This window comes from Salmo trutta, chromosome 18 (assembly GCF_901001165.1).
Source record: "Salmo trutta chromosome 18, fSalTru1.1, whole genome shotgun sequence".
Lineage (NCBI taxonomy): Eukaryota > Metazoa > Chordata > Actinopteri > Salmoniformes > Salmonidae > Salmo > Salmo trutta.
In genome coordinates this window covers 27958376-28102554 of record NC_042974.1, presented here as the reverse complement: position 1 = coordinate 28102554, position 144179 = coordinate 27958376, and the positions used below count along the sequence as shown (strand labels likewise).

At 43.3% G+C, this 144179-nt stretch overlaps 6 protein-coding genes across 12 annotated transcripts in view; 3 read left to right on the top strand and 3 right to left on the bottom strand.

Moving 5' to 3' along the window:
• The window catches only part of LOC115153126 (synuclein), a 17147-nt gene extending 14383 nt beyond the window's left edge, over positions 1–2764 (top strand). For both annotated transcript variants that reach the window (XM_029698199.1, XM_029698200.1), the window contains 2 exons: positions 1–29; positions 1027–2764. The exon at positions 1–29 is cut by the window's left edge and continues 10 nt beyond it. In XM_029698199.1, the coding sequence (XP_029554059.1) occupies positions 1–29 (29 nt within the window). In that variant the 3' untranslated portion in view covers positions 1027–2764. The remainder of the gene's footprint in view (positions 30–1026) is intronic.
• Positions 2765–10673: 7909 nt separating this feature from the next.
• LOC115153125 (RNA-binding protein cabeza) lies at positions 10674–13627 on the top strand. The gene is made up of 3 exons (XM_029698198.1): positions 10674–10829; positions 11943–12170; positions 13336–13627. The coding sequence occupies exons 1-3, from the start codon at positions 10760–10762 to the stop codon at positions 13452–13454; spliced, it is 417 nt and encodes a 138-aa protein (XP_029554058.1). The 5' UTR covers positions 10674–10759; the 3' UTR covers positions 13455–13627.
• Positions 13628–13801: 174 nt separating this feature from the next.
• LOC115153124 (glutamate dehydrogenase, mitochondrial-like) lies at positions 13802–17940 on the bottom strand. Its single transcript, XM_029698197.1, has 4 exons — positions 17805–17940; positions 16664–16755; positions 15806–15868; positions 13802–14914 (listed from the first exon to the last, which is right to left on the bottom strand). Exons 1-4 carry the CDS (start codon positions 17923–17925, stop codon positions 14795–14797), a joined length of 396 nt encoding a protein of 131 aa, XP_029554057.1. The 5' UTR covers positions 17926–17940; the 3' UTR covers positions 13802–14794.
• Positions 17941–22681: 4741 nt separating this feature from the next.
• LOC115153123 (glutamate dehydrogenase, mitochondrial) lies at positions 22682–45917 on the bottom strand. Its single transcript, XM_029698196.1, has 13 exons — positions 45329–45917; positions 35215–35295; positions 35033–35088; positions 33944–34007; positions 31958–32052; positions 30071–30250; positions 28746–28883; positions 28356–28493; positions 28068–28148; positions 26371–26494; positions 25367–25458; positions 24678–24740; positions 22682–23791 (listed from the first exon to the last, which is right to left on the bottom strand). Exons 1-13 carry the CDS (start codon positions 45729–45731, stop codon positions 23672–23674), a joined length of 1635 nt encoding a protein of 544 aa, XP_029554056.1. The 5' UTR covers positions 45732–45917; the 3' UTR covers positions 22682–23671.
• A 22221-nt stretch (positions 45918–68138) lies between these two features.
• On the top strand, positions 68139–78399 carry nfkb2 (nuclear factor of kappa light polypeptide gene enhancer in B-cells 2 (p49/p100)). 5 transcript variants are annotated; one of them, XM_029698194.1, is made up of 24 exons: positions 68139–68405; positions 69333–69402; positions 71059–71101; positions 71238–71310; positions 71647–71687; positions 72044–72142; positions 72428–72582; positions 72771–72883; positions 73076–73234; positions 73418–73522; positions 73644–73729; positions 73874–74012; positions 74164–74298; positions 74436–74642; positions 74752–74893; positions 75002–75116; positions 75280–75487; positions 75920–76089; positions 76188–76290; positions 76482–76690; positions 76791–76872; positions 76962–77125; positions 77473–77584; positions 77773–78399. In XM_029698194.1, exons 2-24 carry the CDS (start codon positions 69386–69388, stop codon positions 77847–77849), a joined length of 2754 nt encoding a protein of 917 aa, XP_029554054.1. In that variant the 5' UTR covers positions 68139–68405; positions 69333–69385; the 3' UTR covers positions 77850–78399. The 5 variants fall into 5 exon arrangements, with proteins under 5 accessions (XP_029554054.1, XP_029554051.1, XP_029554053.1 ...); XM_029698191.1 differs by having other exon boundaries at positions 74164–74313; XM_029698193.1 differs by having other exon boundaries at positions 68140–68405; positions 73892–74012; positions 74164–74313; positions 76959–77125.
• A 2759-nt stretch (positions 78400–81158) lies between these two features.
• Positions 81159–141312, bottom strand: LOC115153121 (PH and SEC7 domain-containing protein 1). Of its 2 annotated transcripts, XM_029698188.1 has the most exons (17): positions 141086–141312; positions 122529–125212; positions 122323–122434; positions 119207–119738; positions 118604–119065; positions 99828–100019; positions 99449–99529; positions 99231–99343; positions 99036–99094; positions 98734–98823; positions 87880–87923; positions 84554–84732; positions 84344–84414; positions 84090–84247; positions 83435–83579; positions 82951–83094; positions 81159–82650 (listed from the first exon to the last, which is right to left on the bottom strand). In XM_029698188.1, exons 2-17 carry the CDS (start codon positions 125016–125018, stop codon positions 82288–82290), a joined length of 5235 nt encoding a protein of 1744 aa, XP_029554048.1. In that variant the 5' UTR covers positions 125019–125212; positions 141086–141312; the 3' UTR covers positions 81159–82287. The 2 variants fall into 2 exon arrangements, with proteins under 2 accessions (XP_029554048.1, XP_029554049.1); XM_029698189.1 differs by lacking the exons at positions 118604–119065; positions 119207–119738; positions 122323–122434; positions 122529–125212; positions 141086–141312 and adding an exon at positions 108698–109251.
• Between the last annotated feature and the right edge of the window lie 2867 nt (positions 141313–144179).

Here is a 144179-nt window from a genome sequence, read left to right as displayed (position 1 = left end):
CTCAGGGAGCTGAGCAGGCAGGACAGTAGGTGAGTGTGTTTGTTTGTACAATAGGAGTATAAAGGGGGTGGGTTCTGTGTGTTGAAGTATATCCATGTGCATGTGTTCATGTATGACCAGGCGCGAGGTGGTATAACATCCATCTCCTCTCAGGAATAGCCATATGCTAATTTGAACAGCTTAAAGGGGCAATCAGCAGTTGCTACATCAATTGTTGGACTTATAAATGAATCAAATGCGCCCATTGATTCTTGAAGAACATAACTTATAAACGCCTCATGAGCTCAGTTCAACGGTTGTACCCCATCAGAACTCAAGATATAAGCTTGTTTTACTCCAACGTTTGTAAACAAGTAACATGTAAACAAACACTGTATAGTCTCAAAACATGGTTGAAACTATCATTTTGATATCATGGATGGTCAGTCCTTGTATACATCGCTCTGTCTATGAATATGAGAGTGGTTCTGTTTCTCCAGCCCCATCCCTCAGCTTTTTACCGAAACAGGGGTGAGGAGCTCGCTTTGGTATTATTTCTACTGCTGATTGCCACTTTAAGGGGGTTCTAAAATTGCTGTGACATTTGATTTAGTGTTCAAATAACAGAAGTGATCTACTATCGTATAAAGGTTTAGTTTTACTCAAGAGGCCGTGGGGGAAAGCCTCAAAGACCCAAGCGGTTACGATGACCCTACAGTTCCAGATATGGGGTTAGATGTGAGCTAGGAGATTTGTTACACCTGTGCATCATTCACTAATATCCTATAGCAGGAACTATATGCTCTCATCAACTGAAAGCAGACCTTTTGATATACTGTATTTATATTACATCCACTTTCTAAAATGGGGCACGAACTGAGGGTGGCACCCAAAACTGCCAGATAATCCAATACTCTGCCGAAACAGACACATTGGCTAGTCTTTATCCATTATAATCGCTTCATTGGAACGTAAAGTGTACTGATGTATACCATCTGCAGTAGAAATATGTGACTTTCTTTCTTTCTCTCTCTCTCCTTATCTCAGGAGTGTTGGTTCTGACATCAGTGATCTGCAGCAGCCTCCCTCGTCCTCTCTTCTGGAAGAAATCCTGTGTTAGATGCTGCTCGTCCTGCGTCTCCCATTGCCAACTCTTGTTTCTGGGGAGCCCTACCAACCTTGGGGTGCCCGCTCTGATGCTTTCTTTGTGTGACTCGATGGAAACTAAACATTCTGAAAGATCCTCCCCATCCACAACACCCCTCACCACACAAGCTACACATTCCTGCCCTTATACCTTTACCGTCCATGTCCTTCACCCCTGACTATTACCCACCTTACCACTGTGACCATCCCCACCCCTATTCCCTTTGCCCACCACTCCAGATCATCCTACACGATGCCACACATACACAGACACAAACATACAATTCACACATGCATACACACCAGGACATTGAGAAAGACTTCGCAGAACAATACTTTTAGTCCTCTCCTAGAGGTTTGGCAATGTGAGACTTACTGGTAGTGTGCACGCTGTCAGATAATGTAACACCTGTACTTATACAGTAGATGTACTTATGTCAGTATATGCGTTGGTCAGGTTTGTTGATGAAGATGTGTTTGAAGTGAGTTAATTTAACCCCTTGTGTCTTAATGCCTGACGTCCCCTCATCCTTATTGTGACAGAACAGAGGGTGACACTTTATTTAGATAGTCCGGATTTTCATACTATCAGCAAACTATCTGTTGATAAGCAACCGCTTGCTAAGGTTACTGCTAGGGTTAGGTTTAGAACAAGGTTTAGGGTTATTAGATAGTCTGTGGATAGTCCATCTGTAGATACTCTACAGACTATCCACATAAAGTGTTGCCAAACAGGGTTCAGGGTCAGAGTGAAGGTTGAAGTTATGGATTAACAGCTCCGTCATCCCTCATATTGTCTTTTTACTCCCCCATCACATGACCCAGGCAATGGGGCTGCAGTACAGACAGGGTGCTCTGTATCTCATAAACAGATACTGTCTGTGGTGTTTCCTGCTGCCTCTCCGCCCAAACCTGGGTCTGCTATATAGAGAAATCAAAGAGAGAAAAGTTACATTGGGAGTTTGCAACGGCCTTTATCTTGTGTTTGACTAGTTGCAATGAAAGGCAATAAAAATGATATGTATGTATGTGATCAGATTAAAGAAATAGTATAATGGCCCCACTTCCAGATTCAGTATGTATGCCTACCTCAGAAGTGGATAGGAGTAGTCGACAGGTGTAATACCTTGACATCCCGTACATCTGGTCTTCGAGGAATACAATTTCTCCACGCCCTCATCACGCTTTCACTCTGTTCCTTCATTCAAGCGACGCCTACGGTCACTCAACAATGTACCCTGCCCCTCCCCTGTCTGTCTGCTTTCGGTGACTTAAACAGGTCTTTTAAACCGTTACAGTGTTTGTCCTTTGAAGCCATCTCAAACGAGACTGCGTGTTGCCTTACTAACATCCAGACACATAGACTCAGACACACATTCATTGGTACTAAAAACACAACCTCACACAAATTAAAATTCACCTATTACACACATGCATCCAAGAATTAGAGGTTACATTCACACATTCATCCAAAAATACAAAGATATATGTTGGCATCAAAGCAGACTGCTTCTTTTATAAACAGTACAACTGAACTAAATCCAAAATTCTTGTTTGTACATGTCTTGTTTTATTCTCTTTCATTATGGGATAGCAATTATTCTCAAGCCTGACACAATACAAAATTGGGGCAAACACACCAATAGACTGCTCATTTAATTATTTACACTTTCTCTCATGCATGATATTCTTGGCTCCTCCTTTATTACTCTGTCTTCTCTCTTGTTATCTCTCTCCATCTTTCTCTCTCTCTTTCCCTTTCTATTTCCATACTCGCCAGACCATCTGTGCAGTGGAGCCTAATTAATGCCTCTAGAAAGAAATGGGCTGTAAACTGCAATGCTATTGAAGCAGGGCTCTTTATTGACTCTTTGTCTGGTGTACTGATGGCCTGCAGAGAGACGTACAGCAGAGCAGCGGCAGTAATAGACAGAACGTCGTCACAGACTCCCAACTGCCACCTGGTGTTGATTTGTGAAAAGCAGAGAAGTCCGCTTGGCTCCAGTTGAAAACAACAACAGAGCAATTACTTATTTAAGCCACATGCACTGCACTTCCATTTGCATCCGAGAGGGATTCCCCTGGGATAGCCGAGAAGATGCAGATACACACTCACCACTCAAAGCATGAACACATACCTCGAACGCACACACACACACACACACACGCACACGCATGCACACACACACACACACACACACACACACACACACACACACACACACACACACACACACACACACACACACACACACACACACACACACACACACACACACACACACACACACACACACACACACACACACAAACACACACACGAGGCACTCACATTCATACAGTATGTGCAGCACTCACAGCCAGAGATTGTAGAGAATGTTTGCTGCAGTGGGCTAAATCAGGGTCACACAGATTGTTTCTGGTCTTAAACAAATCTACTGTGAAACAGAAGTATACACCTCATACACATGGTTATGGGCTTAAAAAAGAAGACCCCTGTACCATGTCAGATATAGAGTTGAAATGTCTAAGACTTTGAGTCCCAATATTACACTTCATATACACTTTAGTCATTTAGCAGAAGCTCTTATCTAGAGGAACTTATAGTAGTGAATGGATACGTTTTCATTTTTAATGGTCTTCTGTGGGAATGATCAAACCAACAACCCTGGCCTTGCAAGTGCCATGCTCTACCAACTGAGCCACACAGGACATCACAGAAGACAGAAATATAACAAAACCGTTTGACATAGAAAAAAACGGATTTTTATGAAACTATTAAACATATTAATAACATTCCACCCATGAGGCAATTTTGTCATTTATGTACTTTGCAGGTTTGTTGCAAAACCCGATCCTGAATCAAGTTGCTATGGAGACATTCCTATAAATAATATTGATGTTACCCCGTCTTTCAACCTGGTTATCACAATTCGTCTTCGGACATGTTTATGCTTGTTATGCTATGCATATTATTCATTGTTTCAGTGTTTGGACCAGCTCAGCAGGAAACAAAAAACACCAATTAAACTCTGCAACAAAGGCTGCGTTCACACAGGCAGCCCAATTCTGATCTATTTTCACTAATTGGTCTTCTGACCAATCAGATCAGCGCTGAAAAGATCTGATGTGAAAAGATCTGAAGTGATTGGTCAAAAGACCAATTTTCATACATGGGTCCGTCTGCGTCACACGCATACTGTACACACACACACACATTGTTTACCAGAGGGGCTGTTTCTGTTCCCTCAGTGACACTTCTGTGTATACTTGTCCTGATTTTAGCATGTGTTAGCATTCATCCCTCAGTGGACAGTGTAGGATGGTAGTCCCAGGAGGCCTGACCAACTCAGGGCCCTTGATATGGTCTGTAGTTATTCTTCAGGCAGGTCACATGGCACTAAGGCAGTGGTGGAGAAAAGTACACAATTTCCATCCTTAAGTAAAAGTATAGATACCTTAATAGAAAGTCACCCAGTAAAATACTGCTTTAGTAAAAGTCTAAAAGTATTTGTTTTTAAATATACTTAAGTATGAAAAGTAACTGTAATTGCTAAAATATACTTATGTATCAAAAGTAAAAGTATCAATTATTTAAAATGTCTTATATTATATTTTTTGTTTTGAATTGAATTGAATATATTTTTGGCAACAGACATATACAACAAAATGCTCAATGGTGACCCAGAGGATATCACTTGAAAGTATTAAAACGCTTATTTCCAAACTGGTAAAAACAATAACACATAATGATTAAAAGACAAGACAAAATTACAAACATCCTAAAAAGTGACACTATTCACTGCACTTCTCCCTAACCTTAAAAATCAACCATATTCATTTCACATTAAAACAATCTATTAATTGCACATCATACTGATCCTTCAAATAAATACACCTGACCAACAGTAGGGGGCACCAGGGGCAGAGGAGTGGTTTCTCATATAACCCGGGGCACGATCATTTAAGATGTCAAACATATGATTAAGTTTAAGTTAATCCACTCCACTCTGGACTCCAAAGGCAACAATCCCACCTCCCAGAACTCCTGTACCCCTATGTGGGTCCTAGGGGGGACATTCAGCATATACCTGATAACATTATTTTGTATGACCTGCATTCTCTTTTTCAGCTTTTTCGATAGCCCGCTATACCAAGCAGAGCAGGCATAATCAAAACGACACTGAATCAAGGTTGAGACAAGCAGTTTCTTAACTTTAATGTTAAAATATCTAGTGTTACGATATAAAAATTGTACACACCCCAACACTCAGACATTATGTACAAAATATTTGTTTGTGTTTAGTGATTCGGTAGGGCAGTAAGTGCGTGAAATTGACAATTTTCCTGTTCTGCTAAGCATTCAAAATGTAACGAGTACTTTGGGTTGTCAGGGAAAATGTCTGAAGTAAAAAGTACAGTATTTTCATTAGGAATGTAGTTTAGTAAAAGTAAAAGTAGTCAAAAATATAAATAGTAAAGTAAAGTACAAATACCCCAAAAAACGACATAAGTAGTACTTTAAAGTATTACTTAACACCACTGCGCTAAGGATAGGTTACCAGGCGGTGCATCTGATGATACCGACACCGCCAATCTGAACCTCAGGCATGATGAGAGCACAACAGCAGGTGAGATGACACACCCAGGACCTAATGGACAACACAGCACTCACCCTCCTATTCATTCTCCCTGTGCCCAGGTCCATCTGCTCCCTACTATCAAATATTCATCAGGGCCAAATAGATACAAAGCCATCCTACATCACCAAACAACAACATGAGCCTAATGGGCAATTTTACACCAGCATGAGCGGAAAATATTTTTGCTACCTCAGATTGTTCTGGCAATTCTCACATATAAATTTCATTGGGAGAAGGATGTTTGAAATCCTTTTTACATTTGTATCACAAACCATTTTTGAGAAAAGTATGATGAAAGTGGCCATTTTAGGCCCATAGATGCTTCCTATAAGACCCTTTGATCTGTGAACCGTACATGAAACAGACAACATCTTGCTGTCATTATACTCCTGCTCTAAAATATGAAGTCTGTCTTGATTTTGAAAAACTATTTTTCACATACATTTATTCAAGATAAAAAGTATGAAATTCTCAAAACTACTTTTATTTTGTTCATTTATATTGTTTGGAACAATATACGTCACATATTACGAGCACCACCAACACAGTGAATGGTAAATATTTTCAAAAACTCGACCCTAGGCAACACAGGGACTAGGGTCTGGTTTCAATGATGGTCTCTTTTGGCATAGAGGAACTACGTCACTGTCTATGTTACTACTTTCCCCACTTGAATAAAATACAAAATACACTGAACAAAAATATTAATGCAACATGTAAAGTGTTGGTCCCATGTTTCATGAGATTAAATAAAATATCCCAGAAATGTTCCATACAGTACTCATGTCAGATGCGTCGATGAAAGGTGACCAAAACGCAGCGGGTATAGTGCTCATCTTCGTGTATTTACTCAGAGAGAGTGAACACTTAAACAAAAATAACAAACGCCAATCAACAGTTCTGTAAGGTACACCAACTATACAGAAAGCAACCACCCACAAAGACACAGGAAAAACAGGCTGCCTAAGTATGGCTTCCAATCAGAGACAACGAAAGACACCTGCCTCTGATTGGAAGCCATACTTGGCCACACATAGAAAAAGAAACAGAAATAGAAAACTAGAACCAAAAACCCCTAGAACCAAAAAACCCCAAAACACACAAAACAAACAACCCCCCTGCCACGCCCTTACCAACTACAATTACAAATGACCCCTTTTACTGGTCAGGACGTGACAAAAGCTTATTTCTCTGAAATTAAATCGCTCTGAATTTGCATTTCTCCTTTGCCAAGATAATCAATCCACCTGACAGGTATGGCATATCAATAAGCTGATTAAACAGCATGATCATTACACAGGTGCACCTTGTGCTGGGGACAATAAATGACACAACACAATGCCACAGATATCTCAACTTTTGAGGGAGCATGCAATTGGCATGCAATACAAAGGAGCTGATCGTGGACTACAGGAAAAGGCGGGTCGAACAGGCCCCCATTAACATCGACAGGGCTGCAGCGGAGCGGGTCGAGAGTTTCAACTTCCTTGGTGTCCACATCACCAACAAACTATCATGGTCCAAACACACCAAGACAGTCATGAAGAGGGCACGACAAAACCTTTTCCCCCACAGAAGAATGAAAAGTTGTGGCATGGGTCCCCAGATTCTGAAAAAGTTCTACAGCTGCAACATCGAGAGCATCCTAACTGGTTGCATCACCGCCTGGTATGGCAACTGCTCGGCATCTGACCGCAATGTGCTACAGAGGGTAATGCGTACGGCCCAGTACATTACTGGGGCCAAGCTTCCTGCCATCCAGGACCTATATAATAGGCGGTGTCAGAGGAAAGCCCATAAAATTGTCAGAGACTCCAGTCACCAAAGTCATAGACTGTTTTCTCTGCTACTGCACTGCAAGCGGTACCGGAGTGCCAAGTCTAGGAACAAAAGGCTCCTTAACAGCTTCTTACATCAATCCATAAGACTGCTGAACAATTAATCAAATGGCCACCGGACTATTTACATTGACAACCCCCCCCCCCCCCCCCCCCCCCCCAATTTGTTTTGTACACGGCTGCTACTCGCTGTTTAATATCACTTGACCCCTACCTACATGTACAAATGACCTCAACTAACCTGTACCACCGCACACTGACTCGGTACCGGTACCCCCTGTATATAGCCTCGTTATTGTTCTTATTTTTTACTTTAGTTTATTTGGTAAATATCTTAACTATTTTTGAACTGCACTGTTAGTTAAAGGCTTGTAAGTTAGCATTTCACAATAAGGTCTACATTTGTTGTATTTGGCGCATCTGACAAATACATTTTGATTTAATTTCACTGCAGGAATGTCCACCACAGTTGTTGCCAGAAAAGGGTATGTTCATTTCTTGTTTCGGATTGAAACGTTGCCAATATAGCGGTAAATTGTGAGCTTTAACGGTGTGCGGGCCTTCTTGTTCTATACTATGTTCATTCTCTACCATAAGCCACCTCCAACGTCATTTTAGAGAATTTGGCAGTATGTCCAACCTGCCTCACAACCGCAGACCATGTGTAACCATGTCAGCACAGGACCTCCAAATCCGGCTTCTTCACATGCAGGATCGTCTGAGACCACCACCCAAAAAGCTGATGAAACTGTAGGTTTGCACAACCGAAGGATTTCTGCAGAAACTGTCTCAGGGAAGCTCATCTGCGAGTTCGTCGTCTTCACCAGGGTCTTGACCTGACTGCAGTTCGGCTTCATAACCAACTTCTATGGGCAAATTCTCACCTTCAATGGTCACTTGAACGCTTGAGAAGTTAGCTCTTCTCACATGAATCCCGGTTTCAACAGTACCGGGCAGATGGCAGAAAGCGTGTATGGCTTTGTTTGGGTGAGAGGTTTGCTGATGTCAACATTGTGAGCAGAGTACCCCATGGAGGCGCTGGGGTTATGGTATGGCCAGGCCTAAGCTACGGACAACAAACACAATTGCATTTTATTGATGGCAATTTGAACAATCAGAGAAACCATGACGAGATCCTGAGGCCCATTGTCGTGCCATTCATCCGCCCGCCGTCACCTCATATTTCAGCATGATAATGCACTGTCCCATGTCGTAATGATCTGTACAGAATTCCTGGAAGCTGAAAATGGCTCAGTTCTTCCATGGTCTACTCACCAGACTAGTCACCCATTGAGCATGTTTGGGATGCTCTGGATCGATGTGTATGACAGTGTGTTCCAGTTCCCGCCAATATCCAGCAACTTTGCGCATCCTTTGAACGGGAGTGGGACAACAGGCCACAATCAACAGCCTGATCAACTCTATGCGAAGGAGATGGTGGTCACACCAGATACTGACCGGTTTTCTGATTCACACCCCTAGCTTTTTTTTTAAGGAATCTGGGACCAACAGATGCATATCTGTATTCTCAGTCGTGAAATCCATAGATTAGCGCCTAATGAATTTATTTCAATTGACTGATTTCCTTATGAACGGTAACTCAGTAAAATCATTGAAATTGTTGCATGTTGCATTTATATTTTTGTTCAGTGTAGTAGCTAGCAAGATGCAGATCATGGAGGTTATTTTTAAGGAGTGCATTTTGCAAATGGCTAGTTTGCATCAACTTCCTTAACTGAAACCACTGCAAAGGTTTTGCCTGCAAACCTTTGTTTTGAATCGCAATGTTCTGGCATGTCTGCCTCGTGATCTGGCAGAAACACCTCGTGATGATTCATTTTCCCTCATCGACGTAGGCAGTGACATAGTTCCTCTATGCCAAGAGGGTCTATCATTGAAACCAAACTTTAGTCACTGTGTTGTCTAGGTTCTGGCTTTTGAGACTTATGTTGTATTCATGTGCTAGTCGGAACTAGGAAATATCTAAAAATAGTCAAAAAGGGTAGTTTAAAGATATTCATATTCATATTTGTAATGTTGAATAAATGAATGTGGAAATTGTGTTTCATTATCTACATACTCCGTATTTACTATTTACTATCATATATATGTGAGAATTGCCAGAAGAATCTGAGATACCCAAAATATTTCCTGCTCCCGCTGGCGTCGAATCGCCCTCCTGTCTAATTGTCTTATATCATGTGTACAGTGTAGGTCTATATCTACTCAAAAAGAAGGCACTCTTTTACAATTATTGATAAAGTTAGGATAAACATGTCTGAGATAAAAACCAAAAAGGAAATTGTGAATGCACGATCCCATCTCAGATCCCATGCAAACTCAGATATTAGTACATTGCAAATTGATGAGTCATATACAGCACAGCCACAGAAATAGAATCCACAACAATGCATCATCAAATATTGATGAGAGGTAAGTAGTCTTATGGCCGATTGATTTCTTACTTTGTTACATTGTTCATTGCGAGCATAGGTCTCTTGGATGCAGTATTGTTGTTACTCATGCTGTTACTCATGAACTAGTGGAATGTTGAACCAATCACATGAATGATGGCAGATGGACAGTTTCTTGTTTTTCCCACCGCTCTTCATGGTGCACTTTGAAGACAGACTCAAAACGAAGCTCTGCTCCAATGGTCAGACTTGCATTTTGGCTACTGCATTTAGGCCCCTTTCATCTCTTGGTCTGTGACAGAGAGTATCATTATGGTCATTTCAAGCATTCCCACTGAGGGTGGAGACAGGGCAGCGTGCCAACCTTTCCATTCCCAGTTCCCAAGAGCCAGCCTCCCCAACACACACATTCACAGGCTACTCCCTCCTCTACTGTGTTGTAGCTACCAAGCCCTACAAAGAAGCTTTTATTCAGGGGAAAGGCAAGCAGTCATGGAATTCACTATCATAAGCAAGCCAGCCCCCCTCCCTTCCCCTTCCTACCGTCCTGAGTTACACCCTCTTGCCATATCCTGAACTCTCTGGCCAATCGGTAGAGCTATGAGAGGCGTAGGCTTAGGGACTGAGAGTGCCAACCTCTATAAGACTCCATGCCCTCCTCCGCCCCCACATACTACTCCGACATACTCTCTCAGACTCATACACACTGCTCTAGAGACGCTGACTACTCTTCAGAGACATGTCTTTCCTCTCAGGCATTTTGGGTGACTCGGCTGACAAATATGTGGACCAGGCAGTGGATACGGCAGGTGAGCATTGAGGGGGAAAGGGGGGAGGAGATGGGGTTGAGTGAGGAGAAGGGGGTGACGCACAGCTGGAACGGGTTTGTTTTACTTTTGTTCTGCGTGATTCATTTCTGTGGAGCGTTCCACTGTCCTACTTTGCATAGGCTGGAGTGAGGCTGGTAGCAGCTGGAAATAATTAAACATAGATTCATTTCACTTTCCTGTAAATATACACTTTTACACAGAAACACACACAAAGTGACGTTTACTTTTAAAACTCAGCATCCTTTGGTATAAGTTGGGCATCTGTCATACAAAACTGGGCATTTAAGGGCGGTTGCTAGGCTTGGACAGACCTGACTTGTTTTTGTATTTTTTTCCATTGCCTTGGCCTCTGTGCTCAGATCAGCGTATAAACTCAGCTCAGTGACATTCCTCTTTCAGCTGCAGTAGATAATGATCCGGCCTTGTCTTTTAAAACCATCTCTCTTCTAAACTCTTTGTAAGCATGTCAGTACGCTTTGAATCAATCTGATCCTCTGTTTTCCCAGTTTCTCATTTACTCTAATTAGATGTTACAGAGAAGTGAGATAAATCCTTTTGGATTTGACTGGTAACTGGAACCTAGGCATTAGCATCAACTTGTGCTGATTAACCATGTAATTTATGGACAGCTCATGACGGGAAGCATACAAATGCAATATATGGCACTTGTCTTTTAGAAATGCCACAATTATGTTCAATTATGCATATCCTGTTTGTTAAATGTGCATATCCTTGAAACTAGCTGCATTACAGTGTAATTACCTAGATGTCAACAACATGTAGGCCTAAGAAATGTTTGCTTCTAATGTTGTCTAGCAATGCTGCCAGTTCACTATGTAAAGCTACACCCATTGAAGGTATTTGTGAATTTGGCATCTGGAACCAAATAAATAAAACCACAGATGTATTTTATATCGTAGACTGTTGCTGTCTCTGAAATATCTTCAAATAGGATATCACACAGTTTATTAAACTTTAAAATACATTAGAGGGGTGTCATTACAATAATAATAATAATAATCACCTTTTACTTTCATGCATCATATGTTTCTGGTCAGATTTCTAAACAGTTTACTTGGTGATGTTTCGCAGCTAAAGTTGCCAAAGATAAGGTGAAGAGCATGCTTGGAGGGGATGATTCAAAGAAGGAGGAGTCCAGTGGGGGCAGCAGTGGGGGTATTGGAGGATTGTTTGGAGGATCGAAGGATGACGACAAGGGCAAAGACAAAGAGGGAGGCGGCTTCGGAAGTCTCTTCTCTGGCAAGGATGAGAAAGAAGAGTCAAGTACTGGAGCAGGTGGGGCCGGAGGAGGTAACAGAGGTAAATCAACTTACATTTGGTAATAAATAAATACCCTACATTACATAGTACAATAAAGTACAAATTACATAGTATTATGAAGTACAAACCTCATGCATCCTATTCAGGTGTGCCTTAGTATGTTGTATTTCCTGTATATTCTCCACATGAAGCAAGGGGAACTGCCCCTTACTTGCTTAGGGCTACTTAAAGTCAATTAGAAAACTCCTATCTTAAGGCCACGAAAAGTCCATCTAGAAAAAAGCTGTATCCCTTCTAGACAAAACCCTGTCAAAACTCTTCTCTGACCTGGCACCCAAATCGTTGAAAAAGCTCCCCCCTAATGTCAGGACCAACTATGTGTATAAACCCTGGATTGCTGATGTTACGGTATGTATTGACCAATGAGAGGCTTTGAAGCCACAAGCCGCCATATTGGTAACCCTCATTAGGAGCAGTCCTCCCTCAATAGGAATGAATGGAATTCTACAGTATTTCAAAAAAAGGACAAAATGACATGTATTTGTTGTAGTGGGGACAATAACATTAGTACTCTCTAAAATTTTATGTTTTTTATATATTATGTTTATGTTTAGTTCACATAATATAATTTAAGAGTATGCATTAAGGTGTCTTTTCAAAAAAGCTCCAAAGTATAGCATTTTTTACAATGGAGGAGAACAAAATGGCTGCGAGGAAGCTTCCAAACAGCACCCCCTGCCTGTCATCTAGGTTTAATACATATCATTGGTCAGGAAGGACAGCCTAAAACGTCTGAAAACCGGTCTCCAACCTTTTATGTGCACTTTTATGTGCACTGTCAAACACAGGCTTTTATCCGCAACAGGTCAATTTGATGGAAATACATTTCTGGAAGGGAAAATGTGCATATGCCTATTGTTTTAATGCAGATTTTAGAATGTTCAGCATGAAAATCTGTTGCCAGTTGGATGGAAACCTAGTTTGAGACAGTGATATATGATTGTCACCTAGCTAAATCGCTCTGCATAAGATATTCTACTAAATGACTCAAATGTAAATATATTGTCTGATTTAAGCTTTGCAGCTGTTTTTGCTGCTGCTGTTTAGACAAGAATTAATGTTGAGCTCCATCTGTAGCCTTACCACCTCCGGTCATGTTTATCTATACATTCTACAATTCTGCTAAACTCTGCTTATCCTTCAGATCTGACAGACACACTGGGAGACATTGCAGGAGAGATGTCTGGTGAGAGTGATGACAAATCTAAGGACAACAGCGCCGCAGACCAAGTGCTGTCATTTGGGAAAAGTCTCTTCGGCTGAGTCAGACTCCAGCAGTTTCTCTTCCTCTCATTGTCAGTCAATCTGACAGACCTCTGGTTATAGCCTATGAAGAATATATTATTTTACCGTCATAATCTGTTACTGTCACTACAGTACATTGTGTAATGTTATGTATTATATTTGAAAAGTAAATAAAAATGTTTATTCCAAAAGTCTGTTGAGTAGGCTAATGTTGGATGATATAGGTACAGTGGGGATTATGCAACCAATACCTAGCTATTGATATACAAAATGAGCAGAATTTACCTCAATGGAAAAATCTTTACATACCCCATGGGGAATCATGGTTTCTGGTTTGAATCAATGAATTCATTAAATAAAAACAATTGAGCATTTTAAAGTTTAATTCTGTATCAACGAAAAGGCAGTACAAATTCTCTTACATAGAACCCCAAAGCAGTCAATCAAGGCCGTTCTCACATATTCCCTCACATCTCCCCTTCCAGTAGCCTTCAGCACAGAAACCATTCCAATATGGCTCAAATTCTGAGGCAAGACAAAGCGTTCAGGTTTAGAACAAAGGCAAAGGCATCGAAAAGGTGAACCGAACAATCTTCAGGAATTCAGGGTTTTAGTGTTGTGCCAACCTACTTACAAACATATAATAAGTCTGCTTTGTAACAAATGTATTTTATGATATCATCTTGAATAGTGTAGAAGCACACGTTGTGCACTGCTTTATAAGTGCACTGAAGTCTTATTGGGAGACTTTAAATAGAAAGAACATTCTGGTGTAGGTAAGAAAACTTTCTCCATTTAAGTAAAAATTTGCTCCATTTCACCACAGGAGAAACCGGTGCAATTAAGGCTTTAAGTGTGTATCTGATATGCTCTACATTCTATTATATTGACTAACTTACTCAAATATGTCTGTAGATCCATAACAGATACTGAAAAAGCACAACACTGATTCATAAAAGCAGTATCCTGTGAAAGCTGTAGACCAGAATTTTTGGTGTTTACTGGCATAAGAATATAGTAACAGGAATAAATGGGTTGGAGTCCATAGAATGACTGAGAAAATAAATGAGGTTTCTACAGTAAAGGAAAAACAATGACCATAGACACAGTAGCATCAGAACAGCCCTACTGGATTTAAGGCAAGCTAGAACATGGGTTCTCTTGAAGACATGAGAACGCAAAAGAATGTGCGTATTGCTTTGCTGGTTACACATATACGAGTAAAGCTAATGGTCATGTGTAAAATGTAAACACTTGATATGTTGTGTGATTGTTGTATGGAGGTGGGGGGGGCCTGGGTCTGCTCGGGTGGACGGACAGACAGACGGAGGCAGGTGGGCGAGGTGGCGAGGAGCCGCCTATGTGAAGGTAACACCAGCCTCGTTGTACACCTTGAAGACCTTCTCGATGGCGTTGACGTACGCTGCCGTCCTCAGGTCAAGGCCCAGGTTGTACTTGTTAGCGGTGCGCATGATTTGCTAAAAGCAGGAGAGAAAACAAAGAGTATAAACTCAACCAAGATATTCATCTCTGTGTCCCTTCAGGTAATCATTATTTTCCCCTCCTCCATTTCTTACCTACATCAATACACCACTATTGTTCCATTATCAATGCAGTGATCCATTTCCACAGGATAATAAAGCATCTCTGTGTACTTTTAAAGAAATAACCCCAAGGGAGCAATAAGCAAGTAACAAACCAGCAGACTCTCATGCAGTACGTCTGCACAGAGTGTTACATTTCCTGGGAGGTGGTATAGGCAACCCCATATGACGCAGGGGGATGTCATTCCACAAAGGCTGGATCCTCAGTCAGACGTGACATTAAAGTCATCAGTGCTTGTGGGATAGATAGTGTGTTAATGCTAAAGGGGAGCAGGGTAACGGTCTGAATCTTCATCCTGTCTCTGCTCTCTCTGGCATCAGTGCTGGGCCTTAGCAATGATGAGAGACTAACAAAGCCGTGGCTGCTCCAGTTACCACTGCTCGCACGCACAGCAAACCGGTGACAGAGGATGTGGGTGTGGGTGTGTGTGTGTCTACCATGTTCGAGAGTGATTTATTTTATGAGCTTGAATGGGGGGGGGGGGGGGGGGGGGGAAGAATGGTGACAAGACAGCAGTGAAAAGGCAATATGAGCTTAGTGCTGTTTGGGTAATGAGATGTGTAAAACAGAAATGGAGCTTGTCACTGGACCGTTGAAGCATGACTTCAACTTTCAAGACTTCATTTCCCCGAACAGGAGTAATGGGATGCCTCAGGACCTTGTGTTGGATTAACACAGCATTTCCTTTGAATAAAACCCCTGTCCCTGGACCTGTGAGGAACCGTTTAGCCCAGATAATCATGTTTAAGCAATCAGCCTCTTACCCTGGCAGACCTCTCCATGGTGTAGGCCAGTCCTGAGTGCACAATGTCCTTCTCTGAAGCGCCCTGGAACCAAACAGAGAAAAATGCATTCAAAATAGGACTCAGAGCTAACATTTAGCCCACTAAACTAAACCCTTACTCATCTCTGGAGAAATGCAGCTTAACTGTGATATACAGAGTTCCAAACTGCATCTGGAAGCAACGTTTGTCGGGAGATTCATGAAATGGGTTTCCATGGCCGAGCAACCGCAAACAAGCCAAAGGTCACCATGCGCAATGCCAAGCGTCGGCTGGAGTGATGTAAAGCTCACCGCCATGATTCTGGAATGAGATGTTTGACCAGCAGGTGTCCATATACTTTTGGTCATGTAGTGCTACATTTTGGCCATGTAGAGTTTTGCAACCAAGGAGAGACGATTTTTACGCGCTACTCACTTCAGCGGCCCCGTTCTGTGAGCTTGTGTGGCTTCCAACTTTGCGGTTGAGCCGGTTGCTCCTAGACGTTTACACTTCACAATAACAGCACTTACAGTTGACCAGGGCAGCTCCAGCAGGGCAGAATTTTGACAAACTGACTTGTTGGAAAGGTACCACGTTGAAAGTCACAGAGCTCTTCAGTAAGGCCATTCTACGGTCAATGTTTGTCTATGGAGATTGCATGACTGTGTACTCAGCCTTAAACACCTGCCATCAACGAGTGGCCTGAAATAGCCGAATCCACTAATTTCAACGGGTGTCCACATACTTTTGTATATATAGTGTATATTATATCTTAATAAAATATTAGGGGTATTGTTTGACTGAAGGGAGAGTAATCCAGGATCATAGAAAGGCCGGTGTGGGGAGGGTTGTACTCACAGCGATCCTGGCCTGGAACTCAGAGGTAGGGACCACAGGGATGGCTCCTCCATGCTTCCCAAACTTCCTCTCCAGACTCTCCTGGACAGACATTGAGGGAGACCACAGACAGTTCATATGTATATGACTAGATGATGTATATTATGTTGTAATGTATATGGATATGAATCTGACTAAATCCTCACTGAACCATCATGAAGGATACAGTTCATAAATCTTCACTTTTAGGTCATTATAAAGTTAGTTCACCTGCATTAATAATCTGGTATAAATGTTCTCTTTCTACAAAAACGTTATGGGTTTGGCAATTCACAGCCGTATCTATTCTGAGCTCTTTTCCATGTCTCCAACACTGCCCAGTCCTGCCACTCTCGTGGGACTGGGTAATGGCTTCAGCTTCTAAAATATTCAGAAACCATCCCACTCTGCGACCAGCATAACCCCAGCTCAATCCTCTGCTGCAATGTACTGAAAACCGAATGTACATACATGTTCTGAGGGGATTTTGTGTGAAAATGCATGTGCACAATATCAGACTGCCTCATTGACTGATGCTGCTGATAGACCGGAAAGAGAGAGAGGGTGAGTGAGTGTTAGACATGGCCTGCAGACAGTCAGCATCCACTTCTTCCTGGAAACCCTACATAAAGTGACTGCCAATAATGTTCTCGCTCACCAGGCACGGAGGAGGGGCTGTACTGTGTGTGTGTGTGTGTGTATGTGTGTGTGTGTGTGTGTGTGTGTGTGTGTGTGTGTGTGTGTGTGTGTGTGTGTGTGTGTGTGCGTGTGCGTGTGCGTGTGCGTGTGCGTGCGTGCGTGCGTGCGTGTGTGTGTGTGTGTGTGAGTGTGTGTGTGTGTGTGTCTGCGTGCCTACTCTGCAGTCCAATACATTTTTTATGTGCAACATGAGTCACAGCTGTAAAAAAAACAACCTTGTGTTTAATCAGCCTCGGGTTTGACATTTCTAATAGTTCTCATTCCCATTCTAACAAATCTCCCCGTTGACATGGGGAAGTAATTAAAGATTTACACTTTAGTATAATACAAGATCAACAACATTCATCTTTGTGACGTAACAGAGAGCAGGCTGAACTTAGTAGGAGCGAGTGCTTCCGTACAGGTAGAGAAATGTCAGACTTACTAAGCAGGTGGTAGTTGGAGTCCCTCTCGTACTTGAAGGTCAGTCTACCGTAGCTGACATGGTTCAGGTTCTTCCGCCACTCAAAGTAGGAGACAGTCACTCCACCAGCATTCAGGTACATGTCCTGAATAAACAAGAGATGGTGAACGTTTACAGACACCAACATTACAGCTATGATGTAACATACAGTCGTGGCCAAAAGTTTTGAGAATGACACAAATATTAATTTCCACAAAGTTTGCTGCTTCAGTGTCTTTAGATATTTTTGTCAGATGTTACTAAGCATTTCATAAGTGTCAAAGGCTTTTATTGGCAATTACTTGAAGTTGATGCAAAGAGTCAATATTTGCGGTGTTGACCCTTCTTTTTCAAGACCTCTGCAATCCACCCTGGCATGCTGTCAATTAACTTCTGGGCCACATCCTGACTGATGGCAGCCCATTCTTACATAATCAATGCTTGGAGTTTGTCAGAATTTGTGAGTTTTTGTTTGTCCACTCGCCTCTTGAGGATTGACCACAAGTTCTCAATGGGATTAAGGTCTGGGGAGTTTCCTGGCCATGGACCCAAAATATCAATGTTTTGTTCCCCGAGCCACTTAGTTATCACTTTTGCCTTATTGCAAGGTGCTCCATCACGCTGGAAAAGGTATTGTTAATTACCAAACTGTTCCTGGATGGTTGGGAGAAGTTGCTCTCAGGGGTTGTGTTGGGACCATTCTTTATTCATGGCTGTGTTCTTAGGAAAAATTGTGAGTGAGCCCACTCCCTTGGCTGAAAAGCAACCCCACACATGAATGGTCTCAGGATGCTTAACTGTTGGCATGACACAGGACTGATGGTAGCGCTCACCTTGTCTTCTCCGGACAAGATTTTTCCGGATGCCCCAAACAATCGTAAAGGGGATTCGTCAGAGAAAATGACTTTACCCCAGTCCTCAGCAGTCCAATCCCTGTACCTTTTGCAGAATATCAGCCTGTCCGTGGTGTTTTCCCTGGAGAGAAGTGGCTTCTTTGCTGCCCTTCGACACCAGGCCATCCTCCAAAAGTCTTCGCTTCACTGTGCGTGCAGATGCACTCACACCTGCCTGCTGCCATTCCTGAACAAGCTCTGTACTGGTGGTGCCACGATCTTGCAGCTGAATCAACTTTAGGAGACGGTCCTGGCGCTTGGTGGACTTTCTTGGGCGCCCTGAAGCCTTCTTCACAACAATTGAACCACTCTCCTTGAAGTTTTTGATGATCCAATAAATGGTTGGTTTAGGTGCAATCTTACTGGCAGCAATATCCTTACTTGTGAAGCCCTTTTTGTGCAAAGCAATGATGGGATTCAGTTCATTTGCATGGCAAAGAGGGACGTTGACATTAATTGCAATTCATCTGATCACTCTTCATAACATTCTGGAGTATATGCAAATTGCCATCATACAAACTGAGGCAGCAGACTTTGTGTCACTCTCAAAACGTTTGGCCACGACTGTACAGGCAATCAAGAGCTGTGAAGTCAAAGAGTAAGTTACACAGAGACAGATGAAGCAACTATCTGCACTAAATTCATTTCTAAACAACATGTATGATAATTGTTGTTGTACGCATTGTCTTAAAATATCCCTGGACTATGATTCATCTCCATTCAAAGAAATAGAGTCAGACTCTGGAACCCAGAGGTATGCAATCCAACTCATCAATGTTCATGAAATCCCAGTCTTCATTGAAGATTTAACAAGTCAGATTCTGGCCTACTTCTAGGCTATTTTTCTGTTGTTGATCTTGGTCTGTGAAACCGACTCTAAAAATATCTACGTCTCCAGGGCCAGCCCCTGAAGAGACTCTTATCAACTCTACGTAAGAGGGTTTGTCTTCGCAAGAATTCGGCATTCTCTGTGTTGCTCTTGCCATTCCCCATTTTCTCACATCTCTGTGAAGCAGTAGGTTCTGTTGTGAAAACATCCTGTAGGTCTGCTATCTGATTGGAAGTTGACCAATAGGATTACTGTTGAGTTAACAACTCAGATTTAAATATAAACATGTTCAAAGGGTTATAAAAAGGGACTTAGCTTCATTGTGTCTTTATCTTTGTTCCTGACCTGCGCTGGTGAGATACACTCGCCCTCTTTCTCTCGCCACCCCAGAGACACCTTGGGCATGGCTTTTCAGGCTATGACGTCTCTCTCTCTCTCTCTCTCTCTCTCTCTCTCTCTCTCTCTCTCTCTCTCTCTCTCTCTCTCTCTCTCTCTCTCTCTCTCTCTCTCTCTCTCTCTCTCTCTCTCTCTCTCTCTCATCAGCTATGGCACAAGCAATGGATTCTTTGTCTCGTTCTCTCCCTCTCTGATCATGCCTTGAATAATGCTTTGTAATATTAGTAATGCCTTGTAACTTAAAGGAATACGTCAGGATTATGGCAATGAGGCCCTGTATCTATACTGAACAAAAATATAAAACTCAACATGCAACAATTTCAAACATTTTACAGAGTTACAGTTCATAGAAGGAAATCAGTCAATTGAAATAAATTAATTATGCCCTAATCTATGGATTTCACATGACAGGGAATACAGATATGCATCTGCTGCTCACAGATACAGTGGCCTGCGAAAGTATTCACCCCCCTTGGTATTTTTCCTATTTTGTTGCCTTACAACCTGGAATTAAAATAGATTTTTGGGGGGTTTGTATCATTTGATTTACACACCATGCCTACCACTTGGAAGATGCAAAATATTTTTAATTGTGAAACAAACAAGAAATAACACAAAAAAGAACAGAAAACTTGAGCGTGCATAACTATTCACCCCCCAAGGTCAATACTTTGTAGAGTCACCTTTTGCAGCACTTACAGCTGCAAGTCTGTTGGGGGTATGTCTCTAAAAGCTTGGTGCATCTACCCATTGGGATTTTTGCCCATTCTTAAAGGCAAAACTGCTCCAGCTCCTTCAAGTTGGATGGGTTCTGCTGGTGTACAGCAATCTTTAAGTCATACTACAGATTCTCAATTGGATTGAGGTCTGGGATTGGATTAGGCCATTCCAAGACATTTAAATGTTTCCCCTTAAACCACTCAAGTGTAGCTTTAGCAGTATGCTTAGGGTCATTGTCCTGCTGGAAGGTGAACCTTTGTCCCAGTCTCAAATCTCTGGAAGACTGAAACAGGTTTCCCTCAAGAATTTCTCTGTATTTAGCAACATCCATCATTCCTTCAATTCTGACCAGTTTTCCAGTCACTGCAGATGAAAAACATCCCCACAGCATGATGCTGCCACCACCATGCTTCACTGTGGTGATGGTGTTCTCGTGGTGATAAGAGGTAATGGGTTTGCATACATAACGTTTTCCTTGATGGCCAAAAAGCTCAATTTTAGTCTCATCTGACCAGAGTACCTTCGTCCATATGTTTGGGGAGTCTCCCACATGCCTTTTGGTGAACACCAAACATGTTTTGTTATTTTTTTCTATAAGAAATTGCTTTTTTCTGGCCACTCTTCCGTAAAGTCCAGCTCTATGGAGTGTACGGTTTAAAGTGGTCCTATGGACAGCTACTCTCTGTTGTGGAGCTTTGCAGCTCCTTCAGGGTTATCTTTGGTCTCTTTGTTGGCTCTCTGATTAATGCCCTCCTTGCCTGGTCTGTGAGTTTTGGTGGGCGGCCCTATCTTGGCAGGTTTGTTGTGGTGCCATATTGTTTCAATTTTTTAATAATGGATTTAGTGGATGCTCCGTGGGATGTTAAAAGTATCTGATATTTTTTTATAACCCAACCCTGATCTGTAATTCTCCACAACTCTGTCACTAATCTGTTAGGAGAGCTCCGTGGTCTTCATGGTGCCGCTTGCTTGGTGGTGCCCCTTGCTTAGTGGTGTTGCAGACTCTGGGGCCTTTCAGAACAGGTGTATATATACTGAGATCATTATGGGACTTCTAAGGTAATTGGTTGCACCAGATCTTATTTAGGGGCTAAATAGCAAAGGGGGTGAATACATATACACCACTTTTCCTTTTCTTTTTGTTTGTTTTTTTTTTTCATTTCACTTCACCAAATTGGACTGTTTTGTGTATGTCCATTACATGAAATCCAAATAAAAATCAATTTAAATTACAGGTCGTAATGCAACAAATAGTAAAAACGCCAAGGGGGATGAATACTTTTGCAAGGCACTGTACCTTAAAAAAAAGGTAGGGACGTGAATCAGAAAATCAGTCAGTATCTGGTGTGACCACCATTTGCCTCATGCAGCTCAACACAAGATATTCTACTAAATGACTCAAATGTAAATATATTGTCTGATTTAAGCTTTGCAGCTGTTTTTGCTGCTGCTGTTTAGACAAGAATTAATGTTGAGCTCCATCTGTAGCCTTACCACCTCCGGTCATGTTTATCTATACATTCTACAATTCTGCTAAACTCTGCTTATCCTTCAGATCTGACAGACACACTGGGAGACATTGCAGGAGAGATGTCTGGTGAGAGTGATGACAAATCTAAGGACAACAGCGCCGCAGACCAAGTGCTGTCATTTGGGAAAAGTCTCTTCGGCTGAGTCAGACTCCAGCAGTTTCTCTTCCTCTCATTGTCAGTCAATCTGACGGACCTCTGGTTATAGCCTATGAAGAATATATTATTTTACCGTCATAATCTGTTACTGTCACTACAGTACATTGTGTAATGTTATGTATTATATTTGAAAAGTAAATAAAAATGTTTATTCCAAAAGTCTGTTGAGTAGGCTAATGTTGGATGATATAGGTACAGTGGGGATTATGCAACCAATACCTAGCTATTGATATACAAAATGAGCAGAATTTACCTCAATGGAAAAATCTTTACATACCCCATGGGGAATCATGGTTTCTGGTTTGAATCAATGAATTCATTAAATAAAAACAATTGAGCATTTTAAAGTTTAATTCTGTATCAACGAAAAGGCAGTACAAATTCTCTTACATAGAATCCCAAAGCAGTCAATCAAGGCCGTTCTCACATATTCCCTCACATCTCCCCTTCCAGTAGCCTTCAGCACAGAAACCATTCCAATATGGCTCAAATTCTGAGGCAAGACAAAGCGTTCAGGTTTAGAACAAAGGCAAAGGCATCGAAAAGGTGAACCGAACAATCTTCAGGAATTCAGGGTTTTAGTGTTGTGCCAACCTACTTACAAACATATAAGTCTGCTTTGTAACAAATGTATTTTATGATATCATCTTGAATAGTGTAGAAGCACACGTTGTGCACTGCTTTATAAGTGCACTGAAGTCTTATTGGGAGACTTTAAATAGAAAGAACATTCTGGTGTAGGTAAGAAAACTTTCTCCATTTAAGTAAAAATTTGCTCCATTTCACCACAGGAGAAACCGGTGCAATTAAGGCTTTAAGTGTGTATCTGATATGCTCTACATTCTATTATATTGACTAACTTACTCAAATATGTCTGTAGATCCATAACAGATACTGAAAAAGCACAACACTGATTCATAAAAGCAGTATCCTGTGAAAGCTGTAGACCAGAATTTTTGGTGTTTACTGGCATAAGAATATAGTAACAGGAATAAATGGGTTGGAGTCCATAGAATGACTGAGAAAATAAATGAGGTTTCTACAGTAAAGGAAAAACAATGACCATAGACACAGTAGCATCAGAACAGCCCTACTGGATTTAAGGCAAGCTAGAACATGGGTTCTCTTGAAGACATGAGAACGCAAAAGAATGTGCGTATTGCTTTGCTGGTTACACATATACGAGTAAAGCTAATGGTCATGTGTAAAATGTAAACACTTGATATGTTGTGTGATTGTTGTATGGAGGTGGGGGGGGCCTGGGTCTGCTCGGGTGGACGGACAGACAGACGGAGGCAGGTGGGCGAGGTGGCGAGGAGCCGCCTATGTGAAGGTAACACCAGCCTCGTTGTACACCTTGAAGACCTTCTCGATGGCGTTGACGTACGCTGCCGTCCTCAGATCAAGGCCCAGGTTGTACTTGTTAGCGGTGCGCATGATTTGCTAAAAGCAGGAGAGAAAACAAAGAGTATAAACTCAACCAAGATATTCATCTCTGTGTCCCTTCAAGTAATCATTATTTTCCCCTCCTCCATTTCTTACCTACATCAATACACCACTATTGTTCCATTATCAATGCAGTGATCCATTTCCACAGGATAATAAAGCATCTCTGTGTACTTTTAAAGAAATAACCCCAAGGGAGCAATAAGCAAGTAACAAACCAGCAGACTCTCATGCAGTACGTCTGCACAGAGTGTTACATTTCCTGGGAGGTGGTATAGGCAACCCCATATGACGCAGGGGGATGTCATTCCACAAAGGCTGGATCCTCAGTCAGACGTGACATTAAAGTCATCAGTGCTTGTGGGATAGATAGTGTGTTAATGCTAAAGGGGAGCAGGGTAACGGTCTGAATCTTCATCCTGTCTCTGCTCTCTCTGGCATCAGTGCTGGGCCTTAGCAATGATGAGAGACTAACAAAGCCGTGGCTGCTCCAGTTACCACTGCTCGCACGCACAGCAAACCGCTGACAGAGGATGTGGGTGTGGGTGTGTGTGTGTCTACCATGTTCGAGAGTGATTTATTTTATGAGCTTGAATGGGGGGGGGGGGGGGGGAAGAATGGTGGCAAGACAGCAGTGAAAAGGCAATATGAGCTTAGTGCTGTTTGGGTAATGAGATGTGTAAAACGGAAATGGAGCTTGTCACTGGACCGTTGAAGCATGACTTCAACTTTCAAGACTTCATTTCCCCGAACAGGAGTAATGGGATGCCTCAGGACCTTGTGTTGGATTAACACAGCATTTCCTTTGAATAAAACCCCTGTCCCTGGACCTGTGAGGAACCGTTTAGCCCAGATAATCATGTTTAAGCAATCAGCCTCTTACCCTGGCAGACCTCTCCATGGTGTAGGCCAGTCCTGAGTGCACAATGTCCTTCTCTGAAGCGCCCTGGAACCAAACAGAGAAAAATGCATTCAAAATAGGACTCAGAGCTAACATTTAGCCCACTAAACTAAACCCTTACTCATCTCTGGAGAAATGCAGCTTAACTGTGATATACAGAGTTCCAAACCGCATCTGGAAGCAACGTCAGCACAATAGCTGTTTGTCAGGAGATTCACGAAATGGGTTTCCATGGCCGAGCAGCCGCACACAAGCCAAAGGTCACCATGCGCAATGCCAAGCGTCGTCTAGAGTGATGTAAAGCTCACCATGATTCTGGAATGAGATGTTTGACCAGCAGGTGTCCATATACTTTTGGTCATGTAGTGCTACATTTTGGCCATGTAGAGTGCTGTTGGAAACTGACATGATGGAAAGGTGCCATGTTGAAAGTCACAGATCTCTTCAGTAAGGCCATTCCACAGCCAATGTTTGTTTATGGAGATTGCATGGCTCTGTGCTCGATTTTATACACCGGTCAGCAATGAGTGTGGACACTCATTTGAACGGGTGTCCACATACTTTTGTATATATTGTGTATATTATATCTTAATAAAATATTAGGGGTGTTTGACTGAAGGGAGAGTAATCCAGGATCATAGAAAGGCCGGTGTGGGGAGGGTTGTACTCACAGCGATCCTGGCCTGGAACTCAGAGGTAGGGACCACAGGGATGGCTCCTCCATGCTTCCCAAACTTCCTCTCCAGACTCTCCTGGACAGACACTGAGGGAGACCACAGACAGTTCATATGTATATGACTAGATGATGTATATCTTGTTGTAGTGTATATGGATATGAATCTGACTAAATCCTCACTGAACCATCATGAAGGATACAGTTCATAAATCTTCACTTTTAGGTCATTTTAAAAAGTTAGTTCACCTGCATTAATAATCTGGTATAAATGTTCTCTTTCTACAAAAACGTTATGGGTTTGGCAATTCACAGCCGTATCTATTCTGAGCTCTTTTCCATGTCTCCAACACTGCCCAGTCCTGCCACTCTCGTGGGACTGGGTAATGGCTTCAGCTTCTAAAATATTCAGAAACCATCCCACTCTGCGACCAGCATAACCCCAGCTCAATCCTCTGCTGCAATGTACTGAAAACCGAATGTACATACATGTTCTGAGGGGATTTTGTGTGAAAATGCATGTGCACAATATCAGACTGCCTCATTGACTGATGCTGCTGATAGACCGGAAAGAGAGAGAGGGTGAGTGAGTGTTAGACATGGCCTGCAGACAGTCAGCATCCACTTCTTCCTGGAAACCCTACATAAAGTGACTGCCAATAATGTTCTCGCTCACCAGGCACGGAGGAGGGGCTGTACTGTGTGTGTGTGTGTGTGTGTGTCTGCGTGCCTACTCTGCAGTCCAATACATTTTTTATGTGCAACATGAGTCACAGCTGTAAAAAAAAAAAACCTTGTGTTTAATCAGCCTCGGGTTTGACATTTCTAATAGTTCTCATTCCCATTCTAACAAATCTCCCCGTTGACACGGGGAAGTAATTAAAGATTTACACTTTAGTATAATACAAGATCAACAACATTCATCTTTGTGACGTAACAGAGAGCAGGCTGAACTTAGTAGGAGCGAGTGCTTCCGTACAGGTAGAGAAATGTCAGACTTACTAAGCAGGTGGTAGTTGGAGTCCCTCTCGTACTTGAAGGTCAGTCTACCGTAGCTGACATGGTTCAGGTTCTTCAGCCACTCAAAGTAGGAGACAGTCACTCCACCAGCATTCAGGTACATGTCCTGAATAAACAAGAGATGGTGAACGTTTACAGAGACCAACATTACAGCTATGATGTAACATACAGGCAATCAAGAACTGTAAAGTCAGAGTAAGTAACACAGAGACAGATGAAGCAACTATCTGCACTAAATTGACTTCTAAACAAAATGTATGATAATTGTTGTTGTACGCATTGTCTTAAAATATCCCTGGACTATGATTCATCTCCATTCAAAGAAATAGAGTCAGACTCTGGAACCCAGAGGTATGCAATCCAACTCATCAATGTTCATGAAATCCCAGTCTTCATTGAAGATTTAACAAGTCAGATTCTGGCCTACTTCTAGGCTATTTTTCTGTTGTTGATCTTGGTCTGTGAAACCGACTCTAAAAATATCTACGTCTCCAGGGCCAGCCCCTGAAGAGACTCTTATCAACTCTACGTAAGAGGGTTTGTCTTCGCAAGAATTCGGCATTCTCTGTGTTGCTCTTGCCATTCCCCATTTTCTCACATCTCTGTGAAGCAGTAGGTTCTGTTGTGAAAACATCCTGTAGGTCTGCTATCTGATTGGAAGTTGACCAATAGGATTACTGTTGAGTTAACAACTCAGATTTAAATATAAACATGTTCAAAGGGTCTCTCTCTCTGTCTCCCATCAGCTATGGCACAAGCAATGGATTCTTTGTCTCGTTCTCTCCCTCTCTGATCATGCTTTGAATAATGCCTTGTAATATTAGAAATGCCTTGTAACTTAAAGGTATATGTCGGGATTTTGGCAATGAGGCCCTGTATCTACACTACCATTCAACATTTTGGGGTCACTTAGAAATGTCCTTGTTTTTTAAAGAAAAGCACATGTTTTGTCCATTAAAATAACATTGAATTGATCAGAAATACAGTGCAGAGATTGTTAATGTTGTAAATGACTATTGTAGCTGGAAACGGCAGATTTTTTATGGAATATCTACATAGGCGTACAGAGGTCCATTATCAGCAACCATCACTCCTGTGTTCCAATGGCACGTTGTGTTATCTAATCCAAGTTTATCATTTTAAGAACACTAATTGATCATTAGAAAACCCTTTTTCAATTATGTTAGTACAGCTGAAAACTGGGTATCTACTAGCATGCTAGCAGATATCCATAGACTTCCAGTCATTGCGCTAACCCTAGTTAGCAATTGCGTTAGAGCTAGTTAGCAACTTCCTTCAAACTGCTCGCACATGGTATCCCACAAGTTCATCTGACTCTGGGGAAGTAGATAAAGGGCCTCATTGCCAAAATCCCAAAGTATCCCTTTAAGCCTTGTATGTGAATTAATTAATTTTACCATGTAGTTAAATCGATTAGCCTTTAGAATTCCATTCTCAGACCTTTCTAATACTTTAACTCAACTACAGTCTCTTGCACATTGCTAAATCATCTTTACGGAGTTAGATAATTTAACTTAATAGAATTTGTTAGCATACACACTACATAGTCTTATTACGGGTTGCATGTGAGGTATAAATAATATACAAACATGATAAATATTACCCAACTACACAAGTGGATGAATGGATGAATGGATAAATAATGAATATGCTCTCACCGGAATCACCATGATATTCCTCTCCAGGAAGATCTTGTCAGCATCCGGAGTGGTGGGGCCATTGGCTCCCTCAGCAATGATCTGGAACAAACAAAGAGGATTTAAACACAATCTACATACACAATCCAGCTCTCCACAAATGTGTTTTTACTGTTAGTGACGATTGTGTACGTTTTACATAGCTTACATAAACATTACTAAACACCCCCAATTAGCCTGCTCGGTCAAACTGACTGGAACAAACACATTCATGTGGAATCGTTGCACATCGCCCAATGCTGGTCTGACCTTGGCTTTGATTTTGTGAGCATTGTTCCTGGTCAGCTGCTTCTCGCTGGCGGCGGGGATCAGGATGTCGCAGTCAGCCTCCAGGATGCTGCCTTCGTACGGTGTGGAGTTGGGGAAGCCCACGATGGTGCCGTGTTGCTGGTGAGAAGAGACGAAAGAGAATGAGACACAGAGAGAGATAAAGTAGACACAGTACCAAAGTGTATCACTAGTCATCCGTCTCAAATGGCTGTATGGCTGTGGGGGACTTTCAGAGTGTAGGGACACTGTACGTCCCCTAGGTGGTAGCCTTAGACGGTGCATTCCACTGTGCTCTCCACAAGTACAGGGAACAGCCAGAGGACGGTCGACCTGCAGGCTAGTGACCGTAGCTATGAGTTGTGTACTGACCAGCTTGTAGTCCTCCAGCTCCTTGGGGTCGATGCCATTGGGGTTCCAGATGCTTCCATCCATCTCTCCAACACCAACACACTTGGCCCCGAAACGGTGCAGGTATCGCATGGAGTGCATGCCCACGTTACCGAAACCCTGGGAGAAGAGGAAGAAGAATGACACGCCCCAAAATAAAATAGAGAAAATAGGCTCCAACCTGGGTGCCCTGGGGTAGATAAATCCCACGTTGCTAAGCCTGTACTGCTTGTATGTACCAAATGTCCATTTACATTTATGTAAATGTATATTCTTGTTCATGAGAAACATGCTCGGTTGGCACAGTAAACACGTCATGTAGCGTCTTCTGGTCCAATGAGTTTATTGTTCGCTAACGCTAATGAGGACACAGTAATCAGTAGAGATTGTAATTAGCAGTAGCAATGTGTTCTACTGTAGGAGGGAGGACAGTCCTCTGCACATCCAAATGGAACAGCTTGCTAACGAGCCATTATGCCATCTGTTCGGTGATTATACCGACCTCGTGGTTCCATCCTATAGTAGTCTCAAATGTTGCTACCTCTAACCAAAAAAAAACATGTTGTGCTTGATTTGATGACAACCAAGCAGTGTGGATCTTTCCTTTAACAAAATACTGTGTATCTACACACACACACACACACACACACACACACACACACACACACACACACACACAAATACCTTTTAACATCCGGAACATATTCATACATCACTCAGATATCGATTATTTATGACATGAGGAAAGTAGGCAGCTCCACTACTGCAGCGGCCAATAGAAAGACACCAGTCAGCAACCTAGATTGCTGACAGCACTCCCTCCCCCCAGTCTTTCCTGGCGAGCAGAAACCTGCTGGTTAGGTATGGATTTTAAGGGATAAGAATGTGTTAGATTACAGCCACATTTAAAAAAAAGGCATCTAGACCGAATTAAATCTTGCCACCAAGATGTTTTCCTGATGACATTTCCCATAATTACATTAGAAGACTGCAGAACAGAGGAATTGATTCTCTGGCCAATTTTGCACTGAATCACGTACAACTGATATCTTGTCAACATGAGGGGAGGGGGGGGGGGGAATCTATATGTTGAACATAAAGGCTTAACGCTTGGTCTCAGTATCAAAAGGTACAGTCATTCTGTAGAGATAAGCAGTGTTGCAGTAGATGCATACCTTGCATTAAGCAGCGCTGCCGTAACAGAAGACACTGTTAGGTGCAGAGTCAAACCTCTTATTGCTTTGAAAGCTGATGAAAGACGCTTAATAAAATGCCATTCCTAATCAATAAGTGCCGTGTCTGTGTACCTGGATGACAAAGGTCTTGTCGGTGAAGCCGGGGCTCAGGGCCAACTGGCTCATGTAGGCCGTCTCGTTGACGAAGTTCTCGATGCCGTGGAATACTCCACGCCCGGTGGCTGAGATCCTGCCGTGGATGCCCCCCTGGCTGATGGGCTTACCAGTCACACAGGCATGGGCGTTGATGTCCTGGACACAGAGGAGAGGAGGGTGTGGTTGGTTACTGGTGGAATTAGCAACTTCAAAGAAAACAAATTCAGCAGGCGGCCATTTTATTATACATATTTTGTCAACCTTGTATTAGGTACTCTGGACAGTGTAGTCGACATATGTTGGGATCTATTAAAGACAAATCTTTCAAGGGGCAAAGATAAGGCTCTATCGAGACTCCACTAAAGAAACATTTGACTCAGAAACAAATGTAATTAGAAGTCCGCAGTCGAAGACTATGCCAACAACAACAAAAAGTCACAACGTGCCCTCTTCTCAGTTTTCCTCAAGAAGTTAAATCCACTTCGTGTTTCGTTTCCGTGCCACGATACTAACAAGTATCGCAATACTGGTATCTTCCTGGCCTTAATGGACACAGCACAGCACTGTCCTCAAACTGTGATAAGCCTAATCCTAGACGGCTCAAGAGCACACATCTCTTCATAGTGCTGTTTTTAGACTGAGACCAAATTCTATGACTAGGCTATAGACATTTACATTTTAGTCATTTAGCAGACGCTCTTATCCAGAGTGACTTACAGTAGTGAATGCATAAATAAAAAATAAAAAAATCCCGTGCTCCCTGACCTCTTCCCTGGCAACCGACAAAACATACATGATCATGTATACAGCAAGAGACTGGTTGAGCTTCGTCTTTCGAAACGCTGTCATTAGAATTGGAACAGTAGCCTTATGACAAGAAAATAAGGGTAGAAGTGTCAGCTTATTGAAAGTCAAAGCACTTCCTCTACCGCCAGGGCAATTGGAAATGGATCTCAGAATACTGTCTGGAGCCAAGGAGCGGGGGTTACGAGGCCAGCAGAACTTCCTGTAAAAACTCTAATCAACAAAAGGGATAGGGAAAAAACAGTGACATAGTGGAGATGTTTACTCAGCAAAGACAATAGGGATGGCTAGTGTGCAAACAGAATAATCACAACTTAGCATTTGACCTCTAGCTACTGTACACAGATAAGCTCAGCTTTGTGGTCTGCGGTCGTGTAACAATCGTTTCGTTATCAGGTTGATAAGACATGAACAGATTAATGGTGATAAAAAAATGCAAAGCAGAGGAACACCTGAGAAAGTTACATATATACTAGCCCAAATAAAGCAAACACTTGAGTAAGTGAGGGATACAAAGTATATTGAATGCAGGTTCTTGAGTTACTTAGGCAGTTAACATCCCATCATGCTCAGGGTCATGTATAAAAATGGCCAGTTGCTAGAAGAGGAGATCTCGGTGACTTTGAAAGGGGGTCTCAAAGGAGCATAGGTGGTTTAATGGGTGTGTGTGTCTCAGTCACAAGATCTCAATCCAATTGAACACTGGTGGAAGATTCTGGAGTGGCGCCCGAGACAGCGTTTTCCACCACCATCAACAAAACACAAAATTATGGAATTTCTTGTGGAAGAATGGTGTTGCATCCCTTCCAGACAGAATCTAAGCCAAGTCGCATTGAAGCTGTTCTGACGGCTCGCGGTGGACTAACGCCCTATTAAGACACTTTTATGTTGCCATTTTTCTGTATTTTGGCAGTTACCTGTATACGCATGTCATTTTCCTTAATTTCAGTGGTTTACAGTAATTGTTGAAAGCCGTTTAACTTAGTTGATAGGAAGTGCTGGGGAAAACTCAATGTCTATTGTTGGAGAGGGCAGTGAGTTTATACAGGGAACACGTACATGGTGGCCCATGGTGTTGGCATAGGTGTCAGCGATCCATGACATCTCCCTCTCTCCAGTGCTCATGTCAGGGGCAGGGACATCAATGCCAGGTCCTGACAGGAGAAAGACAAAATACTGTCATTTTAAAGTAAACTTATAAGATAACTAAAATGGCTTCAGTAAAGAAGAAAACCAATACACCAACAAACTCATACTGAAGCATGCAGACCCATCTAAATATATTGCTGTGAAAGAATAGAGGCACTCATGGCCCACTTTGAAGCTATGGCAGTGTACGGAAGACACAGTGCCAGAGGGTATGGTTGCCATGGGTTACACACTTCTACACCCCTTAAGCACACACACTACCGTTCAAAAGTTTGGGGTCACTTATAAATGTCATTGCTTTTGTCCATTAAAACATCAAATTGATCAGCAATACAGTGTAGACATTGTTAATGTTGTAAATGACTATTGTAGCTGGAAACTGAAGATTTTTAATGGAATATCTACATAGGCGTACAGAGGTCCATTATCAGCAACCATCACTCCTGTGTTCCAATGGCACGTTGTGTTATCTAATCCAAGTTCATCATTTTAAAAGGCTAATTGATCATTAGAAAACCCTTTTGCAATTATGTTAGCACAGCCGAAAACTGTTGTTCTGATTAAAGAAGCAATAAAACGGGCCTTCTTTAGATCAATTGAGTGTCGTCAGTCTATTCTTATTCTGAGAAAGGAAAGAGGAGTGGGAGGCCCCGGTGCACAACTGAGCAAGAGGACAAATACATTAGAGTGTCTAGTTTGACAAACAGACGCCTCACAAGTCCTCAACTGGCAGCTTCATTAAATAGTATCAGCAAAACACCATTCTCAATGTCAACAGTGAAGAGGCGACACCGGGATGCTGGCCTTCTAGGCAGAGTTGCAAAGAAAAAGCCATATCTCAGACATAATTGCAAAATGGTTTTCTAATGATCAATTAGCCTTTTAAAATGATAAACTTGGAGTAGCTAACACAACATGCCATTGGAACACAGGAGTGATGGTTGCTGATAATGGGTCTCTGTACGCCTATGTAGATATTCCATACAAAATCTGCCGTTTCCAGTTACAATAGTCATTTACAACATTAACAATATCTACACTGTATTTCTGATCAATTTTATGTTATTTTAATGGACAAAAAAAATGTTATTTTCTTTCAAAAACAAGAACATTTCTAAGTGACCCCAAACTTTTGAACGGTAGTGTATGTACCGTAGCTCCTCATTCTAGGAATTCAAGCACTCCGATAGTTACACGTCACGTGACTAGACTAAAACATGTAGCTATACAAACAGTCCCCTCCTCCCTCTATGGGAGAATGTTGGGGAATGCCTTTTAATAACAGGCTCCTCTGGACTGGTCTGATACCTTGCTGATTTAGTGACCATGTGGACCACATTTACAGCTTTGGATAACAAATAGCGACAAAGAGAGCAATTCTTGCCTTTTGAAACAATATGGACTTGTCATGCTAGAAGCCCCTAATAGGTGACAGGCACTTCAAGCATTGAATGCATAACCCTAAAATAACTCTTAAACAAGCGGAATTGTTACAAGGAAATGTGAAGTTAACGTGAACTCCTCCTTTAATTGAAGATGTCAAAAATAAACCAAAATATTTTGTGGATTATTGTGTTTTAGATCGTTTCTGGTGTACCGTTTTCCCATCCTGAGAGGTTTCCCCCTTGTGATTCCTGGAAGGTCAAGCTGCCTTCATGCCTTGTCAAGCCTTTTGATTAACTCCTCTCTCATCGTGGTCATTTGTGTGTGTGTGTGTGTGTGTGTGTGTGTGTGTACTGCACTGTGGGCTCATGAAACCCTGCCTCTGACAGTATGGGCTAGGGGGAAGGCACACCCACTCCAGGGGACCATGTGTTCATGCAGCCACAGACATCACCGCCAGACATTTTTCACCAGCAGCCTTCAAATGTTCCCCTGGACACAGACACTACTCACCAATAAAACCCTTCTTGGCCAGTTCAATGGTGAATCTCCTGGTGATTTTCTCCAGTTCATTGTCCTGCACACAGAGCATAAAAGTATGATAAAGGGCATTGCATATTTCACTGGTAGTAAAGTCAGACCAAAGAAGGCACTACTACTGTCACAGAACAAAAACTTCCTATTCAAATATTAAGAAGCAACATCGGCTTCAGGTAGGTTAATACTACTAAATTAAAACCTGGATTACTTGAATTTATTCAAAAGAACACCAAAAAGGTGACACTCATCCACCTGGCTCAAAGACAGAAAGTCCTTGAGTATCAGTGACTAAAATGCTTCAACTTTCAGAGCCAGCAGCCTAGCAGATAAGAGGGGGGTGGGTGTCCCAGTCATGTCTACCAGCTGATGGCTCAGCAGTTCTCCCCCAGAGCAGAGCTGCCAATGCCTAATGGAGCCCTAGGGCCACTGGCAACAACAGACGGGATGGGTCAGCACTGGGCTGGCAACAGGAAGGGGAGCGAGATCCCACTGACTAACAGCTTCCTGTGCAGAGTTCTATAGAACACTGAATGGGGCAATCTATTATTTTACAGAAGATATTCAATATATTAATAACTTGTGATATACTATGTACAACCTGCACTTAATCAAGTTCTTATTTGCAAATTCAAATGAGAACCTTAAGTGCAGGTTATACATATTTTGTATTCATGATAAATCATTTTCTATAAGTAATCTCAGCTTTTTTGGGGTCAAAGTTGATGGTGGAGATTCCCTCATCCTTGTTCCTACCACTGCGAAAACAAACTCCACTGATTGGTCACATAATAGAACATCCTGCAGCCTTATTATCTATGCACTAGGGGTAAATACAGAGCAGCGAACCAAGTGAGGTAAAAATGAAATGCCTTGACTGCACTCTAATCACTGGTTTAGATGACTTGGTAATGTGAGCCTGTATGCTAAAAGACTAAATGGCCTTGTTGAAAGGGAACACACCCTAAAGCTAATGTGAAAGTGACACGTGACTGGGTGAAAGGACATCAACAATAAGTATTTCATCAAATACTCTGGCGTATCCAGAAACAAACTAATACCCACCGTGTAATTCTTTACATTGATCTTCACTCCAGCTTTGGCTCCTCCAAACGGCACATCTGTAAGGGATTTAAATGGACGGGGTTGCAACATAAAAAAAACAACAGGCCATATAACAAATACTTATGTCTGGAGGACTTATGTCTAGAAGATACTGTGTAGAATTATAAAAAAAACACCCTTACCCACGACAGCACATTTGTATGTCATCAGCGAGGCCAGGGCTTTCACCTCGTCGACAGACACCTCGGTGCTGTAGCGGATACCTGGAAAACACAACATGACAGAGTTAGTGGAGTGAAACCTGCGATATCAGACTTGGCTGAAAAAAAGTTGCGTTTTCCCATTTTCATCTCTAGCTAGAGTACGCGTGTATAAGAATATTAGGAAAATGGTATACTTTAACTTTAGACTTTCTGCATGATGAAAACAATATGTCTAATAAGTTGCTGTACAATAAAACCAGAGATCCCACTAGCATCATCAGTTTGGTATTCTATTCTCCAACACAAGGAGGTGGACTAATGCAATTAGCCTACTCACACATAATCACAAGCTAGGGGGTATTTTGGCCGCTGATTATTAAGCCTTTAACCCGTCTCAGAACCACTCTCATAAAGAAATGAACTTGTTAGAGGAGTATGAGCAGGAGAGAAAAAGAGGGCACAATTTGTCCAATGTAGGCTAGCCCTTGTCTATGCCAGCCCAGTCAACTCTGGAACAAGACCCCATTTTTTTACTAAATCCAAATACTCCATTTCACACTAGGCCTCTCATAGTTATCGCAGGGAGTCGGTTTTAGGAAATGCACAAAATGGTTGCAGCTGGCCAGAGTCTGAGAGTTACAGTAGAGCTCCGTAGGAGAGGAGACGCCTGCATGTGAGGGAGGTAGAAACCACACTCTGCCTAGCGCTATGACTCACTGGGGATTCAAATAGGCTGAACTGGGTTGTACCGGAATATGGCCTGTAATGCGACCGGGCAAAAGCGGGGAGGTAGGAGCGCCCTTCTCAAATCAAACAGTAATCTGCACCGCCCAGTCATATTGTTAAGCAGGCAGTATGGTGCATTGTTCAGAAACACAAATGTATGCTTTAACTTTCAAATTAGTTTTCCTCGTGAAGGCAGATTAAAAATGATAAAAAAAGGGGGGCTTTATCAAAAGCAAAACACTTTCGCATGCGAAAACCACGGAATCCTAAATCATTACTCCATGTGTCTCACATACTTCACTTTGTTGAGTAGACTTCACCATAAAGCTTTGAATGGGGCGCCCAGCTCACGCCTGGAAGGCAGCCAGGTTTTAAAGCTAATACCATCAATCACTTTTCACCCAGTGCAAACTCCACCCACCCGGGGCCAGCTTAAAAAAAAAACTCACTCCTGAGACCGCAGGCCAGGCCCCCTCCACTCCTCCACAAAGAGGAAAACCATAGTGAGATGGAAACTGGGTGTGGTCCTGGCAGGTTTGTCTTGTTCACTGACTACCACTCACCACTTTATTCTACACACATTACCTCACAATCCCTTCTACTTCTGAAGACACTGAAGCTTTTAATAGCTGCATAAAAAGTTGGATATTTCTAATTAGTGCAACATGAGGCTAACAGTTAAAAAACTTGATGCAGAGATCTGATTTTGGGAAAGGTGTCCTATTCAAAAGCAGACCAAACAGGATTTAGGATTGAAAGGAGATTAATGTATTCCCCCTGGGAAATAATTGTGGTTTGTTGTGATTAGTTTAATCACCACCACTTTCCCTTAACAAATCAGATGTCATCCTTAACAATCTGCCATAGGCATATACCGTAAATTCCGGACTATAAGCCGCAACTTTTTTCCCAGGCTTTGAACCTTGCGGCTTAAACAACGACGCGGCTAATATGGATTTTTCACGCTTTCCATTTTTTCCCCCCAAAAGAACACATTCTGTGACGTGCTCAGTTTTTTGGCGGCATGAAGCTTTCATTAGACCAATGAAATTGCCGAACGGGTTAAGGTCAAACAACTTTTTTCTTTACTGTTTAGATTAAATCGAGCGCTCTCAAACTTCCCATCATTCTGATTACGGTAGTCATTTTGTCACCCTCATCATGGCAAAGACACAGAGAAATGCATATGATGCAGCTTTCAAGTTGAAGGCGATTGATCTGGCTGTTGGAAAAGGAAATAGAGCTGCTGCACGGGAGCTTGGTCTTAATGAGTCGATAAGACGTTGGAAACAGCAGCGTGAGGAATTGACTCAGTGCAAAAAGACAACTAAAGCTTACTGCTAATTTTTTATTTTTTGTTACAAGCAGTGTTTCGTTAAAGCCTATTTATTTTTGTTACAAGCCGTGTTTCGTTAAAGCCTGTGTAAAGTTCATTTGTTTCAATGTACCGGTAGGCACCTGCGGCTTATAGACATGTGCGGCTTATTTATGTTCAAAATATATATATATTTTTTAAATTCAGTGGGTGCAGCTTATATTCAGGTGCGCTTAATAGTCCGGAAATGACAGTACCTACTGTATGTCAGTTGACATATGGACAAGTGACCCAACTGTGGTTTGTGACTACTTTGAGTTCCCATTGTAGACAATTCAGTACAGTAAAGCATTGTAAAGTAGATATGTTCAGTACAATATACTGAACTCTACGCACTGTTGATTACGTCAACAAAAGTGACTAAAATAAAATGGCCAAACACCTATTTTTCAGTGGCGATTGACTACTAAAATCTGACTAAATGAACTGGACAAGAGTTTAGGAGAGATTGAGAGCTTTTCCGTGATAAGCACGATTAATATTAGCGGCACAGATACGCAGCGCAGTTCTGTTCAGCAGTGGGAAGGACGCCCCATTCCCGGCACACAGCCTACGTCAGCTGGTGAGCTGCGGGGGAGCAAGCGATGAGTGAGAGTAGACAAGCTCCGCTGCCGATTATACACATTGCGCAGGCAACTCTCTTGCTTCCCCGTAGCTAACCAGTCACCACCAGCCTTCTAGTTAGCTACCCATCGCCTGGTTAAGAAACACAAGCTGCTATACGAAATTAAAAACAAAAAATGCATTGGATTTAATAGTAAAACAACTGTATAGTCATGTTTCTCTCCCTTAAGTATAGAAAAGTAGACTCTTTGTAGTCTCACTCAACCCTCCCACTTTCCCAACAACATTTCATAGCCAGGTTCTGTAGCCAAGTCTCCCTCTTTTCCTAAGAGAAAACATCTTGATTCTAGCCCTTAACGGTCAAACGATATGACCCATAATAGCGGCGCTGCATTTTACATTCATAAAGCATATCGTGGGCCGTTCTAATAGTACGCTACTGGCGGACTGGACTATTAACCATTTGTTTAGGCTACACCTTGTTCTGTCATGTTACCTCATTAGCTAGCTATAGCTAACAACCTGGGGTGCGGTCAGCAAGATGGAACGTTCAAATAGAAGTATGCTTGTTCTACATAGCATATTTCTGACATGTTGAATTAGGAATAACGTTGGCTCTATTCATGGTATTTCTACCTGTAGCGTTCAAGAACATTTTGCAACTGAATGTGGGCCTGGTAACATTACCAGTAATCTATATGCAAACATGGTGGCACAGAAAGAAAGGAAAGAAACAATTTGACAAAATTCCTCTTGCCACTACACAATATTTTGAGTAGAGGTCGACCGATTATGATTTTTCACCGCCGATACCGATTATTGGAGGACCCAAAAAAGGTTGATACCGATTAAAAATCGGCCAATTTATTAATTTGTAATAATGACAATTACAACAATACTGAATGAACACTTATTTTAACTTAATATAATACATCAATAAAATCAATTTAGCCTCAAATAAATAATGAAACATGTTCAATTTGGTTTAAATAATGCAAAACAATGTGTTGGAGAAGAAAGTAAAAGTGCAATATGTGCCATCTAAGAAAGCTACAGTGGGGGAAAAAAGTATTTGATTCCCTGTTGATTTTGTACGTTTGCCCACTTAAAGAAGTTATCAGTCTATAATTTTTATGGTCGGTTTATTTGAACAGTGAGAGACAGAATAACAAAAAAAATTATAATCCAGAAAAAACGCATGTCAAAAATGTTATAAAATGATTTGCATTTTATTGAGGGAAATAAATATTTGACCCCTCTGCAAAACATGACTTAATGGCAAAACCCTTGTTGGCAATCACAGAGGTCAGACGTTTCTTGTAGTTGGCCACCAGGTTTGCACATCTCAGGAGGGATTTTGTCCCACTCCTCTTTGCAGATCTTCTCCAAGTCATAAAGGTTGAGGCTGACGTTTGGCAACTCGAACCTTCAACTCCCTCCACAGATTTTCTATGGGATTAAGGTTTGGAGACTGGTTAGGCCACTCCAGGACCTTAATGTGCTTCTTCTTGAGCCACTCCTTTGTTGCCTTGGCCGTGTGTTTTGGGTCATTGTCATGCTGGAATACCCATCCATGACCCATTTTCAATGCCCTTGCTGAGGGAAGGAGGTTCTCACCCAAGATTTGACAGTACATGGCCCCGTCAAATTATGTGGCGAAGTTGTCCTGTCCCCTTAGCAGAAAAACACCCCCAAAGCATAATGTTTCCACCTCCATGTTTGACGGTGGAGATGGTGTTCTTGGGGTCATAGGCAGCATTCCTCCTCCTCCAAACACGGCGAGTTGAGTTGATGCCAAAGAGCTCCATTTTGGTCTCATCTGACCACAACACTTTCACCCAGTTGTCCTCTGAATCATTCAGATGTTCATTGGCAAACTTCAGACGGGCATGTATATGTATTCTTGAGCAGGGGAACTTGCGGGCACTGCAGGATTTCAGTCCTTCACGGCGTAGTGTGTTACCAATTGTTTTCTTGGTGACTATGGTCCCAGCTGCCTTGAGATCATTGACAAGATCCTCCCGTGTAGTTCTGGGCTGATTCCTCAACGTTCTCATGATCATTGCAACTCCACGAGGTGAGATCTTGCACGGAGCCCCAGGCCGAGGGAGATTGACAGTTCTTTTGTGTTTCTTCCATTTGCGAATAATCCCACCAAATGTTGTCACCTTCTCACCAAGCTGCTTGGCGATGGTCTTGTAGCCCATTCCAGCCTTGTGTAGGTCTACAATCTTGTCCCTGACATCCTTGGAGAGCTCTTTGGTCTTGGCCATGGTGGAGAGTTTGGAATCTGATTAATTGATTGCTTCTTTGGACAGGTGTCTTTTATACAGGTAACAAACTGAGATTAGGAGCACTCCCTTTAAGAGTGTGCTCCTAATCTCAGCTCGTTACCTGTATAAAAGACACCTGGGAGCCAGAAATCTTTCTGATTGAGAGAGGGGGTCAAATACTTATGTCCCTCATTAAAATGCAAATCAATTTATAACATTTTTGACATGCGTTTTTCTCGATATTTTAGTTGTTATTCTTTCTCTCACTGTTCAAGTAAACCTAACATTAAAATTATAGACTGATCATTTCTTTGTCAGTGGGCAAACATACAAAATCAGCAGGGGATCAAATACACTCCCCCCCCCACTGTAACGTTTAAGTGCCTTGGTCAGAACATGGGAATATATGAAACCTGGTGGTTCCTTTTAACATGAGTCTTCAATATTCCCAGGTAAGAGGTTTTAGGTTGTAGTTATTATAGGACTATTTCTCTCTATACGATTTGTATTTCATATACCTTTGACTATTGGATGCTCTTATAGGCACTTTAGTGTTGCCAGTGTAACAGTATAGTTTCCGTCCCTCTCCTCGCTCAAACCAGGAACACATCGACAACAGCCACCCTCAAAGCAGCGTTACCCATGTAGAGGAAGGGGAACAACTACTCCAAGTCTCAGAGCGAGTGACGTTTGAAACGCTATTAGCGCGCACCCTGCTAACTAGCTAGCCATTTCACATCGGTTACACCAGCCTCATCTTGGGAGTTGATAGGCTTGAAGGGGTGGGTATAATTTGTGGAACGTTCCAACAGGAATCTGTTCCAAAAAACATAAAGTAAAAGGTTGCCAACCAACCACGCATACAAAGTAGCAACGCATACAAACCTAGCTAGCTAGCTAGCTGCCGAATAGGCATCAACTCACCACGTAGCTTATTCTTAATGTTTGTCCATAGGCAACCAGAGTGAGGAGACATTTTTCGTAATAAATGTGATGAGTGAAAAACGCAATGAAATAGACCACACGGTATCTTATTCTGCCGCTATACAACTTTGTATGCGTTGTTTTTTGGCAACCTTGTTATTTACAAAGTTTTTGGAATAGATTCCTGTTGGAACGTTCCACAAATAATACCCACCCAGCTTGAAGTCATAAACAGCGCAATGCTTGAAGCACAGCGAAGAGCTGCTGGCAAACGCATGAAAGTGCTGTTTAAATGAATGCTTACGAGCCTGCTGCTGCCTACCATTGCTCAGTCAGACTGCTCTATCAAATCATAGAAATAATTATAACACACAGAAATATGAGCCTTCAGTCATTAATATGGTCGAATCCGGAAACTATCATTTCGAAAACAAAACGTTTGTTCTTTCAGTGAAATACGGAACCGTTGCGTATTTTATCTAACGGATGGCATCCCTAAGTCTAAATATTGCTGTTACATTGTACAACCTTCAATGTTATGTCATAATTATGTACAATTCTGGCAAATTAATTACGGTCTTTGTTAGGAATAAATGGACTTCACACAGTTCGCAACGAGCCAGGCGGCCCAAACTGCTGCATATACCCTGACTGCTTGCACGGAACACAAGAGAAGTGACACAATTTCCCTAGTTATAAGAAATTCATGTTAGCAGGCAATATTAACTAAATATGCAGGTTTAAAAATATATACTTGTGTATTGATTTTAAAGAAAGGCATTGATGTTTATGGTTCGGTACACATTGGTGCAACGATTGTGCTTTTTTCACGAATGCGCTTGTTATAACATCACCCGTTTGGCGAAGTAGGCTGTGATTCGATGAGAAATGAACAGGCACCGCATCGATTATATGCAACGCAGGACACGCTAGATAAACTAGTAATATCATCAACCATGTGTAGGTAACTAGTGATTATGTTAAGCTTGATTGTTTTTTTTATAAGTTTAATGCTAGCTAGCAACTTACCTTGGCATCTTGCTGCCCTCGCGTAACAGGTAGTCAGCCTGCCACGCAGGCTCCTCGTGGAGTGCAATGTAAGGCAGGTGGTTAGAGCGTTGGACTTGTAACCGGAAGGTTGCAAAAACGAATCCCCGAGCTGACAAGGTAAAAATCTGTCATTCTGCCCCTGAACAAGGCAGTTAACCCACCGTTCCTAGGCCGTCATTGAAAATAAGAATGTGTTCTTAACTGACTTGCCTAGTTAAATGAAGGTGTGTAAAAATAAAATCGTCCACAATCGGTGTCCAAAAATACCGATTGTTATGAAAACTTGAAATTGGCCATTCCGATTAATCGGTCGACCTCTAGCTTCTACCATGAGCATACTCTGCTCCTTCTGTGCTTGTGGAATTACATCATGCAACACTGAGATGGATTTCCTTGCATGGTTTCCACAATGTGCAGGTCTCCGCCTTATGGCTACGGGCACACTTGCAGCATCGCTCACCTGAAGTTATCCAGGCTTTCATTTGAGGTTGAGTGAGCTTTTTTACCCTGGGGCATGAGCCAAGGAAGTGCCCCTTACTATTGCAATAGGGGCAGTAAGGCTGGAATTTGATGTTCTTGAGAGAGGTCTTCTTCCCGGCTTCACTATTTAAGTACATGGTAGTGGGATTTGGCCTTTTATGTCCCTCCTGGTGTTCAAACTCCTTCCTTCCCCCGGAGGCTATGGCTGAGATTGTGGCCTGGTGAGTGATGCTCTTTGCCCTCGCCTTAACCTGCAACCATACGGCCAGGTCTCTGAGGGCATAGGTGCTTCTCGAGCCCTCTTTCAGGATGCCCTTGTTGTGGATTCATGGACGCACAGAACGTCTGGATTAAACGGAGTTAAAGAAGTGAAAGCAGCAAGATCGGGCGATGGCATTTTCCTCCTTTTAATGAGTTGAGATCTGTCTGACATTTCCACCTGACCCAATTAAAGCACCCCTGGCCCAGCTGAGCAAGTGGCCATGACTTAAGGGATTCTTCCATCAACTCCATGGACCTTTTCTACAACCTGTGTAGTAATATTATTTGTATCTCAGAAAGCCATTTACATTGCTAGTTATAGCCTAATGTTAGCTAGCTAGCCAACATTTAATGCAGTTGGTTAGCTAAGGGCAACCATGGCATCCATGACAGAGAAGGAGAAGCGTTCATCCATGTATACGGGTAACAGGCTGACTACACCGCTCGTGTCGTGTATATTTAGAAATCTATGTTATTCAATTATTGCGCCAACGAGTGTCTGCGTTGCTAAGGGCTAACATGGAACCCAAACCGGCTGTGCGCATGCGCCATCCTGCATAAATGTATTTTGTCCACCTACACCAAACGCGATCACGACACACAGGTTAAAATATCAAAACAAACTCTGAACCAATGACATTAATTTGGGGACAAGTCGAAAGCATTAAACACTTATGGCAATTTAGCTAGTTAGCTTGCACTTGCTAGCTAATTTGTCCTATTTAGCTAGCTTGCTGTTGCTAGCTAATTTGTCCTGGGTTATAAACATTCGGTTGTATTTTACCTGAAATGCACAAGGTCCTCTACTCCGACAATTAATCCACACATAAAACGGCCAACCGAATCGTTTCTAGTCATGTTTCCTCCTTCCAGGCTTTTTCATCTTTGAACTTATATGGTGATTGGCATCTAAACTTTCATAGTATTACTACACCGACTGGCAACGCAGTTCATCTTTCAATCACCCACCGTGGGTATAACCAATGAGGATATGGCACGTGGGTACCTGCTTCTATAAACCAATGACGAGATGGGAGAGGCAGGACTTGCAGTGCGATCTGTGTCAGAAATAGAAAGGAGTTCTATTTTAGCCCTTGGCAACGCAGACGCTCTTTGACCGCACAAGCAGTGTGGGTGCTATAATTGAATAACATAGATTTCTAAATTTATTTTGCACGACGCGAGCGTTGTGGTCAGCCTATGACATGTGTTAGCTACATTTTCAGATATTATGGTGCTTTCAAAACAACTGGGGACTCTGAAAAATGCGAGGTCAAATCATGACGTCAGTGATCTTCAGGTCAGAAAGTTGGAGCTCTAAAAAGAGGCCTGAAGTCAGAGATTTACGAGTTCCCTGTTCCCAATTGTTTTGAACATGGCATGACTGGTCTTGGAACTGTGACAACAGGAAGCCTCTCCCAGCTTGGCTAGATGGGATATGTAATGATTTTGCCAACACAGCCAGATATGTACACATTCTTGTATCCTTAACCTTTTTAAACTGACCATCTTATTTTGGTGCCCACTCTGTCAGATGTCCATGTCCTCTCAAAAAACAAACGTTACTTAATTAAGCACGTATAGTAATTAGTGTGATTCTGTGTTCCCATGCAAAAGTGATTGTTTTTGATAAGTGCTTTATCTGCCTTCCCAATGTAAATTCAAACATTTATTTTATTACAAAAGAGATTTGTTTCTGGACGATGCACCATGCTGCCAAGTTGACAACATGACCTAGAGGCAAAAATCACGGTTTGGTTTGAGATGGGCGCTCTGCTCCCACCCTTTTCGCCAGATGACATGATGGGCCATTGCCCGGTTCAAACCTGGACAGCATAAAATGACTCCCCTCTATAGCGGAGCGCTTTCGACTCGCCCATACTCCAGCCGCCATGTCACAGACAGAACAATGAGACAGATATTTCACTGGATGTTTAAATGTGAAGCATCCAATTGGCGTTTCCACTCACTACCAAATATGGAAGTGGGAGAAGCTGGAACGAGATGGATTTTGGCCGACATTCTGCAAATGTTCTCATCGATGAAACAAACATTTTGATGTTCCCAAAACTAGAATCTGTTATGAACAGAGTGGACTAATGTTTGTAGACTTTACACTTTGCAAAAGTAAAAAAAAAAAATCGCGTTGTTTAGGAGTGCAAATGCGAATTGAGTTATTGCACACGCAAAGTAGGCGTTCCCTAACTGAAATATGCAGATTAAATACTAGATCGAGCCAATAGGATCTCGCTAGGTCGTGCTTAGTTCTGCTCATTTGTTCCAATTGGAAATGACAGGCTGTAGTCCAGTTGGGTTAGTTGTAAAAAACCTTAGGCCATTTGGGCTGCAGCTACCCGCTTCTCAACTTGACAGGCTAGATAGCATGCTAGCTATACTCCGCTTCAGCATCTTCACTGTAATTTCACATTCGCCGCCTTACCTCCTTTACAGGGGGTCCTGTGTTGGCTGTGCTGGGCACGATATCCCTCAATCACCTCCCATTCGCCATTGTCTCGCTTGATTGGAAACGATACACTCAGTATATGGTTGCAGGGCTTGATGATCTTGAGAATTCCGCGTACTCGGTGTCTCTTCTGCACTGGCGTCTCTTTGTTCTTGAGGTCCTCCACCAGTTTATCCTCAACAATATTTGCACCGCGGTCAAAGAATCCCTCCACCATTCCAAAGAAGTTGGGGTCATCTACATCTTTCTCTCCTGCGACCTCGCTGTAGTGGCGCATCCGCATCAACGACGCGGAAACTGGAAGAGCCGACTTGACACATCCCGAGGCCAGAGCACTGCTTGCTCCACGAGTAAGTAATTCTCCGAAATACCTGTACATTGTTCACTGAGTTAAGGCGTTAGTAACGAATGAAACTTAAAGAAAAGTGAGGGGAAGACAATGAAATGGGTAGGGGGAAAAGAAACGTATAACGAGACAACTGCTCCTTCTGGTCCTGTCCCGTTTCGCACTGATCTGACAGCAGTGTTGCATGCCGTTTCTTTAGAGAACAGGCGTGTTTGTGTGTATGCCTACCTCACTGGGGAGTGTTCCACTTGAACGCGCATGCGAAGTAATGCGCGCCTCCGCGACATTTTTCTGCTCCCTGGGCGGTGTTCCGCAGGTGTGTAATGTTGAATCATTAGCCAAACAATTGGAACCGCTCCGTTTTGCAACGACCACAATTTATTTTGGACAAATGCAGGTAGGTCCCACCCAGTTTCGTTTCGTTTGCTTTCGGTTAAGAAACGTTTTTCAACAGAATCGGCGTAATGAATACCCCATTACAGGACAGCTGTTTAGCAAAAATAATAGTAGTTTTTTGTGTCTGTGTTGCATGTTATTTTGGCATTAAAGGTGTTACATATCAGTTTGCAAACAGTGTAACAAACATAATTGAGTTATTAAAATCGCATAAAAACATGGTATCTTTTTTTGCTTTCTTGAGTAAGGCAGCTCCAAAATGCAGGTGTTTCAGGCTAGCTCAGTCCTATCTGTGGTGGTGGAGCATCCAGCAGAAAATACAAAGAGTAGGGGTTGGTTATGTTCTCTAGTTGCGCCGTGATTGGCTCAGTGTTATGTCACTCATGTTTTGGAGTCAGTGGCAAACTGCAAGTGTTGCAAAGCAATCACTAGCCAGCGATTTAGTAGAGAGGGTGTGTGGTTCAAGTCTTTTCCAAGCTTAAAAGGATAAACATTCACATGCAACTCCATGGACCAGAAAGGGTTGAATAAACAACTGTAAACTCACAACTGGGAACTCGGAAAAATGAGCTCAGACTGGGTAAAACGGTTATCCAAGTCGGGACAACGTCTTTCTAGAGCTCTGACCTGAAGATAGATCACTGATGTCATGAGTTGACTTTTTTTTATTTTTTATGAGTTCCCAGTTGTCTTGAAAGCACTATAAACCCAGAGAATGACAAAGTTGATGACATTTTGCCCACAAGAAGGACCTCTGCACCACCTTCCTGTCCAAAACTGTCTTGTATGCTACTGCATAAATAATGTGATATGTGTACTGTAGCAAAGAAATTAATACTAAGTGTATGTTGTGTAGTAAGCTGTTAGTAGCCCTTATGCCTTACTCTAATAATTTGGGCCCTTTCTCCTCATAACTTAGCCTACCGTTCTGACTTGGTGTGGCACATGTAGCCTTTAGCCTGTTTTAGAGAAATGTCATCATCGAATATTGTAAGAGCTTTCATTGTCTGCTTATAGGCCCCCTTTATTTATACTACGGTTCTGACTTGGTGTACAGGGAGAATACTGTAAGAACGGCCCATGTTCTGAATTCTGTCGCTGTACTGTACATACAAAAGGGCTAAACAAATTGTTATATTGACTACGTCCGTCTTAGCTCACTCATTAATGTCTTAATCAAAATCCATTCATTTTTCCATAGGGGATTATAGAAACACTTAAAATAAGGTCTGTGTTTTGTGTAGGCTTACCCTGGTGTAACATTTTGATAACCATGTAAATCTCACTCAGACAAGGTGACTTTTATCAATATATTTGTCTCTATTTACTCTGATTCGAAAATGCTAATTAGCATCAAAGTAGACATCATGCAAAACTACAAATCCCTGCAAGCTCCTGCACGTCATCTCTAGCTGACACCTTTGCTAACAGGTATTGTGTCAATTAAAAAATTGTACAAGACAGTTCACAGAATTGTCCATTTAAAGACATTTTGCCAATTTATTCATAACTACATTTAGCTAACATTAGATAGTTAATCCAGATATTCTTACCTTTGCCTCAATTCTGAGGTTCTTTATGCACATCGTTGAATGAGGGAGAGCTCAGTTTGTTGTTTTGGAAAGTTTTTAAAATCTATTGAAAAAGTTTTGTAACTAGCTAGCTACCTTCTTGAATTTGGATCCTGCAACGCGGTTGGCATCAGTTGCTCGGCTCTCTACTATCTGTCCAGTGATCCTGCCGACCAAGGCCGGGTCTGAGGAGCTGCTTGCCATAGCGGCTAGCCTAGCTGCTAGCTAGCTGCCTATCAAGCTATAGCAGGGTTTTCTTGAGGGCTTGAACGCAGCCCACGCCGCGGTTAGCTGTTGTGACTGGGGACCGTGGATTGACCCGGGCTTGTGGCTGTCTAGATCCCTGCCGCTTGTTGTTTCCTATCTTCCCTGTAACCTGCTCTGTCTGGAATGGCGAGGAGTAACAGCGTAACCTACGTTGCTACCATGACAAAGACCAAAGCTGGTGGGAGTATCATTGAGGACAGTGGTGTCTCTCTATCACAGGTAAAGGATCTTTTAAACAAACAAAAATAGTTCTAAAAGCAGTTGTTCCAACAAGAAGAAAATAGCTTCAAGTGTTGTGTCCAAATACTGATGGAGTTAACTAATAAAAGACAGCCTGACCAGAGAGGTCCAGGACCTGAAGAACAGTTTGCAGTTCTCCCAGGGTCAGCTTGATGAGTTAAAATAGGAGAATGGCAAGATGACAGAAATCTGTAAGTCATTGAGCGAGGACATCAGTTCTGTATGTGAATCCATGATAACAATGACGGAGAAATCAGATTATCTCGAGGGACAATCAAGGCAGAACAACAACAAAAACGGAATTGCAGAATCTCCACATGAGCCCTGGACGGAGTCTGAGGACAAAGTGAGGGAAATGATCTTGGAGAAACTGAAGATGGACCACAGGAAGATTGAGGTGGAGTGTGCCCACAGGACTGGAAAACCCACCACCAACCCAGGTGACAGGCCCAGGCCGATAGTGGTTCAAGGACAACGTAGCTGTTCTGGAAAGAGCCAAGAACTTGGGAGTAACGTACATCTTCCTCAACGAGGACTAACCTGAAGCTGTGTGCCAGAGGAAATAATTTATCCCAGCCAGTATGTGGACACCCCTTGAAATTAGTGGATTTGGCTATTTCCACCACACCTGTTGCTGACAGGTGTATAAAATGGAGCACACAGCCATGCAATCTCCATGGACAAACATTGCCAGTAGAATGGCCTTACTGAAGAGCTGAGTGACTCTCAACGTGGCACTGTCATAGGTTGCCACATGTCCAACAAGCCAGTTTGTCAAATTTCTGCCCTGATGGAGCTGCCCCGGTCAACTGTGAGTGCTGTTATTGTGAAGTGGAAATGTCTAGGAATAACAACAGCTCAACTGAAAAGTGGGAAGCCACACAAGCTTACAGAACGGGACAGCTGAAGTGCGTAGCACATAGAAATCGTCTGTCCTTGGTTGCAACACTCACTACGATTTCCAAACTGCCTCTGGAAGCAACTTCAGCACAAGAACTGTGGGTTTCCATGGCAGAGCAGCCACACACAAGCCTAAGATCACCATGTGGAATGCCAAGCGTAAGCTGGAGTGGTGTAAAGCTCACCGCCATTGGACTCTGGAGCAGTGGAAACGCGTTCTCTGGAGTGATGAATCACGCTTCACCATCTGGGTTTGGCAGATGCCAGGAGAATGCTACCTGCCCCAATGCACTGTGCCAACTGTAAAGTTTGGTGGAGGAGGAATAATGGTCTGGGGCTGTTTTTCATGTTTCAGGCTAGGTCCCATTGTACGCTACAGCATACAATGACATTCTAAACAATTCTCCCCTGTGCACGAAGCGTGTTCCATACAGAAATGCTTTTTCAAGATCGGTGTGGAAGAACTTGACTGGCCTGCACAGAGCCCTGACCTCAACTCCATAGAACACCTTTGGGATGAATTGGAACGCAGACTGCGAGCCAGGCCTAATCTCACAAGATCAGTGTTTGACCTCACTAATGCTCTTGTGGCTGAATGGAAGCAAGTTCCCACAGCAATGTTCCAATATCTAGTGGAAAGCCTTCCCAAAAGAGTGGAGGTTGTTATAGCAGCAAAGTTGGGACCAACTCCATATTAATGCCCGTGATTTTGGAAGGAGATTTTCGACTAGCAGGTGTCCACATACTTCTGGTCATGTAGAGTATGTAGCCTTAGAAATAAGGTTCATGAAATCAATAGCTTGCTAACATCATAACATTCATATATTAGCCATTTCGGAGACTCACTTAGATAATTAACTTGATGAAACAGCAATAGCAATACAAGGATATAACATCGATAGAAGAGACAGAAATGCTTATGGGGCAGGTGTTGTATATATTCAGAGCCATATCCCTGTAATGCTTAGAGAAGATCTTATGTCAAGTGTTATTGAAGTGTTGTTGTTGCAGGTTCACCTGGCACATTTAAAGCCTTTTCTATTGGGATGTTGCTGTAGGCCACCAAGTGCTAACAGTCAGTATCGAAATAATATGTGTGAATGCTTGATAGTGTATGTGATGTAAACAGCGAGGTCTATGTTCTTTGGGACCTGAATATTGACTTGTTTTCATCAAGCTGTCCGCTCAAGAGGAAGCTTTTTACTGTAACCAGTGCCTGTAATCTGGTTCAGGTTATTAATCAACCTACCAGGGTGTTTACAAACACTACAGGAACAAGATCATCCACATTTTTACTAATACTGCAGAACTTTGTTCTAAAGCTGTATACGTGCCCATTGAATCCAGTGATCATAATACACTGCTCAAAAAAATAAAGGGAACACTTAAACAACACAATGTAACTCCAAGTCAATCACACGTCTGTGAAATCAAACTGTCCACTTAGGAAGAAACACTGATTGACAATAAATTTCACATGCTGTTGTGCAAATGGAATAGACAACAGGTGGAAATTATAGGCAATTAGCAAGACACCCCCAATAAAGGAGTGGTTCTGCAGGTGGTGACCACAGACCACTTCTCAGTTCCTATGCTTCCTGGCTGATGTTTTGGTCACTTTTGAATGCTGGCGGTGCTTTCACTCTAGTGGTAGCATGAGACGGAGTCTACAACCCACACAAGTGGCTCAGGTAGTGCAGCTCATCCAGGATGGCACATCAATGCGAGCTGTGGCAAGAAGGTTTGCTGTGTCTGTCAGCGTAGTGTCCAGAGCATGGAGGCGCTACCAGGAGACAGGCCAGTACATCAGGAGACGTGGAGGAGGCCGTAGGAGGGCAACAACCCAGCAGCAGGACCGCTACCTCCGCCTTTGTGCAAGGAGGAGCACTTCCAGAGCCCTGCAAAATGACCTCCAGCAGGCCACAAATGTGCATGTGTCTGCTCAAACGGTCAGAAACAGACTCCATGAGGGTGGTATGAGGGCCCGACGTCCACAGGTGGGGGTTGTGCTTACAGCCCAACACCGTGCAGGACGTTTGGCATTTGCCAGAGAACACCAAGATTGGCAAATTCGCCACTGGCGCCCTGTGCTCTTCACAGATGAAAGCAGGTTCACACTGAGCACATGTGACAGACGTGACAGAGTCTGGAGACGCCGTGGAGAACGTTCTGCTGCCTGCAACATCCTCCAGCATGACCGGTTTGGCGGTGGGTCAGTCATGGTGTGGGGTGGCATTTCTTTGGGGGACCGCACAGCCCTCCATGTGCTCGCCAGAGGTAGCCTGACTGCCATTAGGTACCGAGATGAGATCCTCAGACCCCTTGTGAGACCATATACTGGTGCGGTTGGCCCTGGGTTCCTCCTAATGCAAGACCATGCTAGACCTCATGTGGCTGGAGTGTGTCAGCAGTTCCTGCAAGAGGAAGGCATTGATGCTATGTACTGGCCCGCCCGTTCCCCAGACCTGAATCCAATTGAGCACATCTGGAACATCATGTCTCGCTCCATCCACCAACGCCACGTTGCACCACAGACTGTCCAGGAGTTGGCGGATGCTTTAGTCCAGGTCTGGGAGGAGATCCCTCAGGAGACCATCCGCCACCTCATCAGGAGCATGCCCAGGCGTTGTAGGGAGGTCATACAGGCACGTGGAGGCCACACACACTACTGAGCTTCATTTTGACTTGTTTTAAGGACATTACATCAAAGTTGGATCAGCCTGTAGTGTGGTTTTCCACTTTAATTTTGAGTGTGACTCCAAATCCAGTCCTCCATGGGTTGATAAATTGGATTTCCATTGATTATTTTTGTGTGATTTGTTGTCAGCACATTCAACTATGTAAAGAAAAAAGTTTTTAATAAGATTATTTAATTCATTCAGTTCTATGATGTGTTATTTTAGTGTTCCCTTTATTTTTTTGAGCAGTGTATATTGGCTAATATCCAGGAAAGCCAAACATCTAAATGCTGGGCCTAAAATAGTGTATAAGCGATCATACAAAAGATTTTGCTGTGACTCTTATGTGGATGATGTTAAAAGTGTTTGTTGGTCTGATGTGATTAATGAGGAGCATCCAGATGCTGCACTTAATACATTTTATTAAATTGCTTCTTCCAATTATTGATTAACATATAGCTGTTAAGAAACTGACTGTTAGAACTGTTAAGGCTTCATGGATTGATGAGGAATTGAAAATCTGTATGGTTGAAAGATGGTGCAAAAGGCTAATAAGTCTGGCTGCACATCTGACTGGCTTACTTACTGCAAATTGAGAAATTACAGTGGGGGGAAAAAAGTATTTGATCCCCTGTTGATTTTGTACGTTTGCCCACTTACAAAGAAATGATCAGTCTATAATTTTAATAATAGGTTTATTTGAACAGTGAGAGACAGAATAACAACAAAAAAATCCAGAAAAACGCATGTCAAAAATGTTATAAAATGATTTTCATTTTATTGAGGGAAATTAGTATTTGACCCCTCTGCAAAACATGACTTAGTACTTGGTGGCAAAACCCTTGTTGGCAATCAGAGGTCAGACGTTTCTTGTAGTTGGCCATCAGGTTTGCACACATCTCAGGAGGGATTTTGTCCCACTCCTCTTTGCAGATTTTCTCCAAGTCATTAAGGTTTCGAGGCTGACGTTTGGCAACTCGAACTTTCAGCTCCCTCCACAGATTTTGTATGGGATTAAGGTCTGGAGACTGGCTAGGCCACTCCAGGACCTTAATGTGCTTCTTCTTGAGCCACTCCTTTGTTGCCTTGGCCGTGTATTTTGGGTCATTGTCATGCTGGAATACCCATCCACGACCCATTTTCAATGCCCTTGCTGAGGGAAGGAGGTTCTCACCCAAGATTTGGTGGTACATGGCCCCGTCCTTTGATGCGGTGAAGTTGTCCTGTCCCCTTAGCAGAAAAACACCCCCAAAGCATAATGTTTCCACCTCCATGTTTGACGGTGGAGATGGTGTTCTTGGGGTCATAGGCGGCATTCCTTCTCCTCCAAACACGGCGAGTTGAGTTGATGTCAAAGAGCTCCATTTTGGTCTCATCTGACCACAACACTTTCACCAGTTGTCCTCTGAGTCATTCAGATGTTCATTGGCAAACTTCAGACGGGCATGTATATGTATTCTTGAGCAGGGGGACCTTGCGGGCGCTGCAGGATTTCAGTCCTTCACGGCGTAGTGTGTTACCAATTGTTTTCTTGGTGACTATGGTCCCAGCTGCCTTGAGATCATTGACAAGATCCTCCCGTGTAGTTCTGGGCTGATTCCTCACCTTTCTCATGATCATTGCAACTCCACGAGGTGAGATCTTGCATGGAGCCCCAGGCCGAGGGATATTGACAGTTCTTTTGTGTTTCGTCCATTTGCGAATAATCGCACCAAATGTTGTCACCTCACCAAGCTGCTTGGCGATGGTCTTGTAGCCCATTCCAGCCTTGTGTAGGTCTTCAATCTTGTCCCTGACATCCTTGGAGAGCTCTTTGGTCTTGGCCATGGTGGAGAGTTTGGAATCTGATTGATTGATTGCTTCTGTGGACAGGTGTCTTTTACAGGTAACAAGCTGCGGTTAGGAGCACTCCCTTTAAGAGTGTGCTCCTAATCTCAGCTCGTTACTTGTATAAAAGACACCTGGGAGCCAGAAATCTTTCTGATTGAGAGGTGGTCAAATACTTATTTCCCTCAATAAAATGCAAATCAATTTATAACATTTCTGACATGCGTTTTTCTGGATATTTTTGTTGTTATTCTGTCTCTCACTTTTCAAATAAACCTACCATTAAAATTATAGACTGATCCTTTCTTTGTCAGTGGGCAAACGTACAAAATCAGCAGGGGATCAAATACTTTTCCCCCCCACTGTATGTGACAAATCTCAACAAAAAGAAGAAGAAACTGTATTATGAAGCCAACATCAATGATGTAAAGAATTATGAAGAAAAAAAAAGACATTCAACTCCATCTTTCATCTAATCAGATGGCTTATCCATCACAAACAATAATTTGAATGATTATTTAATTGGCAAAGTGAGCAAACCTAGACAGAAAATGCCAACAATGATTAGTGAGCCATCATGCTTATGCACAAAAAAACTAATAATGAAAGAAAAGCATTGTAAGTTTGCATTTTCTAAGATTGGGAGAGGTGAAAAAATTGTTAGCGACCAATAATGACAAACCTCCTGGCATTGACAACTTAGATGGAAAGCTACTGAGGATGGTAGCTGACTCTATAGCCACTCCTATCTGTCATCTTTCGTCTGAGCCTAAAGGAAAGTCTTTGTCCTCAGGCCTGGAGAGAAGCCAAAGTCATTCTGCTACCCAAGAGTGGTAAATCAGCCTTTTCTGGTTCTAACAGCAGACCTAAAAGCTTCCTGCCAGCTCTTAGCAAACTGTTTAAAAAAAATGGTGTTTGACCAAATACAATGCTATTTCTCTGTAAATAAATGAATAACAGACTTTCAGCATGCTTATAGAGAAGGGCACTCAACATGTACTGCGCTGACTCAAATGACTGATGATTGTTTGAAAGAAATAGATAATAAGAAGATTGTGGAAGCTGTACTGTTAGATGGCAGTGCAGCCATAGATATTATTGACCATAACCTGTTGTTGAGGAAACTTGTCTTTGGATTCAGAGCTATCTATCTAATATAACTCAGAGTGTTTTCTTTAATAGAAGCTTCTCTAATGTCATTCATGTAAAGTGTGGTGTACCACAGGGCAGCTCACTAGACCCTCTACTCTTACTTTTATTTTTATTTATTTTTACCAATGACCTGCCACTGGCGTTAAACAAAGCATGTGTCCATGTATGCTGATGATTCAACCATATAATTGTGGACCATTCATCTTTACAAAACTGTTTCAGTTCAGCTATATTCTTAGGATGTCTGGTGTGAACCGCTCTCTTGAGGTCATTCCACAGCATCTCAATCGGGTTGAGATCAGGACTCTGACTGGGCCACTCCAGAAGGCGTATTTTCTTCTGATGCCATTCTTTTGTTGATTTACTTCTGTTTTAGGTCGTTGTCCTGTTGCATCACCCAACTTCTGTTGAGCTTCAATTGGCGGACAGATAGCCTTACATTCTCCTGCAAAATATCTTGATAAACTTAGGAATTCATTTTTCCGTCTGATAACAAGCTGTCAAATCAAAGTTTATTTGTCACTTGCGCTGTAGACCTTACAGTGAAATGCTTACTTACAGGCTCTAATCAATAGTGCAAAAAAGGTGTTAGGTAAACAATGGGTAAGTAAAGAAATAAAACAACAGTAAAAAGACAGGCTATATACAGTAGCAAGGCTATAAAAGTAGCGAGGCTACCGGTTAGTCGGGCTGATTGAGGTAGTATGTAGATATGGTTAAAGTGACTATGCATATATGATGAACAGAGAGTAGCAGTAGCATAAAAGAGGGGTTGGCGGGTGGTGGGTGGCAGGACACAATGCAGATAGCCCGGTTAGCCAATGTGCGGGAGCACTGGTTGGTCGGCCCAATTGATGTAGTATGTACATGAATGTATAGTTAAAGTGACTATGCATATATGATAAACAGAGAGTAGCAGCAGCGTAAAAAGAGGGGTTGGGGGGGCACATAATGCAAATAGTCCAGGTAGCCATTTGATTATCTGTTCAGGAGTCTTATGGCTTGGGGGTAAAAACTGTTGAGAAGCCTTTTTGTCCTAGACTTGGCACTCTGGTACCGCTTGCCATGCGGTAGTAGAGAGAACATCTATGGCTGGGGTCTTTGACAATTTTTAGGGCCTTCCTCTGACACCGTCTGGTGTAGAGGTCTTGGATGGCAGGCAGCTTAGCCCCAGTGATGCACTGGGCCGTACGCACTACCCTCTGTAGTGCCTTGCGGTCAGAGGCCGAGCAATTGCAGTACCAGGCAGTGATGCAACCAGTCAGGATGCTCTCGATGTTGCAGCTGTAGAACCTTTTGAGGATCTCAGGACCCATGTCAAATCCTTTTAGTTTCCTTAGGGGGAATAGGCTTTGTTGTGCCCTCTTCACGACTGTCTTGGTGTGTTTGGACCATTCTAGTTTGTTGTTGATGTGGACACCAAGGAACTTGAAGGTCTCAACCTGCTCCACTACAGCCCCATCGATGAGAATGGGGGCGTCCAGGCCCTGAGGCAGCAAAGCAGCCCCAAACCATGATGCTCCCTTCACCATACTTTGCAGTTGGGATGAGGTTTTGATGTTGGTGTTCTGTGCTGTGCTGTGCCTTTTTTTTCTCCACACCTAGTGTTGTGTGTTCCTTCCAAACGACTCAACTTTAGTTTAATCTGTCCACAGAATATTTTGCCAGATGCGCTTTTGCTAACTTTAGACGTGCAGCAATAGTTTTTTTGTTGTTGACAGTAGTGGCTTATTCAGTGTGCCTTTCCTTCGCTTTGCAGGCTGTATCCAGTGACCTAAAGTTTAAATGCAACAATGTTTCACACACAAGTTATTTTCAAAGAGATTCCTTATTTTTTTTATTTTGATTTAACCATCAAAGAGATGGCTATCAGCAGCAAGTGAGCTCCAATAAAAAAAACAGATGATGATCATTTAAACTTAACTTCTTGTTAAAAGTTATTCTTGAAAAGGGAGAAGCTGACAAATAGCAACAACATCCTTTTCAATAAGACCTGTTGCAGCCACTGCAAACTAGCCTTCAACAAAAGATAGCTAGCTAGACTGTGGGAAAACTATTGCTTGCTATTGCTCAGTGACCTGTTGTTCTTTGAGAAGGCAGAAGTTTTCATAAATGTTTTGTAAAAATGATCCCACCCATTACAAGTAAAAATGTGATTGGTTGATTCTACAGTCATTCCAAAATGTTGCCCTAATACAGTTGAATGGCAGATGCCTTCTATCTAGCTTCTGATGGCCTAACCAATGGCTGACTTAGCTAGCTAGATTTATCTCCCCAGAGACCACCAAAGAAAAATCCTGATTGGATCTTTTTTTTCTCTCATCAGCGTTAACCCTTTCCTTTCCAACAAAAACTGAATAGATTAAATCAGAACGCCATTGAAAAAAAATGTTATTAGATATATATTTTTTAAATCATTAGCCCTTCTCTGAAGGTGTAGAAGGCCTTCATTGTTCCCCACTGTGTTTTGGATTAGTAATAATTAGAATGGTGTCTCTATGGATTTTTTTCCCCCGCCATTCTGAATTTCTAAAGAATCCATATATTCTTCTGAAATATGAACACAGAAATACTGGGCATTTTGAATTCTTATACTGGCGATTTGACAAAATTACAATCGTGGTCTTGAATTGGACTTGCGTTTTTCTGGTCTCGGTCTTAACTCAGTCTTGGATCCTTGTCCCACCCCCCCTTTGGTCTTGACTCGGACTCGATTTGCTCTGGTCTTGGTCTTGAATTGGTCTCAAACCCAACACTTAATTTGCATAAAAACACATTTTTTTTGGGGGGGGGGGGTAAATACAGGTGAATATATTGATAAAAGTCACCTTGTCCTACAGAGATTTACACGGTTAACAAAATGTCATGCCAGGGAAATCCTACACGAAGCACAGCCCTTTATTAAGTGTTTCTAAACTCCCCTATGGGAAAAATAAATGGTGGAAAAAACGATTGGAACCATTTCCCTGTTTGACTGCTAGTTTTTATGGGTTTTATGACTCATACAGTGGTACTCTCAATATATTCATGAGTTGGAGGGGTGTGTTCAAGGGGCGTGGGCTATACAGGAAATACTGAATTATGAAAAGGAAATGGATTGGGATACACATTTTGGGTCTTTTCTTCTGACCTGCAGCACCATCAAATTGACCCCAAACAGCCTTCAAAAAGTGTCATGCCACTTTGAAAGACAGCAGGTTCACCCATGGAAAGGGAGTAACGTTGAAGAGCATTGAGGAGAATATATTCCATATGCTGCTTTTTTATTTATTTTTTACATTTGAGTTATTTTGCAGACTGTAGCAGTTGTAGAAACTGTAAAAGTCATACACCACTACAGCCCAATTTTTATGAATGAACACCAAGGCAGACCATGTCCCTTGTAGTTAGACATTGCCCGTTGGTGTGTTTTTATGGGTGTCCTCCTGAAGTCATAGGATGGCAGGGAAGAAGGATGCCGTTGTCACATCTGTACCGGTGACGCCCAATCTGACGTCTGGATGTAGATCTATCGCTAATAATTTGAGATTGAGTGTGTCCAACCGCAAGCCTCAGTGGGCTCCAAAGACCCAGCACTGGCTGATGCAACCTGATATCAAACAGTAGGTAGCAATGTTGCATCCTTGCTATACAAAGCTGTTTCACTTTGTAAATCCTTACTACCGCTAAACTGGTGTTAGTTGTGAAGGGAATACTGACCCACTTGCTGTAGACTCTACCCTGAGTAAATAGATAAGATCATCCCTAGGGTCAGACACACACACAGTCAAGTCCACCACGCTTGCTTAAATTAGAAATCTAGCAATGATCAACCACAGCTCTTTACCAGGGGCTTCTGGAAGACAAGTGTGTCAACCAGTAAGACTAGTAAAGGACTGGCCTTGGCCAAATTACTGTATGAGACATTATGGGCCAGTTTGTGTGTGCATATTATATTAACTGGATCCTGATGGTTTGGAGTATTGTCACGAGGTCTGGGAGAGGTGCTTGTCTTTTCACACTGCTATAGGAAGTGGTGACGGTAATGAAATAAGACCAGTACACCTCAGGACACGACTCCAGGAGATATTAAACCTGTTTTAACCTGCAGCAAATGGATTCAAATGGTATTCAGGGATCAGACTAGGCCACTCCCCAGTAGAAAATGTCATTGTTTTTGCTCTAGCTAGATACAATTTGGCATTTCCATGTATTTGTGACCTAAGTGCTCTATTTTTATTTTCATGAGGTCGCTGTAGGAACACATTGCACACAAACTTTGGCAGTTTTTCTGTAGTATAAGCACACTCATGACATTGATAATCAGAAGGCACACTTCAGTCATTTCAAAACTTTCGCTTCCTCTAGTCTTACCATACTTTTTCATTTACCACACTTGTATATCCTTTCATTTCCCTCCCTCTATCTCTTTCTTCTCTCTCACTCTCATATTTTCCTGTCTCTCACCCCACCATTCTGTAGTTTGAGGGCTGCAATGAATCTCGATGTGGTTTCAAAGAGCACAGTTCTGGTGTATCATTGGCTCATGCGCTCACAACACCCATCTTCTGGTTGGTGAGTTCTGTGGAGTTTCCCAATTACACTGCCTTTTTTTGTCTTTTTTTTTCCCCCCCAGGAAAAAAACCATCACATGCCAGGAATGTGTACATTTTGTCTCTGACAAATGACCTCTGTTATCGTTGCCAGCTGTGGGGCTGTATACCTCTGCTGCAGTAAAGTCCCTGTGAAGCTGGGTTTTCAGAACAGGGGGCTCTACCATGTGTTTTTCAAATCACCACTTCTGCTGACTCGTGTTATACATTTAAAAAAAAATGTCATGTTGACTTGATGAAAAAGTTAAATGTATTGTGCTTTTATCATATATCCTTGGCAGTTTTTGTGACAAATGTGCCCTGTTTGAAGAGAGAAGGTAAGATTCCACAGACGTACAGTGTTTAACCCCTCCAAGGTGAATTCACACTTCTTTTAGTCCTCCCCTCCATATTAAGAACCATATTAACATTAGAAATGTATCAGAGGGATGAAGTAATCATTATCAACCGGCGTTATACCGTAGACCGTTTTCTTCGCAGGTGAATTTTCTGTTGTTGAAAAAAGGAAAGGATTACATCACAGTTTCTTTGGAACACAAGAGATACTGACATGGCATTAAGTGAAAACAGTTGCATGACTGACTAGCCAAAGATTCATGTGTTCATAAGTGCACCTCCCCTCACACCTGTGTCTGATGCTGCTGAGGGAGAGCCTGGACAGTCTGGTCAGTGGAGGACCATGGAGCTCTGCTGGCAGGGGGCCCAGGGAGGATGAGGGTAGGATCCATGGAATTGACGGTCGAGATGGGGTCGATGCCTCATCGGAGCCCGGCGAGGTGCCCAGTACCAGCAAGCATGGTACCAGACTCCGAGGTCCTGAGACCCAAACCGGATCTCCCTTAGAGAGAGAACCGGGCTGCAAAGAGACAGCCCAGGCTGTCCTGGCCCCTTTTGGAGAGCTCACCTGCCCAGAATGAGCAAGCAGTTGGTAATGATGAGGACCTGTGTTTTGAGTCACTGAGGGAATATCTGTCCCTGAGTCTGTCCCTGAGGGGTCTACCCAGGGCTTGAGTCTGTCCCTGAGGGGTCTACCCAGGGCTTGAGTCTGCCCCTAGGTCTGACCTGCAGTCATACCAAGCCCCTGCTCCATATGTGTTTGTGGAGACTGAGTACCTCAGTGCTTGGACAGTCAGCCAGGCCCTGCTCCTGAGAGTAAGGCTGGGGACACAGCCAGAGACCAGCCCTGTGAAAGCCGGACTTCCACAAACACCACCTAAACCCACACCATCCACTTCCACCACCACCAGCTCCCCAGAGCTGTACAGTCCAGCAAACCCCACTCAGTCCCCTGTACAGACCTCACCTGGAGATGTGCTACTCATCACTGTGGAATGTTGTCCCACTCCTCTTCGATGGCTCTGTGAAGTTGCTGGATATTGGCGGAAACTGGAACGCGCTGTCGTACACGTTGATCCAGAGGATCCCAAACATGCTTAATGGGTGACATGTCTGGTGAGTATGCAGGCCATGGAAGAACTGGGACATATTCAGTTTCCAGGAATTGTTTACAGATCAGTGGAGGCTGCTGATCATAATAATGGCTGAAACGGAGCAAATGGAATGGCATTAAACACCTGACCTATTTGATACCATTCCACTGATTCAACCCCAGTCATTACCACGGGCCCGTTCTCCCCAATTTAGGTGCCATCAACCTCCTGCGATACAAATCCTTGCAACATGGGGATGTGCATTATCATGCTGAAATATGAGGTGATGGCTGCAGATGAATGGCACAACAATAGGCCTCAGGATCTCGCAGATGAGCTTCCCTGAAGGTTTTTGACAGTTTTTTTTATTTTTATTTTTTTTTTTTTTGCAGACATTTCTTCGGGTGTGCAAACCCACAGTTTCATCAGGTGTCCGGGTGGCTGGTCTCAGACGATCCTGCAGCTGAAGAAGCTGGATGTGAAGGTCCTGGGCTGGCAAGGTTTTACGTGGTCTGCAGTTGTGAGGCCGGTTGGAAGTACTGCCAGATTCTGTAAAACGACATTGCAGGTGGCTTATGATAAATAAATTAACATTCAATTCTCTGGCAACAGCTCTGGTGAACATTCCTGCAGTTAGCATGCCAATTGCAAGCTCCCTTAACTTGAGACATCTGTGGCATTGGGTTGTGTCACAAAACGTCACATTTTTTAGTGGTCTTTTGTCCCCCAGCACAAGGTGCTCCTGTGTAATGCTCATGCTGTTTAATCAGCTTATGTGTATATATCATACCTGTCAGGTGGATGAGTTATCTTGGCAAAGGAGAAATGTTCACTAACAGGGATCTATAAACATTTCTGCACAAAATTTGAGAGGAATAAGCTTTTTGTGTGTATTAAGCATTTTTGGGATCTTTTATTTCAACTCATGAAACATGGGACTAACAGTTTACATTTTGCGTTTTTATATATATTTTTGTACAGTATTTATTCCAACCTGGGCACCTTTTTAGGCGTTAGCCCAATCTGGTGACTAGATTGGGAATTGCAGCATGATTTCTCAAGTGCCTGTAATTTAGCTTGTGGCATATTTATCACCCCTTCCTAGAAGATGTAGAATTTCTAATATCACAGTTCTCTTGATTGATGGTGTAGATTCACTCACTCCCTATTGCGTTCTGCACTTGGCATAGTTTGATCATTCGAATAGCTTTCTGATAAGTGATGAATGCAAAAAATGAATGCGTTTCAGAGGGTGTGTCTTTACGTGACAGTATTTGTGAAAGCCCCTTGCGCATTTTAACCTTTAACCGTTCAGTCACAAAAAATCCCACATTACATCTAAAGTTGATTTAATGTTTCTGTGTTCTGCAGTCCCTCAGCGTGTGAATGGCCGGTCGCTGTGGTTACCTGCGCGAGAAGCATTCCCTGCTGGTGTCCGTTCCTCCTCACATCCCCTCAGAATCCTAATGCCACCCCCCCCCCACGCCCATCTCAGGACTCTGAGGCCAGACACACTGGTGCAGACACTGCTCTGAGTCACACACACTGAGTTGGTCATAGGTCACAGGTCACGCCTCAGACCAGGAGATCGCATAATGTAGATGCACACCACATAGCATGGTCACATGGACAGAGATTACCACAGCTGTCACTCAAACCGGTGTATACACACACACACACACACCCACCCACGTCTGAATCTATCCCTTTTGTTTGACATGCATATTGTTTGACTTTGATATGGCAGGTGGTTGTATGGTCATTACATGAGACATCATTACAGCCATCACTACATGAGTGTGACAGCAGCAGCCTGTGTGTCTGGCTCTGTTTGTGTCTCCCAGTGTTGCAAGCTGTGGCAGAGGGCAGGAGGTGTACTGAAGGCTGTAGTGACTGTAGAGCAGGGGGATAGACAGCAGGGGGCAGTGGTGCTCTGGGGAGCTGCATTGACCTGGCTGCAATGCATCCGCATCAACAGGAACAAAAGTAAAGTCAGGACAATTAAGAATGAGTTACAGGGATTTTTACGGTAACTTTGTTAAACATTTAGCAATGTGCTAGCAATCATTCTACTTATATGTATTACATAATCCAACTAACTATTTAACTGTTTAGATCACGCTGTATGCGTGAGCTGCCGCTCCTAGTCCTGTGCAGATGCTGTGTGGGAGTTCAGGGTGCTGCTGGTGAGGGAGAGTATGACGTCAGGCCTGCTGGAGCTGTACTCCACCCCCTGGGGCTCCTGTGCCAAACATAGCAGCACCAGCCTGGAGATAGACCTTAACACTCTTGTCTCAGAAGTACACTGGTGAGCAGCTACAACAGGTTTTGTTTGCCAAATGGTGGGTCGGGGCCTACTCGTGTGACTCATGGCCGTTGCAATTCCTACATAAGACTGGGCTGTGGCCGGAAACATTACTTTATTTGGAGGGTCACAGGAAAATACAATAGAATCCAAATCAAATCAAATGTTACTTAGCAGATGCAAAATGCTTGTATTTTTTTGGTTGGGCAAGGCACAAAAATATTTGCCTGACGACTCATCCTGAATTTAATTCTGCTGCTCTATCAGTCACTACATACGGTGCATTTGGAAAGTATTCAGACCCCTTTACTTTTTTCACATTTTATGTTACAGCCTTATTCTAAAATGGATTAAATACATTTTTTCGCCTCATCAATTTACAGACAATACCCCATAATGACAAAACAAAATCATTTTTTGCGGGGATGAAGATTATTAAAAATAAGAAACAAAAATGTTGCTCAGGTGCATCCTGCTTCTATGAATCAACCTTGAGATATTTCTACAACTTGATTGGAATCTACCTGTGGTAAATTGAATTGATTGGACATGATTTGGAAAGGCACACGCCTGTCTATACAAGGTCCCACAGTGCATGTCAGAACAAAAACCAAGCTATGAAGTCGACGGAATTGTCCTTAGAGCTCTGAGACAAGATTGTGTCGAGGCACAGATCTGGGGAAGGGTACCAAAACATTTCTGCAGCATTGAAGGTCCCCAAGAACACAGTGGCCTCCATCATTCATAATGGGAGAACCACCAAGACTCTTCCTAAGCTGGCCGCCCGGCCAAACTGCGCAATTGGTGGTCACTCTGACAGAGCTCTAGAGCTCCTCTGTGGAGATGGGAGAACATTCCAGAAGGACAACCATCTCTGCAGCACTCCACAAATTAGGCTTTTATGGTAGAGTGGCCAGACGGAAGCCACTTCTCAGTAAAAGGCACATGACAGAACACTTGGAGTTGACTCTCAGACCATGAGAAACAAGATTCTCTGGTCTGATGAAACCAAGATTGAACTCTTTGGCCTGAATGCCAAGCGTCACGTCTGGAGGAAACCTGGCACCATCCCTACGGGGATGTTTTTCAGCGACAAGGACTGGGAGACTAGTCAGGATCGAGGGAAAGATTAATGGAGCAAAGTACAGAGATCCTTGATGAGAACATGCTCCAGTGCGCTTAGCTCCAATCTGAGGTCCTAAGGTTCACCTTCCAACAGGACAACAACCTTAAGCACACAGCCAAGACAACGCAGGAGTGGCTTCGGGACAAGTCTCTGAATGTCCTTGAGTGGCCCAGCCAGAACCCGGCCTTGAACCCGATCGAACATCTCTGGAGAGACCTGAAAATAGCCTGACAGAGCTTGGATGGGAACTCCCCAAATACAGGTGTGACAAGCTTGTAGCGTCATACCCAAGAAGACACAAGGCTGTAATCGCTGCCAAAGGTTGCTTCAACAAAGTACGGAGTAAAGGGTCTGAATAAATGTGATATTTCCGGGTTTTTTTAGCAAACATTTCTAAAATAAACTGATTTTGCTTGGTCATTATAGGGTATTGTGTGTAGATAGATGAGGTGGAAAAACTAGTTAATTCATTTTAGAATACAGCTGTAACCTAACAAAATGTGGGAAAAGTCAAGGGGTCTGAATACTTGGTGCAGTTGTCACCTGTCCTGCTGGACACTCCTCCTGACATGCTGCACCAGCCTGTGGGTAAGAGGAGTGTTTTCCCAGTGTCTTTCAACCCATACATCTTATCTCTTTCTCATCTGCAGTTTGTGACACTGTCTCACTATCAGTATTATTTATTTCTCACAGCAACAGATTAGTGCAGGTATTGGTTGAGAGGCTCTACTCCTTACTTGTCATTCTCAGACACACCTTCCTCCTTACCATCTGATGAGAACGGTGTCGCCACTGCCCAGGACTTCTTACTGCTGGATTTGTAAATCATCTCTGCTCACTTGATTCAACTCCAAATGTCATAGAATTTTAATAGACACTCTTATCCAGAGCAATTTACAGTAGTGAGTGCATACATTTTCATACTGATCACTACACGGAATTCCACATGGGAATGAAACCCACAACCCTGGCATTGCAAACGCCATGCTCTACCAACTGATCTACATGGGCTGTGTTTGAACTACCCTATCAAGCTGCTCGAGATTTGATGTTTGGTTCTGATCGAGAACACATGAAGCAGTACAGTCATCTAGAGGTCGACCGATTTAATCGGAATGGCCGATTTAATTAGGGCCGATTTTCAAGTTTTCATAACAATCGGAAATTGGTATTTTTGGACGCCGATTTGGCAGATTTTATTTATTTATTATAAAAAAAATGTTAGACCTTTATTTAACTAGGCAAGTTAGTTAAGAACACATTCTTATTTTCAATGACGGCCTAGGAACAGTGGGTTAACTGCCTTGTTCAGGGGCAGAACAACAGATTTTTACCTTGTCAGCTCGGGGATTCAATCTTGCAACCTTATGGTTAACTAGTCCAACACTCTAACCACCTGCTTTACATTGCACTCCACGAGGAGCCTGCCTGTTACGCGAATGCAGTAAGAAGCCAAGATAAGTTGCTAGCTAGCATTAAACTTATCTTAGAAAAACAATCAATCATAATCACTAGTTAACTACACATGATTGATGATATTGCTAGTTTATCTAGCCTGTCCTGCGTTGCATATAATCGCTTAGGTACACGTTGCTCCAACCATAAACATCAATGCCTTTCTTAAAATCAATACACAAGTATATATTTTTAAACCTGCATATGTAGTTAATATTGCCTGCTAACATGAATTTCTTTTAACTAGGGAAAATGTGTCACTTCTCTTGCAAACAGAGTCAGGGTATATGCAGCAGTTTGGGTCGCCTGGCTCGTTGCGAACTGTGAAGACTATTTCTTCCTAACAAAGACAGCCGACTTCGCCAAACGGGGATGATTTAACAAAAGCGCATTTGCGAAAAAAGCACAATCGTTGCACGACTGTACCTAACCATAAACATCAATGCCTTTCTTAAAATCAATACACAGAAGTATATATTTTTAAACCTGCATATTTAGCTAAAAGAAATCCAGGTTAGCAGGCAATATTAACCAGGTGAAATTGTGTCATTTTGCGTTCATTGCACGCAGTCAGGGTATATGCAACAGTTTGGGCCGCCTGGCTCGTTGCGAACTAATATGCCAGAATTTTACATAATTATGACATAACATTGAAGGTTGTTTCAATGTAACAGGAATATTTAGACTTAGGGATGCCACCAGTTAGATAAAATACGGAACGGTTCCGTATTGCACTGACAGGAAAAATGTTTTGTTTTCGAGATGATAGTTTCCAGATTCGACCATATTAATGACCTAAGGCTCGTATTTCTGTGCGTTATAATTAAGTCTATGATTTGATATTTGATAGAGCAGTCTGACTGAGCGGTGGTAGGCAGCAGCAGGCTCGTAAGCGTTCATTCAAACAGCACTTTTTTGCGTTTGCTAGCAGCCCTTCGCAATGCATTGCGCTGTTTATGACTTCAAGCCTATCAACTCCCAAGATTAAGCTGGTGTAACCGATGTGAAATGGCTAGCTAGTTAGCCGGGTGCGCGCTAATAGCGTTTCAAACATCACTCGATCTGAGACTTGGGGTAGTTGTTCCCCTTGCTCTGCATGGGTAACGCTGCTTCAAGAGGTAGCTGTTGTCGATGTGTTCCTGGTTCGAGCCCAGGTAGGAGCGAGGAGAGGGACGGAAGCTATACTGTTACACTGGCAATACTAAAGTGCCTATAAGAACATCCAATAATCAAAGGTATATGAAATACAAATCGTATAGAGAGAAATAGTCCTATAATAACTACAACCTAAAACTTCTTACCTGGGAATAGTGAAGACTCATGTTAATAGGAACCACCAGCTTTCATATGTTCTCATGTTCTGAGCAAGGAACTTAAACGTTAGCTTTCTTACATGGCACATAATGCACTTTTACTGTCTTCTCCAACACTTTGTTTTTGCATTATTTAAACCAAATTGAACATGTTTCATTATTTATTTGAGGCTAAATTGATTTTATTGATGTATTATATTAAGTTAAAATAAGTGTTCATTCAGTACTGTTGTAATTGTCATTATTACAAATAAAAAAATAAAAAAAATCGGTTGATTAATCGGCATCGGCTTTTTTGACCCCAATAATCGGTATCGGTATCGGCGTTGAAAAATCCTAATCGGTCGACCTCTACAGTTATCATAGTCACAGATCTTTGCGGTATGTTCAGCCACAATCCCAGAAAGTACTAGTCTGATATGTAAATTTACTTTATTTTTGTATGAATTGAATGAAATATTAAGAACTTTGCCTCATGTGAAATACAAAGTTATTTTCAGTGTCCAAATTTTGCAGTATAGTGCCATAGCATTTCTTTTGGTCATATCAACATTTATTACAGAAACATACAAACGTCAATACGTTCTTCCTTGCACCTCTTGATTGCAAGCCACGTCATTTTATAGCTTTTTAAATGAAGGTGGGAATTTGTAGGCAAGTCACTTCCCTTCATGTATATAACCACTTAGTTGCTAATGCTATGTATTGGCCATTGAGAGGCGTTGACACCACCGTTCGGCCATATTGGCACTACCCAGTAGGAGCAGTCCTCCATAGGAATGAATGGAATTCTATAGTATTTCAATTAAGTGTTTCAAAGACAAAATTACATGGATTTAAGTGTGTGTTGTTGTAATTGAAAGTAACCTTAGTAATGAAAAATATATATACTTTAAGGATTTTTTTGTAATGTTTAGCTCACATAATGTCATTTAAAAGTATGCATTAAGGTGTTTGTAATATAATAAATGTGGCAAAAACGAATGTTGACATCAATAAAAGCGTTTCTATAGCTTCCAAAATATATTTTTACAATGGTGGGGCTGCCAAGATGTAGTCACAATGGCTTCAACACAGTGCCCCCTATTAGTCATCCAGTGTATATATAAATGATTTGGTCACTTCCCACAACCAATCGGTAGCTCGAGTTTGACACGTGTGTCTGTGGAATTCCCCCAACACTCCGGGGCTTTCCAGCTGACTGATAGAGCGTACGCGATCATAACAGTCTAACTAACAGATAGATTGGATACAATCAACGGTTGACTCGATGGAGAACTACATGGAACAGAAATGCATGGAGCAAATCCCGGATTTGAGCTGACACTGAAGTGAACACTGTGTGCTTTTGTGGTACGCCGTGACATTTCACAATCGGTTTGATCGACTACTGCAGCAGCAGTTGTGCTGTTTTGTTCATTGCGTAGAGGGGGATCAAGTTTAAGGCGTTCAAAGGTACGGAATTGCATTAACAGTTGTCTGTTGTGTCAAAATGCAGTTTGTGATGTGTGTTGTGATGTAGCCTATTGTAGTCTGTTCCCTGCTACAGGTTTATAATCATATAACTTTACATTAAAACCAGTAGATAGTGATGGCTTATAACATGCAAGGGTAATGGGCAATTCCATGGTAACAGTGATGCGGATACTTTTTTTTGTATTTTTTATTTATTTACTTGAAAATGTATGTCAAACAAAAACGAATGATTGCAAAGTTAAACAAACAATACAACTTTACGCACAAGGACTACTTCTAACAATGTCTACTGATTTTTTTACAAAAACACGTACACGAATAACAGTGCAGTGCAGATGCGAAGTTGCGTAACAGAATGACTGCACAAACCGTAATTCTGTTACCCAACTTGGCATCTGCACTGTTATTCAAGTAAATGTATTTAAAAGTGAAAAATCAGGGAGCCCCAGTAACACTCTATTGTGGAATTGCCCAAATCCATGACAGTTGTTGTCACTCTCTTAAACTAATTTGACAAGAAGCCTATCTTGCTGGAAAGTTGTGGCCATTGTATAAATGATGGTTTATGATACAACTTTTAATGGCCTAATGAAGACTGCTTCCAACTGGTTGTCTGAATTTGTATTCTAATTTGTACAGGATTGTTTCATGGGGAAAAGTGGGTTGCGGGTTTGTCCCCATCTCAGCAAGCAGGGCCTGGAAATTCTGCTGTTAGTCTGGACCATTTGGATATGAGCGCACAAACTTGCTGTGCAGTTAGCTACTAGTGGAGGTTGGCGGGGCAGACAGTGGGATGATGTTAAACCCATAGGAAATACCCAAGGGACTAATAACAGCAGGTTGTAAGTCGCTCTGGATAAGAGCGTCTGCTAAATGACGTAAATGTAAATGTTCATTTTATTGCAGGAAGGTGACAGTGAGCCTGAAATCTCATCATCTATGATCCACTGACGGGCATCATGTCTGGAGCACTGAGGTATGTTCTGCTGCTGTGATTGTTGTGCTGCTTGTGTTGTTGGTCTCTACAGTCTTTGACAGCTGATTGTTCTCTCCAGTTGATTAGGGTCATTTTTGAACAGGCTGGGACTATGGGTCCAGTTCAAGGACCTGAGGTCTGTTTTTAAAGGAATGGGCCGTAAATGGTTGTACATGTTTTGGTGTAAAATTAAGTTGCACACAAATACAATTTACTGTTTGGCTAATTCTGCTGTTCTCTAGCTTTGATAGCTAAGGTGGAGTAGGTCTAGCCCTATCTGACGTATTTAGAGTTAAATGGTGGCTATGTTCATCTTTCTGCTGCTGCTGCGGTGGTGTTTGCCGTATTAATCTTCTGATATACCACACGTCGTGCTCGTATGCCACTCGGAATGTAAGGCTCGGTTCTGTTCAGTGTTGTCACCATACCTCTATTGCGATACTACAATACCAGATTTTCCTTGGCGAAAACACAAAACAGATTTCACTCTATGGTCCTTTTTAAAACCTACTTTTGCAAAATAAACAATTGACTCTGGGTGACAACCACAAGGCTGTTTTTAGGACAAAATTAGGACCGTTAGCCTCGAAATTAAGTCTGCTTCATGTTTTTGTTTCCTTTCCTTTCTTCCTAATCGCGATACTGGTATTGTGACAAATACAGTTTGTTATAGATGACAGATGTCACTGCTGGCATTGCTCAAACCTCAGATTTACTGTCAATTCATCATCATGACACTCTGGCAGTTTGCATGACAGTGTTACACATTTCATATATACCTACAACATGAACACGGCCCAGTCAGTGGAAGCAACTGACAAAGAATGTAGAACCTGACGGGCACAGGAGATGCCTACTGTAGGTACATTATTCTAGAATAGGGCCCTTTGTTGGCAGGGATTTTCCCTATTGTTCAGAGTCGGAAGACTGTTTCAGGCAGTCATTTAGCAGATGCTCTTATCCAGAGCGACCCTCAGTTAACATCAGTTTAAGTCAGGACTTTTATCCAAGTTGCCTTATTCTATAGTACTTCAGTAGGAATGTTTTTTGAAAACTTTTCTCTGTGCTTGCGAGTCAATTTAGCTTTCTGAAGGTTGGATGTTATCCGAAAGAAAGGGGGAACGAGACAAATATAGAGGCTGAAGCCTTTTTATAAAACCCCCCCCCCCATCAAGCTTTTGTATCTGGTGTAGTGCATCAATCTGACATCAGTGGCAGCACTGAGCTGGTATTCTGGGGGCTTTCCTCTGTTTTTTTCCTGCCCAACTTCCTTGAAGTGACTTGCGAGTTGGAGGGGAGGGGAAAGAATAGAACACTGCAACACCCTTCCTTGTTCACTTATTGTAGAGTATGAGAAAGCGAAACCACAATGTTCGAGTCCAGTTTATGGGATTGAACGTTTTATCTTTGTTTGTTTGGTTGTTGTTTTTTTTTTTTTTTTTTTTTCCAATGTTGGTGTTGAGTGGGGGGGAGAGAGGGAAATTACACAGAGTCAAGTGAACATTGAGTAATACTGAAGTAAACAGCTTCCTGTCTGTGTGTACATCTCTACAGTACATAACTGACAGGTCGGGAGACTAGTTGTTCATGAACAGAAAGGAGGAAAGACTTTTGGCAAGCCAGTACATTTGGTCATTTTTATTCCTCGTGTTTCAGAATGGATGAAGCTCAGTACAGCATGAAAATGATTGAAAACGAGGTAAGACCTACAGTATATTGACATGTTTTTGCTGGCTGTGTTGGTCTCTATTTTTTTTCTTCTATTACGTTAGCGTTTTAAAGAAGGTAATGAAGCGGTAATAACGTGCCAATAACAACACTTGTGATCTCCCCAGCTGATGATGAATTTATCCTATGAGTTCATGCCCCCTGTGGATGTCAAGATCGAGCCCTATGTACCAGAGACCGGTGGGTTTCTACTCTCTACCCTACGTACACATGCTAACAGCACACTCGAGTTGTAGTGATGTCATTTGATGTGGCTATGGTACTGTGCACTCAAGTGGAAGTGATCTCACCACACATTTTTGATATGGCTTTCAGAACTGTGCACACGTGTTGTGCAGGGTTATTATGACGTCGTACACACTTGAAACTGTTTTTGACACTGTATGTAATGCACGTTCTGTCTGTGTATTTTTGTTCTGTGGGTTCTCTGCGCTGGTTTATTTGAAGGGCTTGGATGTGAACCTCTGTCGCCACCCCCTTCCAGTGACCGTGTCTCTGTGTGTTTCTTTGTCACAGCTCATGGACCCTACATTCAGATCATTGAGGAGCCCAAACAGGTGAGCTCAAAGTTGCTCTAAACAGTGGAATCATGTCGTCATTTCTGTTCAAATAAGTACATAAGACTGAACAGAAGTTCTTCCCTCTTTTCATTGTGAAACTATGACATTTATATAATCGGGTTGATTCGCACCAACAATTTTTCTATGGGTACGTTAGATCTAACTCAACTCTCCCAGAGAAGATACCCTTTGAACTAGAATGTATAATATAAGTAACCCGTACTCCAGTCTTTGCTTCATGGCATTAGAATATGACAGTGGGTTGGAAAGTCCAGGATTTCTAAAGTTACAGTAAGTGCTGTCAATGCTGTTGGGGATTATCCCTTGACTTCCTTCTCCCCCTGTGTCTGCAGAGAGGCTTCAGATTCCGCTATGAGTGTGAGGGTCCGTCCCACGGTGGGCTCCCAGGGGCCTCCAGCGAGAGGAACAGGAGGACCTATCCAACTGTCAAGGTCAGCTACTGCACTGTAGTACACACGGTTGGATACTTGGCTGGCTTTTAGCTTCACTGGCTCGGCCTGTCTTTTCGTCAGGCGTCTTGGTTCGAGGGAGTTGCGATGCCTTGCTTTCAACCCAATAAGCTTTCCAAAGTGTATATGTGATGTATTGTCATGCTAGGATTATTTGAGACGCATGTTATGAATAAAAATAATTGTTTTAGTGTCATAGACCTTCTCTCAACACTCTATCATTATAGAGCATGGACTTGCTTCTCTTAATAATAGTGTCCCCCCCAGGTGTCTAACTATGTGGGGATTGCCAGGGTGGAGGTGCAGCTGGTGACCCACTCAGACCCCCCTCAGGTCCACGCTCACAGTCTGGTGGGGAGGCAGTGCTGCACGGAGAGTGGCATATGCAGTATGGATGTGGGCCCAAACGACCTCACAGCACAGTGAGTACTGATGGGTTGTCATACCTCATTGTGTTGAGACTGTGTAGTAATAATAATGACAAGCTAAATGTGTACCACTTGGATTCATTTAACATAGTCTGTGAATGGAATATGGGTACAACAGCTGCAACATGACTGGTGAATGTCAACATCTCCCTAACTTCCTGTTTCTATTTCTCTCTCTGTAGGTTCAGTAACCTGGGCATCCTTCATGTCACTAAGAGAGGGGTGGGGGAAGTGTTGTGCAAGAGACTGAGAGACGAGAAGAGGAGGCAAGGGGGACAGCACTATCATTTTACTGGTAAGAGCCTGAAACCCTATGTCACTGTCCTTTTTTTTAAATGAGGAAATCTACTAAGGAATCCGAACTTGAGAAATACTATGTGCAACCAACATATTTGTGCAAATCTTAATGCATGACTTCCACACACATAAATACATTTCTTTGTGAAAACTGCAACAAACACGCCCCCTCTCTGTCTACCTCACACAGATGCAGAGGAACAAGCCATAGGGAGAGAAGCCAAGGAGCTTGGGAAGATCATGGACCTGAACATAGTGAGGTTAAAGTTCACGGCCTACCTCCAGGACAGTAACGGCGGGTTCTCTAGGGCCCTGAAGCCGGTGGTCTCCAACCCCATCTATGACAGCAGTGAGTACAGCCCCCTTTACCTCAGTGTTCTTCAATCTTGGTCCTGGGTGTGCAGGCTTTTGTTCCAGTCCAGCACTAATCCATATTATTCAACTAAGAACATTCTGTGAATACCCAATACCCACCCTGGGTTATTTTTATTTACTATTATCAGTAATTAACTTGATGAGGTTTTCTCTACAGAGTCACCCAATGCCTCGAACCTGAAGATCTCCCGTATGGATAAGACCAGTGGGTCTGTGCTGGGAGGAGATGAGATCTTCCTACTGTGTGACAAAGTACAGAAAGGTGAAGGACCAACTCCTAGCTGTATGGGGGCCGATTCACCCCGCACTGATTTTACAATAGTTTGTGTGGGAAACAATTTCCACAATTTCACTCATTTATCATATTTTGGTGTACTTTCCAGATGATATTGAGATCCGCTTTTATGAAGAGGATGATGGAAGCTGGGAGGCCTTTGGTGACTTCTCTCCAACTGATGTCCACAAGCAGGTACAGAGTCTTTACTCAGACGTGTGTGTGTGTGTGTGTGTCAGGGAGGATTGAAGTATTTGGAAACAGTTGACGTCGCACCGTGTGTCACCTTACTCATAACTCTCTCGTTGATGTCGCTGCGCGTGCTCCTCACCTGTGCAGTACGCCATTGTGTTTAAGACGCCGCCGTACCACAGCACCGAGATCGAGCGTCAGGTCACTGTATTCCTCCAGTTGAAAAGGAAGAAAGGTGGAGACTGCAGCGACCCCAAGCAGTTTACCTACGTTCCTCGAGTTCAAGGTGAGTTAGTCTGCTACTCACAATCCCTTCTGTAAGGGAGGAAGGATGACGAAATACAGAGCCAGAGACCCCGTTGGATTGAATCAAACACTTTAAACTCTTTCTCTTCCCCCTCTTTTCTCTCCATCTCTCCTCTGTGTGTGTAACCCAGATAAAGAGGAGGTGCAGCGTAAAAAGCAGAAGCCCTTCTCCTATAATGACCAATGGAGAGGGCCTCTGGGAGGGGCTGGGGGTGCAGGGAGAGGGGCCGGAGGATTCGGAGGCGGCGCAGGGGGAGGAGGTGGCGGTGAGGAACCTAGATGTACATACTTCTGTTTCTGTCGGCCCTTTGTCTCATTGCTATTAGATGAAACGCTGGCCTCATCCGTTAATCCTTGTGACGACTATGTCATCAGCACTTAATCGTTTCTTTCCTATCCACAGGCTTCCAGTTTAACCAGCAGATGAATGGAACGGGGTGGATGGGGGGTGGATTCTCTGGTTTTGGGGGCGGTGGAGCCCAGATGTCAGGCACCACTGCCCAGGCTGAGGGGACTCAGCAGCAACAGGCAGGAGGGATGGCCGGACAGACGCCAGGACAGGCGCCAGGACAGATAGCCTCACCACTACAACAGCAGCTCTTCCAGATTGGTAAGCCACATTTAGAGCAGTGCTGGGGCAGGGGGAAACTACAGCTAGCTGTTGGCGAAATGGTCATTAGAGTTGTGTTGTGCTAATGAGACGATCCTGTTGTTTCCAGCTGCCACTCTCCAGAGCAGGGCCACTCGGATGAGCAAGCAGACAGCTGGGGCCCTACTACAGTACTGCACCACTGGGGACGTCCGGGTCCTTCTGGCAATGCAGAGACACCTATGTGGGGTCCAGGATAAAAACGGAGACACGTGAGTCTAACTCTGGCTTCCATTATGTATACACGTGTTTGACTGTTGAGTTTGCTGTGCCTCACTCGTGTGTGTGTGTGTGTGTGTGTGTGTGTGGTCTCCCCACAGGCCTTTGCACCTGGCCATCATTCACCTGCAGTCAGCTGTGTCCCAGCAGCTGGTTCATACACTCCTCACCATCCAGCAACACAAAGTCCTTAACAAGCTCAACCACCTTGGCCAGGTACTCAGCCTTCTACCACTCACACCTGGACAAGACCGCTAGCTGTTCAGTGTCGACGTGATAATTCCCAACGTGCCCTTGACTTCCCTCCTGACTGTGTCCGCCATCTCTCTCTCTCTCTCTCTCTCTCTCTCTGTCTCTGTCTCTGTCTCTCTCTCTGAAGACTCCCCTCCATCTGGCGGTGATCACCAGGCAGGTTAAGGTGGTGGATGTTCTCCTCCGGGCCGGAGCAGACCCCACCCTGCTGGACCGGGACGGCCGAACCGCCCTGCACCTGGCAGCGCTGGCCGGGGACGACGTCACACTCCAGATCTTGCTGGGGCACCTAGGAGAACGCTACCTTCACCTGGTCAACACGGCCGACTATCATGGTGAGTTGAGATGCTGGAAAGAAGGGGTTTATTGGAGATTATTCCGCTTATGGGACTCCAGCATGATAAATGGCCAGTCTGATTTTTAACCCTATGTGAATTACCAATCAACCAATGGTGTATAAGGCAATTTATGGTTGCTGCTTAGTCTCAGTAGAAATAAGCTCAGCTGAAGTATTTCTGTTCATTTAAGGCCGGGATTCAATCCAATCTGCATTAGATCTCCGTTATATCGCACTTAGCATTTTAAAGGTCATTTCCGATTGAGCCGACATGTGCAGGAACAATGCCTTTTTAAAAGACGCGTTGTCTACAAGCGCGGTTGGATTGAATCCCGGCCTTAAGTTAGAAAAACTACAGCTGAGCACTGTGCTTATTGCTGTAGTACGTTGTCTTAATCTCTCTCTTTCCCTCTCTCTCTCTCTCTCTCAGGTCTCCATCCTCTCCACCTGGCTGTTCGTAAGGGAGGAGAGCGCTGTCTACGTCTGCTGGTGGAAGGCGGGGCTAAGATCAACGCCCCGGAGCAAAAGAGTGGATGCTCCGCCCTCCACCTGGCTGTTAGAGAGAACTTCTTCAAAGTGGCCTGCACTCTCATCACAGAGGTACCCGTCTTGACACACAACACACCTTATATAAACTGTGCTACTCATACTATTCTGACTCTGTTATCTAACCTGGCACGTCCCCTCCTGTCCTACAGCTGAAAGCAGATGTAAACATGTGTACGTTTGGAGGGAACACTCCGCTCCATCTGGCCGCCAGTCGCAGCTCTCCCCCCCTCTGCTCCATGCTCATTGCTGCAGGTGAGACGCATACCCCCTGCTAACCATCCAATGCATGTCTTTATCTCAGTCCGTTAGAAAAGGGGCTATAGTGAAGTCAAGATTCAAGTGCGTGAGCAGTAATTTGTGGATCGCCGGGGTATTTAAAAAATTTTTAAAAATTGTGATAAATGAACGTGAACAGAACGCTGACGACTTTCCCCTCTCCTCAGGAGCCGACAAGAATCTGGAGAACGACGAGCCGCTCTTCAGCTCCTCCTCGTCAGATGAGGAGCAGGAGGATGGACCAGTAAGAGATTTCAGCGAGTCGGCCATCCAGCAGCTACCGAACGCACCACCACTTTCAGAGGGAGAACAAGTCAACCCTCGTAAGAGATCAGCAACAGGACATACACCCTTTGACCTGGCTAAATGTCATAAGGTGAGATTGATTTAGTCTTATCAACCCAACGTTTGTGTCGGGGAAAAAGTGATTTCAAAACAGTACTTGTTGCGCTTACATAAAGCTTCCCTTGCTACAGGTGAGGAACCTTCTAGACACCAGACAGAGTCCCAAGCCCAGCCAACAATCAAGTAAAAAGCCTAAACCAAGCAGCACGGAAGGTAAGAACTTTCATACCACCATTTTGACTCTGAACATTTACCTGTGGTTTGTCTAGTAATCTAACTGCTGTTCCCATTCACCTCAGCAGAAAGAGGGCAGCTAGACAGTGAGACGCTAAGTAAGCTGTGTGAGCTCCTCAGTCTGAACGATGTGCCCTGGAGACAGCTGGCAGAGAAACTCAACATGCTCTCACTGGCACACCTATATCAGGAGAGTCCCTTGCCCTGTCACAACTTGCTGGAGAATTACCAGGTGAGCAAAGGGGGCTTTTTTTGTACGTTTGCGCACGTGTGTCTGCGTGCCTGTCTAGTTAGGGTTAAGTATGCATTAAGGGCTTAATTCAGTCCATATCGCCGAAGTTCAGCACTGTAGTGCACTTGAAAGTTAAAGGTAATTTCTGATTGAGCCGACGTGCGGCGTTTACCGCGAATGCAGTCTCCGAACGTTGGAACACCGCATTGCTGTTGCGCTGAACTTCAGTGATATGGATTGAATCGAGCCCTGAGTATGCGGTTTTAGAATGGCAGGACTGTGCTTGATGAGTATTTGGCTAATAGTGCCCAAGTGGGCGAGCTGACAGTATCTCTCTGTGTGTGTAGTTGGGTGGCGGTCCAGTGGAAGGGCTGGTGGAAGCTCTACAGTCTCTGGGTCTGACTGAAGGAGTGAGACTACTGAGACAGGCTGAGCTGAGAGAGGACAAACAAAACACAGGTACTGAACTCATCCTACATTGCTGAACCACTAATCTAGTCATAAACATTATCTATCTCTACCATACACTTATGAAATTGCAAATAAATACTGTATGTAGTTCCTTTCCAAAAACAGATAATTGTATTCTATTTGACTGTTTATGCCTTATAAAATAAGACCAAATAACCACTCTCTCTGCTAATCAGATCAGACAGTGGACAGTGGCTTTGCTAGTCAGCCAATGGAGGAGGAGATGGAGGAGCCAGCCTTGGCCAACCAGTGAGCAGCAGGAAGGGTGAGGGGTAAGACCCTCGTGTGAGGGAGGTTTCACCCCAACGTTTCATCATGAAGATATGACTAACTCTGTTCAGCACGCACATTGGGCATCTGATGTCATACCCAGGTCTTGACTGATGAATGCAGAATTCTCTCTCTGCCATGACTGACACGGTCAACCAGTTCGAATTTTCCTAACGAGCTGAAGGGAAGAAAATCTCAAAGTACAATTTTAAGTGGCGTCATATCTTGTTCCGTTATTTCAGATGGTAAGTGACTGAAAGGCAAAACATTTGATGGTCTATTTGTGCCTTCCAAAAAGTCCCAGTATAAATGAAAATTCCTAAATGTGCAACATCAAATGTATCAATGGAATTATCAATTTAACACATATTTATTGGCTGACAATATCTTACTAATACTGTGTATTCATTTGGTTTAACATTCAACCAAGTATAATTATACAGCCTTATTTCAAATGTATGTGGAAGGTTTGCTATGTAACGTTTTGAAAACTTGTCAATGTTGAATTAAATGAATTTTCTTTCTGACAAACGGATCTTTTCAAAATGTTTATTTTTGTCCTCTGCCTCAAACATACAAACCATTTAGTATATTTCACAGAGAGCAAAATCTTAATGTGTTATTGACAATATGTACAGCTAATGGGAAATTAAAGAAAGTTACATTTTAGCATTCAGATGCAGCGTCTATGGGGTCCAGTAAAAACCTCTACATGAAGCAGTATACTTTATTTTCTATATTTTGTTGACAATGACAAATACTCAAGACCAAGTTGACTGATAAGCAGAATATCTAAGCCAAAGCGAAAAATGGTGTGACACATTATAGCCCCTGTTTTTATACCACAGAAGCCCTATTCTGGCTTGGAATTCTGTCTATCCATGGTCTCTCACCATACCACCTCACATATTTACACTGGGGGAAAGAGACACACCCAAAAGTGATTGTGACATTCTGCATGATTGCACATATCATGCCTCACCCTGTCATGGTCCCTGTAGAATTACACTGACAGCCAACGTTGCTAAATGTGACCAACTGAGTTTGAACCGTGTCCTCTGTGCAACAAGACTGTTAGCCCACTGAGCTAAAGCCTAGATAATAGTTTGAGGCAAACGTGTGTTCTTCAGGTTTGAGGCAAGGGCACTCATCACAGTTACACTAACACATTTCTGCCATTTTGTGGTTTTATTCAAATAGCCATATGTGCGGATGCCTAACTCAACATAATCATCTCATTCTGTTTGCAGTGGGCGTCCTCACGCACGGAATCATGTTTCACATCACCTTGGTCAAATTTTAACATTGGGGGGGAGCAGTGATCAGATGACACCCCGATAACTATCACGCACTCCTGTTACTCATACAGTACAACCTGCGACCATCGTTTCCCATTGGAACAGCAAGCTCTGGTGACCATATGGTGGCATTACTACACTGGTTTACAGACCACACTGCCAGCCTGAAGAAAATGGCTATGCCACGGCATGACATTCTATATACACAGTGAGCTCAAAAGTATTGGGAGTAAGAATGTTGTTTTGGTTCTGTACTCCAGCACTTTGGATTTGAAATGATACAATGACTGAGGTTAAAGTGCTGTCAGTCTGCTTTTATTTGAGGGTATTTTCATCCATATCGGGTGAAACATTTAGAAATTACAGCACTTTTTGTACACAGTCCAACAGTATTGAATGGTAAATAATGCGGTGTAATTTGAGTCACTTTTTTGTAAATAAGAATATAATCTTTCTAAACACTTACATGAATGTGGATGCTACCATAATTAAAGATAATCCTGAATGAATCGTGAATATTGATGAGTGAGAATGTTTGACACACAAATATACCGCGCCAAGACATGCTAACCTCCCCTGTTATTGTAATGGTTTGTGGTTAGCATGTCTTGGGGGTATGATATAAAATGCTAACCTCCTCTGTTATTGTAATGGTGAGAGGTTAGCATGTCTTGGGGGTACGATATAAAATGCTAACCTCCCCTGTTATTGTAATGGTTTGTGGTTAGCATGTCTTGGGGGTACGATATAAAATGCTAACCTCCTCTGTTATTGTAATGGTTTGTGGTTAGCATGTCTTGGGGGTATGATATAAAATGCTCACCTCCCTGGTTATTGTAATGGTTTGTGGTTAGCATGTCTTGGGGGTACGATATAAAATGCTAACCTCCTCTGTTATTGTAATGGTGAGAGGTTAGCATGTCTTGGGGGTATGATATAAAATGCTAACCTCCCCTGTTATTGTAATGGTTTGTGGTTAGCATGTCTTGGGGGTACGATATAAAATGCTAACCTCCTCTGTTATTGTAATGGTGAGAGGTTAGCATGTCTTCGGGGTATAATATAAAATGCTAACCTCCCCTGTTATTGTAATGGTTTGTGGTTAGCATGTCTTGGGGCTATGATACTGTATTTGTGCTTGATGCAGTCATTGTGTGCTATGAATATGGGACCAAATACTTAACTTTTAACTACTACTTTAATAGACTAGAACGTCCCTAAACTTTTGGTCCCCTAAAATGCGGAAGACTATGTTAAAAAAAAAAAGTACTGGAATTTCTAAACGGTTCACCCGGTATGGATGAAAATACCCTCATATTAAAGCTGACAGTCTGCACTTTAACCTCATAGTCATTGTATCATGTCAAACCATAGTGCTCGAGTACAGAGCCCAAAAATGCACTGTCCCAATACTTTTGGAGCTCACTGTATTTACACATGTTACATTCTTTATGCGTATACACCGAGTGTACAAATCATTAGGAACACCTCTTTCCATGACAGACTGACCAGGTGAAAGCTATGATCCCTTATTGATGTCACTTGTTAAATACACTTCAACCAGTGAAGATGAAGGGGAACAGACAGGATAAAGGATTTTTAGTCCTGGAGACAATTGAGACATGGATTGTCTATGCAATTCAGAGGGTGAATGGGCAAGACAAAATATTGAAATGCCTTTGAACGGGGTATGGTAGTATGTGCCAGGTGCACCGGTTTGTGTCAAGAACTGCAAAGCTGCTGGGTTTTTAACACTCAACCGTGAACATCCAGCCAACTTGACAACTGTGGGAAGCATTGGGGTCATCATGGGCCAGCATCCCTGTAGAATGCTTTCAACACCTTGCTTGCAGAGTCCATGCCCTGACGAATTGAGGCTGTTCTGAGGGCAAAAGCCGGTGCAACTCAATATTAGGAAGGTGTTCCTAATGTTTTGTCCGCTCAGTGTATACTAGATTAGGTGTGGTAGGCAGGCAGTGCCTTATTTTCTTTCCTCATTACAATTCACGATACTGAATTTAAATCAACATTCAACCAACATTTAAATCAATTCGTCATCAATTATCTGATGAGTTGTTCCTGTGGAGACATTTGACCTACAGCCGAGATGTACTGTAAAATAAGCCTTCTGTCATGTTTCCTTTTTTTCACTTACACAAATGAAAAACACCATGTGAATAACGTAAGAAAAAAAAAGGGATTGTCTTTTGATACCATAGCGAAGCATGTCCTCTTGTGTGAGTCTTCCATCTCCTCGTACGCATGCAGTCCTCCTACTCTTAACTTCATTCAACCCGATAGACAGCCAGTCTGTGTGATTAATCTACTTCATCAAGCCATTAGTATGACAAAACACTGAAGGATTAGTGGCGGTGCCATAGCTGATGTGTGTAAATGTCCTTAGAAATGATAATGAGATCCAGCAGAGCTTCACAGTTGCAGTAGAAGAAGGGCCTGGCTCTGGGCCAGTTCAGTTTGCCACAATAAAAGTCCTTAGAATAACAAAATCATAGCAAAGACTTTGGATATTTTTTTTTGTATGTGCATGCAGCATCATAAATTATGTCCAGTAACCTGCTGTATTCTTTCCAATTGATCATGTCTCTCGTGAAGAGCCCAGCGTTCGTCCAGTTTCCTCCAAATGCATTGTGGTTGGGTTGAGGTTCTGGCACTCTGGTCGGACGGAATGACCCCGGGCTCCGTTTAGTCTCCATGGTAACAGTCAGATGAGCTGATGCAGCCCTGTCTCTGTCATTCCTAGCTGGTCGGCACGGCAACTCCCTTTACACGTGGAGGGAGGAGGTGGGCTGTGTGCAGTAATCGCATAGATGTAATTTATGGAGATTCTGAACTCTCGTGGGAGGAACATAACCTACGACTCTCAACATAATCAGATCTAATGGTATAAGTCCATGTCATCATTAGATCTCTGTCAACAACAATTGGTCCAAAAGCACGTTCAAATAAAATAAATGTGGATATGACCCATAATTTAGGACCACACAGAAGTTAGTCATGTGTATAGTAAAATGAAGGACTGAGTGCCCTGGAGCATCCAGTGCCTGTGGTTTCTCGGGATAGAAGCATGCAACAGGTCTATCCCCCATCATCTTCCTCCTCCATCTAATTTTCCAGCCACACCAGTGGTCCCTGTCTATCGATCAACACAGATAAGCCATCGTGTCCACCGCAACACCCTCCAGGGTCCCTCTCACTGTTTGACAGCCTTCCTGTAGCTGTTTCTTTGGGGCTCAGAGCGCTTGGTCTTGGTGCTCCCCCTGGTGCTGGAACTACTGCTGCTGCCCCCCCCCTCTTGGCACTGCTGGCTTTGCTGCTGCTGCTGTGTTCCTCCCGCAGAGTGGGGCTGGAGTGGGCCCTCTGGAGACCCCCGTCGTCAAAGAGACGCGACTCGAACAGAGACAGGTCCTCTTCCCCACTCCGGATCTTAGCCCTCAGTAGCATGGCGTACGTACCGTAGCGAGTTTTCTGGATCAGAGAGAGAAAGAGTACTTGATGTCAAACAGGATTCTCCATAGCTGAGATCAGAGCCAGTTTGGCAATAGAGCTTGGAAATCGATCCTGGACTCTGGCACCAATCTAAATCATTCTTATTTCCATTCTGGCTGACCTGGAAGGGAATTGTCTTAAAACATTTGGTAGCCAATTTGGCAGCCATTCAATTCTGAATATCAAACAAACTCAGTCAACTCGGCTAGACTACGGCTCTGGCTGCAACTATCAATCCCTATAACCATATTAAACCAGACAACAACAATAATCACTCACCTCAAACTCCAGGTACTCCTCACGTTGCTTGTGCTCCTCCAGATCACGAACTTTGGCCTTTTTGTCTGGAATTACAGCGGTTAACTCATTCAGCTCAGAGGAGATGGCCCGGAAACGTGTCTCATGGGATTTCACCTGCTCTTCCTGTCACATGACAAAGGAGGCTCATTAACATAAGGCTACACCAAAGTCAGGTTAACTTATACAGAATTCTGCTCAGCATGGACGCTTACTTACGCATTTTAGCAATTTTATGGTTGTAAATAGCAGTTCTTCTCTGTTTTTAACACAAAAAGAGGTATACAGGAGTGTGCATTTAATGATTGCCTTAAGTACACAAGTTTAAAAAAAATGTGGGGGTTGATCTAACTACAGAACAGATACTGGATGGCGGTAATAGGTTTGGACTGGGAGCTAGGATGTGGAAGCAGAGAGAGAGAGAAAGAGAAAGAGGGTCATGGTGTGAGTGGAGGCCTCTGTGTACCTGAGACAGCTTGGTGTTGGAGCCTGGCAGCAGCGGACGGCTGAATTTCTTCTGAGAGCCGATGGCTGCAGGGAAGGGTGGCGCTGAGAACATGGCTGACACCGCATTGATACGGGTGATCCACGACTGCATCTGCTCTGCATTACTGAGATGGAGGACAAGAGAGTTGAAATCTGGATACTGACTAAGTGCACAATTCTCAGCCCTAGTAAACAAAAAAAGATAGAATACAAACAGGCAGGTAGGCAGGTTTGGGGTCAGATATCAATTGAACAGTTATTTTCAATTAGGATTTTTTAATTCCACTTCCTGAATTGAAATAGAATTGATCCCAACCCTGAAAGAAAGTGTGTATCTAGGACATACCAGACAACTGTGTCCTCCAGGGACACAAAAACATAATGATAATCTATCTGAGCCTGGGGTTCTATGACAGGGGCACTGCCCACTCTGTACTCAATCACTACTGATTTGGGGGAACGTAGTACAGCCTTAGTACAGTACAGCCTTGTAGAAGGCAGGAATAATCTGGTACCAATATAGAGCACAAAATTGGGTCAGATAAATACATTCTTAATTGTATGGAATCAGAGGGGGACTTGGTGGAGATAAGAAATCAGCGGAGGAGGGTAGAGATGAGGATGAGGAGACTCACGGTGCTTGGAAGAGGAACACTCTCCAGTCTGCAGTGCGCAGGTAGAAGACGTTGGGCCTCTTGCTGTAGTCTGCTGCCCTCATGGCCAGAGAGTGGTGGATGGACACAGCGTTCTTCAGATCCTCTTCAGACAGCTGCTTTTCTGGACGGTACTCTCCCTACAGACCAATCAGAGAGCAGAATGTTATCACACACGTCCAATCACGGAGTGGGATATACTGTTAGGATGCCGAGAGAGGTGTGGTTTGGTGTACCTTCTGCAGGTAGAGGACCAGTCCCTTCAGCATGACATAAAACGTCTTCCATCCTCTTTTACCTCGAGGCGCTGAGAAACAGACCATAGAAAGAAAATAAATATCCACTCAATATCCCAAATGTGATTTTGAATCGAACTTAGTGATTGTCAACCGTGAGATTAATCAGATATGGTTGACAGCTGACAGGTGAGGGTAGAGGGAACCTACTTTTCTTGCCGTCAGAGTCTGCGTGGACCTTCCGTACCAGGAAGCCGTTCTTATAGATCAGGGCGTCAGGATTCTGGGCCACGCCTAGACCACTGCCGATTCGCTTCATGGTGTGGGAGGTGGAGTCAGTGCGCAAATCGGCCAACTCGGAGAAGGACTTGCGCAACTCCTCCTCGTCGCTATGGAGAGGATACAATTCAAATAGAAGTTGGAATTCCCCTCGTCATCAACAAAGCCCGCTGGTCTCGAACTCTTTTCAACCACCTCCTCCAGTTCAGAGGGCGTTTGAATGATCAGTCCTCATAGCGTGGAGGGGAAAGGGCCATATGTCTTAATGCACTCAGTATGCCACTCATGTGAGAGCCTCTGTATTTCAAGGTCACTGGCTGTGTCACCCACGCTGAGAGGTAACATCCCATAATGCTCCAGCTGAGCAGCTGACGTGCATCTTACTGGCCAATCAGAGAAATGTTCGCCAAGTTCTCCTTCAATGCTAACAAACTGAAACTCAGCCATAAGCCCTGACACTGACAACTGATAGAACTCACTTTGACAAGCATGAACATAATGACTTTCATCCAGTCAATTATCATTCAGATATCTATAATTCATCTCTTACATAGAAATGTTTTTGCTGTAAGAGCAACGATCCACATCGGTATGAGTGGTGAGAGACTCACTGGCTGTTAGATAACAGGTCCTGGTATCTCTTTGACTGACTGTGGCGCTTTTAAAGATGCCATTTTCCCGTGAACTGAGGAGTCCGAGTGTTCCGTGATGCTATAAGAGAGAATCCGACGGTACTGACATTTGGGGATGATGGTGTCTCTCACCCACTGAAGACACTGACTGAATACAGATCGGTACACCAGTGAAGCCTTGCAGCTGCTCGCATAAACATTCATTAATGTATGAGCTTTAAATTGCTGTTTGTCAGAGGGGGTGTGCTGCTGTGTCGCACTGTACTGTCCACCTCCTCTGTCTCTCTGCTAGACACACTCAGATATATAAATAGAGGCACACACACAATCTGTAAGATTCAATCATCCACTCTCACAGGAGTAACATACCTGTGGACACACACACACACGCACACACACACGCACACACACACTGCCCGTACTTCTGGTGTGACCCTCCCCAGGATCTGTCTTAAAAGAACTCTCCATCTCTCTCAATCAATCTTTCATTTATCATATCTCTTACAATATCTCCTCAAAGCCATAGGGAACACTTGAAGCTGGCTGGTGGAATGCATTATGACTCAAATATACTACATTGCAAGACTTGTCATAAGCACGCATGAAACTCTAATAATGTCTTAGAATCATCTCATAATGTTTCTGACTAAATACCAGTCATTATGAGTCAGTAGAAATATGAATGTATAGAGATAACACAATAAGCCTTACTGTAAGGCATAAACAGGCTTATGAATGCCTATAACAAGTTATAGCATTATACCTGCAGGTACAACATAAAGCGTTACAGTATGTTATCAATTTATCTTTAAAAAGACAACGCATAAACTAAGCGACGAACCACTTGTGTTGCCACTGCTAGAGTCATTCTGAAGAGTAAAAATCGGCCAGTCAGCACTCAGCACATACCATACACAAAAGCTCTGATCTGTTGCTAAGTAACTGCTGACCTCTCTGAATCCACAAGAGCAAGTGGTGGAGAAAGGCAAAAGCCAGAGTGAGGCAAAAGCGCGAGAGAGAGAGAGAGAGAGAGAGGAGGCTACAGGCAGAAAAACTAGGATAGATGAGAGAATAGAGAGCTAGGCACATGGCGAGCCTTGGTATGTTGGGACCGGGAAAGATTAAAGTAGCGGTGCAGAGTGAAAAGGAAAGTGAGAGAAGATGATTTTCCCACTGCTCTCTTTCAGAGGCTGACTGAACCCCCAAAAGCGGGCGGACGTGCGCGCGTGCCTGCTTAAGAATTGGAGTGAGACGTCGACCTGTAATTACAGAGAGAGGCAAGTCGGGACCTGTATCCATGGCAACGAAGTCTGGAGAGCTTAAGTCTTAAATTAGGGTCTCAGGGCATCACAAAGGCTAGGTCCAGAATAGCAACCATTGGCACACACACACACAGTCTGGCAAATGCTACAGGGGCACAGTTGGTAGTTGATTCTGTAAGAGGGATATTGCTTGTAAACTGATTACAAGTAGATTTATAGCTAATTCCATATTCTGATATGCTGATTTTGTAACATTATGAAAATGTATCCAAACCTAAGATGAATCATCATAGCAGTTTTGATTAAATAAGGCAAGTGCAAGCAAATAAAGTCAAACATATTCCCAACATAAACATGATTCGTACACTGTAAAAAAAAATATTTAAAAAAATCTAGTTGTTTCAACTACTTATTATTAAGTAACTGGTTACACAGCCTTTTTTTTGTTTACTCAACTTTTCAGTTCAAGTGTTACCTGAACAAAACAAAAACATACTTGGCCCAAAAAATTCTGTTAACTTAAAATGATGTGTTCGCTCAACTTGTCACATATGTTCATTTAACTACAAATGATTATTTGGGCACCTTACCTAAAAAAAGGCTGTGGAACATGTTGCACATGTTGCACATACAATGTTTTCAACCTACATATTTGACACACATGATCATTTTTGTGCATGTTCTTTTATACAGTAATTATTATTCAACATGTCCTCACCTGGGATTTGAACTCACAACCCCTTGGTTCATGGCATTCTGATCTTCCTGCTACGCCACCTTGTCTGTGTTAAATGTCAGTTAATCTGACTATTCTCTTATCATTTATTTGAATTATTTATTTCAGCAATTTTTGTTTTTTCTGTATGGTTGTTTAATGTTGGTGGGGCATATTACTCTGGTTAAATGTTACTCCTTAACCACTATAATAAATAAAATACTTTTTCTACTCCAGTGTACTTTTAACAAAGCTGAGATTTACTTTGAAGTGCAAAGTGTAGCAATACGGGTGAAATCAGTCATTGACACAGACATGGTGTTGTAGCAGGAAAATTGGAATGCCATGAACCAAGAGGTTGTGAGTTCAAATCCCAGGTGAGGACATGTTGAATGACATACTACTTCCACAGACTTTTTTATGTAAAATGCCCAAATAATAATTTCTAGTTGAATGAACATATGAGACAATTTGAACAAACATACATTTTAAGTTGACTGAATTTTTGGGCCCCACTTTCTGTTTTTCCTGTCAGGTAACACTTTGACCGTAATGTTGAGTAAAAAAAAAAAAAAAGGCTGTGGAAACTGTTACTTAATAATAATTAGTTGGAACAAAAATATATATTTTTTTGCAAAGTACACTTACATGGTCCACTGGAGCTTCTCGTTTCTGATAGAGTTGTACAAGGCCTAGAAAAAAAAAGACCAGACAAAACAGACGTCACACATATGAAAACGTGTGTGCGTGCATGTGCTCGCTGAATGTGTAATGAGTGTGGTGGGACTTTTGGTCATCCTAGTATCATGTCTGACAATAATCAATAGAGCTCCTAAATAAACCAGATCACATTTATCTTATTAGTCACACTGATCGCAACACAAGTCTGCTGCTTCGACCAAATTAAACCACATAAATTTACCCTGCATTTTCCAAGCTGTGCCTTCTTCTTGCGGGCCTGTGGGTGGTTCTGTCCATCCTGGGACCTTCCCAGCAGGTCAGGGAAGGACAAGGGTTTGAGGGAACGAGAGCGAGGGGCGCGGGGGTAGCGGAAGGGATCCATCACCCTGAAGTCCCGCCGAACACGCACAGAGCAAAGAGAGCGGGAGCGATTTCGCCCATCTGAATGGATGCTGTTTACACCAATCATGATGATGGACCAATGAGAGCAGGGTCCAGAGGGTAAGAGTTTGTGGAGGGAGGGATAAAGCGAGATTGGTCGAAGGTTCTACGGATTCTGGATATGGCCTCTTTCAAAGCGTAACACCAAAACGTACAGGATTCAGTTGAAGATAGGAGAGAGAGAGAGAGAGAATACGACACAAAGAAGTGGCTGTAAATAGAGAGGTCACTCTTCAGACAGATAGTCACTGTCACTGTATGTCTTACTAACAGCGCTTCACTGTTCTTTTGAGGAAACTACTGAGGAGGTTAACATGGGCTTCAAGCCCTCCGAGGGGACTCCAGTTCCTGCATAATGGATCCTTATGCATTCATTATGCATGTATGGCGAAACAGTGGTGTGCAACTGCAAATCCTTTAGCACCATTCCGTGTCAAGTCCATGAAGGTGGAAGTCTTTCTGGAAGGATGTCATGCAGTTGACAACATGTTATGCAAGAGCTGGTGCATACATACAGTTCCACCATACATACAGTTCCACCATACATACAGTTCCACCATACATACAGTTCCAATGAGACCCAAGAGAGTCACACACACACACACACACACACACACACACACACACACACACACACACACACACACACACACACGCACTTACACACACTCACACGCACTCACAGGTGAACAACATCCCAGTTAGAGGCTGAAGGATGACTAAGACGATTGTAACAACCAGAGACAAGCAATTGAATTCACAAACACATCGGTCAGTGCGCACACACACACACACACACACTCACTCACTCCCAACACAGCGGAGTGCAGGCGGAGGGAGACAATTCCACCCACTCACTCACAGGCACAGCTGTCGAGGAGAACCCTCAAACTGATGCCTTGATACGTCCTCTGGGACCCAACAACATGTATCCAAGACTTTACAATACAGATGTTGCGTCCAAGGTTGGAGAATACAGATGTGGGAGAGAGGCAGGTGGACAGGCTGGTGGAGCTAGGACTATCCTGTTGCTGTCTAATAATGACAGTTTGGTGGCATGAGGATGAGGGACTGAACAGGTCTCCTCTCTCTCCTGCTCTCTTTGTCCTCTCCGTTCCTGGATCCTCTCCTCTTCACAGGTTTGTCTTCAAACTTGTAAATGGTTTCCACACATCCACTTATTTCGCCTCCGTATGAGTCAGTCTCTTATTTCCCTCAGAAAATCCCTCTATATGCGAGCCGGGACAGAAAATATCTTCTGCGCTTCGCACTCCTTTTTCCTTCGTTTATCTCACTCTTTTCAACGTTGTTCTATTTTTCCTGTGTGCTGCAGATGAAAAAGCAGACAGAATCGCAGTGACAAAAGAAAGCTGATGATTAGGACCGAGAGCTCTCTCTCTCCTCCCTCTGTTTTCTCACTCTCTCTCTCTCCTCCTCTCTTTTCTTGCTCACCCCCCCAGTCTCTCTCTCTCTATGCGCATTTCTCTCCAGCTGAGCAACAAATCCCAGTCCATGTTCCTGTTCAGATCCCTCCCCCCTTGAAGTGTCAATCATTTGCCTACATATCACCGTTTTCTTAAAATGCAGACTTTCTCACACTCCATTTCCACCAGTCTAACAGTGTAATTGAAAGGAATGCTCAGTCTACAGTGCCTAGTGAAAGTCTACAGACCCCTTACAAAAACGGAATAATTTTTACTGCCGATTTACACAAACTACTCCACATTCCCTGACGGTGACAAGCATACACATAACATGATGCTGCCACGACAATACTTGAAAATACAGAGTTTCACTCCGTGTTGTATTGGATTTGACCCAAACCTGAAGTTTTTTTATGTATTTATTTGCCGTGTTGTCTTGACTGCAAACAGAATATATGATTCTAAGTTAATTTTCTTCCACAGGCTTCCATCTTTCCACTTTGTCATACAGGCCAGTAATGTGGAGTGATTGGAATGTTATTAATCCTCTGTATTTTCAAGTATTGTAGTGGAAGCATCATGTTATGGGTACTACACACATTTTAATGCCAAAGACACACCAAAATGGCTTCCAAGAGGGGTCGTTGAGTGATCCTGAACGGTCCAGTCTGCTTGAAAATCAGAGACAAGGTTTGATTATTGCTGTTCATTATTTCCTAACCAAAGTTAATGAGCTTGAGCAATTTTGACAAAATCAATGGCTACAGTGCATTCGAAAAGTATTCAGACCCCCTTGACTTTTTCCACATTTTATTACGTTACAGCCTTATTCTAACATGGATTCAATTGTTATTTTCCTCAAATTGACACACAATACCCCATAATGACAAAGCAAAAACAGGCTTTTAGAAATCTTAGAAAATGTATATAAAAAAATACTTAAATATCACATTTACATAAGTATTCAGACCCTTTACTCAGTACTTTGTTGAAGCATCTTTGGCAGCAATTACAGCCTCGAGTCTTCCTGGTTATGACACTATAAGCTTGGTACACCTGTATTTGGCTTGTTTCTCCCATTCGTCTCTGCAGATCCTCTCAAGCTCTGTCAGGTTGGATGGGGAGCGTCGCCTCACAGCTATTTTCAGGTCTCTCCTGAGATGTTTGATCGGGTTCAAGTCCGGCCTCTGGCTGGGCCACTCAATGAAATTCAGAGACTTGTCCCGAAGCCACTCCTGCATTGTATTGGCTGTGTGCTAAGGGTCCTGAGCTCTCTGGAGCAGGTTTTCATCAAGGATCTCTCTGTACTTTTCTCCGTTCATCTTTTCCTTGATCCTGACTAGTCCTCCAGTCCCTACCGCTGTAAAACATTTCCACAGCATGATCCAATGTAATCCCTTTTTAGATCAAATTTGAAGACAGTGCAACGGGTGTGTAGACGTTCACTTGGCAATGTAGGCAGTGGTGTAAAGTACTTAAGTAAAAATACTTTAAAGTACTACAAGTAGGTTTTTACCAGAGATATGGACTCGAGTCACATGACTTGGACTCGAGTCAGACTCGAGTCACAAATATGATGACTTGCAACTCGACTTTGACTTTAACACCAATGACTCGTGACTTGACTTGGACTTGAGCCTTATGACTCGAACTGACTTGATACCCTCCCCAAGCCCAAATATTAAAAATTATGCTATTAAAAAAAGTGTGCAGCGCATCAACTCTTCATTTAACGGATTACAGTTTGAATCGGACAGCAGCCAATCAAATTGTGCCAGCTGAGAAAAAGTTGTGCGTGGCAGTGCAGAGGAATGTCGGCGGCTGAATTCAGATGGAGCCCTTGGAACGATGATACCCAAAATTATTATTTTTGGATATAAAGACGATACTATATCAACAAAAAACGGATTGCAACTTGCAAATCATGTGGGAAGAAAATTACAGACGGAGGCGCATCAATTTCCAATTTTGTTCAACATTTGAAGCTGCACAAAGAACGGTAAGTTGTGGCTAATATAGTGTGCGTGTGTTAAGGTTGGGCGATTGTGTACAAGCCTACATCGCCTGATTGCGCCCCATAGCGATCCTCGATCACTATTGGGGGGGGGGGGGTGTCTTTCTCATGGCTACCCATGTATTTCCATGGAAATATAACATTTATTTGGAAAGTAATATATAGATATTTTTAAAAGCATTCATGATTTGCGTAAATGTAATATACTAACTATTACTCTTGTTAAAAATATGAAATGGTATTACATTTGGTGAAGAGCACATTATGACTTGTTTAGGACTCGAAACTCAAAGTTTAGGACTTGAGACTTGACTTGATACCTGTCGGTCTTGACTTGAGACTTGACTCGGACTTGCCTGTCTTGATTTGGGACTTGACTTGGGACTTGAGTGCTAAGACTTGAGACTAACTTGTGACTTGTAAAACAATTAATTGGTCCCACCTCTAGTTTTTACTATTTATATTTTTGACAACTTTTACTTCACTACATTCGTAAAGAAAATAATATACTTTTTACTCCATACATTTTCCCTGACACCCAAAAATACTTGTTACAGTTTGAATGCTTAGCAGGACAGGAAAATGGCCCAATTCATGCACTTATCAAGAGAACATCCCTGGTCATCCCTACTGCCTCTGATCTGACAGACTCATTAAACACAAATGCTTCATTTGTAAATTATGTCTGCGTGTTGTAGTGGGCTATCTGTAAATAAAAAATAAAAATAAACATTTGTGCTGTCTGGTTTGCTTAATATAAGCAATTTGAAAATATTTATACTTTTACTTTTGATACTTAAGTATATTTTTGCAATTACATTTACTTTTGATACTTAAGTATATTTAAAACCAAATACTTAGACTTTTACTCAAGTAGTATTTAACTGGGTGACTTCACTTTTACTTGAGTCATTTTCTATTAAAGTATCTTCACTTTTACTCAAGTACGAATGTTACTTTTTCCACCATTGACTGTAGGTAGAAGTATGACACAATGATGCCTTTATAATAGTGTAATTCATAGACTGCATTACAGATAATTCTACTAAGTTGTGGCCTGAGATGTTAGGCTGTACAAAAAGGACAGAAAATGATCACCTATGGGATGAGCAATGAATAGAACATAATGTAATACCATTGCTAAACTAATCTATATACAGTTGAAGTCTGAAGTTTACATACACCTTAGCCAAATACATTTAAACTCAGTTTCACAATTCCTGACATTTAATCCTTGTAAAAATTCCCTGTCTTAGGTCAGTTAGGATCACCACTTTATTTTAAGAATGTGAAATGTCAGAAAAATAGTAGAGAGAATGATTTATTTTAGCTTTTATTTCTTTCATCACATTCCCAGTGGGTAAGAAGTGTGCACACACTCAATTAGTATTTGGTAGAATTGCCTATTAATTGTTTAACTTGGGTCAAACGTTTTGGGTAGCCTTCCACAAGCTTCCCACAATAAATTGGGTGAATTTTTGGCCCGTTCCTCCTGACAGAGCTGGTGTAACTGAGTCAGGTTTGTAGGCCTCCTTGCTCGCAGATGCTTTTTCAGTTCTGCCCACAAATCTTCTATAGGATTGAGGTCAGGACTTTGTGATGGCCACTCCAATACCTTGACTTTGTTGTCCTTAAGCCATTTTGCCACAACTTTGGAAGTATGCTTGGGGTCAATTGTCCATTTGGAAGACCCATTTGCGACCAAGCTTTAACTTCCTGACTGATGTCTTAAGATGTTGCTTCAATATATCCACATAATTTTCTTTCCTCATGATGCCATCTATTTTGTGAAGTGCACCAGTCCCTCCTGCAGCAAAGTACCCACCCCCACAACATGATGCTGCCACCCCCGTGCTTCACGGTTGGGATGCTGTTCTTCGGCTTGCAAGTCTCCCCCTTTTTCCTCCAAATATAACGATGGTCATTATGGCCAAACAGATCGATTTTTGTTTCGTCAGACCAGAGAACATTTCTCCAAGAAGTACGATATTTGTCCCCATGTGCAGTTGCAAACCGTAGTCTGGCTTTTTTAATGGCGGTTTTGGAATCAGTGGCTTCTTCCTTGCTGAGCGGCCTTTCAGGTTATGTCGATATAGGACTCATTTACTGTGGATATAGATAATTTTTACATGTTTCCTCCAGCATCTTCACGAGGTCCTTTGCTGTTGTTCTGGGATTGATTTGCACTTTTCGCACCAAAGTACGTTCATCTCTAGGAGACAGAACGCGTCTCCTTCCTGAGCGGTATGACGGCTGCGTGGTCAAATGGTGTTTATACTTGCATACTATTGTTTGTACAGATGAACTTGGTACCTTCAGGCATTTGGAAATTGCTCCCGAAGGATGTACCAGACTTGTGGAGGTCTACAATTATTTTTCTGAGGTCTTGGCTGATTTCTTTTGATTTTCCCATGATGTCAAGCAAAGAGGCACTGCGTTTGAAGGTAGGCCTTGAAATACATCCACAGGTACACCTCCAATTGACTCAAATGATGTCAATTAGCCTATCAGAAGCTTCTAAAGCCATGACATAATTTTCTGGAATTTTCCAAGCTGTTTAAGGGCACAGTCAACTTAGTGTATGTAAACTTCTGACCCACTGGAATTGTGATACAGTGAATTATAAGTGAAATAATCTGTCTGTAAACAATTGTTGGAAAAATTACTTGTGTCATGCATAAAGTAGATGTCCTAACCGACTTGCCAAATTAACAAGAAATTTGTGGAGTTGTTGAAAAACGAGTTTTAATGACTCCAACCTAAGTGTATGTAAACTTCCAACTTCAACTGTATACACCAAAAGAGTCAAACTCCAAATAGAGATCTAACATTTCCAGGTCACTGAGGAAAATAATCCTCCGTCTGAGCCTCCCTCAATCTGGTAATGGCTAAAAATAATTCCAGGGTGGTGGTACCGTACTAGCGTTTGTACTGTGCAGAGTAGAAGACAAACAACATGTTCATACTCAAAAGGACGCCGTTTAGTTTGACTAACATAAATAAGATGTATCATTTTATGATACTCATAATCATCAAGTGGCCTCCTCTCTCTCACTCTGTCTGTCCCTATTACTTCCACTCAGTCAGTCACTCACTCACTCACGTCAGTCACGTCAGTCAGTCAGTCACTCAGTCAGTCACTCAGTCAGTCACTCAGTCAGTCACTTAGTCAGTCAGTCACTCAGTCAGTCAGTCACTCAGTCAGTCAGTCACTCAGTCAGTCAGTCACTCAGTCCCCATCTCTTCCTCCCTCTCTCACGCGCTGTCCGTTTGTCAGATAGTTCTAGATCCCACATGCCTTATAAGCTTCAGTGCTTCCCTGAGTTCTGCAGCTTTACTTAAACCTGACCTCCTTTCAGGCATATCTCCCTACACTGTCACATGGCACCTGTCCACAGGGAGGAGAGGAGCAGCAGTTCACCATTTCTTAAAACGCACACTGCAATCTGTCTCTGTTTGTGTGTGTGTGCGTGTCTCTCTGTGTGTGTGTGTGTCTCTCTCTGTGTGTGTGTGTGTGTGTCTCTCTCTCTGTGTGTGTGTCTGTGTGTGTGTGTCTCTCTGTGTGTGTGTCTGTGTGTGTGTCTGTGTGTGTGTGTCTCTGCATGTGTGTGTCTCTGCGTGTGTGTGTCTGTCTCTCTCTGTGCGTGTGTGTCTCTCTCTGTGTGTGTGTGTGTTTGTGTGTGTGTGTGGGTTGGTCCTGTGGGATGGTAGGGGGTTGAGATGCATACAGAGGTCCTATTTCATCCAGCCCAAAATGAAAGGGAGCAGCTGTCTTAACAGAGAATGACAGGGGATAAACCACAAAGGAGTTCATCTGTTGACAGGGCTTTACATCTTACCTTAACACTATTTTTTGTCAAGTGAAATTGCTGTGCCACAGGCCTTCTGAGTGGCGCAGTGGTCTAAGGCACCGCATCGCAGTGTTGCGGCGTCTTTACCGGTCAGGAGTCCCATAGGGCGGCGCACAATTGGCCCAGCGTTGTCCTGGTTAGGGGAGAGTTTGTTGGCCGGGGGGGGTTGCTTGGCTCATCGCGCTATAACGACTCCTTGTGACGGTCCAGGTGCCTGCAGGCTGACTTCGGTCGTCAGTTGAACAGTGTTTCCTCTGACACATTGGTGCAGCTGGCTTCCGGGTTAAGCGAGCGGGTGTTAATAAGCGCAGTTTGGCGGGACATGTTTCGGAGGTCGCATGACTCGACCTTCGCCTCTCCCGAGCCCGATGGGGAGTTGCAGAGACGAGACAAGATCAGAATCCCGAAATTGAGGAGAAAAGGGGGATAAAAAAAAATAACATTTATTTTTGCTGTGCCACAAATTTACCCCCCATTTCCTCACCCCTATGCACTTGTATAGATATGAAAGGATTGGATAGGATTGGATAGCTAGCTTAGAGGGTAAGGTGGAGTTATTTCCATACCGCTTATACTGTACCTATCCAATTTTTTCAGATCTACATAAGTGCATATGAGGTAGGGGAAGGGGTTGATTAGGGATTGGGCACATGTCTTTTAGGGAAATCTAAATCAATCCAATCTAATCTATCCCATTGAAGTGGATGTTCCTGGTCCATTTCCCAGTATTGGGTCACGGGACACAGGTCATATTATTAGATTAAATTGATAGACCGACTATGATCTACATTTACAAAGTGAAATGTCAATCCACTCACTGTTAATGTACCTTCTACGACAATATTTCATGTGTTTTTTTCACTAGAAATGGTTGCTTATGTGTGTGTAAAATATTACTGTTCTCTGATTTGTAAAGAGCAATGCACTAACTGTAAGTCACTCTGGATAAGAGAATCTGCTAAATGAATAAAATGTCAAATGTAACTGTTTTACAAATAGATCTCATTACTGTATTGAATATTATTATTTTTAAATTATACCGATGTCACAAATGTATCATTTGTACAGTTTTTTTTTAATTTAACAGTTATTTGTCAGTTATTTGTGACATTTGACTGTGTAAAATCTAGCAGTACTAATTATTTCTCAGAGCGAGGCGGATATATAGCGTTTTGTAAAAAAACATGATTATTTGTCTCTCTGAAAAGTAACCATCAAGTGATACATTTAAAAAAAATGCATGTGTCACTGAACAGCCCCAGGCCATGATTAGATAGTGAAAAAACACACCAATCTCTTTCAAAAGTTCTTTAAATGATAATAATTGACCAACATTTCTGAAAACTGAAGCAAAGTGAACCTCTCCACTTTAACGAGTTGTGCTGTGCAGCGCAGCAACAGAGAACTACGATCCTGACGCTCAGATCATTTCCTGGGGAAATGTACACCACACTGTCTGCATTAACATACCCTGCATAATTACCACCCAAGAGACACAGCAACATTACTCATACTTTACACAAAATACTGACAACTAAGTTATGAAAAATAGAGGATATGGAGAAGAATATGGAGAGAAAGAAAGAGAGAGAAACATAGAAAGAGAGAAAAGGGTGGAAGCAGCGAGCAAGGAAGACAGAGTGATTTGTAACGCCTTGTATGATAATACCATGACAAAACGCTCAACACAGCAGGGGGTACCATGTGACAGCCAAATTCCCATTTACTTAAAGGCCTGTCCTCCCTCTCACCCGTAATTTACCATATGAGCACTGCCCCACTGACAACTGTTCTGTAGCAGCCTCCTCTCTGCACCAATAGACACACCTGTTGACTTGGACAATCTCTCTGTGCTGCTTGAAAACCCATTACAGACCAGCACAAACCATTACAGAGGGCCAGATGGATGATGAAAAACATGGATGGATGAAGAGATGACGAAGAGATGGATATAGCAAATTGGTCGGTCTGATGTGAAAGATCGTGACACTGAAGCGATTGTGGAGCGTTCCATAATATTTAATGGAGCACTCAGCTGTGATATGAATAGTTAACTGAGAGCGCCTGAGGAGGAACACAGCTTGGCCACCTCTGTGGGCTGCAGGCAGCTGGGCTGAGCTCCCACAGAGGTAGGTGGAACAGAGATAGGAACACCATAGACGGAGAGCAGAGGAGCGATAGAGAGCAGAGGAGCGATAGAGAGCGCGAGAGAGAGAGAGAGAGAGAGAGAGAGAGATAGAACGAGGGACAAACCTGATAAATAAAATGGAGGACGAGCGAAGAATACAAGCAGGCAGATGGAAAATGATCTGCCATGGGGTGACATGATACGTAACAGAATGAGAGAGAGAGAGAGAGAGAGAGACTGTAATAAACACAGAGAGATGGAGGGAGAGATGAAAACAAGGGAGTAGGAGGTGATGCTGTTCACAGGAGCGAGGCAGAGAGTGGAAAGGTAAGAGGAAGGAGAGAGAGTGGGAGGTAGAACATGTTGACTCTCTCTCTCTGATCTACACAATATGGCTCTGTTCACACAACAGCTCAGAGGTGGTCAACAGACCAGAAACCCCCTAGAGTCAGAAACCCCTTCCACTACAACAGGAAGGAAATACATCATGGTGGATCATGCCTGTAAAAGGACACACACTATCTGCGGCACAGGAGGTTGGTGACACCTTAATTGGGGAGGATGGTCTCGTGGTAATGGCTGGAGCGGAATCAGTGGAATGGTATCAAACACATGGTTTCCATGTGTTTGAGTCCATTCCATTTGCTCTGTTCCGGCCATTATTATGTACCGTCCTCCCCTCAGCAGCCTCCACTGCCGAGGGTGAGAAATGTTATGTCTCTTTGACACCCTTTAGGACATGCCCCTCTCAATATCATCTGATCAGTGGTGCAAGTTACTCTGATGTCAACAATACACTATCTGGAAAACCCGGGAACCGATTCATGGATATCAAGAGATCATGTGGTCAAATAGAGGTCATGCAGCTAAAACAAGGGTCCCACTGTACGCATGTGGTTGTATGCACATGGTTCGACACATCTATATGCGTTTCTACAGTATGTTTTAACTAATTCAACACACCTTGAGCAGTTCCTTGGGAAAATCCTTCCCGTCATTTAGCCCTTCCAGGTTGCCGATGAACTGCAGGATGGACATTTTCTTGCCGATATTCTGAGGAGGGAGAAAGGGTCACCTTCACTTGCACTGTCTCCTTAAGGACCCCTCTAGGAAAAACTACCACTGTAGTTATATGTTATAAGGTATATATATCACATTGTTTTAATGGTCTTTCTTTTTGACTAGAGAACTTTAAGCTCTTTACCCACAGTTCAACATGAGCCCTCCACAGCTCTCTAGCCCCTGGCTCCCCCACAGGTACTCACGTGGCCATGCAGGTCTGTGTTGAGCAGCATCAGGGCACAGGTCAGAGTGTGGACACTGTCTGGAGCAGGGAGAAAGAGAGACGTTTCAGTGAGTTCTCGTGCAGTATCAGTGAAAGAGTGCCCCCCAGTGGCTCCTACTGGTAATGTGTCTGCTATGTTGACACCTTGGAACACACACTCGTCCCCCTGTCTTACCTTCAGAAGGTATTGCATTGGGGTTGCATTGTAGATATCTCCTAGAGAAGTGGGCCAGCACTCGCTCTCTCTCCTGTGTCTCTCCCATGAGGGCAAACTCCCTCAGGAAGGCTCTGCGGATGCCATACAGCATTGTGAGTGTTCACTATTCATTGGGGGAAAAAATGACTAGGTCATTGTGCTACATTTTTAACCATTTTCACTGAAAAATATCTTACCTTAGCGCTTGGTCAATAGTAAGGCCTGAAAAGTTGAAGTAACTGAGGTATTCTTCTGCCACCATCCGACTGAATTCATTACTGCAAAAAGACACACAACACACACACTTACTGTGCATGAAAGGTAAACAAAAGACAAAGGCAGAGAGAAGTGAACAGGTACCTGGCCTATGTACAACCGGTCCCAAATCACTACCTATCCTTATCTTGGCCCTAACCCCTCAATGTTAGCATATCTGAGGGGTCTGGATAGTTATAAGCAATGTAATGGTAAAGATTCCACTTCCACCTAATAGATCTGCAAACATTGAAGGGTAAGGACCAAGGGGAGGATTATAGCTCAAATTGGGACCAGTTGGTACTGCTCCAGCATACTCACTTCTTGCTCAGGTGCCTGGCCACGTCAGACTTCCTGAAGCCGTCCAGGTTGAAGAGGCGTTTGGCTAGGCGCTTAGCGGCCTGCAGGTCAGCCTTGTTGCCGTTGGCCAGGGCCTCGGTGCTGCCCAGGGCCAAGCGCTCGCCCACGTCCTGCTGTGAGAACGGGTCTGGAGCCCAGTGGCCTGGCTTCTCCCTGACAGACAACAAGAGGAGAGATGACTCACATGATGCTGTTATAGCACTATTATAACAGGTAGCTGGGTAACAAACTATCAGACCAGAAATGTTAGGTTCTGTTTCAAATGTAACTGTATTACATTTCACTAACTGAATAAGGATGAACAAGAACAAGGCAACAGTAAAATCATACTGTTGTCAAACTTGGCACATAGTAAAGCAGATGGTTGTCACTGGAAGGTGCCATATTTATATTAAAAACAAAAGAAACTGTTTTAAGTGAGAAGTAGGCATTGGTCTGAAGCCCCCCCAAAAAAAGGAAATTCACATGAGCACCACAATGCCTACTTTACCCATGCTCTACCAAGGTTTTCCACCACACAGCTTTGACCTACAGGGCCTTCAGAAAGTATTCACGCCCCTTGACTTTTTCCACATTATGTTGTGTTACAGCCAGAATTTGAAATGGATTGAATTTACATTTTATGTCACTGGCCCCCCCACACACACACACACACACACACACACACACCACCCCATAATGTCAAGGTGGAATTGTTTGGTGGCTGCAACATGTTATGGATATGCTTGTCATCGGCAAGGACTAGGGAGTTTTTTTTATGATAAAAATAAATGGAATAGAGCTAAGCACAGGAGAAATCCTAGATGAAAACCTGCTTCAGTCTGCTTTCCAACAGACATTGGGAGACAAATTCACCCTTCTGCAGGACAATAACCTAAAATACAAGGCCAAATATACACTGGAGTTATTTACCAAAATTAAATGGAATGTTCCTGAGTGGCCTAGTTACAGTTTTGACTTAAAAATCGGCTTGAAAATCTATGGCAAAACTTGAAAATGCCTCTGTCTAGCAATGATCAACAACCAACTTGACGGAGCTTCAAGAATTTTTTCATTAATAATGTGCAAATATTGTACAATCCAGGTGTGCAAATCTCTTAGAGTCTTACCCAGAAAGACTCACAGCTGTAATCGCTGCCAAAGGTGATTCTAACATGTGTGTGAATACTTATGTAAATTAGATATTTCTGTATTTCATTTTCAATAAATTAGCAAAAATGTCTAAAAACATGTTTTTACTTTGTCATTATGGGGTATTGTGTGTAGATGGTTGAGAAAAAAAGATATTTAATCCATTTTGAATTCAGGCTGTAACAACAAAACGTGGAATAAGTTAAGGGGTATGAATACTTTCTGAAGGCACTGTACTACAGTCGCTATGTTGGTCTATTGTACGTTAAACAACGTGTCGGCAGATTGCTTAGGATTCAAACCTTCTCAAAACTGCCTAATTCATACTCTTCGAGGAGATGCTCCCACAATAACTTGGTTTGTACTGCATACAAGGTAAAGTATTGGATTCTTCACACACTACACGAAGACATTATCCACTGCTTTTATACTTACAAGACCATCAGGCTTGATTGAGTGAGCTGTTGTCTTAGTAATGTGGTGCCTGTCTGTATTTCTTAATTTTAATAATATCTGTCAAAATATTTCGTAACATATTTTTGGGGTCAGTAGGTGCCCAACATAACTGGTGGTGGTGTGTTGGACACAGTCACTTACATTAGAGGTCTATTGAGCCTGTCTTGCATTCCGGATTTCTGTAACGTTAGCTTACCTGTGTAATATTGACATGTGCTAAGAACCATGTGTTTTGCAATCGAGGTTCTGTTTTTAATCGATTGCTGTGCTGATCAACGGACACTTTATTGCTTCTGTCTAATTACTATGTAGTCTTAAGTTATGTTTGTATTTGTTTTTGCAATAAAGATGGTGACACTACAATAATACACATTTACACTAGGTCTACAGTATATCTAAAAATACATACAGCCTAATGATATATAGGTGCTAAGGTTATTGTCATGGCAAGTAAGTGGGCACACAGCCCTTCCAATCTTGGCAGGCTAGCCAGTTGTAACAAAACCACTGTTTCAGGTGTGTAGCTGTATTTTAACCATACAAGCCTTTCAACGTACATATATTTTAACATGCAGTACACAGAGATGAACTCTGTTTTAAAGCTAGTGTCTCTAAAGGGAAGCGCCCGTGGATTTGCTCCATTGCTCGGCAAGCATTTCTTACACTCATAACAAGCAGCCTGAATGTAATTATTTCCAGCCCTTCCACCTTCAGGCTCTCATTAATAGCAGCAGAGTATCAACATGTCTATTGAGGATCTAAACATGACCCCCCCCCCCCCCCCATAGGACTCTCTCCATTTCTCAACAAGATGAACAACCTCAAAAAAGATTTTTGTGCATGAATGTGCTACTACAGCTCATAACAAAGTATGCATTGAAAATTATTATTCCCAACAGTAGACCTTTATTAATAAAGTGACAAAAGTGATGAGAAAATGTTGGTGCTTTCTGGGTTGTCTCTAAAATGATTATTTATTTATTGTACTTCTGAAATGGAAATGTGCCAGAGAATTTCTGGAATAAAGTTAATGCACAGTGCTTTACTATTAGCTCTTTGCTGCTGGAATATCTGTGTGCAATGATATGGGTCATGTAAGGACAAGATACATCTCCATAATAGAAGAAATTCTCTATAAAAGAGAGATGTTTCAAAAAGTTAAACATTTCCATTTACAAACTACACCCACAAATCAAATTCACTAAAGTCAGACTTCTGTCTCTGCAGACATTTGAGAAAATAAATCAGAGAGACACTTTAAGAGCATGGATGGAACTGTCAGCAAGTCCTTCCTACAACAACATAGTAGAGTTACAGTTACATACATGCATTGCAGACATGCCCATGCATTTACAGTGGGTGATTCCCCATCGAAATAAATTGAAGTAATCTGCCCACCCGAACTAACAGAATGGTCACTTGGTTAGTGGTCCACCTTGCTTTAAATCAAGAGAGTTTCTCCTCAAACACAGGACTCCTCTCAAACCTCTTCAGTAAGGTAGCAACCGATCTCAGGATATAGAACACCCCCATCCATGTGCTGTGTTTGGTTCATTCCACCAGCCCTTTGAGTCACCCCCTCTAACAGGATGATCCACACCAAAGAGGCGAGTGGGGAGATAAGTAGAAGTTTATTTGTTCTTAAAACGTTGGTTGTAAAGTTGATTGTAAAGTATAAAAATTAGCTCTATGGCAAGCCAACATCTTATGTCCCCTAGACTGCAGTTTCATAAACTGGTTGTGCTGCATCACGAGAACAGTCAACACACAATCCACAGATGCTGAGAACGTGCTCCTTCTTGCCTTTGTTGACAAGAGCTGACAGTGCTGACAATAGACAGCATATCACCTCTGAGAACACACCCTCCAACTAAGATGGACATACAAAGCCCCAGTTGAAGCACTTTTTTAATGTATTTTTTTAAGCTATTACATCTAGAAGATAACCAAAGTACGCTGAACAATGGTCCTTATCTGTTCTCTGATGCATTTGATCTTTGACTGAGGCTAGAACAGAGCGGCAACAGGACTGATGAGCGTGTGGGGTCACTAAATAACATCCAGGCTCCAGAGTGAAAACTCATATCTCTCCCTTGATGACTTTACCTTTTTCTCAGGGCACAACATTCCACAGTCACTAATGACGACACAGCATATATAGTATATATATATATATGTATTCACCTTAAGATACCACAGCTACAAAGAAACAGGCACAGAGTTGTTGGGAAGTTATTAAGCCTACTTGAAGGTTTCAAATTCCTTTCCCTGTTAAGATCTCAGAAAGATTTTACACCAGTTCTAATCTGTACTATGAATGATTGATTGAGCCCTTGACGTATCCTGGATGTACAGATGGTTCAGAGAGCCAGAACCCAAATTATTAACTTCAAGGGGTTTCACTAAACACATTTCTAACCAAAAATATAAACCCTAATCAATAATTCAGTACTGCATTCTACACAGAGCGGAAATATAGGCCCTACAGTTTATTTACAGAGGCAATGAACAGGAAATCTATGTTGCTGATTCAGTTGACGAGTCTCAGGTCAGGAAATTGCAAGTTAGCTGAAATGATTGGACGAAGACCAACACCTGGCCCAGGGAGAATGTAACAGTCTAGAACTTCTTTGGTTGTAGGTTATTATAGTAACTGAAGAACTCCACCCTCCTAGGTGAAGCCAAGCCTGCTGGCTGATCTGAGAACACTGTAGGTGAGCCTCTATCATAGGGACCAGAGCCAACAGGTATTTATCACACTCTACTAACAACACCACGAGTTGCCACATAGTTTCTCTGAAAACACACGGTCACTCTCTCACCCTGTAAATCAATTGAATTACCAGACACTGTATAACATTGTCCAGCCAGCTAGGAGTCACAGTAACACATATCAAATCAATTTGTATTAGTCACGTACACGTGGTTAGCAGATGTTAACGCGAGTGTAGCGAAATGCTTGTGCTTCTAGTTCCGACAGTGCAGTAATATCTAACAAGTAATGTAACAATTACCCAACAACTACCTAATACACACAAATCTAAAAGGGGTGAATGAGAATATGTACATATAAATATATGGATGAGCGATGGCCGAGCGGCATAGGCAAGGTGCATTGATGGAATAAAATACAGTATATACATTTTTTTAAATGTTATTTCATTGCTGTTATGAGTCCAATGGCCTTGAGATAGAAGCTGTTTTTCAAATCTCTCGGTTCCAGCTTTGATGCACCTGTACTGACCTCGCCTTCTGGATGATAGCTTGTGAACAGGCAGTGGTTCAGGTGGTTGTTGTCTTTGATAATCTTCTTTGCATTCCTGTGACGCCGGGTGCTACAGGTGTCATGGAGTGCAGGTACTTTGCCCCCGGTGATGTGTTGTGCAGACCGCACCACCCTCTGGAGAGCCTTGCGGTTGAGGGTGGAGCAGTTGCCGTACCAGGCTGTGATACAGCCCGACAGGATGCTCTCAATTGTGGATCTGTAAAAGTTAGTCAGGGTTTTGGGTGACAAGACAATTTTCTTCAGCCTCCTGAGGTTGAAGAGGCACTGTTGCACCTTCTTCACCACACTGTCTGTGTGGATGGACCATTTCAGTTTGTCATTGATGTGTACGCCGAGGAACTTAAAAAAACGTTCCACTTTCTCCACTGCTGTCCCTTTGAAGTGAATAGGGGGGTGCTCCCTCTGCTGTTTCCTGAAGTCCACGATCATCTCCTTTGTTTTGTTGAAGTTCAGTGAGAGTTTGTTTTCCTGACACCACACTCCGAGTGCCCTCACCTCCTCCCTGTAGGCTGTCTCGTCAGTTGTTGGTAATCAAGCCCAATACTGTCGTGTCACCTGCAAACTTGATGATTGAGTTGTTGGCGTGCATGGCCACGCAGTTGTGGATTAACAGGGAGCACAGGAGGGGGCTGAGAACGCACCCTTGTGGGGCCCCAGTGTTGAGGGTCAGCGAGGTGGAGATGTTGTTTCCTACCTTCACCACCTGGGGGAAGCCCGTCAGGAAGTCCAGGACCCAATTGCACAGGGCGGGGTTGAGGCTCAGGGCCTCCAGCTTGATGATGAGCTTGGAGGGTACTATGGTGTTGAATGCTGAGCTGTAGTCAATGAACAGCATTCTTACATAGGTATTATTTTTGTCCAGATGGGATAGGGCAGTATGCAGTGTGATGGCGATTGCATCGTCTGTGGACCTGTTAGGGCGGTATGCAAACTGAAGTGGGTCTAGGGTGGCCGGTAAGGTGGAGGTGATATGATCCTTGACTAGTCTCTCAAAGCACTTCATGATGACAGAAGTGAGTGCTACAGGGCGGTAGTCATTTAGTTCAGTTATATTTGCCTTCTTGGGTACAGGAACAATGGTGGCCATCTTGAAGCATGTGGCGACAGCAGACTGGGATAGGGAGTGATTGAATATGCCCGTAAACACACCAGCCAGCTGGTCTGCGCATGCTCTGAGGACGTGGCTAGGGATGCCGTCTGGGCCAGCAGCCTTGCGAGGGTTAACACGTTTAAATGTTTTACTCACTTTGGCCACGGAGAAGGAGAGGGCGCAGTTCTTGTTAGCGGGCCGCGACGGTGGCACTGAATTATCCTCAAAGCGGGCAAAGAAGGTGTTTAGCTTGTCTGGAAGCGTGACGACTGTGTCCGTGACGTAGCTGGTTTTCTTTTTGTAGTCAGTGATTTCCTGTAGACCCTGCCACATACGTCTCATGTCTGAGCCGTTGAATTGCGACTCCACTTTGTCCCTGTACCGGCATTTTGCTTGTTTGATTGCCTTTCAGAGGGAATAACTACACTGTTTATATTCAGCCACATTCACAGACCTCTTTTCATGGTTAAATGAGGTGGTTTCAGTTTTGCACGAATGCCGCCATCCATCCACAGTTTCTGGTTAGGGTAGGTTTTAATAGTCACATTGGGTACAACATCTCCAATGCCCTTCCTTATAAATTCACTCATAGAGTCAGCGTATATGTCGATGTTATTCTCTGAGGCTGACCGGAACATATTCCAGTCCACGTGATCAAAACAATCTTGAAGCGTGGATCCCGATTGGTCAGACCAGCGTTGAATGTTTCTAGTCATTGGTACATCCTGTTCGATTTTCTGCCTATAAGACGGTAGGAGCAAGATGGCGTCGTGGTCGGATTTGCCGAAGGGAGGGAGGGGGAGGACTTTGTATGCATCGTGGAAGTTAGAGTAGCAGTGGTCGAATGTATTACCCCGGCGCATAGTGCAATCAATATGCTGATAGAATTTAGATAGCCTTGTTCTCAAATTTGCTTTGTTAAAATCCCCAGCTCCAATAAATGCAGCCACAGGATATATGGTTTCCAGTTTACATAGAGTCCAGTGAAGTTCCTTTTGGGCCATGTTGGTGTCTGCTTGAGGGGGAATGTACACAGCTGTGACGATAACTGACAAGAATTCTCTTGGAAGGTAATATTGCGTGCATTTGATTGTGAGGAATTCTAGGTCGGGTGAGCAGAAGGACTTGAGTTCCTGTATGTTGTTATGATTACACCATGAGTTGTTAATCATAAAGCATACACCCCTGTGTAACGATCGTCGTAGAGAGGTGACCAAGATGCAGCGTGGTACGTGTTCATGATATTTATTTAGATCAAACAAACACTCTAACAAATTAACAAAGGGAAACGAAACCGCACAGTTCTGTCAGGTACAGAAAACTAAACAGAAAACAACTACCCACAAACACAGGTGGGAAAAGGCTGCCTAAGTATGATTCCTAATCAGAGACAACGATAGACAGCTGCCTCTGATTAGGAACCATACTCGGCCCAAAACAAAGAAATACAAAACATAGAATGCCCACCCCACACCCTGACTGAACAAAATAGAGAAATAAACCGTCTCTCTTGGGTCAGGGCATGACACCCCGCCCTTCCTCTTCCCAGAGAGGTGTTTATCTCTGTTGGCGCGATGCATGGAGAAGCCCGGTGGCTGAACTGATTCCGACAACATATCCCGAGAGCCATGTTTCCATGAAACAGAGAATGTTACAATCTCTGATGTCTCTCGAAGGCAACCCTTGCTTGAATTTCGTCTACCTTGTTGTCAAGAGACTGGACATCGGCGAGTAGTATACTCGGGAGCGGTGGGCGATGTGCACATCTACGGAGCCTGACCAGAAGGCCACTCCTTCTGCCCCGCAGTTGTCTTGGGTCGGCTTCTGGGATTAGATCCATTGTCCTGGGTGGTGGTCCAAACAGAGGATCCGCTTCGGGGGGGGGGGGGGGAATTGCATAGTTTCCTAAGGACTCGAAGCGAGGCGACCATCTCTGTCGGCGCCATCTTGTTCATAATCATTTCACACTTAATTATTCATAACATTGGACCATTCATTACAAACAAGCACCTGATAAAGTAAGCCTCCACTTTCTTTGAGAACTTAAAGCAGAGTTTCCCGAACTCGGTCCTGAGGCCTCACAGGGGTGCACGTTTTGGTTTTTGCCCTAGCAATAAACAGCAGATTCAAATAATCAAAGCCTCACAGGGGTGCACGTTTTGGTTTTTGCCCTAGCAATAAACAGCAGATTCAAATAATCAAAGCTTGATGATGAGTTGATTAATTTAATCAGCTGTGTAGCGCTAGGGCAAAAAACGAAATATGCACCATTTAGGGCACCCAGGACTGAGTTTGGGAAACACTGCCTTAAAGGGATAGTTCACTCAAATTACAAAATGGCACATTGGTTTCCTTACCCTGTAAGCAGTCTACGTAGACGGTATGACAGCAATCCATGCTTTGGTTTAGTTTCCCTAGCAGTGGCAAGCAAAGTTTCCAAATGCTAACGGTCATGGAACCGATGTTAGCATTTTTCGCACATCATGTTCAAATCATTGTTAAGTGACTTTAGTGAGCTTCACAACCAATTTTAGATACTTTCTGATTATTTATAATTGATTTATTTTTATTATTTATTTATAATTTATTATGTGCAAAAAAGGCTCATATTGCTCCCATGACTTGAACGGGATACGTGCCACAAATACTAAAACGTTAGTATTTGGAATAAGTGCCAGGGAAACTAAACCAAAGCATGGATTGCTGTCATACCTTGGCCATAGACTGCTTACAGAGTAAGGAAACAAATATCTAATTTTGTAATTTGGGTGAACTATCCCTTTAACACTGTCTGGGTCCACACAACTCAGACAGACAGACAAACAAACAGACCACTGGAGGTAAAGTACAGTGAAGTGAGGAACTCACCGGTAGATGGCCGGGTAGGGGGCATCCAGGCACATGTCTTCCAAAGCCCCGCCCCCCCAGCAGAGAAAATACTGTGCCATATTGTCCCCAGAGCCACGCCCCTTTCGTACCCAACCACGGCATTCGGCGGTGAGGTAACCCTGGCAGTCAACAGTCGGATCTACTGACCACAGCGATCCTCTGCCCACTGTCTAGCCACACGTGGACACCGCCCTGCTCTCAGCCTGAGCCTAGCAGGATCTTCAATGTGCATTTCACCACATCTTCTCTTCCATTTCCCCTCCTTTGTGTCTGGATTCTCTCTCTGCCTTATTTGGCGCCCTAATCTGTTGCCTTTAGCCTGTTGCTGCCCTCCCCTGCCGTCCTGTCTGCCACTCTCTCTCTCACACACTCTCACTCTCCTTCCCTCTTCCCTATCCAGCTCCCTGTAGCTCTCTCGTTCCAAACTTTGAAGTATCCAAGCTGGTGGACACAGTATGTGGTAATAACTTGGCAGGATCTTTGTTGAACTCAAAGTTACACTTGGTCAGTCTCAGTCTTTCACTCTCTCACTGCCCTCTCTCTCGGTCTGTATTGGTCTGTGTGTGCCTCTCTCTGCGAATCGCTCATCAGCTGGGCTATTTTCCGCTGCTGGAGAAGGTATGCATTTCCTCTCTCCATGGCTGCAAACCCCCACCTATCCCCTCACTCTTCTCTTCCTCTCTTTGTCTCCCCTTACATTCCCTCTCTCCCACTGACCCCCCTTTTTATGTTTCTAACCTACTTTCTGATTTCACATCTCAGTCAGCTCCTATATATCTCAGAAAATACACATGTATCAGATTTAAAGCAACAATCAAGGAACAAATGTTTCAGTAAAGCCAAACAAGTAGGAATGAAAGCTAATCAAAGTAGCCTACAGCAGGTATTCCCAAACTGGGGGTACACGCAATGCCGTCGGGGATACGCGCAATGCCGTCAGGGGTACGCGCAATTAAAAACATATATTATTATAATTATTCGGGGTTTTTTTTTTATCTTCACATTTTCAAACAGTCCATCTATATTTTCCAATGGGGCTATTCATTTGGGTGAGTTTTTTTTCCTTGCCTGAGTAGCCTTGTTTCACTGCCAAAAATACAATTAAACCATCTAGTGTTCAGCGAAATAACAGGACAATGTCAAATACAGGTAGCCTAGTCAAATAATTAAACATCCAATCACATTAACCGTTACTCTCTCGCGGGAATTCCACTAACGGTCTGTATGTAGCCAAACGTAGCTGCTGTTCATTTCATTTGCTCGAAAATTGATAAATGGTTAAAAAAAAAGCAAGGCCCGTGTCCAAAGAGACACATACCAGCTCTACCAGTAGTAGTGCTACTACCAGCAGTACTACACCTGCCGCCGACACAAGTTGTTCTGCTTCCACGAGCACATCCAATGCTAGCATCAGTAATTCTACATTTGTTGTTAGCCTAGCTAGCATGGACACTGACAGAATCTGATGCAGCCGACGAGCTACTGCCCCCTTACTCGGGAAAGCACCAAACAACAGACGGACTTTGGACCATCGAAGAGGCGCAAATATGATGAGAACTACATTGATTTGGGGTTCACTTACATTGGGAGTAGTGCCTTTCCTCAGTCATAGTTTGTTATACATGCAAAAGTACTATCTTACAACTCGATGAAACCGTCACTCTTGCGCAGACATTTCGAAACAAAACATGCCAATTAGAAAAATAAGCCACGGGAGTTTTTTGAGCGAGATCTAAGACAACTTTCGAGTAGTAAGACATGTATAAAAGCAACAGATACCATGAATAAGAAGGTGCTAGGAGTGTATTATATGGTCAGCTACGAAGTGGCTAGGACAGGCAATCCCCATACTATTGTGGAGGACTTAATTCTTCCTGCTGCCGCAGATATGGCTAGGGCAATGCTCGAGGAAAAGGCCAAAACAACTATACAATGACTTCATCAAACAACACTGTTTCACGACGCATCAGTGACATGGCAGATGTTTTGAAATAATTACTGCTTCACATACAAGACAGTGAATTTTATGCATTACAGCTGGATGAGTCAACAGCCGTGGCGGGCCTGGCACAGCTCCTGGTATATGTCCGTTACGTTTATGGGTGGTCAATTAAGGAAGACATCCTCTTCTGCAAACCACTGGAAACCAGGACAATATGAGAGGATATTTTTAAAGTACTGGACAGCTTTGTGACATCAAATGGACTTTGGTGGTCAAGATGTGTTGGTATCTGTACTGATGGCGCAAAAGCCACGACAGGGAGACATAATGGAGTGGTAACACACGTGCAAGCAGTTGCTCCCGACGCCACTTGGGTACACTGCAGCATCCACCGAGAGGCTCTTGCTGCCAAATTAATGCCTGCAGCTTGAAAGACGTTTTGGACACTACAGTGAAAATGGTTAACTTTGTTAAAGCAAGGCCCCTGAACTCTCGTGTATTTTCTGCACTAGGCAATGATATGGGCAGCGACCATGTAATGCTTTTACAACATACAGAAGTGTGCTGGTTATCAAGGGGCAAAGTATTGACACGTTTTTTAAAATTGATTAACGAACTTAAAGTTTTCTTTACTGACCATAATTTTCACGTGTCTGACTGCTTGCATGATGACAAGTTTCTCACATGACTGGCCTATCTGGGTGATGTTTTTTCTCGCCTGAATGATCTGAATCTAGGGTTACAGGGACTCTCCGCAACTATATTCAATGCGTGGGACAAAATTGAGGCTACGATTAAGAAGTTGGAGCTTTTCCCTGTCTGCATTAACAAGGACAACACACAGATCTTTCCATTATTGTTGAATTGTTTGTGTGAAAATGACAATGTCAAATGTGATACAGCGAAGCACCCGAGTGAATTGGGTGCGCAATTACACAGGTACTTACCCGAAACGGATGACACAAACAACTGGATTCGTTATCCCTTTCATGCCCTGCCTCCAGTCTACTTACCGATATCTGAACAAGAGAGCCTCATCGAAATTGCAACAAGCAGCTCTGTAAAAATTGGATTTAATCAGAAGCCACTGCCAGATTTATGGATAGGGCTGCGCTCAGAGTTTCTTGCCTTGGCAAATAGCACTGTTAAGATACTGATAACCTTTGCAACCACGAACCTACGTGAGAGTGGATTCTCGGCCCTCACTAGCATGAAAACTAAATACAGGCACAGACTGTGAAATTATTTAAGACTGAGACTCTCTCCAATACAACCCAACACTGCAGAGTTATGTGCATCCTTTCAAGCACACCCTTCAGCTGATGTGAGCAAGACCTTGAAACATGTCAACATTCACAAGTTCGCAGGGCCAGACGGATTACCAGGACATGTACTGCGAGCATGCACTGACCAACTGGCAAGTGTCTTCACTGACATTTTCAACCTCTCCCTACCAACATGTTTTAAGCAAACCACCATAGTCCCTGTGCCCAAGAACACTAAGGTAACCTGCCTAAATTACTACCGAAACGTAGCACTCACGTCTGTAGTCACAAAGTGCTTTGAAAGGCTGGTCATGGCTCACGTCAACACCATTATCCCAGAAACCCTAGAACCACTCCAGTTTACATACCGCCCTAACAGATCCACAGATGATGCAATCTCTATTGCACTCCACACTGCCCTTTCCCACCTGGACAAAAGGAACACATATGTGAGAATGCTATTCATTGACTACAGCTCAGCGTTCAACACCATAGTGCCCTCAAAGCCCAGTACATCACTGAGGCCAAGCTTCATGCCATCCAGGACCTCTACACCAGGCGGTGTCAGAGGAAGGCCCTAAACATTGTCAAACACTCCAGCCACCCTAGTCATAGACTGTTCTCTCTGCTACCGCACGGCAAGCGGTACCGGAGTGCCAAGTCTAGGTCTAAGAGGCTTCTAAACATCTTCTACCCCAAATCAAATGGCTACCAAGACTATTTGCATTGCCCCCCCTATTTTACACCGCTGCTACTCTGTTGTTATCATCTATGCATAATCACTTTAATAACTCTACCTACATGTACATATTACCTCAACTAACCGGTGCCCCCACCCATTGACTCAGTACCGGTACCCCCCTGTATAGTCTCGCTATTGTTATTTTAAGGCTGCTCTTTAATTACTTGTTACTTTTATTTCTTATTCTTACTCATATTTTGTATACTGCATTGTTGGTTAGGGGCTCTTAAGTAAGCATTTCACTGTAAGCTCTACACCTGTTGTATTCGGCACATGTGACTAATACAATTTGAAGTAAATGACTATTGCCCCGTATCACTCACTTCTGTCATTATTAAGTGCTTAGAGAGACTAGTCAAAGATCATATCACCTCCACCTTACCTGTTAACCTAGACCCACTCCAATTTGCTTACCGCCCTAACAGGTCCACAGACGATACAATCGCCATCACACTGCATACTGCCCTATCCCATCTGGACAAGAGGAATACCTATGTAAGAATGCTGTTCATTGGCTACAGCTTAGCATTCAACACCATAGTACCCTCCAAACTCATCATTAAGCTTGAGACCCTAGGTCTCGACCCCGCCCTGTGCAACTGGGTCCTGGACTTCCCGACGCGCCGCCCCCAGGTGGTGAAGGTAGGAAACAACATCTCCACTCCGCTGATCCTCAACACTCTCCTGTATTTCTGTTCACCCACGATTGCGTGGCCATGCACGCCTCCAAATCAATCATCAAGTTTGCAGACGACACTACAGATGGTAGGCTTGATTAACAACAACAACGAGACAGCCTACAGGGAGGAGGTGAGGGCCTTCGGAGTGTGGTGTCAGGAAAATAACCTCTCAATGTCAGCAAAACAAAAGAGATGATCGTGGACTTCAGGAAACAGCAAAGGGAGCACCCCCCTATCCACATCAACGGGACACAGTGGAGAAGGTGGAAAGTTCCTCGGTGTACACATCACCGACAAACTGAAATGGTCCACCCAGACAGTGTGGTGAAGAAGGCGCAACAGTGCCTCTTCAACCTCAGGAGGCTGAAAAAAAATCTAAACTTTTACAGGTGCACAATTGAGAGCATCCTGTCGGGCTGTATCACCGCCTGGTATAGCAACTGCACCGCTAACAACCGCAGGGCTCTCCAGAGGATGGTGCGGTCTGCACAACGCATCACCGGGGGCAAACTACCTGCCCTCCAGGACACCTACACCACCCGATGTCACAGGGAGGCAAAAAAGATCATCAAGGACAATAACCACCCAAGCCACTACCTGTTCACCCCGCTTCCATCCAGAAGGCAAGGTCAGCATAGGTGCATCAAAGCTGGGACAGAGAGATTTAAAAACAGCTTCTGTCTCAAGGCCATCAGATTGTTAACCTCTCTAGGGTAGGTGGCACCAAATCGTCCCACCTACGTAACAGCCAGTGGAATCCTGTGGCGCGTTATTCAAATACCTTAGAAATGCTATTACTTCAATTTCTCAAACATATGACTATTTTACAGCATTTTAAAGACAAGACTCTCGTTAATCTAACCACACTGTCCGATTTCAAAAAGGCTTTACAACGAAAGCAAAACATTAGATTATGTCAGCAGAGTACCCAGCCAGAAATAATCAGACACCCATTTTTCAAGCTAGCATATAATGTCACAAAAACCCAGAAGACAGCTAAATGCAGCACTAACCTTTGATGATCTTCATCAGATGACACACCTAGGACATTATGTTATACAATACATGCATGTTTTGTTCAATCAAGTTCATATTTATATCAAAAACTAGCTTTTTACATTAGCATGTGACGTTCAGAACTAGCATACCCCCCGCAAACTTCCGGTGAATTTACTAACAATTTACTAAATTACTCACGATAAACGTTCACAAAAAGCATAACAATTATTTTAAGAATTATAGATACAGAACTCCTCTATGCACTCGATATGTCCGATTTTAAAATAGCTTTTTGGTGAAAGCACATTTTGCAATATTCTAAGTAGATAGCCCGGCATCACAGGGCTAGCTATTTAGACACCCAGCAAGTTTAGCCTTCACCAAACTATTAGAAAAGTTTGATTACCTTCGGTGTTCTTCGTCAGAATGCACTCCCAGGACTTCTACTTCAATAACAAATGTTGGTTTGGTCCCAAATAATCCATTGTTATATCCAAACAGCGGCGTTTTGTTTGTGCGTTCAAGACACTATCCGAAAGGGTAAATAAGGGTTACGAGCACGGCGCATTTCGTGACAAAACATTTCTAAATACTCCATTACCGTACTTCGAAGCATGTCAACCGCTGTTTAAAATCAATTTTTATGCCATTTTTCTCGTAAAAAAGCGATAATATTCCGACCGGCAAAGCCTGTTTACATTCAACGAGAGAGAAAGTAAAAGCATGCAATCCCCTCGTGCACGACGAGCCTTAGTCTAATGGCCCTCTGATCGGCCACTTTCCAAACGCGCTAATGTGTTTCAGCCTGGGGCTGCCTCGATATCATTCAGCTTTTTCCCGGGTTCTGAGAGCCTATGGGAGCCGTAGGAAGTGTCACGTTACAGCAAAGATCCTCAGTCTTCAATAAAAAGAGCCAAGATGAACAAGAACTTGTCAGACAGGTCACTTCCTGTATGGAATCTCTCAGGTTTTTGCCTGCCATATGAGTTCTGTTATACTCACAGACACCATTCAAACAGTTTTAGAAACTTTAGGGTGTTTTCTATCCAAAGCCAATAATTATATGCATATTCTAGTTACTGGGCAGGAGTAGTAACCAGATTAAATCAGGTACGTTTTTTATCCGGCCGTGTAAATACTGCCCCCTAGCCCTAACAGTTTAAACAGCCATCACTAGCACAGAGAGGCGGCTGCCTACCTACAGACTTGATATCATTGGCCACTTTAATAAATGGAACACTAGTCACTTTAATAATGTCACTTTAAGAATGTTTACATATCTCACATTACTCATCTCATATGTATATACTATATACTTTACTATCTATTGCATCTTAGCTGCTCTGTCACTGCTCATCCATATATTTTATACTTATATATTCTCATCCCATTCCTTTACTAGATTGTGTGTATTAGGTTTTGTTGTAGAATTGTTAGATATTACCTGTTAGAAACTGCTGCACTGTCGGATCTAGAAGCATAAGCATTTCGCTACACTCGCAATAACATCTCCTAACCATGTGTTTGTGGCCTATAAATGTTGATTTGATCTGGATGGGAAGATACAATGGATATGAGAAGGTCTACACATACAGTAGAACATACACTGAGTGTACGAAACATTAAGAACACTTGCTCTTTCCATGACAGACTGACCAGTTGAAAGTTATGATCCCAATTGTTAAATCCACTTCATATCAGTGTAGATGAAGAGAAGGAGACAAGTTAAAGAAGGATTGTTAAGCCATCAGACAATTGAGACATGGATTGTGTGTATGCCATTCAGAGGGTGAATGGGCAAGTCAAAATATTTAAGTGCCTTTGAAATGGATATGGCAGTAGGTGCCAGGCGCACCAGCTTGTGTCAAGAACTGCAACGCTGCTGGGTTTTTCACGCTCAACAGTTTCACCTGTGTATCCAGCCAACTTGACACAACTGTGGGAAGTATTGGAGTCAACATGGGCCAGCATCCCTGTGGAAGGGAGGGCGGGGTGCAACTCAATTTTAGGAAGGTGTTCCTCATGTTTGGTATACTCATTATTTGTTTTATATAATGTACACGTATGCATACTGTATATGAACATTCACTAGTAGGGCCCGAGTACCTAGATTTTCTCAGGCCTATATTAATAGAATTTGTCTCATAAACAAAGTTATAATAACTCCATTCTTAGCAGGGTTGGAGGGACTGATAACCTACACCTTGCAATGAAAATTACCAATTTAGTTACTCTACATTACACTTGTTCACTTTTCAAGTAAAACATCAGGCACACACATCCAATCAAAAGTCCACATGAATACTTTAACCAAAAAAGTATCATACCGCTGAGACCAAATCACAGGAATTCAAACCACAACACACACAATCCCTCCATGTTACAGACAGTACTGTACTCAAAACGAATTTCTGGATAAACATTCAACAAAAGAAACAGTGGGTCTCTGGCCTCATCTAGTGGTACAACTGAATTTCTGCGGTTGAGTTCCACAGGCATATAAAGTACACCATATACACACAAAAAAAGTATGTGGACACCCCTTCAAATTAGTGGATTTGCCGATTTCAGCCACACCCGTTGCTGACAGGTGTATAAAATCGAGCACACCGCCATGCAATCTCTATAGACAAACATTGGCCGTAGAATGGCCTTACTGAAGAGCTCAGTGACTTTCAATGTGGCACTGTAATAGGATGCTTGCTACCTTTCCAACAAGTCAGTTTATCGAATTTCTGCTAAAGCTGCCCCGGTCAACTGTAAGTGCTGTTATTGTGAAGTGGAAACGTCTAGGAGCAACAACGTCTCAGCCGCGAAGTGGTAGGCCACACAAGCTCACAGAACGGGACACACGAGCGCTGAAGCCTGTAAAAATCATCAGTCCTCGGTTGCAACACTCACTACCGAGTTCCAAACAGCCTCTGGAAGCAACGTCAGCCTAATAACTGTTCGTCGCGAGCGTCATGAAATGGGTTTCAATGGCCGAGCAGCCGCACACAAGCCTAAGATCGGCAAGTGTCGGCTGGAGTGGTGTAAAGCTCGCCGCCACTGGACTCTGGAGCAGTGGAAACACTTTCTCTGGAGTGATGAATCACGCTTCACCATCTGGCAGCCCAACAGACGAATCTGGGTTTGGCGGATGCCAGGAGAACGATACCTGCCCCAATGCATAGTGCCAACTGTAAAGTTTGGTGGAGTACGATTAATGGTCTAGGACTGTTTTTCATGGGTCGGGCTACACCCCTTAGTTCCAGTGAAGGGAAATCTTAACTCTACAGCATACAATGACATTCTACACGATTCTGTGCTTACAACTTTGTGGCAACAGTTTGGGGAAAGGCCCTTTCCTGTTTTAGCATGACAATGTCCCTGTGCAAAAAGCGAGGTCCACACAGAAATGGTTTGTCGAGATCGGTGTGGAAGAACTTGACTGGCCTGTACAGAGCCCTGACCTCAACACCATCGAACACCTTTGGAATGAATTGGAACGTCTTCCGCGAGCCAGGCCTAATCTCCCAACAACCGCTTGACCTCACTAATGCTCATGATTGAATGGAAGCAAGTCCCTGCAGCAATTTTCCAACATATAGTGGAAAGCCTTCCCAGAAGAGTGAAGGCTGTTACAGCAGCAAAGGGGGGACCAGCTACTTTTGGTCACGTAGTGTATGTCTACACGGTTAATTTTGTCAGGTCAGTCATATTCTGATCAAAACAGCTGTATGCAAAGCAGACACTATCGGTCAATATTGGAAATGCCAGACCAAACATATGCCAGTCACACATGCTTAGATTATAGGCCCTAAACATCTAAATGTAATCAAAGTAATTGGGAACAGCCATTCCAGGGACAACACATGGCATGAGATTTTAGTGACAGTGGTCGTCTAGCAGCAGTAAAGAGATTTATTACCAATGCAGCATAAGCTGTTCATCATTATGAAACTACATAATATGACCCTATATCTTATAATAGGGTCTTCATATAACAAAATGTGTTGCCACCATCACCATCTGCCAGCACACGCCCCTGCGAACAATGGCAAACAAACACACAAATGCACTCAAGAGATATCAACGCTAAACAATTCTTTAGAGATTGTTAAAATGTTGTGTGTGCAGCTGTGTGTGTGTGTGTGTGTGTGTGTGTGTGTGTGTGTGCACGTGCGACCACTTTCTCCTGCACGGAGACTGCAGAGAAGCTGATACAAAATGAAACAGACCTTAGATGTCCACTGTCCACGTTTGTCTGTCACTCACCTGATGAGAGGCAAGTGTAAGTTAGTTCGCAAGCAGTCTTTCTCCAACTGGGACTTCCCTCCTGAAGTATAATCCTGCTCAGAGGTGCTGCTGAGCCCCTCTCCTGTGGGGGCCAGGGTGTTCTCAGAGCAGGTGGGGTCAGACACACTAGGGAGCTCTGGATGGGCCAAGGGGGCAAAACTCAGCTCCATGATATGACGCGCACTCTCACAAATTTGGCTCTGGATCTCAGGGGTGAGGGTGGGCAAGTCAAAGGTGAATATGGGCGGGCCGCTGGAGGTCAAGAGGTCAACGCTGTCCAGGCTGCTGTAGGAGGTGCCCTTGGCTCGGTGAGACTCCATGATCCTTTCGAAGTGGCGGCTGAAAGAGTCCAGGCTGTCAACTGAGGTCCTGCGAGGGCTGAACACTGAGACGGGGGACTTCAGGGCTGATTGGGCATCCGATATGTGGTCCAGGGGACAACTACAGGAAGAAACCATGTAGAATGTATTAGGAACACATGAGGTATCTGATTGGCAAATATCTACTATATTTGTGTCTCTATAAATGCTTTACATACTGACTACAGGGTATGGTGTGTCTGAACTGCAGTGAATATCTCACCCCTTCAGCAGCAGACTGTACACCTGATTGTCCTCCTGGGTGGCATGCTGTCTCTTCTTATCCCCCTGCATCCTCACACTGGCCCAGCTCACCACCTCCTCCTCTTCCTCCAGCTCGTCCTCCTCCAGCTCGTCCTCCTCTCCGTCAGTGCGTACTATAGTACTGGCGCTGGAGGCAGAGGTGCCGAGCACACTGCGGTTACTCCCAAAGGCAGAGTCCACCTCCTCCTGCTCTCTCTCAGCCAATATCACCTCATCTAGGTCTGTTTCCCTATAGCATTTCAGGGGCACTGCATCTAAGTCCGTCTCAGCGTAGTTGATGGCTCTCCGGATGATACCCGTCGTGGGCGAGAAGCCAACCACAGTGACCGGGGGCGGAGTCACCAAATCCACCACCTGCTGGACATCGTGATAGGATAAACTCTGACTCTCATCGTCCCATCCCCTCCAGTGACCTGTGGGCTTCAGGAGCAGGGAGGAGGTGGGCAAGGGAGACTCACTGGAGGTCCCACTCAGGGGGGCTTGAGAGGAGTCTGGGATATCAAAAGAGACAAAGTGAGCATGTAAAAGTGAGTAGGAATAATATAGAACAATTAGCCTGTTCTAAAAACCATGCAAAACTTTTTCTTTTTTTTAAAGTCCTGTTCTAAAGATCAGTTGTCATTTTTTAAATTGTATTCCATTATGATTGAGTATTGAGTGGTCTGACTACGGTAATAGCATTCAACGTTTTGGTAGCACTTAGTAAAATGACCTGTTCTAAATGTATAGATTGTTATTACAGTGGTACTGTTTATTGACATTCACTGTTTTGGGACCTATAACAGACTGTCTGGGATGAACTGAGTACTGTAACATAATAGGGATGGATGAAAAATGAGTGAGAGAGATGCAGAGATAAAGAAAATGTAATCAAAAGCAAGGGAACAGATTCTCTAAAGTCCAAATACTTAACAGGAAACACATTAGCTATGTATGAGGCTGAGATGTCTAGACTCTAAACTATCAATAAAGGCAAACAAAGAAAGTGTTTGTTTGAGAAGGAAGAGAGTCAGACTTTAATAAGGACAGAGCTGATGCCAGGCCATGATGGCGCTAAAGCCAAAGCTAGCCAGAGCTAATTGGATTACAGGAGTATTGTGAAAGTAGCTGCTTGTTTACGAGAAGGGGCTGATGAACTAGGAAGTCTGAACTGGAGGAGGAAGAGTAAGACAGTGAGGCAAATCCTGCGTCCATAACCAAGTGGGAAGGTTGTAATTTCCAGTTGGATGCATTCACGTGCTTTGAACTAGTTTGAGAAACGCTGATTGGCTAATGGCCAACATGTTGCGTCAACCATAAACTAAAAGAACAGCTTTCATGTACACTGAGTGCACAAAACATTAGGAACACCTTCCGACTATTGAGTTGCACCCCTTTTTCCCTCAGAATAGTCTCAATTTGTCAGGGCATGGACTACAAGTTGTTGAAAGCGTTCCACATGGATGCTGGCCCATGTTGACTCCAATGCTTCCCATTGTTGTGTCAAGTTGGCTGGATGTCCTTTGTTTCCCACTAGTAATAACCAGTTGGAGGGATGTTCAAGTACATTTTTCCCAGTTGTAAACTCAGCAAAAAAAGAAACGTCCCTTTTTCAGGACCCTGTCTGTCAAAGATAATTCATAAAAATCCAAATAACTTCACAGATCTTCACTGTAAAGGGTTTAAACACTGTTTCCCATGTTTGTTCAATGAACCATAGACAATTAATGAACATGCACCTATGGAACGGTCGTTAAGACACTAACAGCTTACAGACGGTAGGCAATTAAGGTCACAGTTATGAAAACTGAGGACACTAAAGAGGCCTTTCTACTGACTCTGAAAAACACCAAAAGAAAGATGCCCAGGGTCCCTGCTCATCTGCATGAATATGCCTTAGGCATGCGGCAAGGAGGCATGAGGACTGCAGATGTGGCCAGGGCAATAAATTGCAATGTCCGTACTGTGAGACGCCTAAGACAGCACTACAGGGAGACAGGACGGACAGCTGATCGTCCTTGCAGTGGCAGACCACATGTAACAACACCTGCACAGGATTGGTACATCCGAACATCACACCTGCGGGACAGGTACAGGATGGCAACAACAACTGCCTGAGTTACACCAGGAACGCATAATCCCTCCATCAGTGCTTTGACTGTCCGCAATAGGCTGAGAGAGGCTGGACTGAGAGCTTGTAGGCCTGTTGTAAGGCAGGTCCTCACCAGACATCACCGGCAACAACGTCGCCTATGGTCACAAACCCGAGTCGCGGTTTTGTCTCACCAGGGGTGATGGTCGGATTTGCGTTTATCGTCGAAGGAATGTGCGTTACACCGAGGCCTGTACTCTGGAGCGGGATCAATTTGGAGGTGGAGGGTCCGTCATGGTCTGGGGTGGTATGTCACAGCATCATCGGACTGAGCTTGTTGTCATTGCAGGCAATCTCAACGTTGTGCGTTACAGGGAAGACATCCTCCTCCCTCATGTGGTACCCTTCCTGCAGGCTCATCCTGACATGACCCTCCAGCATGACAATGCCACCAGCCATACTGCTCGTTCTGTGCGTGATTTCCTGTAAGACAGGAATGTCAGTGTTCTGCAATGGCCAGCGAAGAGCCCAGATCTCAATCCCATTGAGCACGTCTGGGACCTGTTGGATCGGAGGGTGAGGGCTAGGGCCATTTCCCCCCGAAATGTCCGGGAACTTGCAGGTGCCTTGGTGGAAGAGTGGGGTAACATCTCACAGCAAGAACTGGCAAATCTGGTGCAGTCCATGAGGAGGAGATGCACTGCAGTACTTAATGCAGCTGGTGGCCACACCACATACTGACTGTTACTTTTTGATTTTGACCCCCTCCCCTTTGTTCAGGGACAAATTATTTAATTTCTGTTAGTCACAGGTCTGTGGATCTTGTTCAGTTTTTCTCAGTTGTTGAATCTTATGTTCATACAAATATTTACACATGTTAAATTTGCTGAAAATAAACGCAGATGACAGTGAGGACGTTTCTTTTTTTGCTGAGTTTATATGGTAAATACCACCTTCCCACTTGGCTATGAACTCAGCATTAGAGCTCTTTCAGGACCACCCACCTTTAGAATCATGGCTGTCCTCTATGGGCTGTCCAAACAGGAACTCCCATTTGGCACGGGCAATCTTCTGGGAGTGCAAGGATGGGCCCAGCACAGAGGAACCGCTTTCCGACTACAACACAACAGACAATGAGAATGATTGAGTAGGTGATACATAAGGTATAATGTACACATGTAAACAGTCGCTCACAAACACACACACACACCTGCATCCCAGAAGCTGTCTCTTCAGTGTCATTGCTCTTCTGGCTGGACTGGCTGGATGTCTCTGGAGAGAGACAGTCCCTCTCTGGCTGAGTGCTCTCCCCCAGACTGCCTGTCACTCCACTGGAGCTTTGGGAAGACCCCAGTGCCCCACTATGGTCCTGGGTCTCCCCCCTCTGCTCCCTGATTACCCCATGTTTATACCCCAACACAGCTGCTCCATCCCTCCTCTGCTGCAGCTCCTCCTTGGTCACCACATAGACTTCATCACCATCAGCAGTCGGACTCTCACTATTGGAGTCCTCCCTGTCCGCAACGGACCCATTCTCCCTCCACTGCTGCATCCTGGAGCTCCAGCTCTCTGGCGGCTCCATGTCAAGTCCTATAATCAGGCGCCTGCTGCTCTCCGGGTTGTCCCTCGGACCTCCTCTGTCAAAGCGGGTGTCATACGGTCTCCTCTCCAGGCTGGGGGAACCCCGGTCTCCCATGTACTGCGGGGGCTGGTGGCGGTGCAGGGTGGGGCTGTCTTTCATCAGCAGCTCAGCTCTCTGCAGCTGAGGGTCTATGATAGGAGTGTGGGACGCTACCACCAGGTGCAGCGTAGCTGGCATAGTAGGGGAGGAGATTCCTTTCTGCAGTAGGAGGGGGGAGGCTTGCCCCTGTCTTTGACCTGGTCTAGACTCTCTGGAGTGGGGTCCAGCTCTAAGAGACTCCTTGTCTGTCCACCTATGGTCCTGTAAGTGTGTGTGGGTGTTAGCTTCAGGGTGGGGCTGTGCTGGAGAACCCTGGCCGTGGAGGGTGGCGTAGGATTGAGACTCCCTGGAGATGTAGCCAGACTTGGGGCTCTCTGACCTGGTGGAGTTAGCCTGGGAGGGAGTCCTCCTGTCCATGAAGATAGTGGACAGCTTGGTAGCGTCCTCCGCCAGCTTACGGGCCATGTGAGGGCTAGTGGCCGGGGAGATACTTCTTCTGTCACTCGTCTGGTTCATTCCCTCTCCCAGCTTGCTGTCATTTGACTGACCTGACTGTTTGGAGTTGACCTTGTTTGGTAAGCAGGGGCTATCGCTAGGAGTGCGGCTGCTAGCCCTCTGGTCGCAAGAGGTTGGGGTGCTGGTAATCATGCTTGCTGGTATTTCATGCTGAATTGCAGTAGGCCTGCCTGTAGGTAATGGTGGGCGAAACTTGGAAGACAACCTTGGGCTCTCGTCCCCAAACTTGCAGGACAACCTGGGACTCTCGTCCCCTAACTTGCAGGACAACCTATGGCTGTGGTCCCCACATTTTGAGGACAGCCTGGGACTCTCGTCCCCTTGCCACAGCCTGTGGTTCTGGACACCATGGTGGCAGCTAACACTGGAAGGGGACATGGTGTAGTTGTAGTAGGACTGCCTGGCTTGAACAGAGAGCTGGTGAGAAGCTGGGCTTCTGGGGAGGCCATTCAAACCATGGTTCCTATCCGAGTCTATGAGGTGTGCATTGACTGGCAGCGTTTTGGCACCCCTAGGCAGGACCGGGGACCCACCCCAGGACTGGCAGCGGGGCTGCTGCTGGTAGTACCGAGGCAGGCTGGGGCTTCTGTCTGGGCTGTAGGCCGCCAGTCTGCGCCTCAGTTCCGGGGAGCCAAATTCCTCCATGGCCCTGTAGGTGGCCTCTCTGGCTACAGTGTCCAGAGTGGCCCTGCGGAGGCAGGGGGAGCTCCTGGGAGACCTGCCCGAGGTGGGACAGGACAGTTTGGGGCTGGAGTTACCGGAGCTGTCCGACCACACAGGGTCACTGAGCCTCTTCCTAAGGTGGGCAGGCATATACCCCTCCTCCACGGCACTACAGAAAGGGTTCTCAAGTACACTTTGGCACACAGCACTGTGGGGGCTGTCCACAGACTTAATGCTGGCTTTCTCTATGTAGCTAAAGCTGACCACAGAGCACTTGCCCTCATCCCCCACACCAGAGCCATCGTAGGACCTGCGCCCACTGGTTGGAGTCGAGGGGGACGTTATTCTCCCAGAGGAGGCAGGGGATAGGGGCACCCTCCTGTGGTAGTGCTCAATGTCTGAGGAGCGGGCGAGCACCAGACTGCCATGCTGCGGCCCATTGGGTGCAGGCTGGAGAGTGGAGAGCAGATGACCAATCCCCTCGTAAGGCAGACTCTGCCCGTGGTGTGTGGGTGGTCCGGAGTTGTCTGGTAGGTCCAGCTGGAAACTGACAGATTGTCTGGAGGAGGACTTGGAGGTGAGGCTGGGACTGCCATCTTTATGCAACACCCCTGGGGACATGGAGGCTGGGCTGGGGGTGGAGGTGGAGGGGCAAGTGCAGGTACAGGTAGAGGTGGAGGTAGAGTGGCTGGGGGTGTGCTGGGACAGAGGTAGGATGTCAGGCCCTTGGAGCACTAGTGGGTGCATCCCCTCCACACCAGCTCCCAGCTTCTTACCTTCCTCCCCCGGGACAGACCTCACCTCCACATACAGGTGCAGGATCTTGCCTGACGTAGACATGGTCCCCACACTGGCCTCAGTGGAGCCTTTGATCTAGTTTTTGTATTTTTTTGGTCTTTGATAGTACTAGTGCTCTTATCCTAAACCTCCTAACCCCAAATGAAACAAAATGGGTCCATTTGGTGAGGGTTAGTAAGCTGGAGGATGATTGGCAGGCCTCTTCGCCATGCTGCAATGCTCAGCTTCTTTTCAGTCTGCCAAAGAGAAAGAAAAGAGTCAATAATATATTAGGACCATTTAGAAGAAAGACAATAAAACAAACAAACAGACACAGAAGGATATCAGGGACTCTTACTGTACTCAGAATCCATGGTTGAATGTGTGTGTGTGTGGTGTGTATTTTTTGTTTGTGTGTGTTCACCTAAATTTGTCTCGGAGGAGCCAAATGTGTGTCATGTTATATAAAAAACCTCTGATCCGCTCATTTGCATAACCTGGGAGGTGATTTGGTCATGCCATTGTCTACCAGAATCACCGCATGACTCCATGGTCTAGGTGCTTTCCCCTGACCCCTTGGGTAGGTGACTGTAGGCAACACAGACATCAAAAACAGCTACTCCCAGTCATTTTGGGTGAGGCTCAAGGTTGTTACCTCTGAACCTACTATCATGGTTAGCCGGGTCAGGTCCTGCTGTATCGTTACCAACCAGTGGAGCACAATTGTGCACAGAGCAATGCTGGAGAAAGTGCATGCATAGAGTACTCACGTCCTGTAACTGACTAATCGATTAAAAACTCATCAACCACAGCCCTGTCAACACTTAACACATACAGTCGTGGCTAAAAGTTTTGAGAATGACACAAATATTAATTTTCACAAAGTCTGCTGCCTCAGTTTGTATGATGGCAATTTGCATATACTCCAGAATGTTATGAAGAGTGATCAGATGAATTGCAATTCATTGCAAAGTCCCTCTTTGCCATGCAAATGAACTGAATCCCCCAAAAAAACATTTCCACTGCATTTCAGCCCTGCCACAAAAGGACCAGCTGACATCATGTGAGTGTTGACGAGGACAAGGCTGGAGATCACTCTGTCATGCTGATTGAGTTCGAATAACAGACTGGAAGCTTCAAAAGGAGGGTGGTGCTTGGAATCATTGTTCTTCCTCTGTCAACCATGGTTACCTGCAAGGAAACATGTGCCGTCATCATTGCTTTGCACAAAAAGGGCTTCACAGGCAAGGATATTGCTGCCAGTAAGATTGCACCTAAACCAACCATTTATCGGATCATCAAGAACTTCAAGGAGAGAGGTTCAATTGTTGTGAAGAAGGCTTCAGGGCACCAAAGAAAGCCCAGCAAGCACTAGGACCGTCTCCTAAAGTTGTTTCAGCTGCGGGATCGGGGCACCACCAGTACAGAGCTTGCTCAGGAATGGCAGCAGGCAGGTGTGAGTGCATCTGCACGCACAGTGAGGCGAAGAGTTTTGGAGGATGGCCTGGTGTCAAGAAGGGCAGCAAAGAGGCCACTTCTCTCCAGGAAAAACATCAGGGACAGACTGATATTCTGTAAAAGGTACAGGGATTGGACTGCTGAGGACTGGGGTAAAGTCATTTTCTCTGATGAATCCCCTTTCTGATTGTTTGGGGCATCCGGAAAAAAGCTTGTTCGGAGAAGACAAGGTGAGCGCTACCATCAGTCCTGTGTCATGCCAACAGTAAAGCATCCTGAGACCATTCATGTGTGGGGTTGCTTCTCAGCCAAGGGAGTGGGCTCACTCACAATTTAGCCTAAGAACACAGCCATGAATAAAGAATGGTACCAACACATCCTCCGAGAGCAACTTCTCCCAACCATCCAGGAACAGTTTGGTGACGAACAATGCCTTTTCCAGCATGATGGAGCACCTTGCCATAAGGCAAAAGTGATAACTAAGTGGCTCTGGGAACAAAACATTAATATTTTGGGTCCATGGCCAGGAAACTCCCCAGACCTTAATCCCATTGAGAACTTGTGGTCAATCCTCAAGAGGCGAGTGGACAAACAAAAACCCACAAATTCTGACAAACTCCAAGCATTGATTATGCAAGAATGGGCTGCCATCAGTCAGGATGTGGCCCAGAAGTTAATTGACAGCATGCCAGGGCGGATTGCAGAGGTCTTGAAAAAGAAGGACCAACACCGCAAATATTGACTCTTTGCATCCACTTCATGTAATTGTCAATAAAAGCCTTTGACACTTATGAAATGCTTGTAATTATACTTCAGTATTCCATAGTAACATCTGACAAAAATATCTAAAGACACTGAAGCAGCAAACTTCGTGAAAATTAATATTTGTGTCATTCTCAAAACTTTTGGCCACGACTGTACAGTACATCACGTTTTTTTCCCCCACACAACCATTTACATCTCACTAATCCCTGGCTAACTGTTCAAATGCCGACCTAAACAACATTTCCATATCCTTAAAAGAGAGACCAAAACAGCTATTAGATATGGTAACATGGAACTTGTTCTCTCTATGTTGTCTCCACGTTGTTTACCTTAGTCACGGCAGGACAGTCATTACCACACAAATCATAAGTAGGAGGAGGAAAGCCCCAACCACTGCCACTGCCAGCACCTTGCTCTAATATTAGCTTTTACCGGATGCAATGTTGTCAGTCTGATCCTCACACATCACGTACAGACACTCAGAGACACCAGTAATTATAGTGTAGCAGGTAGTTACCAAGGCCAGATAATGGTAATTAAGGCAAAGTAATGAATAGTTAGAAAATATTATTTGTCTGGAAATTTGATCACTAAAGATAAATCATCCCAGACCGTAAATAACACACACACACACACACACACACACACACACACACACACACACACACACACACACACACACACACACACACACACACACACACACACACACACACACACACACACACGCTGGATGCAGGGGCTGATCATGACTATCCGAAATCCCAGGAAAAAGCAGGGTTGTGTCATGACTCTCCTGAGAAAGTGCCAGGCATGGTCGAGGGCAGTCACACATACACGCCTCACACACCCATAGCTGCACAGTCACTGCAGAGACACACTAATGCAAAGGGAAGGGAGGGATCCTGTCCAGTAGTTGTAAACAAGTATATCATCTAACCTACCCTTGGCCTGTACTGTGTCCAACAACCTTTATAAAGAGAAGGGAAAAATATTTATTAGTGATTCAACACAGCAGCCTCTGGTCTCACACTGTAGAAAATGTAATGAAATGTCAAGGTGACAGCAGATTGTAAATTACACAGAGAGATCCACCTTGACGCACACACTCATACAAACACGTACTCTGATAGGGGCGTTCTGAGAAGATGTCTGTGACAAATGCATGGCCTTTGTGATTACGAACCTGTTGAATTGACTGCAGTTAGGCTACGTGACCATCTTGCTAATCATATTCCCCAGCACCATTTACCCTCATCTTTTGGCCTGAGCCTCCCTGTGCAGTTTCATTTTTAGCCCTGTACAGTAGGTATAATAAAGTATTCACCCACCCTTGGATATTTGTCACATTTTGAACACGTTAGAGTGGGATTGAAAGAGACTTAAATGTATTTTTTTGGTGATTGAGCCACACAAAATACTCCATAAAGTCAGAGTGAAAAGTCCTGTGGAGAATCCTGAACATGCAACCAAACTTGGCAGGGGTCATACACTAACCTGAGGACAGGAAGAATAAACCTGTTTCACTCTCTGAACAACAACACAGAAAGGGCTGCATTTCAGAAAAGCAGGTAGGGCCCCCCACAGTGCCAAATACTAAACTACAGTATATACCATAAGTATTTACCCCTTGGAGTTTTTCACATTTTGTTGCATTACAAAGTGGGATTGAAATAGATTGATCTGCACAAAATACTGTATAATGTCAAAGTGAATAGAAAATTCTACAGATTAATCCCCAAAAAATGATCAACAAAAATATAGTCGTGGCCTAAGTATTTCTCTTTGTTTAGGCAAGCCTAAATTAGTTCTGGAGTACAATTGTGCTTAACAAACCACATATAAGTTACATATAAGTTACATGTAAAATAATATGGGTTGACATTACTGAATGGCTACCCCTTCATCTTTCACCCATACTGTACATCTGTAAGGCCCCTCAGTCAAGCAGATTCAACAAAACATACCTGGGAGCTTTTTGAAAGCATCATAAAGAAGGGAATTGTTTAGTAGATGGTAACAATAACACATCAGACACTTAATATCTTTTTAAGTGTAGTTGCAACCCCCCCATCTCTCTGATCACTACTTTGTTTCCTCCAACCCTACTCACTCAATCCTATCCTCTCTTCTTTCTGCTAAGTCCTTCTCCCTCCAGTCTCCTGACTCTGCCTATTTGACCCTACTCTTCTCCCTTTCTACATTCTTTGACTATCACAGTTCCCTTTCCTTCCAGCTGGCCCAACCTTCCCCTCCTGCTCCGTGACTGAGTGTCTCACTGCATGCTAACAGAACAGGGCTGCGGGCAGCTGAGTAGAAATGGAGGAAAAATAAACTTCCGGAGGACCTATCATCCTTTCGCTCCATCCTCTCTACCTTCTCTTCCTCTGTATTAGCTGCTAAAGCCGCTTTAATTATTTTTACATGTATTTTTGTATAATTTTTTACAATTATTTACTCTATATACAAAATGTATAAGTACGAACAAAATCCGCTTTCTATCACTCAAAATGTCAAGCTTCTGCCTCCAACCCTGGGAAACGCCTCCACTTTCTCGTCCCTCCTTAATCCTCCTCTCCCTCCCTGCGGGTGACTTTGTCAAGCACTTTTATTTTTTTGTTAAAAAGGTTGACGACATCCGCTCCTCATTCACTCAGCCTACTGAGTCTCCACTGAAACAGAACTACCCTGTGACTAGGGATGTCTGGCCGCCCAACAACCTGCCCACTTGAACACATCCCCTCCTCCAGACCTTCTCACATTCCTCACTTCCCTCATCCCTGACCACTGCCTGCTTTCCCTCTGACTTCAAAATGGACAAAGTGGTTCCCCTCCTCAAGAAACCAACACTCGACCCCTTCGGCGTAAAAAACTACAGACCGGTATCCATTCTTTCCAAAACACTTGAGCATGCGGTGACTTTCCTTCTTTTTTCTTTCTCTCTCTCACTCTTCTCTCAGGGTTGGGCATCTCAGGCTTGGCACACTCCTGGATTGCATCCTACCTGGCATATTGCTCCTACCAGGTGTTGTGGAGAGGATCTGTGTCTGCACCACGTGCTCTCACTACAGGTGTCCCACAGGGCTTGGTTCTCAGCCCTCTCCTCTTTTCACAAAGTCATTCATCTCTGTCATATCGTCACATTGTTTCTCTTATCATTGCTATGCGGTTGACACTCAACTACTCTTGTCCCCCCCCCCCCCCCCCCTTCTGACACCCAGGTGGCAACACGGATCTCTGCATGCCTGGCAGACATCTCAGCTTGGATGTCGGTCCACCACTTCAAACTCAACCTCGACAAAACTGAGCTGCTCTTCCTCCCGTGGAAGGCTTGCCCGCTCCAAGACCTCTCCATCACAGTTGACAACACCACTGTGTTCCCCTCCCAGAGTGAAAAGGACCTTGGCTTGACCCTGGACAACACCCTGTCGTTCTCCGCAAACATCAAAGTAATGACTCACTCATGCAGGTTCATGCTTTACAACATTCATAGAGTACGACCTTTCCTCACACAGGAAGAGGCGCAGGTCCTAATCCAAGCTCTTGTCATCTCCTGTCTAGACTACTGCAACTCTGTTGGCTGGGCTCCCTGCTTGTGCCATCAAACCCCTGCAACTTATCCAGAATACCACAGCCCGCCTGGTTTTCAACCTTCCTAAGTTAATCCATGTCATCCCACTTCTCCGCACACTCCACTGGCTTCCAGTCAAAGCTTGCATCATCTTCAAGACCTACGGAGCAGCAAGGGGAACTGCCCCTCCTTACCTTCAGGCTATGCTCAAACCCTTACAGCCGAGCACTCCATTCCACCACCTCTTGTTTCTCGGCAGCTCCCACTCAGCCCAGTCAAAGTTCTTCTCTGTCCTGGTACCCCAACGGTGGAACAAGCTTCCCCCTAAAGTCAGGACAGCAGAGTCCCTGCCCATCTTTCGAAAACATCAGAAACCTTGCCTCTTTCATGAGTATCTTAAATAACGTTCACAGCGCCCTCAATTTATTTCAATCCCACTTTCTAAGGCAACAAAATGTGAAATCCAAGGGTGTGAATACTTATGATACCCACTGTACAGCATTGCTGTTTGAGACAACAACACATACAGTAATCACCTCAGCTATCCCTACACACTGGTCAATCAAGATTAGTAAGGTTTTGTGTTAACGACAGAACACATAGAGGGGCGATGAAGAGTCAGGTCACAAGACAAGTTGTAACACTATCTGTGAATACCAAGGTAACTGACAACGACCTGAAATGGACACCTACTTGTGTAATAGAATGCTGGGTGACAGTTTTACAAAAGCACCAAAAAGGGGGGGGTTAACAAAAAAAGAGTTCAGTAAATACCTTCTGGTTGGCTTGCCCCAAGATGTTTAGTTGTCCTTATGCATGTAAAAATTAATACTACGTAGATACAGAAATAAGCAAACTATAGATTTAGTGTATCGAATTACACAACAAGGTTAACTACCTGTTCTTGAGACAGGGGACAGGACCCGTGCTTACGTCATTGAATACAAAGTAGTCTGGCAGGAGTCAGACGTGAACAAATGAAGGAAAGGCCACTCTAGGCCACTGTATAAATAGTTAAGTTAATTGGGCCCGCATGAAGTGGAATAAATCCAGAGCCCAGTTTTTCAAAAGTTATCTATCTGGATTTCGCCCTGACCCAGGAGACTATTACAACCATGAGACAGAACTATTATTTAAAAAAAATGTCAGATCCATTTAGTTTCATCAAATTCAAACCCCGATTATCACAGACATCAATCTCCCCTGATGACCAGGTGGAGGAGAATTTGAGGGAGATTTTATTAATAAAAAAAACAACACTTGCTCCTAAATCATAACGCCTCAAAAATCATGTCTGGTTGTTTTGGTTTTTCACAGACTAGCAACTAAGTAGACAATTTAAAAAAACACATCTGTCAATTCTAGTCTCAAGTATTTTTAAAACAAAGAGACCAATAGACATTCATATTAATAACATCACAAAGCCACATGTTGAACTGGTTGTTGAAAAAGAAACACTGGGTAGAGTACAACCTCATAATAGCACACTCAAGGATCAACATGTGTCCCCCACCCTTCTCTTCCTTCTTTCTCACACACCCTGATAAGCAGGGCAGTTAGGCAGACTTTTTCTGTACTCTACCTAATAGGATTCCCCACCTCCACCATTGCTGTTCAAATCTAATAAAATGTTATTTGTCAAATGCTTCGTAAACAAACAGGTGTAGACTAACAGTAAGCAACTGTCAGTCTACACCGGTTGTTTACGAAGCATGTGATGAATAGTTTGATTTGACTTGATTTGTTCAATCCACAGGCACACATACACTGCACACAGAGTCCCACTATAACACCAATCTCTCTTACCTCAGACTCCTCCCCATCTTGCTAACAGCATCCCCTGAGTGGCAGTAACAAAGGCTGGGACTGACTCCTTCCTCCCTCTCGTCTCCCTTTCTCCTCTTCACCACCTCTAAACTCACAGTGGCTGTCCACTTTGCCAGCTCATCCATACTGGATTTACGCCTCCCACACTACTCAGTGTGTGCTCCTCCCTCCTCTTCCTCCTCCTCTTCCTCCTCCTCCTCCTCTAGACTCCCTAATTCCAATGGAGCACTGTCTTCCACCTCCTGCCACTCATGGTGCTTTGTCCCTCCCTCCAGGAAGAGGTCTCGACCAATCAGATCCCTTGATCCAGTGCCGTCTTACCAGCCCAATGGCTAGTGGTGTAAAGTAGTTTGTTTAGCACTAACAGATGGTCGAAGACAGTGCAGCTTATAGTTCCTGTGGAGCTAACAAGGTCAGACAGGACTGGCATGCCAGGATAAAGAGACAGGGCTAATTTGAGTCGTAGAGTCCGGGGTAAAAGTTGTGATCCTCTGAGGAACTACAAAGATAGACAAATCCGGGGCGTCAGGTTCACAAGCTCACCCTCGGACAGTCAGTGCTTTTCTATCCCTCTGATAACCCTACTAGCACTCTCTCTAGGTATCAACACTGACTGGCTGGCTGTAGCATGGTCTCTACTCTATCTCACCAGGAGGTTCTGGACTTGGGAATTGTATGTAATACATTCTGTCAATCACGTTTGATGACAGATCAACAGCAGAGCAGAGACCATGTAAGTTATTATTCTCTCACTGCCACATGGAAGTGACAGCTTAACAAATGGCACCCCACTGTATTGTGCCAGTCCTACCCCTCCCAGCCTGCCACCCCGCCTCACTCTCTATTTTCTGTGGCTTGGCTGCGATCAGAAGTGAATTTCCACAACTTCCCCAGTCAATCTTCTCCTGGCTGGTGTCCGATCCTTTCGGACAAGAACGAGGGGAAAGGAAATGCAGACGCAGACCTCTCTGGATTGGTCTTTCCAGACAGACAGCTTAACCCGTCAACGCAAAATCCAAACTCCAGACTGGGAAAACAAGCTTTACTAATGGTGATCTTTAGAGACTTAATAAGTCTTTGTGAAGCTGTAAATGGTGCTGTGGCTTCGCTGAAGGGAATGTGTGACTGGATTCATCCACTGTATATAGACTTTTTGTTTTATTTTGTTCTACTGTATTGTTGACTGTATGTTTTGTTTATTCCATGTGTTACTCTGTGTTGTTGTATGTGTCGAATTGCTTTGCTTTATCTTGGCCAGGTCACAGTTGCAAATGAGAACTTGTTCTCAACTAGCCTACCTGGTTAAATAAAGGTGAAATAAAAAATACATTAAAAAAACTTGGCTGACACCAAGTGGGATTCAGAGTCTCCTCAGACCCAAACGCAATGTCCAATTTCAAAACAATGGAGCCTATAAAACAGCTGAGACAGATTCACGTGAGACCGATTCAATTTCATGTCACAAGACTGACCCTGAAGTCAATTGTATGTAGCTATATCCTAATCTTTTGACCCATCAGCAGCTGAGCATATAAGCAGATCAATTCCATGTACAGTACGGAACAATCAACCCCTTACTCACCAAGATGCTTATCAGCAACAGTCAATTGTTAAGGGCGATTCCAGCGTTATGGACATTACATCTGCATGCAGAAATCCCCCAAAACTTTAATGTCTCACAGAATTGACAAAAAATGTTCAAGTGAAATGTTTGATGAGTGTGTCTATAGTACCCCTTCGAGGGAGTGTATAACCCCAAAAAGCAGACTTCTAAATATTGGCTTGTTGGAGAAATAATGAAAATAAGGTGCGTTATGGATATTACATGAAATGGACAAGCTTTTTGGGGAGACTGAATGTATTATTGTAAGTCTGAGTTCGTAAGTCTTAGGTCAAAACATGACTAGGCATTTCGAAGGAAAGGTTTGGCTTAACACAAAATCTATTATTTTGAAAAGATTGTCATTTCAATAATTACTTTCGATAAAAAAAAACAACCGTTATGGATATGTAACGCCCTGGCCATAGAGGGGTTTTTGTTCTTTATTTTGGTTAGGCCAGGGTGTTACATTAGGTGGGTGTTCTATGTTCATTTTTCTATGTTTTTGTATTTCTTTGTTTTGGGCCGTGTGTGTGTGGCTCCCAATCAGGCACAGCTGTAGTTCGTTGTTGCTGATTGGGAGTCACACATAAGGAGCCTGTTTTTCCTTTGGGTTTTGTGGGGGATTGTTTCTGTTTAGAGTGTTTCCTAACAGGACTGTTTTGCTGTTGTGGTTTGTTCATTTTTGTAGTGTTCTCTTTGTTCAAATTAAATTTCAAGATGAACACTAACTCCGCTGCACCTTGGTCTACTCTCTCTTCAGACAGCCGTTACAGGATATCACACCCTCCGTTATGGACGTTAACAGAGTCTGAAATAGACATTAACATTTTAAAGATGTCTTGGTCAAAATCTAATATAAATAGATCTGTCATTTGGAATGTTTTTAAAATGTCAGCAAAAGGCATAGTACATTAGGATTGCATAATTACAGGTAGTCTGAATAGGATACAAGGCCAGACACCACACCCTAATATATACAGTACCAGTCAAAAGTTTGGACACAACTACTCATTAAAGGGTTTTTCTTTATTTTTACTATTTTCTACATTGTAGAATAATAGTGAAGACATCAAAACTATGAAATAATACACATGGAATCATGTAGTATCCAAAAACATGTTTAACAAATAAAACTATATTTTAGATTCTTCAAAGTAACCACCATTTGCCTTGACAGCTTTGCACACGATTTTCCTTCACTCTGTGGTCCAACTCATCCCAAACCCTCTCAATTGGGTTGAGGTCGGGTGATTGTGGAGGCCAGGTCATCTGATGAAGCGCCATCTCCAAACCAGATGGGAGGGCATATCGCTGCAGAATGCTGTGGTACCCATGCTGGTTAAGTGTGCCTTGAATTCTAAATAAATCACAGACAGCGTCACCAGCAAAGCACCCCCACACCATCACACCTCCTCCTCCATGCTTCACGGTGGGAACCACACATGCAGAGATCATTCGTTCACCTACTCTGCGTCTCACAAAGACACGGCGGTTGGAACCAAAAATCTCAAATTTGGACTCATAAGACCAAAGGACAGATTTCCACTGGTCTAATGTCCATCACTCGTGTTTCTTGGCCCAGGCAAGTCTCTTCTTATTGGTGTCCTTTAATAGTGGTTTCTTTGCAGAAATTCGACAATGAAGGCCTGACTCACGCAGTCTCCTCTGAATAGTTGCTGTTGAGATGTGTCTGTTACTTGAAATCTGTGAAGCATTTATTTGGACTACAATCTGAGGTGCATTTAACTCTAATGAAATGATCTTCTGCAGCAGAGGTAACTCTGGGTCTTTGTTTCCTGTGGCGGTCCTCATGACAGCCAGTTTCCGTTTCAAGTTCTTGAAGTTTTCCGAATTGACTGACCTTCATGTCTTAAAGTAATGATGCACTGTAATTTCTCTTTGCATATTTGAGCTGTTCTTGCCATAATATGGACTTGGTCTTTTACCAAATAGGGCTATCATCTGTATACACCCACTACCTTGTCACAACACAACTGATTGGCTCAAATGCATTAAGAACGAAAGAAATTCCACAAATTAACAAGTCACATCTGTTAATTGAAATGCATTCCAGATGACTACTCATGAAGCTGGTTGAGAGAATGCCAAGAGTGTGCAAAGCTGCCATCAAGGCAAAGGGTGGCTACTTTGAAGAATATAAAATACATTTTGATTTGTTTAACACTTTTTTGGTTACTACATGATTCCATATGTGTTATTTCATAGTTTTGAACCCTTGATTGGTACTGTATATCAAATATAAGAGATAGACAGCAGCCCCCTCGCCAACCAAAGTGTGAACTAAAACTCGCATTTCACTTTTATCCCCTTACTAGCACTGCCTTTGCTAGCTACTAGCTACTTTGAGGAAAAATGTATTTACTATGACTGAGATATGTGGTTGTCTCACCAAGCGATTTTAAGATGAATGCACTACCTGTAAGTCACTTTGGATAACAGCGTCTGCTAAATTACTAAAATGTAAATGTATATTGCAATTATACTTTTCTGGACACTGGATTTATTCAGTATTTTTTTTGGGGGGGGGGGGTTCATTTGAAAAATACTACGCCTGTTCTCATCTTTCTATCTAAAGAATAGCACTGTCCTATATGAGAAATGCATTTCAACATGTTTTCCAAGAGAATATTAGCTAGAACACATCATTTTCACATCATATCAACATTTGCTTCAGTAACCATCTGAAGAATACATCTCAGAACAAGCACAAACAATGTGGTGTATGCACAACATGCATCAATACCCATCACATCCACAACCGTTATGGATTACGGATATCATAATGCTGGAAAAGGATACTGATAATGAAAAGAGAGAATGTAATTATAGACCATACAAAACCATCGCTTTACAGAAAAAGTTGATGATCCGATTTAAGGTGCATGTTTTACAAAAAACTTTTCCTAAAAAACGTTATGGATGTCACATTGACGTTATGGATGTCTGTCCCAGTTACCTCCCTTGAATTTGGTCTGTATTGCTTCATTAACGTCTCATCTTCATAACTAATACTTGGGGATAGCTGTGAATGGAAAAACAAGCTCTGTGACACCTTTTAAAAAGTCATGAAACGGCTGATTGAAAAGCTTTTTTTCAGACTTGGACACACTGTCTGTAATGGTCAAAATTCATGCAATTTCCTACTTAAACTTTTCAAATAAAGCCTGAACTTCAGCATATAGACCAGGGTTCTCCAACCCTGTTCCCGTAGAGCTACCCTCCTGTCAGTTTTCAGTCCAACCCCAGTTGTAACTAACCTGATACAGTTGATCAACCAGCTAATTATTAGAATCAGGTGTGCTAGATTAGGGTTGGAGTGAAAACCTACAGGAACGGTAGCTCTCCAGAACAGGGTTGGAGAGGGCTGATATAGACCTTAAGGATAATTATGAACGTGGTATCATTTGGAAATGACTAACCTGTTGATGCTCAGGTCGACTTTCCCACATTATCACCCTACACGGAATTAGTCACATCCACTGACCATGCAAAGTGAGCCGTTTCATCTGGGGACAGTTTAACATCCCCATCCATAGCTCAGATTCTAAGAAAAACATCACAGCATGTGAATGAAAACATTAACCACAGAATGGCCCTGCATTGTCTTCAGTCCAGCTATAGTGCATCAGAATGTTTTATGGCCCAGAAATCCCACTTTATGCTCTGGCAGACAGATCGATGGCTCATATGCTTAACCAAGTGCCTTACACAGTCAGATCAATCTGGGCTGGAGAATGGCGCAATGCACTACCTCTGTTATTGGAGCAATCTATTCTCTGAGGAGATGCAGTGCCAAGCCAGGCTGCAGTGGGGAGCCTGCCTACTGGGCACACACTGGTTGAATCAACGTTGAAGTACTGTATAATATTCACTGGAGGAATCAGAATTATATTGTCACCTGGAGGTGGCAGACTGAAGGTATTCAAAGAATGCCCCCCACTCCCCCTCTTAGAAATGTCCTTCCCTCCATGGCTCCACCCACTGGACACACGGTTTGAATCAATGTTGTTTTCACGTAATTTGTCAACATATTGTGACGTGGAATCAATGTGGAAAATTTGAAAAAGTCATCAACCAGTACTGTTTTCATCTCATTTCAACCAGCATTGTTAAAAAAAAGAAAAAAAAGACGTGAATCCAAAATATCAATCATTAACTTATAGACCAACTGGAAAATGAATTTTGAACGCAACCAAACATTAACGTTTGAAGACGTATATTCTGCTTGGATAGAAAATACACTGTATAATGTGAATAACATATATAAAATACAATATCCAAAGGTAAAAGATATAGAGACGTGAATCCAACATATTAATAAGTTGTTGATTACATTTGAAATCAACCAACCATCCTTCATATAAAAGAGTTCTACCTGAAGTGCATTACTCCTCATAGTCCAGTAGGAGTCCCTGTTCAGGCACAAATCATTGGGCTGTGGCTTCACATTTTATTTAGGTTGATGGTAGCCTAGGCAGCCGATGGCAGCTGCTAAATCAGCACTATCGTCTAGGATTGATATGCATTCATGGTAATACACTCGCAACCTGAATGGACCTGTGGACCGGCTTGTACATAAAGCATCATCCATTCAGGTTGCAAAGGCAAAAATATGTGTACCGTCTTAATAAAACACAATTTCCCACCACCATCTGGGGATTTTTTGACAAATTAGGATGTTGCACACCGCGTTCAGCCAAGGGTGTGCAACATCCTAAGTTGCCAGAAAAACTTTGCAGACTGAATGAAGGATGCTTTATGTGAAAGCCGGTCCACAGGGGACACGAGTGTATTACCGGGAATGCACATCAAGCCTAGAAGACAGCGCAGATCTAGCAGCCACTATTGGCTGCCTAGGCTGGGTTGATAGCATGATGTTGAAACAATGATGCTGATTCAAACATACCCTTTTACTATCAACATTGAAACAAGGTCAAATAAAATATATCTAATCAAATCTAAAATTCAACATAATTTCAACCACCCAATCACTGAGTGTCCAAAACATTAGGAGCACCTTCGTAATATTGAGATGGACCCCCTTTTGCCATCAGAACAGCCTCAAATCGTCAGGTTGGCTGGATGTCCTTTGGGTGGGGGACCACTCTTGATACACACGGGAAACTGTTGAGTGTGAAATACCCAGCAGTGTTGCAATTTTTGACACACTCAAACCGGTGCGCCTGGCACCAACTACCCCGGTCAAAGGCATTTACATTTTTTGTCTTGCCCATTCACCCTCTGAATGACACACAGACAATCCATGTCTCAATTGTCTCAATGCTTAAAAATCTTTCTTTAACCGGTCTTCTCCCCTTCATCTACACTGATTGAAATAAATTTAACAGGTGACATCAATAAGGGATCATAATGTAGCTTTCACCTGGATTCACCTAGTCAGTATGTCATAGAAAGAGCAGTTCTTCCTAATGTTTTTATACACTCAGTACAAAACCCATAGGATGAAAAAAAAAGTTCAATGCAATTTCAACATACACATAGTTCTGATGATTATGTTGAAATTAGATTGATGTAACAACCTGTTAAATCAGGTTAAGTCAATGTATTTAAGTTTGACCCTAATCTCAAAAACAGTACTGGTTGATTCCACATTGACAAATTATGTTTAAAACACCATTGACTCAACCAGTGTGTGGCCAGTGGGTGGGGACATGGGGAAAGGGGAATTTCTAAGAGGGGGGGAGTGGGGGCATTTTTTAAGGACTGCTGAAATATCATGGCCTCAGCATCAAAACGATGTCATAGGCTCCTGTGTCTGTCTGTCTGTCTGTCTGTCTGTCTGTCTGTCTGTCTGTCTGTCTGTCAGGCATGCACACTGCCCTTATCACCAGGCAGCATCTGCATAAAACATTATGGCCACACAGTGGGGGGGATGATGTCCATGAATGAAAAGTGGTCACTGGAGACAGAGCATCAGAGGAGAAAGAGGGTGAAATTGACGAGGTGAAATGTACAGTACAAGGAAGGACAGAGTGAGAGTGAGAGAGAAGAAAGTGTGTTTGTAAGAGAGAGAGAGAGACCCAGAAGTATTGTGCAACAGCCTTGCTGACTGAGTAGCACCTGGGCCAGGGGACTGAAGTCAGTGAAGTGCAGTTTGTAGAATTTGTTTATGTTTTAATTTATTTAACTAGGCAAGTCATCGGATGATACACTGTCATCCGATAGGCTGGAGGAAATGGACTAGGCCTACTGCCTCTGAACTTTAAAAAGGCTTGTCAGACAGGGATTGGATATGTACTAAATAAGATATTCAAATAATCTTGTGGTTTGTGGACAGCAGTGATACCAGGTCGCAGTTAGGGGCAACAGTTTTACATGGCAGAATAAATGTACATGAATGTCTGTTGGACAGATCTGACACACAGAAAGATGGCTATGTTCAGTCTTGTTGAATGGGAAATAATACTTCAGTAGGGAACAGGTGTTTGATTACCACACATAAATCTGCATTGCCTATGGCTTGAGCAAAATAAAATAAACAGGCCACTGAAAAAAGTTTGGAATGGAGTTAGGCTATGTCAGATTTGAAGATACTCTAGGTCTGCAATGTGAATACTGTAATATCAATAGTTTACAAGTGAGCTCTGCACCTTACAATCTGTCCCAAACAACTAGCATCTGCCCTATGGTCACTGTTCTGCGACAGAACTGTAAAGTGATGTTGTTGGGTGAACTGGAGCATAGAAGATGGAAATGATAGGCTTCAACACAAGAGCTATCTTTAAAAAAAGAAAACAATAGGCTATTATAGCTGGAACAATTCCTGGAGAGATATTTTCATTAATTAATGAAGAGTCGCATTGCTAGCCTACAATAACAAACCTCACTGCAAGCTTGTCACGGTTCATGAAGATAGTCACTTACCCCTGCCATTACATGAATGCTAATTATATAAGATGCAGCAGAATCCTGATATAGCCGCCGAGCAGCCGTGTTTACATTCGCTGCTGGTCAACCCTTTTTTCTGCAATGTGTAGGTTGACGTAGTAACCTTGGTTGAAAAGCTGATTTCCATTCATAGCTAAACCGTTCTGAAACGGACAGCTCCTCTGATACACCCTCGCTCCACGAAGAGCACGCCATGCGCGCCGCTCACGCACGCGCACCCTCCTAGCGCGAGCATCAACGGCTCTTCTCTCACAGAGCGCGTGCTATTTACGCCTCCTCGAAGCAGTGTTTACAGTGCAATTTGCACTGAATACGGACTTGAAATCTATATTAGCCTATCTAACAGACCGACCATATAGCACCCAGGGCTTACTACTACTAGGCTAACCTGTGTCAAAAAGAACATAGTAGGTAAACTATTATAAGAAAATAATGGATATTAGGCTGCTATCTCTTTACCTAGTAACCTACTGTACATGCCCATTCTTTTTCAACCATATACTCTACATGACCAAAAGTATGTGGACACCTGCTCGTCAAACATCTCATTCCTAAATCATGGGCATTAATATGGAATTGGTCACCCCTTTGCTGCTATAACAGCCTCCATTCATCTGGGAAGGCTTTCCACTGTTGGAACATTGCTGTGGGGACTTGCTTTCATTCAGCCACAAGAGCATTAGTGAGGTCCCACGATTGTTGGGTGATTAGGCCTGGATGGCAGTCAGTGTTACAATTCATCCCAAAGGTGTTCGATGGAGTTGAGGTCAGGCCTCTGTGCAGGCCAATCAAGTTCTTCCACACCGATTTCAACAAACCATTTCTGTATGGACCACACCTTGTGCATGGGGGCATTGTTATTCTGAAACAGGAAAGGACCTTCCCAAACTGTTGCCACAAAGTTGGAAGCACAGAATTGTCTAGAAAGTCATTGTGTGCTGTAGCGTTAAGATTTCCCTTCACTGGAACAAAGAAGCCCGAACCATGAAAAACAGCTCCAGACCATTATTCCTCCACCAAACATTACAGTTGGCACTATGCATTGAGGTAGTTAGCGTTCTCCTGGCTTCGTCCAAACCCAGATTTGCCAGTCAGACTGCCAGATGGTGAAGTGTGATTCATCACTCCAGATAACTCGTTTCCACTGCTCCAGAGTCCAATGGCGGAGAGCTTTACAACACCCCAGCTGACGCTTGGCATTCCGCATGGTGATCTTACATGCTGACCAGACCGGACACGTCTCGTGCGCGAGCGTTGCAAAATAAATGTACACATACATGTTATTCAACCATTGCACCCACACTGCTCGCGAGCGTCTGCGTAGCCAGACGCTAAAATAGAACTTGGTTCAATTTGTGACGCTCGACGCGGTGCAAGTCCTGCTTCTCCTCATTGGTTTTTAGGGGGCGTATACGTACCCACTTGGGTGATTGAAACATAAACTGTGGTCCACACACCAGTCCAATTGGTTGTAGTAATGCACCTTAAAGTTGCCAACCGCCATATAAAGTCCAAAGAAGAAGAAGAAGCCTGAAGGAGGAGAGATTACTAGAAACAAACTCAGTTGACAGTTTTATCTGTGGATTAATTGTCGGAGTAGAGGACCTTGTGCATTTCAGGTAAAATAACAACCCAATGTTTATATCCCAGGACAAATGAGCTAGCAACAGTAAGCTAGCTAGCTAAATTGCCATAAATGTTTAATGCTTTTCGACCTGTCCCCAAATTAAAATAATTAGTTCAGAGTTAATTTTGATATTTCAACCTGCGTGTCCTGATCAGGTCTGGTGTGGGCAGGGGCGGAAATCCCGGGGGGGACGGGGGACACACGACCCCCCCATCCTTGGAAAAATATGATTTGTCCCCCCCAATATATCACTGAAACATAACTATGTAATTTAAATAATATTAATAATACACAATGAAAGCAATTGTGCTGATTATAGACACTTAATAGCGCGTTTTTAAGTTTCAAAAGATTGCGACCCCCCCACCCTTTGCCTCATAATGTTTTGATCCACTGCCAGTTCCTTAGTTGGCAAGGTAACAGAGGGGTCGTATCTACTGTCTGAAAGGCACTCATTGAACGTAACTGACGTGAGGTTAATCCAGTCAATCGCGCACACACACTAGCTGAATATGCAGAGCTAGCGCGCAAATATTAACTATTAAGTTAGCTAGTACCTATTCCATTTATGTGGCCTCGTCAAAGATGGAATCTTTGCTATCGTCAATTTATTCCAAGATCAGCATGCAGATGATGTAAGTTAGTGCTTCAAAGTCCCTGCAATAAGGTTAGCGATAAACTGAAGTCCAAACTGAACAGAACTACACTCTCTTCTACCATTGTCTTAAATATATTTAATGGTCTCGTTGCAAAAGCTAAATTGTCGCAAGGGAACTTTTATTTATTTATTTTATTTCACCTTTATTTAACCCGGGTAGCAAAGATTATAGCAAACACCACTGAAACGGAATTGGTGCTCACTAGCTTTGCAAATTCAGCTATTGTTGGAAGCCAGCCAATATGAAACAAACTATTAAAATTACAAAAGGTTGCAGCATATGTTGTGTAAATGGTGAACTCATACAGCTGTCAACTCCTGTCATTTTAATCCGTTTCACATTTGCTAGCTACCTTTTAGATCGAAGCCCAAATAGAATGATAAAAGATAAGATGATAGAAGCCCATCTCCTACTGTAAATAACCTACACACTGTGTGTGTGTGTAGCCAGCAGCCAGCCAGCCAGGTAGAAAAATGGTAGAAAAATAAAAGACGGACATCAGAGTATTTTTCAGTACACCAAAACGCAAAGTAAGAACCCCTCAAAGACTAGTTGATAAAATGTTCATAAGAAAGAAATGAAATTCTAATGGAAATGTTTCACAATGATGTCATTAGGCAGAGCAGGCAACAGATGGCACACAGACAGCATTGTTGGGGACAGATATGCAGGGACAGACTGGCAGAGACAGGGAGTCTCAGGTAAGTTTGTTGAGTCTTTGTTTGGCAACATTATGAAAGGTTCTCAATTTTTTGACTTGTAAAATAGGAACATAATTGGAAAA

Excerpts from the sequence above, each read along its gene's own strand:
- LOC115153124 (XM_029698197.1), bottom strand. The coding sequence starts at position 17,925 with ATGTACCTGAATGCTGGTGGAGTGACTGTCTCCTACTTTGAGTGGCGG. Across the intron at positions 16,756-17,804 it reads CTCCAACTACCACCTGCTTA|TGTCTGTCCAGGAGAGTCTG; the intron begins GTAAGTCTGACA and ends GGTCTCCCTCAA. Across the intron at positions 15,869-16,663 it reads AGTTCCAGGCCAGGATCGCT|GGCGCTTCAGAGAAGGACAT; the intron begins GTGAGTACAACC and ends GTTTGGTTCCAG.
- nfkb2 (XM_029698190.1), top strand. Across the intron at positions 73,235-73,417 it reads CAACCCCATCTATGACAGCA|AGTCACCCAATGCCTCGAAC; the intron begins GTGAGTACAGCC and ends TTTTCTCTACAG. Across the intron at positions 76,873-76,958 it reads TAAACCAAGCAGCACGGAAG|CAGAAAGAGGGCAGCTAGAC; the intron begins GTAAGAACTTTC and ends CATTCACCTCAG.
- LOC115153121 (XM_029698188.1), bottom strand. The coding sequence starts at position 125,018 with ATGTCTACGTCAGGCAAGATCCTGCACCTGTATGTGGAGGTGAGGTCT. Across the intron at positions 99,530-99,827 it reads GCCAGGCACCTGAGCAAGAA|TAATGAATTCAGTCGGATGG; the intron begins GTGAGTATGCTG and ends GTCTTTTTGCAG. Across the intron at positions 83,580-84,089 it reads GTGTTCCTCTTCCAAGCACC|TAATGCAGAGCAGATGCAGT; the intron begins GTGAGTCTCCTC and ends CCTCCATCTCAG.
- LOC115153125 (XM_029698198.1), top strand. The coding sequence starts at position 10,760 with ATGTCTTTCCTCTCAGGCATTTTGGGTGACTCGGCTGACAAATATGTG. Across the intron at positions 10,830-11,942 it reads CCAGGCAGTGGATACGGCAG|CTAAAGTTGCCAAAGATAAG; the intron begins GTGAGCATTGAG and ends GATGTTTCGCAG. Across the intron at positions 12,171-13,335 it reads GGCCGGAGGAGGTAACAGAG|ATCTGACAGACACACTGGGA; the intron begins GTAAATCAACTT and ends CTTATCCTTCAG.
- LOC115153123 (XM_029698196.1), bottom strand. The coding sequence starts at position 45,731 with ATGTACAGGTATTTCGGAGAATTACTTACTCGTGGAGCAAGCAGTGCT. Across the intron at positions 35,296-45,328 it reads CAGGACCCCCTGTAAAGGAG|GTATCCGCTACAGCACCGAG; the intron begins GTAAGGCGGCGA and ends TGTGTTTTCCAG. Across the intron at positions 30,251-31,957 it reads CCAACACCATGGGCCACCAT|GACATCAACGCCCATGCCTG; the intron begins GTACGTGTTCCC and ends CTCTGTGTCCAG.